The sequence below is a fragment of the Malurus melanocephalus genome, unplaced genomic scaffold (assembly GCF_030028575.1).
Source record: "Malurus melanocephalus ecotype Western Australia unplaced genomic scaffold, MMel_1.1 scaffold_15, whole genome shotgun sequence".
Classification (NCBI taxonomy): Eukaryota; Metazoa; Chordata; class Aves; order Passeriformes; family Maluridae; genus Malurus; species Malurus melanocephalus.
In genome coordinates, this window is record NW_026623247.1 from 2,230,716 (window position 1) to 2,374,894 (window position 144,179).

A 144,179-nucleotide genomic window follows, 5' to 3' on the forward strand; every position below is an offset into this window, starting at 1 on the left:
GCAGTCAGCGGCATGCAGTGCTTCTGGGGAACTTCTTGTTGCAGCAAGTAATAAGACTTCTTAAGAATGCTGTGTGGTATGGGAGGAATTTATCTCCTGTGTAAAGGGAAACAGATGTCAAAGACAGCGGGACGTAAGAACATTAAGGGGCTGTTGTGGCTGGTCTAGGGTTCTTTTCTGAACAGTGCTTGTTTTCTACTTTTCTAATAATGTTGAGTCATTATTATAAAGTCAATACATATGCTGGATTTTTAACATTTCTGAGCACTCTTAGCCCCTCTCAGCCCTAGTAATTTCTCAGAATTTCTCAATGGCTTTCAAAATCAGGGCCATTATCTCTTTTAAAATGCTAATTCTTTGCCTACCCTCCTCCACTTCTCTTTTCTTTCCTCATAATCACTCTCATTCTCAGACTATAAATTTCTCATGGCAGAGACAGCTAGAATTTCAGTGCCTAGAATGAAATGCCTTTACACTCAGACTAGGCACAGGTTTTAGCCTAATGTGCTGCTGACACAAATGCAAATACCTCTGTTTGAGGCGCTTTCCCTCTGTGGCTGTGTCGCAGGGCCACTGTGGAACACGGAAACAGGCTTATGAGGGAACACTGTTTCCTAGGAGGTGCTGATGTTCSCAAGCAGGTTTTAGGGGTGGTGTAAGCAGCCTTAATTCAGGTTGCCTGCAGGCAGATATGCTACAATGCTCTGCAGAAAAAGCCACCCCTAACGGCCTCTTTCTTTCCATCCCTCTATTACCTGGACAGCTTAGGTCTAGTCGAGGTRTCTGTTCATATGTGCTGTCCAGGGAATATATGTTAGGTTTCCACAGCTGCCTTCCAGATGTCCCACTGTGAGTCTCCTGCTTGGCTCCTGACGTGTTTTGTCAGCAGTGACTTGTCCAAGCTGATGGAAGCCAACACATAACTGGCCATACAGACCCTGCACACTGCTAGAGAGCCTCAAACACTACTTGAGTTGCGTTTTCCAGAACAGGCTTTGAGAGAATTTGGAGACATTTAGAGGGAACTCAGCTAGCAGGAAGGTAACTGAATAAATTTGATACGGGCACAGCCATGCTGTTTTAAAGCATGAGACCTCAKAATTCTGACTCACGACCCCTCATGGGCTCAGCAGAGGTGATTCAGTGTCAGGGGTCTGGGGGTAATCATTGCAGGGGTGCATCTCCAGCCCCATCTCCTGGATCAGGGGTGGCCATGACCCCATAACCAGCCCCTGCTGCATCCATTACTCAAACCCATAGGTCCGAGAGCCCAGACATGTGAGGTGGCCCCTCTCCAGGCTCCCAGAAACCAAAGATCTTGTAATCACAGCTTACCATACGTGCCTGAGGTGTGGTATGCCTTTCAAAGGAGACAGCAAGGCTGGTGTCAGACCCACTTGAGCCCACGGCGCTTTGCAGCTCAGAGTGCAATGTGGTGGCCGATGGTTTAAAGAAAAAAAGCAAAGCTGTAGACAGTCTTTATGGAGATGGCAACGACTCACAGCAAGATGGGTAATAAGGGAAGAGGGCAACCACAGCTTCAGGCTTCAACAACAGCAGGGGAATGAAGTCATGCCCCCACTATTATAACAGTTAAATACAGCACACCGAGCATCACAGTGAAACAGTTCAATCTTCCAGCATTACAAAAGCATTGTGGAAAACCTCCTTGCTTTGTGCATATTTGCTGTCCCAAAAGAGGTCCATTTTCAGCAAGATGTCCCAAGAACCCAACTGCTGCAAATTCTTTTTTTTCTGTGTTTTTTTGGCCTGTCCCAGGCCTTCAAGACTCCTWAACAGTTGCATCCTTCTAAGAAGGACTTGGGGTTGTTGACGAACAAGATCAATATGCCTCAGCACAGCATGCTTGTAGCCCAGAAAGCCAGTTGTATCTTGGGCTCAGCCAAAGCAGGATGGCTAGCAGGGGGAGGGGGGAATCTGCCCCTCTGCTCTGGTGAGAACCCATCTGGAACCCTGCATCCAGCTCTGGGGTCCCCAGCACAAGAAAGACGTGGACCTGTTGGAGAGAGCACAGAGGAGTGCCACAAAGATGATCTGAGGCATGGATCAGGCCCTCTCCTAAAAGGACTGGCTGCAAGAGTCGGGATTGTTCAGCCTGGAGAAGGGAAGGCTTCAGGGTGACCTAATTGCAGCCTTCCAGTACTTTCAGGGAACCAGCAAGAAAGCTGGAGAGGGACTTTTTATCAGGGCATGAAGTGATATGACAAGGGAGAATGGCTTTAAACTGAAAGGCAGTAGATTTACAGTGTATATCAGGAAGGAAGAAATTCTTTACTTGGAAGTGAGAGACTGGCACAAGGTGCCCAGAGAAGCTGTGGATTCCCCAGAAGTGTTCAAGGCCAGGTTGGATGCAGCTTTGAGTAACCTGTCTCCTGGAAGATGTCTCTACCTTGTTCCAGTGGAGGTGGAACTAGGTGATATTTGAGGTCCCTTCCAACCCAAACAATTATACAGTTCTATCTCCATCTTCTTCTGWTAACATATGCTTAGCCTCTGCTGGCTTAACTTTCCTATTAATTAAAATCTGGTTATTTACTGTAAATTCTATTCAAAACTCTCAAATTTATTTTGATTTTTAGTCATACAATAGTCCTTGGSTAATTTAGAAGGCATTCAATCAGATCACCTATAGCTTATTATTTTACTCTTCACACTTTTTTGCCACTTTTCCTGAGAGTTGCATTTTCCCATTTTTTCAGSCCATTGTCTTGGATTCACTGAAAGATGAAAATAAAAGGAGTCAATCTGTTCCAAAGGACATGTGCAAATTCCCATCATGTAATGCTGCGTTAGGGAAGCGCAGCACTCCCCCAGGGATGGTGTGTGTGTGGTTACGCTCACGGATTTGGCAGCGGGCACCACACCTCAGCCACGCTCTGCCTGCTCTTTGCAGAGGTGCAGGAATGCCCATCCCCAGGACTGGGTCTCATGGAGGCAGCACAGCTCTGCAGGATGATGCAGCAGTGGAGTTCACACGAGCTGGCCCAGGTCACCCTGGGCATCTCCCTCTGGTACCCTGAAGATCAGCGCACTCTGCACCCTGAGGCTCAGGAGGAGACTGCAACTACTGGGGAAGGATGGGAATAATGTGCRGAAAGGAAGGAGGGACAAGCCTTCAGACAATGATGTAGGCGTACAGTCTTCATGTCTGGAGTGTTGAGCTGCAGGATGCAGGCGGGGAAACCCAAGGAGCTGTTTGACTGAACTCATTTCCCCTTCTCCTTTCTCTGCATTTCACTTTTTACATCATGTCTGGCTGGAAGTGCTGTGATAACAGCTATCTCTCCTTTAGCATGTGCAATCTGYGCAGCGCTGGACGTTGAGCTGAGTCAGTGTTAATGTAAACCCTGACAATAAATATCTGGCCATGCTCTGCCCCTTTATCCCRAGAGGAAGGTGTTGCTTGCAAAGGCAGACAGAGTTCAGCTTAGCTAAACACGTGATCTCAGTCGCTAATATAAAACATGCAACTGAAATACATCCTATGGACATATATTTATTTACRTCATGGTGTACAAGTGCCTGAGGAAGCGAAAAAAGTCATGGTTTTTGAAGTTTCCAAAATATCCTCCCTTTATATATTATAATTATTGACAGAGTTCTTCTTTGATGTAGTATCCAAATGTATTTCAGTATTGCAGACTATGATTCAACAGCATTCCAAGTAAACATTCTCCCTTTTTATTTTTTATATTCAATTAAAATATTAATTTAAATTATTTCTCTTTTAATGATTTCTAACTTAAACAGTATTATATTTAGTATTGGCTTAAYACTGAGTTGGAGTCACAGAAATAAGAACCAAAATGGTGTTATAAGCAAAAATTGTTACATCACTTCATCCTCTAAGTGGAATAATCCATAATAATACACCTTGTTATATAAAGACAATAGTACAGCAGCAGTAGAAAAATAGAGAGCTAAAACATGCTATCACAGAATCAGATAAATATCATACTGTTTGGAATTGTAATTTTAAAAAAACCTTGCTGYTGTTTAGCTTTCATACCAAAACAGTCAAAACAAGTTATTGATTTTCCAAATGATGAAGCTTCACTTCAGGAACTCCAGGCAAGTAAGCCAATGACAGACCTGTAAAGCATTGCATGAATGTCAGTATGAAGATTATAACTAATGCATTAATAAAACATTGCATGATTTTGACAGACAGAGATTTCCAAGATTTTATCATGCCCTAAACAGTTAACAGAAAAAAGAGATTCTTCAGGGACTTAATTGTAACTACTGCATGAGAAGRATAATATTAATCTTGAAACATTATCTGTTTTGTCTGTAGAGAAACCACAATATTTTTCATCTGAAGGTAACTTCATCTTTTATTGAATATTTATGTATTTTATTTATCTGTGAATAGAAGTAACTTTAACCACTATTCTAACTTCAAAGCATGTGCCAAAAAGCCATCTCTATCAATGGCATTCAACACGCACTGCATTCACTGGACTAGATGCTGCATTTGGAAAAAAAAATACCCTTCCTTTAGTCTGCTATTCTCTATGTAAAATCCACAACAGAAAAGCAAACCCATGGGCTGCTGCAGGGTGGTGGGAGGCCCAGGACCATTCAGGTAACTTCACTAGGACATTTGCTGGGCCCATGGCATTCCCTGAGCCCTCTCTCTCTGAGTCCCACTGCTGACTCTTCCTCTGCCATGTCAGGAGCAAATCCCCTGTCAAAACATCACCWTTTTTCAATACCTGCTGAACTGGGCAACAGACATGCTTTTAAATGTGCCATGGCTTGCCCCCTTAGTCAAGACCACACTCAACTGCAACACAGAAGAAAAGAGCCCAGACAGGATTCGGCCTGTGGCAACTTTGGAGCTGGAATCGTGCTGGATAAATACTGCCCCTGCTAGTGACTCCCAGCCACTGTGCCCTGCACTGCTTTCTGGATGTTATTTAACAGCCATTGGCAGGCCTTTACTCCAAGAGGTTTCCCTACTTTGTTTAACAACTTTTTCTCTTTCATGTTGGTTGGTTTCCACAATTCAACAGTAGGTTGCTATAAAGTTATGTCCTTGTGCTTTAAAATATTCTATCTTGTGTTTTTTCCATCTTTTTCTGGATCAGTGATTAGCCCTAGCCAATCTGAATTTTCCCTGCATGGATAATTTTTCTAACAATTCCATCAGCTTTCTAGTTTTTTTTCTGTTTTACAAAACAGATGATGAAGCAACCACAGGCACTAGTGGTACTCAAGGTGCCAAGCTCATAGGAGAGCCCAACCWTGTGCTCCATTTTGTTCTTTCTTTTCTTAATCATTAGTAAAATTCAGTTTCCCTTTGACAGTTAATGAATGTCAGCTGCTTTTAAAGGACTATCCACAAAGATCTCTCTCCTTAGTATTAACACTCCATGCAAATTTGTGCATCTGTTATTCYAGTTGTTTTGCTATGTTGCACTTAGTAGCATGGAAATGAACACTACATTTTATCAGCAGGTCACTCAGGACCACCGGGTCTTGGAAACATCTTGTTCTCAGTTTTAGTTTCACTGTCCAGTACCCCCAATAATTTCAGCAAATGCTGCTTTCCCATTATTCATCCTGTTTGCTCAATCACTCAGGAATTTCCAGGACAGAAAGAACTTCTCACTCSCCAGAAAATGGAGCTGTTAACCTCACATTGCAGTGAAAAGTCATAACTGCTCCTGGCCTTCTCTTTCTATGTCTTTCTTGGTCATTAATCTCTCTACCCCAGAAGAACACTATTTCTTTTAAGGGTGAGAGCTTCATGGAAAGTTCTCCATGCGTGCCTCACTGGCTGCTGCGTGGCATTTGGAATTGAGCCAGTGGATTGTATCAGCTATTGCCAAAGTGGCTGAGCTCTCCCAAGGTTTTTACTGATGGTTGCTTTGGCCTGAGGTGCCACACCAGGCAAGTCCCCTGCAGTCTCTGGACATGGACTCTCTATCTCCCTTCATTCCTGGATGGCTTCTTCAGCTTGCACTTCAGTATCTTTCCACCTGCCTCCTTCAGTGACATCAGCAGCCACTGCAACCACAGGGGTCAAGAGGCATCTGTAAGAAACCCCGGGCTGCTGATGAAGCCAGGGTTGATGAACCTGCAGCCCAGGGGTTTCCTGTGGTGAAGCAGAAAGCTGGGGCACGCGGTCACTGCACTCACTGGTGGCACTGCATTCCTCACCGTGCGTTGTGGGCTGGGGGTTTCAGACACCATCATGTCAGAGGTAATCAGAGGTCTCAGCCAGAGATAACATCTGGTCCTCACCATGGATACACCACTTCCTTTGTACTRTAGTGGGGCCTGCTCCTGTGGGTTGCTGGTGGTGAAGAATGCAATTTAAAATCATCACAGGCAGCAGAGCAAGTTTGCCACCTCTTGGCACTATCGCCAAAAAATCTTTCTGGTGGTGCTATCTTGTYGCCTCATCCATGACAGTCTGATCAGAATATTTCTTCTGGTTCCCCTCTCCAAGTAGCCAAAAGGTACTGAAGGAAAGACATGGTCAGAGGGGAAAATAACAAGGAATAACATCAGAACACAGACCCAGGACTGGGGCTGCTTACATCTGCTGGATCTTGATGGTGTGTATCAAGCTGCTGCCAAGAGGACTACAGACCTTCCTGGGGTGATTTTCAAGGAATCCATAGAACAGGCCTTTTCTGGGCAATGCCAGAGTAATTATGTCCAGGCCTGGGCTCCCCTTTGCCAAAAAGTGGTGTGTACCTTTGTGTGACATGGCAGGAATTTTCCACTCTTCTTCTGCTCCACAGAAGAGAGCAGCTTTCACACAGCACATGACACGGGAGGACAGGAGATAAGGCTAAGACCACTACAGATTGCAGTATAGTCCTACCCATAGCTAAGTGGGGCCATATTGCTTGGTGTAATACTTGTTTCCTACCAGAGCCCTAAGAAAGAATTTTATTACTCCTCTTCAGAGGAAAAAAGGCAGCCACAGAAGCAACCATTTGTTCTGCTACATAGGTTTAAACTCATGGCTGTGAAAAGCCTAGTTTCTGCTTTCTTCCAGGACTCTTCTTCCCTACARAACAGCAGTGCAGGCAACCGGACAGCCAAGCCCATGGCATGACTCCAAGCACGATGATGCTCAGGTCCAGACAGGAGGCTCTCACGAAAATCACTGACTGTGAGAGACGATAGGCAGCCCTACGCGTCTGCCTGTGCTTAGCAAGCTTGCTGTACTGCTCCTGTTTGCCAGCTTATCATGTGCACTTCTGGCAGAGAGATTTGCTGTACCCACAAGCATCTTACAAGTACATTTAAATAAGACACTTGTGCGATTCAGGTACCGACTTATTTTTCCAAAGCGCTGCTCCCGTCGCCGGCACAGTCCGCGTGCTATCGCTGCCCTTGAGTTGCTATTATTCAGGCAATAACTCTGTCAAGAGGTACCTTTCCAGGAGCACGCTGTAATCGGCAGCTCTGGGTCAAAACAGAAGTACTTTCGCTGAGAATTTCTGAGTGTTTCACCCTGTTCCTCTCGACTCAAGCTCGCTGAAGGTCGCGTTACTGGACACAATGAGACAGAGGAGCAGAGGTAGCATAAGCACGACCTCACTTGAACATTCTGATCGCTCCCCCCGAGCAACCCTCCACCTTGCATTCTTCTGGACACTATAAATAGTCGSCGGTGGGCTCTGCCGCCTCACACTTTCACCCCGGCTGCCCAAAAAGCCGTTTAAGCATTAAACGCGCTTCCACCCCGGCAGCCGTGCCGTGCCGGCGCATCCCGCCCAGCGGAGCTGCTGCCCCGAGCATGGGGCACGGTGAGCGGCCAAGGGGCGGAGTGAGGCGAGGCGGGACGGGACGGGACGGGGGCAGGCAGGGGCCGCCGCAGCGGGGAGGGAGAGGAGGGGAGGGGAGCCTGTCCGGCGGGACAGGCGCAGGAGCAGCGTGCCGAGCCAGCAGCCGAGCCGGGCGGACGGGAGAAGCCCGGAGGGGAGGTGGGTCGTCGGGCGGGGGTACGGGGCAATCCGCGGGGAGAGCGGAGCCGCAGGGATTGGCGGCGGCAGCGGGGCAGGGCCAGGGCCATCCCAGCCCCGCCCGGCCCGGGCCGGTCCTGCCCCCGCTGTCCCGGGGCCCGAGCGGCGCCGCGCAGCCGGAGGGGTCTGTTCGGCGGTGCCGGAGCGCCGTGGGACCGGCACGGACAAAAGCAGGTACCGCGCTCTGCCCGAGCCCCGCTCCCGCTCCCTCCGTCAGCGAACCGGGCTGGCCTCGTCCCGCCGGGCTGGCAGAGCCGTGCCCGTCCGGCTGTCGGAGCGGGAAAACACCGCTCGGGGTGTAAAGGAATGGTAGCGGGCGAGCCGCATGGGAACCCCGGCTCTAGGTGTCCTCACACCTCGTGGATAGAGCGGTGTTCCCCGTGTGAGACCGTCACGCCGTGGACACGTCGGGTAACTTAGGCATGATGTTTGCCACCCCAGAAGGCTCAGGTCGCAGCGCTAATGGAAATTTGAGAACGGAATACTGAAGTTTGGAGTGGGGGGGGGATAGGTCGTGAGCGCTGGGAGACGGGGGCAAAAGTCAAAGTGCCTTCCCTTTAAGAAGCGCGAATTAAACCATTCCGGAGCTCCCCTGTGAGGTGTGCATGAGTGCTACTCGTAATGACAAAATTTAACCTAATGTCTAAAAGCCAGAAAAGTAACTATTTGTTTTTCTGAGGCTGTAAACTGCCAGCACATTCACTTAAGAAAAAAATCCTTTGAAAGTTTGAGTTGTCTAAGACATTTTTCTGCAGCAGATGTTTATTGTCTAAACTTCATCTGCATCTAGCACTGGCTAATTTCAGTGGGAATGTGTACTGAAATGTGCTGCTGTTCTCAAACGCTCTTTCTGTTAATGAGACTACCGGGGTGTCCCTGATAAATTACATATATTTACTTTTTGTTTGGGAAGGCTTTACAGATACATGAAATATAAAAAAAATTGGCTTCAGATTTGCATTCTTGTCTTTCCCTTTGTCATTTTTTTAATTCTCTTTTTTGGTCAAAKTGTATTGTTGTACTTGGAAGAGAAGGGAGAATTGTTGTGTGTGTGGTGGTGGTGGTGAAAGGGCRTTTGGTTTCTTTGGTCAAGTCTGTCCATGGATATTTGGAAAGCAGGAAAATACCATTCCAGCCAAATTACACCAAATTACAATGAATGTACTGAATGCATGGTACCATATGTTGTAGCACAGGCAAAAGTAGGTAGTGGAAGGTGAAGTCCTATGCTCACTTTGTTCTCACTTGTTGCTTTGACTTCAGAAAAATTGAGTGCAGTTTAGATCACTGTTTTGAAAACAGAAATTTCTGATTTCTTTTAGCTATAAAGCGCCCGGTGGCTCATGAGATGATAAAAGCCCTGAGCTCTCTCTGGGGCTCTTAACCAGAGAGGTCACTGGAAACAGAGACCAGAGCAGTATGGGAGGGAGATGGTTATTGAAGGGTTTTGGCATCCCCAAAACAGGTTCCCTGTTGCCTCTTGGCATTGGGAATTATATATTCCCAGGGAAAAGCTGCAGGCCAGGAGAGCCAGTGAGAGCTATGACCCTGAGTTTCTACCTGTGCCACTTTGTGTTTTGGCTGGAGAAGACACAGGAGGTATGTCTTGCCGTGGGGCAGGTCAAGGGGCTGTGGCCGTGCACACAGCATTRCTTCTTCCATGGCATGTGTGGCAGAGGGACCATACAGACCCTGGGACACCCTGTAGATGTGACCCATGTAAGAGTCCCTGCTATAAATTGAAAGGGTGCTTGACCTCTGCAGGAGACCACATGAACCACTGGGAAAACCCCAAAGCATGCTGGTGGGTGAGGAGATTGCACAGGACAGGGATATCTTGGTGCTCACYGCTGACCCCAACTGCTCTCTCCATCCTTGGAGCTGGGATGACCAAATAGCTGGAGAAGGAAACCAAATTGTCCTGCACATGACTGTGGTTCTTGACATTATACCACTAGTTTGTACCACTGCCTTAATTTGAGTAATTTAGCAATCACTGTTTTAAACAGCACATCCATGGGGAAGTATAGCAGGATTGCCCCTGCACTGGAAAGMGGTTTATCTGTCTAGTGCTACCTGGTGGTGCTGAAATAGGGATCCTCTGCTCTACCTTAGAGGAAGAAAACTAATTTCCAGAGGTTTCAAGAGTTCTGGATGCTGAGGTACCTAACCATGGCAGTGCTGCGCAAACAGCATGCCACAGACAGGTTCTTCAGGTTGTTTTTTGAATATTTTGAACTGGGATCTGTACTTTGCAGCTAGTATGTGGCTGGAGCAAACTTGTTTTGAGGAGTAAATCTTTGAGCTGTCACAAAGCAGTGGCAGAAGTTGTCCTGACAACCAATGTGAATTTTTCTAACTGCTAAAGAATGTGCTTTCTGAATCACCRGCTACAAAGCAGGAGGTAAACAGAAGAAGAGTATGGCTGAAAGATATTCCTTGAAAATAAATTCTAATTTATTATATTATTATTGATACTAACTTTCAAATGTCTTGTRCATGATATTCAGTGGATAAGAGTCCTGGCAAATAATATTTTTGCAACTTTCTTACTAGCTTATCAGAGGCCAAGATTTACTTTTGTGGTACGAAGTTTGCTACAATAATTTTAGGAGAAGTAATTACTAGCAATGGCAGAGACTGTATGCTTTCTGCTGATGGAGTGCATCATCCCTGCCTTCAGCCAGGGGAACTGGAATAGCACCATTACCTTTAGTAGAGTCATGACAGTTTGCATCTGCTGAGTTGTGGGTGATAAACTCCTATGCCTGGCATATAATTTTCTTCACAGAAAGAAATGTGTTTGCCCTTTGATAGACCAGTGTGATAACTCACTTGAAAATGACTTAAAGAAGTCATAGTTATTTTGTTGCACATGGTGCTCTAAAATGATAGTAACATTATTCTCTCAGGCAGTCATCAGCCAGTCTGATGAGTATTGCTGATGGAGCTATTATTAACAAATACTTTTCTAGTCAAATATAATTGTTTATTTTACAGTGGAAAGCACTTGCAATTCATATGGACACAGTGGGATTTTGTTATAGGGCAGTACAATGAAAGACTGTGACATTTTATGTGATAACAGTGCACAGATTGTAACTGAATTACAATTACATTGAACCTTAGCTGAGGTGAAGCTTTTCTGTTGAGAGCTTCACTTACCATGCTTCAGAAGAGAATTTAACAGCTCGAGGGCCCAGCTCATCTTCTGGGAAAGGAATGAGGTGGTTGATGTCATCTTCTGAGTGAAAAAGCAGCAACTGGGTTTCTTGGATGTCTCTCCCAGTGGACCTCTTCAACCAACGTAGTTTGGACCTACGAACTAGAATGGGAAATAACTATAGGTAAACACCAAATTATGTTCTCAGAAAGTAATTTTAAAACACCCTGAATGTACTAAAGAGTTCAAGTCAATTCACTGTAGGCTTTTATAAGATTACTTATTTTCTGAAGGAGGCAATCTAGGAAAAGGAAGRGTGGGAAAATAGGGTGTGGGTCACCCTTTAAATCACTTTACTTTCATCTGAGATGTGGTTTGCTCCTCCCCTCATCCTCTGAGGGGACTTGAAAATGCATGCCTGACTTCCCAAGTGCCCAAAACCAACTGTTGGGTTGGCAGTGGCTCCCATATTTTTCCTGAGCTTAAGAAACCTGCATATAGAATCATAAAATCATAGMATAGATTGGGTTAGAAGGGACTTTAAAGATCACCTTGCTTCATACCTCCTTCCCTTGATAACTATCCTTTGAAAGTTCCTTTAWTGTGTTTGGAAAATGTTCATGACCCTTGCGTAAATGGTATGGTCAAGAGCTCTAGTTCTTATAAAGTTTCCTACACTAAGTTAATTAATTTTGGGCCAATGGGAAATGTCCATCCAGCATAAATATTTTCCTTACTTTTCCCAAAAAAAAAAAAAAAAAAAGTCAAATTTGGCTCATATAAAGCAAATTCTTTCCTCATCCCCATCCTTGTTTTCTTAGATAAGTGAAAAAATTTGCCATTTGGGGTATGAACACTGATTGTCACTGGAGTATGCAGCAACTAAACTGTAACATATTAGTGTTTACCAAYATTTTTTGGTAAAACAGTGCGTCTGACACCTTCTGATATGTTTACTGTGCAGATCCCTTCTGATATTTATTGAAAAAAGAAGACAGATTGGAGGAWCTGCTGTGAAAATGGAACCTCAAAGTCTATGGGAAAATGTTGCCATTAATCTAAGTCATAACTTACAGAAAATCAGAATTTCTGATTGAAAAGAGTAATCTGGTGTAGCAATTTTTTATTTTTTTAAAAAACCCAAGAACATTGAATATAGATCCTGTATACCTATGCAAAGGGAAAAAAAAACCCYTAGAGAAAAACAATGCTTATAAAAATATAACATTTTTTTTAAAAAAGATAGCAGAAATCCGACTGATTTGATTGGGAAGTGGGACTGGCTTTATGATGACTGGCTTTCAGTGCATCTTCTCAGTTGTAAATATCGTAAATTTACACCTTCAACTGTTTGAAATTATTTTAGGCATTGGCAACATGCACACTGGCATCAAGACTGGACACCAAATTTCTCAGGGTTTTTCCTTCTTCGGGTCTGCGTGGCAGACAGGAAGAAATTTTAAAAGCATAGAGTTTACCCTCCAGCTGCAGGGGCAGTGATGGCTGGATGGTGTTTTGGTAGTGCAATGTACACTTAGGCCTTTTGGAGAGGAAGCAAGCTGCCTGCTGTGCACACTGGGGCTTGCTGGGTCTGTTTGCTGATCCTTCCCTTCACTCTTCTGGGTGTTTTTCAGCAAGGAAATTTCATCGGGGGAAAACGCCTTTGAGCAGTCCCCTGTGCTGCCCCTGTATTTCTGCATCCAGGCTGTGTCTGAGCTTACCCACAGCTACCCTGAGAGAAATGGAGCAGTGCTCAGCCTCGGTGCCCTGTCCATCACTGTCCCTTGTCCTTGGCTTCTGGGTGTATGTTTGCAGCTTAAGCACTGCCTGACGTAGGAAGATGGGGACACTTATGTTCCTTTGTTGATTTTATTTTCAGAGCCTGGTTCAAGAGCCACTGTCCCGAATTAATATGCAAGGCGTGCCGGAGCAGTGGACACACGATGCCTACCCAGAGGAGTGTTGGGAGGAGCGTGGCTTGATCTCCCTCTTGTGGAAAATTATTGGAACTATATTCTCGTGATAGGAAGACAGTAAGTCGGGCATCCATCAGGGAACAAACGATGGCAGCAGTTACCATGCCACCTGATGCTCTTGTCAGCCCTCAAGGAAGTGAGGAGGTGGACTCTCTGATTGTACTGCATTATAATTACACAGGGAAGCTTATTTTAAGGGAAAAGGCAACTGATAAAATAGACCTGCCCACTATTGCATTTCTGATCCTATGTAGTTTCATAGTCCTGGAAAACTTGATGGTGTTGATTGCCATATGGAAAAACAATAAATTTCACAACCGCATGTACTTTTTTATTGGCAATCTAGCCCTCTGTGATCTTTTAGCTGGGATTGTTTACAAAGTAAACATTCTTATGTCTGGGAAGAAAACTCTGAGCTTGTCCTCCACAATCTGGTTCATTAGGGAAGGCAGCATGTTTGTTGCCCTGGGAGCCTCCACTTTCAGCTTGTTAGCGATAGCAATTGAGCGGCATTTGACCATGATTAAAATGAGGCCTTACGACGCAAATAAAAAATACAGAGTGTTCCTTCTCATTGGTACATGCTGGCTAATTTCGATTTCCTTGGGTGCCCTGCCCATCCTCGGCTGGAATTGTATAAACAACTTACCAGATTGCTCAACAATTTTGCCTCTGTACTCCAAGAAGTACGTTGTGTTCTGCATTAGTATCTTCATAGCTATTTTGGTTGCCATTGTCATCCTCTACGCCCGTATCTACATACTGGTAAAGTCCAGCAGCCGTAATGTCACCAACCACAACAACTCGGAGCGGTCCATGGCCCTCCTTCGGACTGTTGTGATCGTTGTTAGTGTCTTCATCGCGTGCTGGTCCCCGCTCTTCATCCTGTTCCTCATCGATGTGGCCTGCAGAGTCAAGGAGTGCTCCATCTTGTACAAAGCCCACTGGTTTATTGCTCTGGCGGTCATCAATTCCGCGATGAACCCCATCATCTATACCCTGGCCAGCAAGGAAATGCGTCGGGCTTTCTTTCGCCTTGTTTGTGGCTGCCTGGTGAAATCCAAGGTGGCCAGGTCTTTGCCCATTCCGCCCACACCAGACCACAGTCGCAGTAAATCCAGCAGCAGCAATACCCAGAAGCCAAAGGAAGATTTCCCACCGATGAATGTTGCCTCGTATATCGCTGAGAAAAATGAGTCTCCATTTCACAATGGAAACTTCTGTAAGTAAAGGACTCCTCGAGACCAGTACTTTTCTGTGTTTTTTAGGTTTAAGCTACAAGCGTAGTTTAAATATTCATGCACTTCAGTCACAGTGGAAAACACTAACCATTTATTTAACTTTGAGGACATATTCATCTACAATCATTTGCTTTGGGTGTTCATTCAGTTACGCACCTGATTCAGAAAAAGCCTTTCATCCTACCCAGTGCCCAGGACAGAGTCTGTGCACAGCTAATGACATCACACACCACAATGGCATTGCATGTTTACCTTCTGATCTTGCAAGGCGTCACCAAAAAGTTGGAGACTTTGGCATTCACTAAAGACTGCTGACGATTGGAAGATGAGCCCGATTATTGCCAACTGGACGAAGAGTTCATTACACAAGTTGGTTATAATTCCCTATATGTACCTTACTGTTGTGTTAATAGCCTTACATGTATGTGGTATAAATTGCTGTATATTTGTACAGTTTCTCATTAAAAAGTCATTGATTGGTGAAAGTTTACAATGAGCTAAATGTATCACACTATACAGTGTAAGGTGACTAATTGTACAAATAGAAGCATTTCAATGGGGATATTTAAAATGAAGTAGTAGCTTTTAGCTGTCAGAAACTTTAACAAGTCATATCAATGCAGTATTTTTATTTTTTCCACTGTTACTCAAACTTTTCATTTTTAGTGAAAGACAACATGACAGTTGTCACTGTGGCATTTCACAACATGTTTTAAGTAAGCAGTAGTGAATAACCATTGAGAGAGGATATATATGTTTGCTATTTAAAGTAGTTTAAATGTGACCCCTCAATACATGTCTAACAAGTGTATGTACTGTTTCCATGCATATATTTTTGCTCACTATTTTCAATGTATTTAAAAATGTGTGTCCAACCTGTGTAAACCTGTGTACATTGTGAATGCACTACGTAAGCAGAGACTCTTCGGTTCTGAAACAGAGACCTATCATTTCAGAAACCAACGAACCACAGTGGGTTCCTGTGGAGTTCCTTCTTCCCTCTCCAGGCCCTGCCACAGCCTGGGATTGTGTTAGAAGTTCTCCCCGGGAAGTTTAACCAGTGGGACAATGTCCCGTTTTCTGTCAACGGGACCCTGCACTTCTGCCACCTCTGGACACTTCTGCAGGTACCAGAGGGAAGATGCGGTACAACAGGATCATGCTCCGTTTATACCTGATCCTGCATGGATCTGGAAGGAATGCTTATTTAGTTTGGAAGATCTGGAACCCCAGCCCCAACMTTTTGAGAGGCTGTTCCAGAGGAACCTGGAAACAACTTCATAGTTCATCGCTGCCTTAGCAGCCTCAGTACAAGAGGGTATTTATTGTCGGAGGGGATCCCTGAAACCTGGAGCAGTAAAGACTTCACAGACATCTGGTGTCAGGTCCCCATGGAAGTGGCCTGTGGTACTTCCATCAATTGTACTTGATGGCTGGAGGCTTCAGTGGAATTTGAGGAGAAATTCTGGGACAAGTTCCACTTGTCTTTCAGTAAGAATGTATACATCTGACTTTCTTGAGCTCTTTCAAAAATTTGTGTTTAATGTCTCAGAACACACCTTGCTTTATGCACAATCAGAAGTAGTTGAGGCTTTTTCTAATACACAGACTGAAAGAGCTCTCCTTAGCTTTACTCTGGTCTTAATCATTTAAAGCAGCAGCATTAGACTATTCCCAAGTATCTATAGTGTACAAGTTGTTTATTGTGTGTAGCAAAAGCCTTTAAACTATAAAGGCTTGCATTGTGATTATCTTTTACAAATTAACAGTCTGTAAATGTTTTATGCTGTTAGAGAAGTGTATGAGAACAAAGAAGAATTGTATTTGAATGAARTAACTGTGAAAGAGAGTAGTAAATATGAAATTATTTCTACCAAAAATGTTGAAAAGCAATGCACTTAGGGACAAAAAGTTAAACCAAGCTAAGCATGATGTAACTATATGGATTGTAGATACAGGCTTCAGGCTCTGCAGCTTTGTGAGAAATAGAACAGATGACATTGTATTGCCATGGCTTGATTAGGTTTTTAGATTTTACATTGCTATTGGGCTGTATTGTCAAAGTTCTCCCCTAAAGCTGTGGCTTTTAAATCTGCCAGCTAAAGTATTTGTGTYCTTGTGTTAGTTCCCAAAGCAGTGGCACGTGGCAGCTTCCTTGTTATTGCAGAGCAGACAGGCCTTAGGAACACAATGGTTTGAGAAAACATGGTGGCTGAACCCCACCAACCCTCATGTCGAGGATGTTACAGGTGACAAATAAAGAAAATGTTCTAATGGCCAAAGTCCAAGAAAATGTACATAAAAGTGAGTTTTAATATCTGCATTCCAGCCTTAGCTATTGTGAGTGTTGTGCAAGGTACAAGTAATGCAAAGAGCTTCACTCTTAAAGGCCGTGTGATTGCTCGTTAGTACAAAACCCTTTCTATTCTATKTTGATTTCCTTCTCTTATTTTGGAGCTGTGGGGATATTTTGCTAGGTCACTACCCTGCTGTACCTGAAGCAGGTTTCTAAGATTCACGGGCTCACTTGTAACAATGATAATATAATTTACGAAGTACTCATGACTGAAGAGAAGATAAACTGGTCTGAACAGTCTTCAGTGAGTACATCCCATTGGGAAGTATTAGAAAAGGCATGGGTTGTGGATGATTTCAGAGCAGAATTTTAAATTAGAACAAGTCAAAGGCTTAACAGCAGTGGACCTTAAACAGCCAGGAAGATGACATATCCTTGAAGTGGAAAAAGATGGAGAATATCTTCTTTCACCCTAAAATATTAGAAAGTTTCTCCAAGCGTATGCCAGAATCCAGACCTTTTGTAATCCAGGCTGATTAGAGCATACAGAAAACTAAATTATGTCCTCCTTTCCAATTTGTTTTACATGAAGCAAAAGGTACAAAGGAGACTWACATTTCATTCATATTAATTCATGAATTGGAATATTTGTTTTGATTATGAATTATGAAATAAATGCAAATCCAGCCACCTGTGGAGAAAATAAAGGTTTTCACAATCTGCTTTCCAAGAGTCTTTTATTGCCAACAGTTTTAGAGAATGTTTTCAGCTCATTCGGTACCAGAAACATTTTGAAAACTTTTAATAAAATATCTCAAACCTTTAAACTGAAGGTGTCCAGTAGCAGTTATTTTTCAAAGAAGTGCGAAAAGGTTTTGGCCTTCTGTGGAAAACATTCATTTAAACTCTGGGTGTTGTGCCTGAAGGCAGAASGCTGGCTTGGTTGAGCTGGGTTCTTTTCTTGGAAAGGAGACTAAAAAGGAAGGTGTGTGCCAGTGGAAGCAAGCTCAGGTGACATGGGGAGAATACCAAGTTGCTGTTTGCCAGCGTAGGGAGAAAATTTGTGTGGTCAAAGCTCAGTTGGAGATGAAGCTGCCAGAGAAGTGGAGATGATAAAAAGAGTTATTTCGATATCAGTGACACAAGGGAGTTTAGAAATCAGCCCGTTAAGGGTGAGGATGGTCACCTCACAAACAGGGACAGACAGAGAAGGCACAGGTGTTTARGGCTTTTTTTGCCTCTGTCCTCAGCAGATCAGGGGAGTCTCAGTGCCCTGAGCCTGAAGGACTGTGACTGCAAGAATGATCATTCCCCARCTGACCCTGAAATTGTGTGGGATCTGCTGCTCCAGCTGGATCCCTACAAATCTATGGGTTCTGATGGGATTCATCTGAGAAGCCTCAAAAAGCTGTTGATGTCATTGCMAAACCTCTCTCAATGATTTTCGTGGGATTTGGGGAATCCAGAGAGGTCCCAGCTGACGGAAAACAGGAAAATGTTGTCCCAGTTTTCATAAAGGGCAGGAAAGAGGACCCTGCACACTACAGGCATGTCAGTCTCATTTCAGTGCCCAGTMGAATCATGGTCAAGATTATTCTGGTGGACACTGAAAATCTGGAGGACAATGCAGTTATCRGTCACAGGCAGCAAGGCTTCATGAGAGGGAAGAGTCCTTGTCAAACCTGATTTCCTTCTATGACAAGGTGTCTCACCCAGCTGGCCAAGGGAAGCCAGCTGATGTGATCTTTAGGAGTTTCACCAAGCTTTTCTTAATGTCTCTCTCAGGATCCTTCTGGACAAAATGTCRAGCCCACAGCTGAACAAACACATCCTGTGGTGAGTGAGCAGCAGCTCAGGGGACAGGGACAAAGGGTTACAGTGAATGGGGTGACATCAGACTGGGGATCTGTCACTGAYGGGGTTCCACAGGGCTCCATCCTCAGTCTTGTGCACTTCAACATCTTCATAAATTCCTTGGATACAGGACTCGATGGAACACTGTTTGCCAACAATACTGCACTGGGGGAAGCTGCCAGCTTTCCTCAAGGGCAGAGAGACCTCAACAAATCAGAGGACTGGGCTATCACCAGCCCTGTGAAGTTTAACAAGGGCATTCTGCACCTGGGATGGGGGAGCCATTGTTGTGTGTAGACTGGGGAATGGCAGGCTGGAAAATAAGACCTGGGAGAGCATCACTGTGGAGAGGGACTTGAGGATCCTGGTCAGTGACAAGTTGAACATGAGGCAGCAGTGCCCTGTCAGCCAGGAGGGATAACTSTGTCCTGGGGTGCACCAGGCACAGCCGGSCAAGGGAGGGGATTGTCCCGCTCTGCCCTGACCTGAGGTGGCCTCACCTGGAGTCCTGAGGACAGTTTTGGGCACCACAATATAAACAAGGCAATAGGCTGTGAGAGAGTGTCCAACAGAAATCTGTAAGGATGGTGAGGGGTTTGGAGGGGAAGCTGTGTGAGGAGCAGTTGAGGCTGCTTGGTCTTCTCAGCCTAGAAGAGACAGAGAGAAGATCTCATTGTGGTCTACAGCATCCTCATGAGGGAAGGGACCTCTTCTCTGTCATGACCAATTACTGGACTGGAAACAACATGAGGCTGAGTYAGGGGAAGCTTAGGCTGGGTATCACGATAAGGTTTTTCACCCAGAGAGTGGTTGGGTGGTGGTACAGGCTCCCCAGGCAAGTTATCACAGCACCAAGCCTGAAAGAGTTGCAGATGCATTTGGAAACTCCCTCAGGCAAATGGTGCGACCCTTGGGGTGTCCTGCACAGGCCCGAGAGCTGGACTGGATCATCCTGATGGGTCCCTTCTAACTCAGGGTATGATATGATTCTGTGAACACTATGCAGCCCTGCATCCACCACCCCCARGGCTGGAGGGAGGCTTTGCCCCTGCCCCTGCTTTCTGGGAGTAGGGTCAGAGSTCTCTGCTGGGAGGGCTGTCTGCTCCAGTGGTTCCAGGCATGGCCACTCCCTGGAAAGGGACATTTTGTGAGAAGCCGCTGTAGTGAAGGTTTGTGCTGCCTTCAAGGCTTGTTTCCCACCGCCCTGGTAAGAAAACGGGTAACACAYTTCACTGTAGGTGAAGTGCCAGGCCCCAAAAAGCCAGGACCCTGCAAGGGTGTGATCAGCTGCTGCGGAGCAGGGATGTGCTGGTGTGCACTTACAGGTGTCATTTCACCTGCCAGCGAGATAATGACACTCACAGCAGGAGCTGGGAACCCAGGCCACGCTGGGGCTGGGGACACCTCCTTCTCATGGCCAGACTCACTGGGGACAGGCACAGCAGCAGTGCCTGGGRGTTTCTGCTGCTGCCCTGAGGGTCCCCAGCACCTGAAGAGGGCTTGAGGCACCGTGCAGAGACATGCAGAGGTTGCAGGTGCCCCTGCTGCATTCAGAGCTCCATTCTTCCCAACAGCAGCATAACTTCCTCAGGCTCAACTTTTCTCCATGTGGTCAAGAGGGAAGGAAGGCCTTTGCAAGAAGACAGGTGGTCAGGRGAGGAAGAGGATTAGGGTTAGAGCTCAGCACAGCTGAGCTTCCTGCTGCCATTGTGGAATGGACTACCCTTTTATGTTCTCACTTATTCAGTGTGCCAGGCAGGAAAGTTACCTTTCCAGGAGAGGGCATCATCTGGCACAGACAGAGGGCCTGTATTAACACTTACTTACATTCACRAAAATGGTGTTTGTCAAAAACAAGCTCATGTATGGTCTCTGTCAAAATGCATGGAGCTTCTGTGCTGGTGTGAGGGCAGTGTAACTGAGTTCCAGCTCCTCATGTGCATTTGGTCCTTCCCAACAGCTTTGGGAATTTTGGACAGAATTGGACATTTTTCATCCCTGATTGCACTGGGTTGAGTAATTCATTGACTTATTAGTATTTTCAGAATGGCACACATTCTGCTATAAAACGTGCCTCCCTTCAGGTCAATTAAAAAAAAAACCCAAGCCCGACCCCAAACCAAACAAACTATTACAAAACCTGAGCATATGAGAACAGAATCAAGCCCACTTTATACATGTTTCAATCTAGTAATAGTGCTCACTCTTTTATTACTTTGGTTAAACATATACAAACTGAATAACCAGAAAACAGTTGCATGACACTTATATTCCAAACTACATTGCTCAAGGACTTCCTCAGAGACAAAATTTGTCTCTATAGCTAGAATATCACAGTCAGCAAAGAGGCAAAAACTTGAGATTCACAAAAGTGGTTAGGAATATAAATTATCACAATATTTCCACATACATTATTTTTCTTGCAATTCTCAGTTAAAAATGTTTCTAAAAGTAATAAATATTATTAAATAACGATTGTACAATAAAACTCCCTTTTACAGCAAAATATTCACTTTTTAGTTTTGTTGTTGCTGCCCACACAATGCAAAGAAAAACATTTACCTCGAAAGAAGAAACTAGCTTCTTTCAAGTTTTAACTCTGCAGGACTTTACTGAGAAGCAGTTATCACACCAATCCAGACAAAAAGGACACAAATATATACTAATTATAATCTTCACATTCTTCACTTAATAGAAATTTTCACTTAATTTTGAATTAATGTATGCYTGGGTGTGTTTGATGTCTTTTTCCTCATGGAAGAAAAAGGAGGTCTGCTGGAAAAAGCTTTCATTTGACCTGKATTTTATTGAATCTTCATGATAGTTACATAAAGCGTAAATCTGCATCTTAATCTCAAATTCTGAGGCTACTTTTTTCTCTGAGTCATCTGCACTCTCTTACACAGCAGGGTAGCAGAATGAGTCATCCAGTTCTAGCTTCTTTTTTCCTTTGGTTTCCATGACCTGTTCCATTGTCAAACAAGGTTTAAACACTTTACATGGTGCTTTTGCTAGAAATGTGTAGGTCTGGAATATTATCCCCCTTACTAAGACAAAAAAAAAAAAAAAAAAGAAAAAAGAAAAGAGAAAGCCCTGCTTTTTCTCCCTGGAAGCCTTAGGAGATGTTTACATCAGAGTGTGCAGAGGAACAGACCAGGGCTTGTGAACATAAATGTCTCAATAAGAGATGAGCAGTAGGCTTTGTATCCCCAGAGGTTCTGCTTTAACTCTATCAACCAATTACCACGCTTATAATTTGGCAGCAGCTCTCTATCCCCATTAGTGGCTTATATGCCTACTGGCTCATGTTTCCAGGCTTCRCATTTCTTATCCCTGAAGTTTTCTCTCCCAAGACAGCCTTTCACTCTCTAACCAAGCCTTTGGTTAACTGCAGGGAAATTGTATTTCCATGCTRTCTTTTCCACGGGCCTGCCCTCATTCCAGGTGCATCCAATGCAGATATGACCAAGGTCCACAGACATTGTCTGTGAGTGAGTAGAAAAAGTCCTATTGATCACAGAGTGTTAAGCGGAAATTTGCCCACATCCTGACAGTTTTGAACTGTGTTTGCCTCAGTTTGAGCAAAAAAAGACCATGAAAGTCAAGGTGGTTTTGACACTGCACTAAGGTGTATCTGAATTTAGACTTTATGCACATGTATTTCGAAACTGTCTGGGAGATAAAAAAGGGAAGTATGTCTCTTACTTCAGCTTAGCTTTATTTATGCAAATATGGATTATGATGTACTTAATATAAATTTTTGGTTTTATCACTTCAGATAGACATTGGAGGCTAAGAACAAAGATTTGAAAGCAGGATTTGTAAGCTTTTGTCAGCATATTTACAAGTTCCAAATATCCCCCTTGCAAATTTCCTAGAAGATGCAAAACTTTGCTGGTTTTCAAATCTACTGACAAATATCTAGGTATGCATCTATTCTATTATTAATACATTATAGCTCACATCTGGCAGTTGATGTGCCAGCAACAATCACAATGTGGAATAATTTTTTTAAATTCTCCTCATCTTATTGCACATGATGCCTGGGGACCATGGTGATAAGAAATGTAAGTATATTAGTCCACATTTCCAGTGTGGAAGAAGAATGAATACAGGATATAAAAAATTAAGTGCTGGCAGGTGATATTTACCAGACTGTTAAGCCTTTTGTTCCAGTAACAGTGCACATTTTGCACTCAAGTCTTGGTCCCAGGACTGTGTCCTTTGTTCAAGCTTTTAATGAACATGTCTGGCAGAGAGGCTTCTGGCAGAACCTATGTTACCTGGCATTGTGAACCCTSTAGGAAGTGGGGTGAAACTACAGAATCGCCTTGTATCCACACTGTGTGTGCAAAGCCCTGGGCAGGAAGGCAGGCATTAAGCTATGGAAATTGCATCTTCTCATATGGTGACCAGCCAGCCATGGCAGCTTGAACATTGTGACCTAGCATAAGGAACAGGAAACTGGGACTCCTCGCTATGAGCAAACTCTCATTTGTGAGGAGGTAATTCAGTTTTCAAACCACATTTTCAKGTTTCATTGCTTCTAAAGCATTTGAAATAGCTGAAAGTTTGAGAACATGATTGTAGTTAGATGTCCAGCCTATCAYGGCCAGCATCACTGGATGAATTTTATTAACTTAGTAATTAGTCTAGATCTGCAATAAAAGAAGTCAGGATCATTTGATTCACACGTAAGAGCTCTTTGTTTAAAGGAATTGAATGCATTTTCATCGTCATTAGTTCCCACAGTTGCAACACAACTGGAATCAAAACTGTTAATCAGATAGGACACAAAACCAATGAAGACACTCTTGCAGGATATTCAGAGTGTCAGTTCTGACTTCTCAGCTRTTCTCTGGAAAAACATCAGAAGATACTATAACATCACTTAATCTCAGCAATTTCTATTAAATCTAGAGATTTCTTTTTCTTTCAGTAAAAGCCCACTTCTTGAAGTCATGGTACTGAACTACTGTGAGCAAGTGTCTAGTCCTTGAGATTGCATTAAAAAAATAATTAAAAAGGTAAGGTACTCCAAACTCAAGGCAAACATTAAAAGACTCACATTTTTATGCTGTCAGTTGTCAGATTTTCAGCTAAMTTCTCAGCATTTAAATCCATCTCATTACTTTTACATCGCTTAAATTGGTGTCAGTTGTGGCTCCTCACGGAAGTGAACCCAGCGTCTCTAACAGATTCAATTAACTTAATTTAAACTTGTTGAAATCAGTTTAAAAGGGTCTTTGACTCTAATGACAACTGGTTTGGAACTGTATCCAAATCGCTGTCCAGTTTCTTTGCTCTTTTCATAAAGAGGAAAGACAAATCTACCAGGGTGATATGGCCAAAAAGCATGGCAGGATCCACAAATGGAGTACTGACTGGCACACTTGCTCTTCATCCCTGGACAGTTTTGAGACTCTTTGGCTCCCAGTGATGTAGAAAAGCCTCTGTGTCCTCCTACGTGGCCAGGCAGGATCTGCTGGCCCATCACACCAGCAGGGCAAAGGCGCTATTGCTGTCTAGGACTAAATTACATTTGTCGAGATAAATGTAACCTTTGCATCATCAGCAGATATGCTGAGCTGGGAAAATTGGCTGTGCTGACAGAGCAGCTTAAAATAGCCACATTTCCCTGGAGGCAGTTTGTGAAACATACTCCGGGAAATTTAGATTTCTGTCTCCTTTAGTATTTTGTGTCTCCTTGACACCTGCTTTAATTTCTGAAACATGCAGCTAAGTGGCTGCTAAGTTATTAAAGCTACAGCTAGGACAATGGTAAAAAATTTAGATATTTATTTCAGCATATGCTTAGTGCCTTCAGCACAGCCAAATCTTGCTGCATTTTTCCAGGATATTTGGTAATCCAAAATAGACATAGGAACCAGGCAGGCAYTTTGAAGACACTTAAGGGGGTTATGCACCAGTCTCTTACTGAAATGATATGCAATACTCACACAAAAAAAAGACAACTTCTCTTAGAGGTAGCATTACCATGCTGAATACTTCCCAGAATATGGCTATAGGAAGGTCAGAGCATGGAATAACAAAAAAACTGGCAACTGAGATAATTCAAACTGGAATATGGTGTGACATAGATACTCWCAAATAAAGTCTTTTTGGTGGATACTGCTTGGGATATAAGATCTGTTCATATTTCCTTGCCACTCCCAGCCTAGTAAAACRAAATTTTAAGAACTCCATTAAACTCAGTTCCATGATGATTTGGGTTGCAGTGCGGCATTTAGTTGCTGTTCTTTGCTCTCAGCTCCCATTCAGACCTAGAAACTTCAAATAATAATGATCTGAAGTAAAATTTGGTTCACTAATATCTTAGTCAGGCTTCTAGATGTCTTTATTACAGAATCAAGTGTATTTTTATGTAGGCACAGATTACAYGATTAATATTAGGTGTCTCAATAATTTTCAGGTTTGAGATTACCCAAAATCAAACTTTCAAGTTGCAACTTCATCATATCTAAAAGCAGTAGGTACAAAWTTTTTTTTTTTCAGAATTTTAACATGATAGTCTTGCCTGAATATATTCTAAGTGAATTCTTCAGTCAGTTTGATTATGGTTTGACAAGTTTTTAAACTGAGCAAATTTTTAGAACCAAATGTAATAACTTTAAGTACACTTCAGGGCASACAGGTACTTAACCTAGAGTTACCCTGCTGAGTTTTTATGAATCAAGCCTGAAGATTTGATTTGAGAGACTGGTGCTAGAGAAGACCTTGGRTTGCTGAAGGCTAATTCTTGACTCTGGCACAAGCATTGCCTTTACAGGAACTGTATCTATTGAATTTGACTCATAATAAGATTCATAGAATGGGAAAATAACTTTATATAATGCTTAAATGGGAATAGTATGAATGTCCCTTAAAGCATTTCCTAGTACCAAAAGTCAAGGGCATTTCTGCCAGAAATGCATCTTTATTGTATGTGTACTTTTAAAACTTGATATTTAGAGAAAATCAGTATATTTCAAATACCTATCACTTGCTGAAGGCCAAAAAGAAGTTATGCTTTGGCAAGTARATGCAAGTGATATCATTTGCAAAACAGACCGCTGAGTTCAGATCGTTTTCACTGCTTATAAGAAGAAAAGATTTTTCAGCTATGTCTTTGAACAGTCATGTACATCTTGTATTAAACCTATGAACATAAGTTGTTTGAACTTGTCTAATCAGTATTCAACATCTCATTTGAAACTTAGTTCAAGGACACCTAGATCTTCACCATAAGCAGAGAACTACTTATAAATAACCTTAGCACTGAAATTTTTAAATAAAAGTTACAGTACATTGTTACAATATCATTAGAAAAATCAAAGCACACACCTCGTGCACAGAGAGATCACACCAAATCATTGCTAAAGCAAGATACAAATGTTTCGAATCACATCATATAAGAATTCAAATTAGACATCAGAAAGATAAAATCCCTTTGATATCGGTAACACTGAAGAATGCTTTTAAAAAACATTTTATGCTAAATTTCTGAGTTGGAATACTAGTTGCTGAATTTAGATTTCTTCTATGGTTAACTAGCATTTTTCATCTGTAATCCCCATAGTTGTGCTTCTTAGGTAAAATCAGAAATAAGAGTTGCAATATTAAATTTCTCAAGAAATTGAGACTGCTGATTATTTTTTTTTTTTCTGAACAATCACAATTGTCATTTTTTCTTTTGGTAAAAACACATGGCACAGAAGATAGTTCTATACTGTCAAGAGACTGACTTGAAAAATATAAATATATACTGTATTTCTATATATAATGTGTATATACACTATCAACATTCACATTAGAGAATCTGAACAATTTTATTGAAATTACTTTTAAGAAAGCATTCTGCTGTGATTTCATGTCTACACAAAGCATTGAAAATGGTCAAGTGTACCATATGAAACGGGGCTTCCTAAACCTAAGCAAAACATACTTTGAAATGTATGCGAATATGCGAATATGCRTTTTTCTTAACGTACAATTTTTTCTCAGATCTGCAATTTCTACCAGTTATAGCTTGCACGTTGCAAAAACTAAAGGAGTTATCTGAACTCAGTGTTTTCTTTCAGCAGGCTGTAGCAGGCAGAGTTCACTCACTGAAGAAACTATAGGCAAATTATTCTCAAGATGATAGTTGATGAGATGACTTATGCTGTCAAAGACACGATCTTTTGTACGAACCTTCAAAAAAAGGATGCAAGAAGATAGATTAAAGAGTAAGGTACTTTTCTCTGTAATGTCACACTAAAATTGTCCAAGAATAAAATTACAAAGTCATATTTTACGCACTGATCCCTCTTCCATTAAAATTGGTGGCAATTTATCCAGTGTGGCTCCTGTTTTATCTTCCTCTCTCTATTTTCACCACATAGACATTATGCATGCAATTCCATGGACCATGGCTACTCTTATGACTCTTTTTGAATGGGTCTGATTGAAAACTTCCTGTACAAGATTTTGTTTCACTGTAAGATTTTTAGATCAATTTTTCTTCTYCAAGGGATCACCTCTTCATTTAAGTGTTTGCACAATTTAATTAGAAAGAGCTCTCCTGCCAGATATRTAAGAACCCACCTTCTTTGCGCACCTCAGCATTTTCATATATTTTTTAGACCTTCTTCTTCATCTACTAAAAAATTCCCTTCCTAGAAAGTGATCCAGCCACCATATGGGTTTAGCTTGGGTTTGCCCTGTGGTGCACAGTACATCCCTGTGCCTTTGGAACTGAAATACTTCAGGGCAGGGAAYATAATTTTTCTAGCCCACTTACCAGCCCTTACCTCTACCAGCATCCTGCTGGTGTACAATATTACATCTGTCATAGAAGGAAACTGATATTGAAGGATAAAACAGTCGAGACTATCAGAAACAAAAAACCTAAACTATAGTACAAGGCAATCTTTAATTATTTAGCCACATGTTCACGAAACATTTCCTTCCTAGGTTTCAAATTAGTTAGGCATACAGCTGCTACAGGCAAAGCAGAGGTCCACTGCAAACATCATGCTGCACTAAAACTTGGTGTTGGGCTGGCTCTGCACTGCCTCCAGCACATGGCTGTGAGCAATGTCCTGAGTTAGGAATGTTATCTACGCTGCTTGAACTTTTCTCAGGAAGAGTGAACAACTTTTGTTAAAATTTTCCAAAGTCATTTTATGTTGCTGCGGACACCTCTCTCAAAACACTTGAGTCTTCAATATTAAGTTCTGGAAAAAYTGCTAGAAGCTTAATACAGGATCTCACAGGGTAAAAAGAAAAAAAAAAGGAAACAATAACTTTGATGGCATATCTGGTCAGTTTACATACAGTTGTGTCACTGAAGGAAACCAATAGAGTTCTTCCTGTTTTCAGAAGCATGCTGCTTTGAAATGTCACTTTCTCTAAAATCAAAGCTATATTTTCAGAATGAGAAGATATATTTTAAAAAGCAGTAAAAAAACAGTTTTACTGATCTCTATTCAGAGATGTTCTTACCATAAGTTAGACACTCTGCCATTACCAGAGTTCTTATTCTAAATCCAGAAAAATCCTGTCATCCTCCATTTTAAGCATCCATTACCTGAAGGAGAGATCTCCTTTCCCTTTATATTTTTTGCTAGCCAGATGAGAGCAGAAGCAACTGGACAGTTAACTCTGCTCTGRAAAGACACCCTTAAGGCCTGCTACGGGTCACTGGGTAATGTGTGTGAAATTAATTTTCAGGCAGGATTTGTGTGAATCAGTCTTAAAGAACAATCGTGCTGAGATTGTGCAGCTGAACTGCAAACCACTAGCATGCTGCTGTGGCTGGCCACACACTGGCATTTTACTGATGATTCCCCACTTTGACAAGCTGCAAATAGGGCTTCTCAGAAGCTGTGTCAGGATCTCACAAATGGTACGGACAGCACAGCTGTCTGTGAGTAACTACAGTTGCAGAAAATCATTGTTCTGGAACGGTGCCTCCTGAGCAAAGCATTTCAGAGCCATTTGGGCCATGATGACACATGTCAAGCAGGCTGAGGGAAGGGATAGGTGTAGAAAACAAGCAGGTCCCTAACCAGGGAGGTCAGCAAAGCAGAGCTGCACCAGACGCAGCGCAGAAAAGAYGGGGAAAGGGGGACCCCTCCAACCTGTGCAGGAAGAAAATACCCTGGCAGTCATCACAGGACCTGAGTACACCATGCCAGTCAGCACTGCTGCAGAGCTCCCAGTGGAACACAGCTTTCCTGCATTTGCCATTTCACRCAGCTCTTGCAATAGCCTCTAACAGTTATTTGTGGGTTTGTTGAAAGGAGAGTTAGGGGACTTTGCTGCAGGAGTCACAAAACTGTTGGCAAAAACTAGCAAAGGAGGCTGTCCCTCAAGGGGGTAAAGCCACTCCCCGGGTCTGGTGTACCCATCAAGCTCAGGACTAGGCCGTTGGCACCTCAAAAGTGCAAAACCATCTGCATTTGACTGGCCTCATGTGGCAATGTAACTCATTGCAACAAGTACCACKGGCACTCCTCACTGCTGCAATACAGACTCTGCAGGACTGACCTAATTCTGCCACAGCTTYCTCAGCTCAGATGTCTACAGGCCAACTCCTTTATGAGAGTTTCTTTCTTATGCTGGGGCTGGTTACCTAAAGTTGTCCTTTATAGAGGAAAACAAACTGCCCACTGGAAGCTAGCATGAAACAAGGATAAAACTCGTAACAATTATTTCAATCTCTCTGAAGAGATTATGCCTCCACAGAAAACTAGATAACTAGCTACAGAAAACTAGAGTTCCCTTGCCCCCTCCATCCTCCTGCAGGGAARGTCCCTTCATCAGTCTGGGTGCCGCTAAGAGATGGAGCAGGTTTACCCCATCTCTCCTGGGCATACATGCAGGAAAACTCAGAAGGCCTGATCCATATCCCAGCTAACAGACATGTCAGATGGAAACTGCCAGCATGCAGGCTAGCTAAACCTCCTTCCTTTAGCAAGAATGCTGAAGTGACTTAGCTGCATTTTTGAGCAAGATTGTACAGCAGTGGCAAAGTGTGAATTTGCTTGGGAATCAGGTGCCTAGGTCTCCCTGCAATGTGCAGAAATCATGCAATAGKTATTTTAGAGGCATCAGGGAGAGAATTAGAGATGTGATGGCATGTCAGAGATATGAAGTGGTACTTATGGTCAGTTCTAAATAAGCTGTTAAGATTAAATACATTTAGAAAAAAATGTGTAGAATCAGAAATCCCATATATTATGGAGAAGTCAGTGCTTACAGTTCCTTCTGGGTCCACCAAAAGAAGATGCTTGGCCTGTCCTTTGTGCATGCCTGTCAGTACATAGGAGCCAGGATTTGTGGTACTCTTCCTCACAAGGAAATCCCCACATTTCTTTAATAGCTGTTCTGCTTCTTTCCTGCTCATCTCTCCTTGATACCATGGCTCTGCACTCAGCTCATCAGCTTCAGTCCTGGCAGCTGCTCTGGATGAAGGAGGACTGGTGCATCCCAGGGAGCTGGATTTCTTCAACATGGTCTTGGATGTTTGATTCTTGAGAGCAGCTTCGAATGGTTCTGGTTATGGAAATACAAACAAGAGCAGGATCATTCAGAGGTAAATGATGTAACAAAATAGTGATATTCWGGTCATTTAAAACTGGATTTATTTTGAATTATAACCACTTCCTTTATCATTATGAAAAAAAAAGGGAATGTATATTAACAGACTTACTGACTTATATAATATATTAAGACTGAGGCGTGTGATGTGTTTAAAATATATGTTATGCACAGAAAGATACTGATAAAAATCAGATTGAACCTTGGCAGGATCTTTTGAAAGGTACTGGTTTTATTTCAGCAGTGGCTATTGTCAACAGCTGTATTTATATGATCTGGTACTGTGCAAATTTCTCCTTTAGTCTTTCTAGGTACGTCAGACAGTTTAATTCCAAATAAATTGCATAACAGGGGCACCTAATGTGATTATACTCATATCTGGTCTCTGTTCAAACAACTTATTCATTTAAAAATTACCCATTACTGAGTGTCCAGCCCAAGGCTATGTCTAGAAGGGAACATTCACCTTTACCACTCAGCCTACGCCTAGCCTCTATCTAGGAAGAGAGYCTTACAAAACAGACACCGGTTAACACACTTAACATCATTTGCCTAGCTAAAATCARCCTCAGGGAAGGATCTTTTAAACCCCAGCTAAGTCCTAAAGTCAGTGCTATTGCGAGTTGAGTGGAAAGATGCGTCCTTATGGATCYCAGCAGTCTGACAGAAATAGCAAATACGTCACAGAGTGCTTCATTACATGTCGTACTGACCTCTCAAAAGCTATTTGCTCTTGCAGGACCTTCATTTGGCCCACCAGTACATATCAAAAGGAAATGCTGTTCTGTGCCCACTAGGCTGACAAAAGGACATTTGGAGAGCAATACATATGGTGAAGCAATACACCAGCTCTGAACAGATTGCTCAGATGCGAGAAGTACTTAGCCATGTTTGTGTGGAGCCACAGAGAAGCTGATTTAGGTCAGATAAATAGGAAAAATACTGTTCTGTCACAGCTTATTGATATCTCAGCTAGTTATTAAAAGTAGCTGATAACACATCTTCACTATACTTGAGTCTGCACTAAGCCCAACATATGTTTAGCTTAACAAACCACTAATTTAGAGATAATTGACATATTTTCTAATACTACTTTTCTCTGATATTCCAATGGTTGATAAGAGTCAGCATCCCTGATTTCAAACAGCAGATTTTCTCTTTTCAGATTTATATTCACAGATAGATATTCTCTCAATTTTCTTCCCTCCTCCTTTCTTTCAATCCAACATCTCACTAAGATGTGGAAATAGAGCCATATCTCAGCAAAAACATGACAGAAAATGGTTTTATCTATACGGAGATAACAGAAATGTAGATACTTTATTTTTCAGATAACGTGTAGGCACCAACAGCTTTGTCTCACTATCCATTGATTATGTGAACTGAAATAAATAAAACATGAATCAGTAGTTTATTTGAGGAACAAAGAGCAAAAAACCCAAGAAATTTTTCTGCACATCAAATCCTTCCACAATTATTTCCCTTTATGTATCTCCTCAAGGCTAAAAACTGTGTTTTGGTAGCACCAACACCAAACTATGACTAGAGCTTAAACCAAGGTTTTTCAGTTATGATGATGATTCTAATCTAGGAAAAGCTGCATTCAAAGTTGGAACAGATAGGACAGTAAGCCTACCCAAAGCAAGAGGAAACTTTAATTTCCATGCTAGATTCATTGTTGCACAAAACTTTTGTTCTATGTATTGACTGCYTCATAACATACCCACAGCACAGGATGAAGATAATTCTCCACCCATCCATACCTTCACTCTCCTTCACTTTCCTATGACAAGCCTCCTGGTTAATTTTTCTTCTGACATAATTTCTTGTGATGTTAAGTATAGCATAGACTGCAACTGAATTTAACTCAGATAATACTATACAGACTAGCTTCAATCCTTCAGCCACCCTTATTTTTGCTTGGTCCAATATGAAACCATTACGGATTCTAAAATTCCTCATAATTACACCAGGAACACTACATTCAGAAAATGAAAAAAAAAAAAAAAGTATTTTTTAAAACAGAAGTAGTGCATAAATATATTTGGTCACTTAGTAGAAAGAAAGGAACAGGAAGAGAACTCACTCATGTCAAACAGATCCTTTCCTGGGCTGCCTGCTTCAGCATCTTCTGTTATTCCACTGAAGGTACTTTCAAYGTCTGCCTGAAGTGCCAATAGAGCTTCTGTATTTATGTGCTGGGTGTTTACATATGTTGGCAGCACTGTTGCTGATGCTACTTCTGATTTCTCTTCTGGCATACTACAAATATCCAGAGATCCTACAAAATTCAAGACTTTATTTTCTTTCTYTTTTTTTGTATTTGACAGAACACTGTTGACATTATGATCAATTAGCATCGAACAACATCACTACAGGTTTAAAATTCCCTGGACTGGGAGATGTAAAGTCAATAATTGCCAGATCTAGTAGAAAAAGCGTTGATTAATGGATTCAGAACTGTTTCAATGAGGGTAGTCTGGGGTTTCTTTTCGGGAGAAAAGTAAACCTTTGCAAATAACAACTGCAAATTTCAAGAATTATATTCTGTTGGGGAGTCTTGAGAGRAGGAGAAGGTATAAAATCCTCAAAYGTGTGCAGATCAACAACAGAGAACATATTCTGGCATTTGAATGAAAACTGTCCCTAGAAACACAGTAACTTTATCACATAAAGGTGAATGAGGTGAAATTCTATACACTTTTTTAACTGACTTACTTGAAATTCAAAGACAACAACAAAAAGAATATTATGCATTATTTGCTATTTTTTGAGCAGAGAGCATTGCTTCACATTTTGAATTAAACTTCKTACTTTAGGCTTTTCATTTGAAAATTCCATTTTGCACATCCTAATGGGTCAGATTTTTAGGACAGATCATGCAGCAGCCCCTTAAATAATCATGGGGTTTTAAGATATAGAAAGTTGGAAAGCTGAAACTTTGGTCAATTCTGTTTATTAACTGCTCACATAAGAAAATATTTTATGAAAGTGTGCATTTAGTAATTTATCCAGAGGTAATTATCAAATGCTTTACACTGGAATCAACACTRAAACTTACACAAAAGAGAACTGATCAGCCAAGTGCAGTCCATGGCCTTAAGACTTGCAGGCATAAACTTTCACATGCTTTGCCCCCCAAGACCACCTGCAGTATTACAAGTACAAGTAGTAAACTCACCTTGTTTAACAGGCCCATGATGCCATTCTTCACAGAATTTTTCTCCTAAGTGATGRCTCTGATAATAAATTTGCTCTCTTTTCTCTCCTCCCACTCCTGATGCAGACTAGAATGAACAAATGTGCAAGGAATTTTTCAATTACCTTTAAAATGCTCAGGTACATTATGAGTGGCTCTGCCAATTTCCTTGGATGTAAACCTCATTCTCCCTTTCCAATTCATCATAATGTCAGAACATATAAACCCCAATACATTTCTGTAAGAGTAAGATATTACCAGTGACCTTCATGCATTCTTCCCTGCTTTCTGCATTTGGTGACCCCCACAATACCAAATGATGCATCATTTCTTTGGTACACTTGTACTCATGTAGAATGTCTTGACAACCTGTTACTGGGAAAAAGACTCCACAGAAACAGAGAAGGCACCAGAAGACAGTCCCAGCATTCTTCTGGGAATAGAATAAGCTAAAAGATTCACATTGGCACCAGGGGATGGTCTTGGGGACTGAGGGGACAATGTTGGCTAGAGRCAGGACCCCTCTGGATTTAAGAGTTATGCTGGATCTGAAAAAAAMCTCTAAGGGAGCCACATTGATACTCCAGTCAAATTTTTGACAGAAATGCTGGTAGAAATATTCAAGCTGACAACATGAGATAGAAAACCTGCYGAGGAACCTGAGTGAATACTGATCACTCCTAAGTCCTAGTAATAACTGCACTAGATTGTTTAAATGATTCTGCATTAAATCATTCCCAGTTAATGTGCCCTATTTGATACTTTCTGAAGCAGGCATGATTTCTACAAAAGTAGCAGCCCCCAGTGGATTTATGTTCCTTGAACCTGGTTAATCTTTTAATACCATGAGGATTTCACCTCCTTTAACTTGTTCTGAATCTGCCTGATGTGTTGCCCCCTAGGTCTGCAATGGCCAATCAAACAGAAACTAGCCACACATGAAGAGCTGTTATACTGTATATACCTTGAGAGTTATAAATGGTCTCAAGGTACCCACCATAAAACACAAGTCTTTAAAAATTTGTGGATCCACCAGCAAGTGACCAGAGAATAAATTGCACTGACCTGAGCTGCGTCTGCAGCAGCGGGAAGCCTTGTTTTGAGCCTGGCATCAAGGAATCCACCAGGGGGAGGTATTTTATTTGGCATGTCGTTGTAATAGGGATGCTCTGGTGCCTCATTCTCTTCCTCTGTCCATGGGTCCTCAAAACTCTGCATCCTGTAAGGAAGCGAGTGCTTTGTTTTGCCCCTTGCTTATAAAGCAATTATAGATACTTTCAGCAGGTTAAGACTGGCTGTCAGGGGATCACTATTGCATATTGTATGGACACTTCAGCTGYCATTATAAGTCAGGAAGCAATGATGGATCATATGCCAGATCTCTGTTTAGACAAACTAATGTCAACTTTCTTTGCAATGGACCAAATTATTTATGATGAGTAAAGAATGTTTTTTCTTTGCTTTAAAGACCATTATAAACTGCATTAACAAACAACTTTATCTAACCTTAAAACAGTAATTGTAATATTATGACTTGATTGACTGTCTAGGCTCTAAATGTTTGTCTTTAGTTATAACTGCTCTATCACCAATACCATTCTGCCACAACTTCACAAAGTCAAGAGATGTGAATACAGCATACTTCCAGATTAGGATAGTTTATATTCTATTTTGCTCTTATATAAGAGATTACAGGGGTCCAAGTTCACTGGGATTTCTGGTAATGTTAGTAAACACATAGCAATCCATGTGTCCAAAGGAAACAGAATGCTATATCCCAGCCTTCTGAGCATGTTCAGAGGTTGTGTCCTCCAGAGAACAATGCAGTCAAACCTCTGTGCAACACATCACATTCCTAGAAACATCACTCTAACATGAGAAATAGTGAAACATCATCAGCCATTTTGGAAGCCCAGCAGTTTGACCTACTCCTTCTAAGCTGATGTARCTCCTATGACAGTAATGAGGAGATGCCACAAATAACAACCATTCTTGGCCATCCAACTGTGGCTACTAACTACAACACAAAACACATGATCATTTCAACATCATTACAAAATCCATATTTAGTGTAGTCTTTTAAATTGACTGTGCTCCTTTCATATTCATTAGGTAAACCCTRTTTTTCTAATGCAGCAGAAATCTTTTTAAAGCATTCAAACACTGTCTGTCTCCAGCACCATTGTCCAACACACATTTTATCAAGTAAATTGAAAGCTAAAGAAGATCCTTTAGCATTCYTCTGCAATTGCACTCACCTATCAGGGAAAGAAGGTGTCTTAGAGGGACATTGCAAGTATTGCTTAAATCGAAGCTCGAATGCTTGCCCTATGGTGCTGATGACATCCTGGGCCAAGCCATCACAGCATTCCAGTATATGACAAGCTAAATGAAAAAGATAGATACATGAAAATCACTGGTTTTGTTATGGTGGGACGCACTGACCTATGACAAAACACCTACATGTCAAATTGTCCTATTAGTGATGTGCACATTTCAATAAAACCCAATTCTGATACAGTAAATTTCAGGCAATGGCAACTTTTTAAAGGTTACATAAAATTGCACTKATTTGTAACTGCAATAGACAAGATCATAAATCTGTTCCACTATTTTAACAAGACAACAAAAAGAAAAAACTCATAAAATTTCACTTGTTATTACTAAATGCAATAGATTATGTAAGAATTCTAAGATTTAATTCTAAGCTTTAAATTACAAAAATATTAATAGATGGTAATACTAATAAGAGCTTTCTTTGCTTTCGTCCATTTTATTATCACTTCAATTTTTTATCTGATCACCCCAAGTTCACAAGCTGGTCTCTTTTCCCAAATTACAGTCTGAGGGAGGAGTAGTATCTGCAGATGCTTTCTAGATAATGGGCCCTGCTCTTATTCCAGGAATACAAAGGTTGATACCTTTTCCTGCTTGTTTGCAAGAATATGCTCCCAGCAAACTYCTGGGTCACTGAGGAGTGCAGAGCCAGCCACCTGATTAACTTCAGAACTTTCCCTTGTACCTCCTCTCTGAACCCACTGTGACAGAGGCAGTAAGGAGGGAAGCTGGCAACACAAGCTCTCTTCCTATAGAAGACTGAGAAACCTTTATCAGCTGTCTGAGCAGAAAAATCTGTCTTGGTTTTAAATCAGAGAATGGCTTGGAGGTCTCATCATACGTGAAAACACAAAGAGCTGGACTTGTGAAAAGCTCACTCAACATTGCAGATGGGGATCAAGAGCTTGAAGCTAAAGATTTGAATGAACAGCAACCCAGTTATATCCAGAAAACCCCAGGCAGGCTAATTTTCCATATTCAGAGCTGGACAAGCACATTGTCTACTGGCTATAGCCTGGAATGGATTTCAAACTGGACTTTTTCCAAGTCCTGCCACAGAAAAGCAGGCTCTTGTTCAAAGTTACTGGTTTGTTCACCCCTGACTGCTTTAATAACCTGAATATAAACTCTTCAGCTGTAAAATTGCATTTTAGTACATGCCAGTATCCAGCTCACTGGAACCAAGTGCTTTGGATGCCAGTGTCCTACCAATGATCATAATATCTGTTTGAAATTGTTTTAGTTGAAGTAATAGAGGAGAGTTGGTTTAGATACGATTTTTCAGAGGCCAAAATACTGGACAGACTTCTCAAGAGGCCAGAATACAGGGCTAAGAAACCTGCATTTGTGTGAGTATGGAATATCTACTGTCTCTTCCTCAGCAGCTGCAGACCTCATTCAGCATGAAATGGCACCAGTCCCAGTGCTAAACAGATCCACTGGTGCTCTCCTCTCACCTTAGAGCACCTGCTGCGCTGATCAGTAAGCTGAAATGCCTCGTCCAGAGATAATGCCCTTTGCTGCATGCTGAAAGTAGATTCAGCAGACAAAAACAGGACCTCTATGTGTCCAAAAATGGAAGCAGACATCCCTGACTAGCAAAGAGACATTTATTTTCTGTGCCCTCTGCAACACTGCTGGTGGCAGTGAACAATCAGCCCCCATGGAAGGTGCAGATTTATCTCCATAAACGTGAACCAAAAGTAGTTAGGCCAAACAAAGCTAAAATACTTGCACTGTGTAACTAGAGTGTGAATTTAAAGAGGCTACATTGCTCACTGCTAAACCTTTCTGGAGCTGAAATGAAACATGAGTCATTAAGTAGTATCAGTAGGTGACATAATGAGTAACCTGTTTCCTTGGATACGTGAATGGACTTTCAGCAGGTAGGAGATATGCTTCTTGCAAAAGGATGAGAAGGTTTGGCTCACACAGAGATAATTTCTTGTGAATGTTACAGCAGAAAATAGGCAGCCTTTAGCTTGCTAGATCCAGAATGCAAAGCACGAAGACAGCCTTTTCCATCCTTGGGAAGAAATTAGTCTAATAGGCAAGCTGTACTACAGCACTGGTGGTGGGGCAGTGTCAGTAACAGCAGCAGTAACTTTTTCAGTAGATACAGGTGCAAAGACAAATTCCCTTTCAAAGTAATTTGCAGACAACACAAAGAATGACAGAATGGCAAGTGATGGTGAAAGAGGGCAATTCAGATCCCTTGGTCAATTAAACCTTTTTAAAAACACATGTTTTAATACAAGTGACATACAAAGTCACCCATCTGCAAATCACTGATGTATACAAACAAGTGGGGAAARCACCATGGGAAAGCCATATTGCAGAAGGCTGAAAGATCACAGCGTGAAAGAATTTCACAAGAGGTAACAATGCTTCACTGCAGGAAAAAGGGCTTAGGAGCAACTGCTTGAGGATGAGGACAAAAGCAAGTAAGAACAGGAAGGTGTATTCTCTGCTATGGTGGCAGCCCCTGTTACGCAGGTATCATATACTTTTTTAAAATAGCTGCAGAATAATGAAAGAAGGAGGTACAGAAATTATCTGAAGCGTGGATGATGTGCACTGCAGTAGGAATGCTACGGAGTTCAATCTGTCAATCTTTTCATGAAGAAAATGAAGAAATTACTTGACCTAAATGCACCAAAGGAAGATAACAATAYTAGGTGCTCAGATGACTCCTCTGACCAGGACAGCCTAGCACAACAAGGAACAATCACAAGAAGCTAAGGCTAAACACAATCAATGTGAAATAGAAGGAACATAGTACAGGAGAAACACAGTATGTAAAATCCACTCATGCAGTGACAGAAAACAGAGCTCAGGGCTTCTCCAAACCTTACAGAGCAATGCTAGTCACTACATCTACCGATTTCCCTCAAAAGAACTAAATCAGTCCTGGATTTAGCAGAAGCGTACTGCTAAAGCAGGTGGACTGGAGAGCAGCTCTGCACCATGCATCCTACAGTCTGACCCTGGTGCTCCTCTGATGGGGGACACTTGATGCTGTAATGTAACAAGCATTGCAAAGAACTGGACTGTTTCCTACCTCCCATTCCCCGTAAGTTTCCCAGGTATTTCACTTACATTCAGCATATTAGTATGCTCAGTGCAGGTAYTATTTATGAGCTCAGGCTCTTGAGTCTGGACCTCTCTGCAGATGGACACAGTTGATTGTTCAGGTATCATAAAAGTTGACTACATATGGAAACTACTGCATTAGTTGTTTCGATGGTATGGTGGGAAGCTGAGAGTTTACAGGTTTGGGATTTTGAAGTGTCTGATTTCTCCAGAAATCCTGCCAAAGCTACTTAGTACCTATTTTTTTTWTTTTWTTWWTTTTTTTTTGGAGCTAGTCAGTTCTTCTCTACAATTTATGAATAGCAAACAGATTCTCAAGTACATTATATAATACTTCATATCTTGCATTAAGACCTAGTGAATACAATCCACAAGCATGTGTTCCCTGTTCCTCACTGATCACCACTAAAACAATACAATCTTGAATGAAACTTCACAGAGACGGMGAACTAGAGCTAACTGGCTCTAAAGCTAGCTATTTGCTAAAGAATCTGATTCTGACAGAAAGAGTCAGGCATGTACTGAGAAGACCTAACATATTCAGCTGCCTCATCAGATGACTCAATCAGAAGACTGCTTAGCTCTTGCTCAGTGATTGGGTATAGGTAAGACTTAGCTGTTGCCTAGAAGCTCACACAGCCAAGTAAGGCAAGTATTTGATTTAAGAGATTATGAGAATCAAACTGATATTTGGATATGAACTAGAGGTAAGACTTGTTCCAAGCTTGAGAAACAAACTGCTGCTTCTTATTGCTACACAACCATTCCACCATGACTCTGTCAAAGGCAATCCTCTGATTGACCTATACTTATATTTTTTGGGAAGAAGGAGGAAAGGGTGGGGGGGGGGGGGGGGGGGGGGGGGGGGGGGGGGGGGGGGTGCAGGGGGGGAGAAAAGGCAGGCGGAAATCTGACCTAACCATTAATAACTTGTGTTTCTCAAAGGAAAATCAGATGTCAGATAGATATTTCTAACTTACCTCTACGATTAACAGGATCCTTAGCTACATATGCAATATAGTCTGAAGTATCCTGTCAAAAAATTAAGATATCTACAATGAATGCAAAAAATCAATTTGCACTGATTATAGCAAAAGATCACAATCCCGAATACATATATTTCTGTGGGCAGAGCCCCAAATGACATGTCTTGTGCTACAGTTGCATACTATTTAAACCCCTTATCAATGTTTATGGGTTTTCATGCTGATTGCACCACTTCACTTTCTACACAATGTCATCTAATCCAGCAAAACTTTAAAATCTCTTCTGTCAATTAAACAAATTCAGTAGGATTTGGCCCAAACCTCATTTAGGAGGGAGTAGAATCSTAAGTCCTTATCTTCAAACCACCCAGAGATTTTGGTTCAGAACATGAATAATCATCTGGTTCTGTGGCAGAAAGAGTGGGAGTAACAGCACTGCTCTCCAGAAATACTGAGCAATGGCATTTATTCATGTGTGACAAGCAGGTGTTTACTTTACTGCGGTAAAGCACAGAGGTGCTCATCCCCTGCTCGACTCTGACAAGCAATATCCCCAGCCCTTAGGCTGCTCCCTGCGACACCTATTGTCACATGCCCAGTGGTATTTCTGGCAGGAGCACAGAGACATCTTGTTGGGGGATATTTTTGCTTCCTCTCCTGCCAGCCCTATGCTCCTGTGCACAAGCGGTGCAGACTTACATCATTGGGCAGATGAAACAGAAAGGCCTATCTTTGAGGGAAACACTCAGGCCTGCTGATATATCTGGAAAATGCAACATAGCCTTGATGCAATCAGGAAGCCCTGGTTAGATCTGGTATTTCCTGGTATGCCTGGCTACTTAGGTATAGTAAACCCAAGGGATATATAGGACAATTTACAGCTGGCTGTGTATATCTACCCAAAGTCTTTTCAGGTGACTGATCCAAGGTCATTGACAATCATGCCAAGATCTAATGTCATAACATCAATCTTCAGTTAAGAGATAGACTTCTTCAGCAAAACTTTTTCTAGTGCAAGCACACACCACCACCACCACCCACCCAAAACAAATCACTGTACTGAATGTCTATACAATTTCCTTCCTTAGGAGAGAGCAGGGGAAATGATGAAGCACAGTCTGTTCTGGTGACAGATGAGCAGCCATATCACTTAATGCATTATTGGAAGGCACTCAGACACAGCAGCAATGAGGCTGGCCTGTAAAAAAGCACAGTCCTAGCATTTTGCCTAGTAATCTCCTTTGCATCCTGTGGCACAGTGTCAGCACAGTGACTACAGTGGAAATAAGGATGCATATCAGCAAGCAAGGGGAAAAGTGACTATGTCTGCAGTAGCAAATTATACAGAGCCCTTGTCTTTCCATACTCACAGCATGCACTGAGTCTCTGAGGGACCAGCACATGCTTGGCATCGATCCCAAGAGACCACTACGAGGGAAGAACGAACACGTGGGWGCAAATTGCACTGTGTTATTTATTTCAGGGCCAGAAAGATGGGAAAATGGGCCACAGATCAATTTATTTACTACTTCAGGCATAGCTAATGGATACATTTATGCCTGAGTAAATCATAAAATCTATCTCATAGCTAGCATGGATGTGACAGCCTGAAACCACCTACTCCTTATTTCATCTAAAACTCTGAGATTCAAGTCGACTGTGACAAACCATTAAGGACCTAAGGTGAGCCCATTTCACTGTGGCTAGGTTAGAAGACGCCCATATAAAGACTGTATAGGCATTGGCTGATGCAGCAAAGTGGTCATTGACATTCAAGGACTGAAAACAAGTATGAGTGAGCTATAATTTTCAGCCTAAAGAAGCTGCATCGTGGTGTTAAAATYTGGAGCTGTGGCTGAAATTGAAAAACTGCTGTCTTCAGGGACCTCTGAGTGACCTGCCGTATCAGACTTTATGAGATTCTGCACTCCAAAATTTCAGCAGGTATCTCCAAAAACATRTATTTTTTAGGAACCTGGAAACAGTCACCTGAAATTAGTACAGAGGAAAAGTGTTTAGCGTATCATAAGGAAGGACTGAAGAAAACTAAAGTGGATTGAGAACACAGTCTTGGAAGTGAACTCAAAGTGATTCTGAAATGGTGTGTGAACGGAGCTGGTAGGGAGATTTTTAAGCTCCCATATACTGACACAGCCAGAAACGGACTCATTGCAAAGGGGAATATTGCAAAAATATATACAGTAAAAAATATATACAGTATCCCAGCCAATAGTTCTATGGAACACTTCTCGGGAGATTATATTTTGAATAATATAATTAATGGAACGGGAGTGGGAGGAAGGTCACAAAGCTAATTGCTGTCACAAATGGGAGGCAGATATCCAGAGCAGAAGGGTTAATGAGGTAGAGAAGTGAGAATAACCTTGCTTCCTAATAAACCAGATTCCAAAATATAACCTCAAAATACAGCAGTCATTTCCTGAAGAAACATGGGCACAGATCTAGTTTCTTAGGTCAGTATGGACTTTCTCCAATCAGTTTAAAATTTACAAAAGGAGATAAACTTATGGWCTGGAGGCTAGCTTTGGCTGGGAGATAGAGTTTGGTAGTGGTAGTCCTCCACCAAGTGGAAATCCTTAAGGGAGGATGAAAGTTACGTCTAGATGGCCCTCTTATGAGTAAATAAAGGTGCGACCTAAATCACATCCTTGCACTTTGTCATCTTCTACCTGCACCCAGGACAAAGGAATCACCTGCCTCATGCACAAGCTTTTGAGTTAAAGTTCCTTATTGGATCACTAGGTATGTTTGTAGAACACTCATACCTACTTCTTCCTCCCAAAATCATTATGAATTCATGCAGTAGCCTTATCGGAAACATGAATTTACAATTACACTGTACCTTGTAGGCTGCCTTGCACCATGCAATTATATTTCTCTGGTAGCTCACTGACTCAGTAGCATGATTTTTATCTCTCTAAAACATTTGGAAGAGCTCGTTTACTCCAAACCCAGTCTCTACTGCTGTTCCTCTTCTCTTTCCTGGTAAATCATTTTATCAGTGGGCAGTGTGAAATGGTGTTTCCAGGACTTAGCATTTGGGATGGCAGACGGGCAGCAAAGAATCTTCTTATGGAGGCAGGGAACTGTGCTAATCACTCCTCTGCCCACTTCAGGAATTGTTCATTTACAGCATCCTTTGCAATCTGTTGTATTTCAAAGCTGCTGTTGATTCATTTTTTGTTCCTCAAATTATTGTGATATTGTACCCTTTTTGCTTCTGTAGTTGTACTGAGCTCAGCAAAGCCATACTACGATTGAAAGTTGTCTTTATGTTTTCTGAGGATAGCAAAATGAACAGAGAAAGTGTCAAGTATCTTCACCTTAATGGAGCTGAACTGAGAGAATTAATTCACAAAGCAGGCTAGAAATTGCCTTACCTTTATTAAATGACTGATACACGACAGATAGTCATATGATGGAGAAAAAGGTACTCATTCAAYTAATCTAAGTTTAAAAGCTTTGAAACCTCTAAGGTAAGAGGTGAGCACCGTCACTAATTTATAATTCTCCCCTTGCTTCCTGAATGACTTTTAAAGCCAATTTATTAATATACCTTTGGATTAACAGCTTATTAAAAACAAGGAAAAGCACAATAAACAGGAACCTGCTCTYTGATCTAAATGAATCAAATATGTAGATGTATCTAAAAGCTCTGCAAAACACAAGAGAAAGATCTTTTCTTTTCCTGAAAGCCTGTCTTCAAGCTGCTTGAGTGTAGCAAATATACCTGAAGGCAGAATTTAGCACAATCTTCTCAATGCACGGGTACAGTTGAGAAGAAGAAAAAAAAACATGCATTACTATAAACACAGCTGCAATAAATTCTATTATTGTAAAAAGTGCAAGATAAAAAAAAGGATAAAAATTCATACAATGCCCATATCACAATACTATATCACTCTGAAAAACAAAGCCCTGCTTATCAGTTACTATATGAGGGCTCACAGTCCCTCGATACTTTTAGTTTCAGTCATTCAAAGAGGAGGATCTATGAACGCTTGTCAGTCATCCCCCACAAAGAGGGCCCAATGGTACTAATCAAGAAGAATTTATGAAACAGAAAATAGGAGCTATTATGGTTATATTTTTCCTTCAGTAAGATACGCTTTAAATTTTGTCACAGACCTCATAAGGCAGTATCTGTGTGGGGGAAGGCTTTAGAGAAATGCTTACCGGATCACCTCCAGAGGCAAAGGAGATAGATTGCATATGGTGATTTGCTATGATCTGTATGGATCAGAAAGAATAAGTGTGAGTCAGATGTTTTCTTACAGTTTGCAATTTTGATTTCTTTTTTTTTTGTTTGCATGCTGGTGAAAATCCAAAATCAAGATCAAAATGACCTACAAGGACTTCAAAGAGTAGCATGATAACATAAACAAACTTAAGGATGAATGAATCCATTCCAGGTGTTCTTTAAAATGTTTCTGGACACTGCAAAATTGTAAAATGTGCTCAGAACTCCAGTAAATCATATAGACCTGTCAGACAGTATCTTTGCAGAAATTTTARTCTGTTAAAGCTCACTTTCTTTATTACAGATAATGATGAATGAAACAAAAGGTCCTGTTTATCAAACCATTTTTCTGCTGATGAGATCAATGAAACCGTATCAACCTGTACACCAGCTAAGGTTCCTAACATCGCATCCAAACATACTGTGTCATTTTATGTTTCAAACATCAACATGTTTATAATATGCAAAYAGAATTTTGAGTCTATCTGCAATGTAGCATTGTGGACAAATTCACAGGCACACTCCAGGGCATTTGAAATTCAAATTGCTTATGTACAATTTGAACTAATATGATATTTCTCTCAGAAGGGACAAATTGTCCTGCACCTCTAATAAAAGCAGAACATCTCTRCTATTCTGAGAATTAACTTATGAAATATTTTAATAATGAAATCATGTAACAACCGAGGAAGAAAAGGTCATTTGAAAGAAACTTTCACTTGATATTTGAGTCACAGAAGCCATGCTAAGGAATTCATCTGGGATGGGACAAGCCCCTGCTTAGTGTCTCAGAGCATCTGACAACAGAATTAGGATCTTAATTCATCAGCTTGGAGAGGGAACCACATACAAAAAAAAAGCTATGGAAAAAACAAAATAGGCTAGAAAGGTATTTTGTGGGCTGTTTCCCTAACCTGCTTCTTAAAGACCTGAATTAGCAACTACCTTTCTTGGAAAAAAAAAAAGCCTAATAGGACTTCGTCTGGATCTTGCTGCTTCACTAAGTCAGAGAGAGCTGATTATTATTTATAGTGTTTCTTTTATGTAAAGAGCACTTCATTGTCCTGCTTGTCCCACAACAGCCTCTGGAGATGTGGTTAGTTTTTAAGTGTTCACTGGTGAATTAGTATTCCCTTACTCATCAGCAAGGATTTTCCTTCTCTTTTTCCCATAAAGAAGTAACAATAGAATATACAGAATATAGAATACATACAGAATGTAGAATCTCCTAACAATAGAACTGAACTAGTGAAATTCTGATCCACATTTATTATTATCACTATCTTGACATGCAAATGACCTAATTCTTTACTTCAGATTCATATAAAAGAAAAATTATTTCAGATTGCCTCTAAACTATTTTTTTTTCCAAATTTTAAGGAAGCTTGAAACTGTTAGTTCAAGTTAGATTTTTTTTTCTTTTAATTCCACAGTTAATTTGTTTGGTTTACATAGTTTGAGGTAGGAGTATTCCCCATCTCATCCTTGCCAATACTAAAATACTGAAAAGAGACATAGTGAATTACCAATGCCTCACATTGCTTAAAATAAAACAATCCACTGATGTTGGTTTAGAGTTTAGAAATCTTTGAATCTATGCCAACCTTCATTTTAAAGAAAAAAAAAATCATCTTCCACTCATCCCTGCTTAACATGTTCACAGAACAGCTGTGCAGGGTTACATGAAGTTGCTTTCTTTCTACCGCAGGAGCCAACAATACTCTCTCATCTCTTTCCTTGCAATTCTGCTGGGAAAAAKAGGATATTACTGAAGTTCACAGCCATCTTCCTGTGTAAAGGGCAAAGCTGCTGGGCCATGCTTATCTGAAAATCAAATGCTTGGCATAAACAAGAAACAGGCGAGGCCACAGCCAGACTAGGGATCTCTGAGAAACCAAATGTTTCCCAGGCCTGCCACACCCAGRAGACTCTACCTCAAAAAGAATTATGTGAGAGAAAGATGAACASTTTTGTCAACTCAGAGAAAAGGCAAAACATGTAGGGAGATGACTCTTCTGTGAAATAAATCAGTTTAACCAAGTTTCTACCCTAGCACTGGCTTATGAAAAGGTGACTTTCAGGGTTCGGCACTTTCTAAGTCGATCCAATTAACATCAAGTTCTTACGCTTCTGATGGGGGGCATCTGTCATTATGAAAAGCACTGCTCTGCATATTCCACAATAAGGCTACAAACTACTGCAGCCAGTCTTAGCACTGTTCCCACAGTCTCATCGTTCACTGCAGAGGATTATTATGTTTTCTAAGTAAGGATAAGAATGAACATATACAAATGAAAATATAGTGCCAAAGAGCAAGCTTTTTAATAGACAGTGTGTATATTCTTTCTTGTATTTTAGCCCTGAGGCTCCAAAGGACAGTAGGATTTTTTTTCTCTCTGGCTGTATCTGGGCAGAAAGTTGTGTGCCCTAATGCAATATGTGGTTCACAGCAAATAGCACASCAGTGACTACGCATGTCTGTCTGCTTCTTCTTTATATATACCCTGAGCAAGGATTTTTCTCATCTCATACATCATTCACAAACCACTGCAGTGATTCCCCAAAGTCTGTCTGTACCTTCAGCACAGTGAGGAAGAAGAAATGAGCTACTTAAAAAGGCTTCCTTGTCTCTCTAAAAGACTGGTCTTTCACTGCACTGCAAAATCCCTGATGCTGTATTTTTAGCAGCGCCTCAGGAATAGTTTGCCCTTTAACACTCTAAATGGGAAGAAAACAACATYGGGGATGCACATTCAGTATTTTAGTTGTTACTCCAAGCACATCCCTTTACCACTCTGGAAGTTTGTAATCTTACTCAATAAGAACTCCCATCACCAGAAAATGGTATTTCACATTGTAGGTCTTTTAAGAGCAAAACCTATCTACCTAAAACATGGCAAAAAGAAATGCATTCATCAAAGTTGTGTTGAATAGTGAAATAGTGACTTCCACTATGGTTTATATTTTGGGTCCTTTCATTTTATGACATTATTGTGGAATAATAAGTTTAACCGACTGAGTGTTTGGCAGACAGCAAATAATTATGCAGCAGGTTGCTCATCAAAAGCCTCACAAATTAACACAGAAGGAACACTCACCTGTTTTGTATCAGGATTCATAAGATTTAAGCTGCTGGTGGAGATATTCAACATTATGCTCATTCCTGCAAACTGAAGATTGCTCTTTCCCAAGATGCTAGAAAGGACTTTGCTTGGTGGCTGTGCGGAGGGGGGGAAAAAAGCAAATTTTTGTTCTCTGATTTTTTTTTTTTTTTAATAACCTTCACTGTGTGCAGGATTAGTGATGATTTAAAGGCTTCTAAAAAGTTTATGACTTTTCAAAGATAACTTAATTGCAACAGCTGTTTTCTTCTGGAAATGACTTCTCATTTCTACTACTACTACTACTATTACTATTGTTGTTAATAATACTATCTAGACAGGTATTCTTCTACTCGACAAAAAAAATAGGGGTTTTGTGAGATAGAAAAGTCTCATCTTCATCAAGGGACCAAGTAAGCAGACTAAGATGAATGCCTTCAGCCTTCAATTGGTATCTTAAAATGACGATGTTTTTATTTTGTAAAAGTAACTTCAACTCTCGAAAAGAAATCTGTTGTTTGCTCTGCATCTGCTGACTGCTTTACCACTTCCCACATGGAAAGCGGGACTCGAGTGATACCAGTGGGACTCCAGGGATACTCACAAAATGGCATACAGTCATTTTGGATGGACTAGATGGATTAGTCCATTTAGTCCATTTGGACTAAATGGATTAGTCCATTTAGTCAGATGGACTAATGACCTCTAAATGTCCCAACCCAAACCATTCTATGACTTCTTAGCAGTAGGTAAAAGCCCACACATAGACAAAATATAATCTCTGTGTGCTAGGTTCAACATGCTGCTAAAGATTCTCAGAGAGTTAGTCTGAGAATGTAATATAGGGGGTGTAACAATATTGATAACTTTTGCAGGCATTTCACCAGCTCTTAGGTTTTGTAGTAATAGAATTTATGCTGTCAAAGCAAAAATCACAAACTTCTCAGTCTTTGATATCTGTGGGGARGCACACAGCTGCATGCGGGCAGCCTCATTCAAGTAACCACAGCTGGTACAAAATCAGACTGCCCAASAGGGACAGAACAAATCCTCCCACTTGCTCTACTGGTGAATATAAATACTCTACTGGTGAGTATTTATGCTGGTCATTAGGATATAAGAACAAAACTGTGACTGGAGGCAGTGTTCTTCTGCTACTAATATTTGCATTTGTCCAAAGCTGCCTGCAAGTGCGGATAGTTTTTTTCCTAGCAGGATGGAYACACCTGTGCTTCTGTAGTCCTGCAAGTTTACATACATTCAGTTTTAGCTTCTTTTCCTTCAAAGAGAAGGAAAACAGAAGAATACACTACCTACATACTGCTCCTCTGTAACATGTGCTGCACTATTTCAACGTGGTCATGTTACAGAGCTAGTACTTCATTAACTTCTCCATAAAACAAACTCTTCTGAACATTCTTGTATCTCTTCTTTCCTTAACTCTTCACAATTCCCTGGTCATGCCTAAGGATCGCTTTCCTACAGTGAGGGTAAAGTTAGATAAACCTGGCTTCAGGAAGTGCTTGTCATCTTAACCAAATTCACAAGCCACTCATGGCAGAAACATGACGAATGTATAGACCAGCAAAAMAGACAGGTCTTGGACATTTATCTCAAATTCTGTTGCTATTTCTTTTCAATAACTGATAAGCAAGCATTCTAAYACCTGTAATACAGCAAGGTGTTCAACTAGGCTCTTGGAACCCTGTTTAACTTACTTTTCCAACCATATTTTGAGTAATTTTTCTTTACAAGAAAAAGGTACCTTTGACTTTATTTTCTGGTTTAAAATGGAAAGCCAGGGAGCCAAGAAATGCCAGTAAGATAAATTTGGTGGTGRGGAAACCACAACCTTAATTTCTCAGCCAATTTATGATGACACTGTGACATATGTTGTCATATATGCCTGATTTTACCAGGGGATCATTTTCCATTGCAAACAAGTGGCATTTCATCCCATCCCTTTCTGCTGAGATTCTGTCTAGATGGYGGAGAAGCTGGGGAAGCAGGCAGATTTTATCCTTCACCAGCCCTTTCTTCTGCCATGCCCGAGAACACACACAAGGGCTATAATTAACTACTTTCTATGCTTCCTCCCTTAGAGATAGCATTRCATCCTAGCTCTGCTAGCAGGCCTCTGGAAAGGACTGTTGAGAGCCATCAGTGCAGGAGCTGAGCCAAGGCTTCCTCCTCTCCCTGTCTAAAGACTAACTCCCAGCACACAAATAAAAGCATGGTAATAATGATGCCAGGTACACACTGGGCTCACCATTAGCACYGGCCACCGAGCATCAGCCATAGGTATTTATGGAAAGAACAAGGGAACAAGGGATCACCTTGTACACCATTTCCATTTCCAGAAATCGGTTATTACCAGATTCATTAAATGTCATCAGTATGTCTACACTTCAAGCACAAATCTAGTCACTTTCAAAACTCTATATGTTTTGGGCTTCAGCTGTATCATCCAGCCTCTATTTTTATAATTTACYTGTGTATTTTATGAAAAGATATCCCATTTGTTTGCTTTAACTCTTTCACCTGCAGTCTATGAAAGAAAGTAAAAGGAGGGGGTTTCTATGGAAGGAACATAAAGGCAGAATCTTCATTCTAGATGTACCTATACTTCCAGACTACAAAATCAGATCCTGACCAAAAGGGCAAGCAACAACACACAATGAGTGAAAATAGTCAATACTTTAAATGATTAATCATCTGCAATTCTCAAAGCTGCCTTAAGGTCACCTGCCTGCTGTGCCTCCTCTCCTCTGTGCTGAACAGAGAAAATACAGTCAACTGCACTACAAGAAAAAAATATACCTTTCGTTTCTTGAAGGCTCTTTTGGCACCAGGCATGGCTTCACAAACACGACTGATTGCTTCCCTGAAGAGACAGAAAAAAGCTTTATGGCAAATGAATGTGTGGGTTTCTTCATTACACTTGAAATGCACTGGAGAGAACAGCTTCCGACTGTATTTCTGTTCACAAGTGCGGATAGTTAGTGGGTCAGTTGGCTTTCTTCTAAAAAAGAAAATGTTTCCTAGCACTATAAAAAGACCTTTACTCAATGTAAATTAGGATATTGCTCTTAAAACCATCTTTGAAGTCTCACTTTTGTACATTGTTTAACACCTTTAAAAATTATTTATTTTAATGTGACAGCATAATTTTTCTTACTGCAATTCTATGCACTTCTATACTATGCTTTTCCAGTCAGAGCAAAACCACCAGGCTTTACATAGTACCAGATCCCTAAAATATTCCCGATAATATGCACATTTCCATACAGTACATGAGATGTACAGCATTTTAACTGATATCTGTTCAATACAATCTGAGTAATTTATTAGTGGCCCTGTGTTTATAATATACAGAAAATTAATGCCGTCAACATTTTGCTACAGGATTTGAATATTGTTTCATTCTTCCCACTGTACTCAGGTTTATTGAAAGAAATGTATGTCCAAAATTGATTTGAATTGATACCCTTTCATAGAGGAGTAAGTGTACACCACAAAAGTTCTTGAAATCATACTGCTCCAAACAAATCTTAAAGTTCCTTTCAGTATTGACCTACTTATTATCTGAATAATCAATCTGGTCAGTTTTTAGAATTTGCTCTTCTGCACACACCGACCTTCCTCTGATCACTGGGTACAAGGCTTTAATAGGGATGTCCCACTGATACTGCAAGACACAYGATGGTTTTACAGGAATGAGCAAAAGTGACTCCAAACCTTGTTCAACTATTTTTAATATATATTGAGTCTAAAAGCACATTATATTTAAAGCCAAAACCATGCAAATAACATATTTTATGTAAGAAAACCAAAACATCAAAAACCAATCCAACCAACCAACAAAAAAAAAACCAAACAAAATCAAACAGAAAAGAATGAAAGACAATGCAAGACAAAGAATAACCAATATAATCAAAACCTTGAAACAACACCGAGATAAAAACATATATGATTTTAACTTTCTGTTGTACACTTATATCACCATTAAACTTATAATGGCTCAGCAAATATCACAGATTACATCAGGCAGCAATCCATAATGACTGTACAGCTATGCCTTGTGCACTTTTAGCTAGGACCCAATACAAAGTTTGAATCACTAGAAAAAAGCACAGTTTATTGGTTTGGAGAGGTGTGTTGTTGTGGGGCTGGAACAGGCCTTGAAGCAAGTTTCCAATCCTGCCATTCTGAAGAAATGTGAGATTTATAGCAAGAGATGATTAAAAAAATCTTTCAAGCCCACWATCTTTTCTTCAGGTCTAGAGGAGAGATTGTTTGTTCTGTAATTTGTCCTATGCCTTTTCTACCCCCAACTACATCTCTTACCTCAAAAAAATCACACTACAAACTCTGTCATGCATAGGCACTCAGACCATTAGCTACAACATTTCACAGTTCAGTGTTTGTATTTAACTCCCAACTTTACCAGAGGGTTTTTTTTTTTGGTTTTTTTTTACCCCAAACAAATGTTTTAGTTAAAGTAATTACTGTATTTTCTTACAGAGCAAGTAAAAAGTAGTTGGTTTAAAAGAACAGGTCTGATACATCTTAGAAATAAAACACAGCAAGCACCACACAGTGCTCACCATGATACTGAGATGAAGGATACAGCCTGCAAATGTAATTGGGAAAAATAGATAGCATTCCTCTCAAATCAAAAATTCACCTAAAATGTTTTTCCTTGACTCAAGAATAACAGACATCATCTTTTACAGTCATCCTCTGTGACTACTGAGCTAAAACTTGTGGTTTCCCATTTCTTTCTTCTACTGCAGCAAACCCTTTGAAGGTAATRAAGTGGGAAGTTCAGGCCAGTGGCAGTCTCCAGCCCACTTCAGTATTCCAGACCCTGAAAGTCTTTCAGCTTCACCAGATGTGCCTTAGTTTCCCAGGCATTTTTATTGCAAGTTGCTCTCACAGAGGCATCATCAACACTTGTCACCTCTTTTTTCCCTCCAGTGGTCAAAGTGGTGCATTGAGATACCTTGTAGGTTTTGCCTCCCACAGAAAGGACTTGAATTTCAGAGATATGTGCTTGAGGGATAAATTCATAATTTATAATAAATTCATAATAATTTCCTCTCCCTTCCTATTTGTCCCCATCCTCTTCTCACTCCAGTGGCAGCAAGGAACTTACACAAAGACATGGGGATTTTCAGGCCACTGCACTGACAAAAAAAAAAATGTGTGCAATCTTGTTATTTTTCTAGTGCAAGATTGAGTCTTGCAGCAGTTTTGCTACTACCTCCTCTATCTGCCAGCTCYTCAGACATTAAACGTGTTACTCAATAGATTCATCTCACTCAAGGACCTTGTTGATCAAATCTGCCACTTGAGCACAGGAAATATACTAGCCAAAAAGGGTGAAGCCCAGGGCAAGACTTGGCAAGGCAGCCTTGACTACTTACATGCCCTGTCTTAGCAGAGCAGAGAAACACTGAGAGTGGAAAAGCTGGGCTACAYATCCTCTCACTCTGTAGAAAAAGCATTATACATTTTCCACTTACCTGTCTTCCTTTTAGTAAAATATCTGAGTTTTGCAGAACTCAATGTTCCCGAAGGCTGTGGGAAGACTGGGACTCTTTGGATTTTGAAACTCTGCAAATACTAAATGTATTGAAGGAACTGCAGAGTTTTAGCTAACAATGCTTTTAGTGAAAATGCTGGGAACTTCAGAAAATATATTCATAGAGCAATTCTGTGTAATCAAGGTCAGAGTGTCCTGGCAGCAACTCTTTGCATGCCTGCAACAGAAGGCACAGTACTTTTCCTGTGTGGGAGTAAAGGAGTCTAAAAGCAGTGTTTGAAGAAAATAAGAAAACGGATGACAGAACATCTGTCACTGCACTGATATGCATTTTTTCCAAGGGCCACCAAGATGATCAGAGGGATGGAACACCTTTCCTATGAAGAGAGGCTGAGAAAATTGGGACTGTTCAGCCTCAAGAAGTCAAGGCTTTAGGGCAAGCTAACATGGGAGCCTACGAGAAAGATAGAGTTTTTACAAGGGCATTTAGTGATAAGATATGGGGTAATGGCTTCAAACTGAAAGGGTATGTTATGAAGCAATTCTCCACTGTCAGTGAGGTGAGGCACTGGGACAGGTCTCCCACAGAAACTGTGGATTCCCCAGCCCTGGAAAAGTCCAGGGCCAGGGCTGGCTGGGGTTCTGAGCAACCTGGTCCAGTGAAAAGTATCCCTGTCCATGGCAGGGGTATTGGAACTGGTTGGTTTTTAAGGTCCCTTCCAACCCAAACCATTCTATAATTCTATGACATTTCCTAGATCACTGTTCAGAATATTTTAATGATTTTGTGGGTGAAGCTGTTCACAGATAGCCTGGTGATGTAGAAAGGATGGCCTGAAAATTTCTTCCAGCTTGCACTGCCAGGCAACAGAGGGCAGATGCAACCCTTTTTTTTCGCAGCACATCAAATTTACAAATAGCTCAGCAACACTAATGCCTGAGCCACAAATCCAGCCCAGGAACTGGTATTGCTGCTAGGCTGAGTGTTCTGTCACCTGACTTGTGCATGGAAACACTTACCTAAGGAAGGCAAAAGTTCTGTAAATACCTGCATGAATAAATATTGCACAGAGTTTGGGAAAGTTGGATGTGACCACATTCACATCCTTTCCAGTAAGATTATTTGACATAGATGCACATTACACGTTTCTAAGCTATATCCTGCTTCATTAACTAGGCTCAGAAAAAAATCAGTGTAGAGTTATGTCGATCTCCTGTAAAATTAGTTACTGTGCTGTCTGCAATGGGACCACATGTTGAGTTCCAAATCTGTCCAAGAGTATTTTCTGCCTTGCAGATGGCTAAACTGTGGAGTCATTTTCTTGGCACAAAACATGTGTATTTTGAATATAATTTCATCATTGAAGTGTATTCAGTTAAAAATTACCAATATGCATTTTCTGAGACTGACCTACTTTAAAGGGGCTTGACATCTGAGGCAGAAAAAAAAAGACATTTTGTATTGCGATTTAGCTCACTTAAAAGGCTTATGTCCTGGTATCATTCATAGCTTTAGTGACATTTTACTCTGCTATACAAAGCAGCCCACTCAGGAAGCTTGATGTGCTCCTCTATGAAACATCACCACACAAAAATACTCTCAATCTTTTGATTGTGGTGTTCTGTTGTTCCTGTTCTTAATTACTATAATTTAATTGATAAAACCCCAGAATTCTAGAATTCATATGTCAGGGACATTATAGACACATACAAAAAGCACAGATTTTCTGTGCTTTGTAAAAAATAAAATTTGGAAAAAATAAAGCCATCTCAAATAAAGAGATGAGAAAATGTAACTACTTTTTAGTCTCAAATGTTTTGTATCACAGTATTTACTCCCTTGTTAAGATATTCTAGTGTCATGTAGTTCCCAAGTTTACATTTTCCTACCTCAAAAGCTTAGGACTTCACAGGTTGAAAAACAGACATCAAAAGACAGACTTTCTAAATGAAAGAATGACATGATTGGAAGAATGGTTCCGAAGGCTCACAGTTATTTCTTAACAGTTCCAGTCAATTTTAGTAACATTAAATCATTACCAAGTATTGTACCAGTATTTGCTGTGGAGAAACAAAACCTGTACTAAATACAAAAATAACTTCTTCTGACAAAATAAAAACAACAGAAACCAAAATACGTTTTTAGAACTCTGTTTAATAATTGAAATATTATTTGTTCATTTGCAAAACAGGGAAAATGTGCATATGCTCTCTGAAGAACCTAGGGGACATTCGCAACCCCTGAAGACCAGTATTTRATGGCAGATTGACCATGTCTGTAGGATGCAAGGCTGAAGAAGAAGCTGAGGAGAATGAATCACAGGATGCGGAGAGGAAGGAGAGGCTAACTCTGCAGCAGAGATGCACCTACTGCTACAAATCCAGAATACCATGTAGCGGCACCCCTGAGGCGAATCCCCACAGAAACTGGTGCAGAGATAAAGCGATGCCATTTGTCGCCGTCTTGACTGATGTGAAACCTGTCTTCATGGGAAGCCTGGAAGAAAACATTTGTGGAATAAGGTGACATCAAGCAGATGTGTCACACAAGCTGATGTCATTCGTAGAGCAAGAAGTTAACAACTCTTCCTTTTTGTCAGCTCCTTGCTTTGTTTCTTCAAATGGAGTTTTCTCACACTTAGAAAAATCTACAAGCAGAAAACAAAAGGAAGCTGGCCAACTTAATTTTTGGTTTATTGAATAAACTTCATACACTCAAGAGGCTGGCTTTGGCAACTATTAGACACAGAATGACACCACGTGTCATTAACTGTGCAGTACACAATCTATCTACTGATAGTTTTTGTTATGGTCCTGCAAATTCAATGTGAGACTTCCATGAATCTCCTAAGAGAAGCCAATGCACTTGGAAGGATTTCTTTGCTTTTATTGTCAAAGAAACATTTTATCCATCGGTATGCTCAATGCTCTGTTGTCAGTATTTATAGACTATCTAACTTTTTAAGGAGTATTTGAGGCAATTTCTGTACAATTTGTACCTTCTTTCATAAAATGCAAGTAAATTTCAGAAAACCCAATTTCATTCATCATGAACAGAGAAATCTACCTGATCTTGATGATTTTTTCCAATACAGTAGTTTTGAACAATGTTGTTATTTTAAGAAATGTAGAGTGAAACTGGTTTATCCTACCATCATACTTTAGATACATCTCTTAACTCTGCATGCATAAATAGTTTTGATGAACATAAAGTCAGGGTATATAAAACCTAGGTGTTGAATGCACAGCTACTAAACCTTCCTTATAAATAACTCTCCAGCTGTCAAGAATATGGTCAATGACAGAAACAAAAATCTTTTTGAAAAGTACTCTAAGGTTTTAGATGTGCTAAGTAATTCAATCCTTTAACTTCTTTTTTGACCTTCACACTTTTTTCCACTCAACCCGGTCTCTAGCTATTTATCCTAGTCTTGGTCAGAGAAATTGAGAGAAATTCAGATGTTTTCTGTTGCTAATCAGGACCACAGCAATCTACAAACTGGGTCCAGCCTCAGGTCATTTACTAAAGTATTTTCTCTCTCAAAGAGTAGATATTAGCAAATATTTCAAATGAAGACATAAGAAACTTTACAAAAGTAAAGTGAAAAAATTTAGTCTAGCAAATATTTCTCTCTAATGCCTACTTGGCTTCCTGTCCAAAGCAGGACATTGGACACAGGCTCTGTATAAGATGGATGGCGTTTTATAAATATCTGAACTGTGTTTGCCAAAAAGGACTGTTCAGTGTTGATGAACTGTCTGTTGTGACTGGACATGTAACACAGACAATACACAAATTCCTTTTTCCATAATTTCTTTGTGTAATCAAGCTGCCAAATGCCATTAGCAGAACTTGGAAGTGTCTCGCTTTCCAGGTTTCTGGCAGTTGTTAACTTTGTCCTGTAATTTGCATCTGAAACATGTTAAGACCACTCTGCCTCAGCTCCTACTTCTGCAGACCCATGTGGAGTCACGACCTTGCTGAAAATCCAGGGTACAGCTATATCCATAACCACTTCCCTGACTATTTGGCTTTCAACTTTCCACCTTCCCCATCCCCTGAGAGGCTCTGTTTTCTTACAAAGACAAATGGAGTGGGGGAGCCCAATTAACTGCTTTTACTTTGGCTTTGCATTACCATATATTAGTTAAATTATTCCAAATACTAGGTAACAATTTCTACACCAATATTATATTGAAAATGAAAGATTCCAGTGCTAGGCACACAAAATCCTATTTATTCTACCCAATTTCTGTGCTAATAACAGCTTAACTAGAAAATGTAAATTATTCTCCAATTATAAGGCACTACAGCTGTCATTGCCCCACTCAGAGGTGTGCTGTACAAATTATAAGGATGTCTCAATCCACTTTTGAGACTGCTGCTTCCAGGCGAACTGAGCAGCCGCCACCACCCCATACTTCTCACAGCTTTGACCATGTAACTGTGCACGTCTTTCTGCATACAGCTGTGAATCCGAACTGCAAGTGGTCTGTGTGTTCTGCCATATCCTAAGCACCACCCCACATCCAGAATTCATGTGGAAGAAGGTACCGATAAACCATACTGACCTTTAAGCAAGACAGCATGTTAAGGAGGGCATCGAACACAGAATTCACAGCAGATAACAGATTACCTAGCTGCCTTCAAAAATCAAAAACATTCTTCCTTTTCAATGTCTTCCACCCCTTTTTTTAGTGATGCTTGCTGAGAATTAATTTCTGCAAATAATACAGATACAGGTGAAACATTACATAAACTGAACTCCATTCATATTGTTTAGCAATGGACTCAAATACAGCTCTAAAATTTGGATTTCCACCAACTCTCCTCCAGGGATATTGGCATAAATGGTTTTGGTTTAATAATTTTATTAATAAAGTTCAGGCCTCAAATTTGGAGAGGACAATTTTTCAAACTGTTCATCCCAAAGGAGTTCACGCAGAGGACTGGGATCAGAGTTTGGATTTGGGTCCACTGCAGATATGAGGCATTTCAGTCCTCTGACCTATTGTTATTAAAACAGCATGCAACATAATGTTTTACTTAGCAAGGAGAGTTGCGACTTAGTGATGCTGCATGCAGTAAACTGATGGTATTCAATTAAATGCCAAAGAACATGCATCCTTGTAGTCCAGATTTGGATGTGCAACAAACAGTGCATGCAACATTTAATTCAAACCAGTGCGCAAGTCATTCATGCATACAACACAAAAGTGAGGACTCATTTTTCTAGAACAGCTTTAACAAAAAGCATACAAACATGACCTGCAAACACTGACATGTTGCAAAAGAATTTTACCTGATTTTTAACTTATTTTTATAAAAGATGCAAAGGCACAAAGGGCTTGGCCACAGAAGCTTAAGGGTGGCCCCTTTCTATGACGATGACAGTAGGCTTCGAATGAACTTTAACCACTTGCCACCTGCAGTTAGCTCAGTAGTCTTGTCTGCTAGTCCTCCTGTTCCTCCACTATGTTGAAAATCAAATGCTTTTGTCTTGCTGCCCAAGAAAGTCATCTTGACTTCACATGTCTTACTACAATTATCACAGCATAATTAATGATGCAACACGTGGATTCAGCTGGCTTTCATTTATCATTATGCATAATGGCTGATCGTTGTCTGGCGCATCCATTTATTTGCTCAAGAATTCACATGACATTACATCCATTACAGGAAAGAATAAATACAATATAACTGATTAATACTACYCTAGTTCTTCTATTTATCCTGTAGCGAGAGAACATTAAGACTTTAAATACGTAATGATAAAGGCAAAAACTTGTTAGATAATTTACATTACTCTTCATTTATCCTCAAAATTAGGACAATAATACCATTGCAAGGCACCACCAAGGTTGTTAAGATCTGATCAAGAGTATGCCAAGTCAAAGTGTTTGGTCACTGCTCTAACATGAAGATATATGTATTGCTACAAGTTTTAACATTTTAATGTACAATATTAAGYGAAAAGGCAAAACAAACACAAGTTACAGAATAGGATTGTTAAGATAGCATTAGATGGCACAAGTTGATATTTCACATGACTGCAATAAGGAAGAAAAGACTGCTGACCAAACTATTTACTCTGGGGCTTTGATGCAGCTCTTGAAATTGAAGCCAAAGTTCTTCATTTGTCAGACACATCCATGCATGCACACTGATGTATATACTTTCCTAATGCATTATAACAGCTGTGATTTTCAAAGCCATTCAAATTACCTACACAACCTTTTCCCATGAATTTCTTATCTCTAATTCACCAGATAAGTGGAAATCTCAGTCCAATTTTTAAGTAATTTCTAAGTGCTCACTCAACAATTTAAGTGCCATTTACAAGCACTAATACGTTTAATCACAGAGCTGGCTCTGACTGGGACTAACAGCTTGTCTAAAATAATACCCAGAGTTTTCAAGCAGAGCCAGAGGCTACATGTCTTACCCTCCCATGACTGAGCCTCGCAAGTTTTTTCTTCTAGCAACTAATGCTGCTTGTTTTACTTAGGGGTTTTGTTCATCCTCAAAGCTAGGAGAAACATAAAGTGACAAATGCAATAATTGGAGGGCAGAAAAAAGGCAAATTTAGGATTCCTAATTACTGACTTCCTACATTTAAGCTCTGCAATATGGAGAAAAACTAAGGTTAAGAAAGCAGGCAGGGACAGGCATGTGATGCAATGCTTGAAAGGGAGTAAGTGCTTTGTATGTGTCAAACATGATGTCCACTTATTACAAAGAAATGCATCCACACTTTCACACTAAATCAGGTAACTTGACTCATTTTTTCTGTTTTCTGTTTTTTAATCATACTTGGTAAATACTGCATAATGTCAGAAGTCATATCAGTGTGAGACACATCATTTCCTTCTATGACTGGTTTTGGAAGGTCTTGGACCAAACAAGTATGATGCATGCAGTAGGATCAATTTATCAAGTTATGGGTCAGAAAGGGGTTGCAGCTGCTGTGATATCTGTTTCTCCAGTTACAGAAAACTGCAGAGAGTAGTTTATACAGAAACTTTTACTGCAACTGTGGATCCACGCTCCTCGGCTGATGCAGTCGCTGCTAACACTAGAGACCTAAGCCTTGGCCACACCACATCAGAAGCCATCAGGCTACCAGGACAGTTTTTTCTTTACTGGTGGCACGCTGCAGAGAAATCAGCAATGGACATACCTAAAAATACATATATGACGTAGTAGACATAAATGTAACTTTCAGGTGCTTTTATTTTATTTGTAATCAAAGGGCTGCACAGACCATTTGGTGCCAGGCGTCTTCTTAAGAGGTAATTGGTGCCTGTAATATCAGAACATCAACCTTATTAATTCAGTACATACCTTGAGGCCTATGTTATGTTTTTTAATACACACCAGAAAGTTAATTAGCACGTGTGAATTTTAGCAATTCCTAAATAATATTTTCTTAATAAACAATAGGCTTGTACATGAAATGCTACACAATGAAGCATGTGAATACCAAAAACCTAAGACATGACAAGAGGATTTCTAGAGCCAGATGAATTAATGAAATGCAGATTAAGATGCTAGGTCCTGATTCAAGAGTTATCTGAAAACTTAAAACATTTAGATCCGGAACTACATTACAAAAATTATGAGATTCCATTGTTTTATGATAAAACCATAAATATAAAATAAAAACCAAAACAGGCTTCCTGCTTGAAAAAAAAATATTCTGTGCTCCGGATATAATTAGAAGAAGATGTGATAACAAAATTATCACCATAGTGATAATATGAAATATTATATATAACTTCAACAGAAAAAAAAATAATTCCAAATTTGTTTCACTATAAAAGCCAAGAATCTTGGTGTTTTTTCATTTGAGGAACTACAAGGCAAAAATAATTTGTTTAGACCATATTGCTTCAGATCACCAAATATGCTTACGTGTTCATGTCAGGGAAGTGCCTTTAAGCTAGATAATAAGGAAAGTACAACACTATTGCAATGAAGGCACATGGTGAAGAAACTGTGTAACCTCCAGATAAAGAAAACAAACTCAGCAATTATCACAACTGTTTCATAAGCCAGTATCAATGGAATTTCCAAGTGGTAAACATAAATGTACCACCTGCACTGGAATTACAAGTCTCCTTAGACGTTAAATAATTTTAAAAGGTCACTGCTGAAGTACATCAGAACATGGTACATTTTTTAAAATACAGTAGTACAATTATCAAATACCTCCATAGTCTACATTGCCTGAATAACAGGAATCTGTCATTTACTAGTCCTTTTGCTTTTATGCCTCTCATCAGTGCAATACTTTGACAAATTAATGATTAACTTTTTGTGAGGACTTATATGGTCCAGTTCAAGGCTGCTTTGTGCAAGTGTAACTCAATGTATATAGACCATTTGATTAGCATCCAAACATAAAAATAAGTGATTTTTTCATTTAGTAAAAGAAATATTTAGCTGTTTATGGTACGATTAAKGGTTTGTGATAGATTCATTTATTTATTGTTAACTGTATGATGCCTAAAAGAGGTGACAAGCATTCAAGCATTCATCCAGTCATATCACTTTATATGTGTTTCTTCGAAAAGGTTTTCTTTATCATTTCAATTCCAAAATTTGAAAAAGTGGTCTCTACTTGCTAGAAGACATCAGGACTACATTCCTCTGAAATCAATGACTCAGCTTTTCAAGTGAAAATGCCTGGAAAACGCCATTTTCTATAATTCTCAGAAAAAAATKATTCACAGACACTTCTACCTCTTTAGTGTTGTACTTATATACCACTCTTACAAAAATACCGTGACACATTTAAAAGAACTGTAGTGAGAACCTAATCCAACCTTATTATTTCTTACATACAGTCTGGTATCATTGTGGCGATATACTTTCATTTATATTCTTTGTGCAAATAGTTTGTAATCTGACGACCTATCATAAGAAATATATAAAGCCCCATTGTCATGGGGCTCTGAACAGGCTCCCCAGATTAATTTTGAAATAACAGATTTTAAGCATATCCTAATTCTTATTGGCTTAAATGTCATGACATTGGTACCCAGAGAAGCGTCTTACTTGGCATAACAAACAGGCAAAAATTTTCTAAAGTAGTTCCTGGCTTACCAAAAATCCACAGAGAAAATAGCCTTTAAGTCCTGTTGAAACTGTATTAATACCACGTAAGGGATTTACCTAAAAAAGCAAAATTAAAAAGTAGACTTATGGCAGCCTCTACTATGTGTTTTGATGTCTTTCTGGCCTTTCCACTTTGCAGACACAATGTAGAAGTTACTTAAAAGAACATAGTTGTACAAAGTCTTACCTTGCAACCTGCATTCTAGTACTGAAGTCAAGAGATCTCATTGACCGTAAGACTTCTATACAGCCCAAATACTGTAAGGAAAAAGAAACAGTTGGAGAATGTATTATAATTATGCTTGTACTCTAGGAGAAAATGTCACTAACCATTAAAAGACCATGTGCAATTCTTATTTTTACATTTGATTTACCCTATGTCTGAAGTAGATTGTTGGATTATGCTATTGTATGTCACAGACTTGTTCCATAAACATTTTATTTGTCACACTTTGTTCAACATATTGTTTTATGTTTAGTCAGTGTAATGCACCTAATTTGTAATGTGTTGTACTTTTTTTGTTTTCTTCTGTCTTATTCGATCCATTTCAGATACAATCGAAGTCAAAAATAATCTTAATGAGAAAGGAAATATGGTAAAGGAAATTCATCTAGTATTGGTTAATAAGACAAACTCATTTAACAGGGAGAGAACTATGTCTCATTAGAACAAAAAAGGTTAAATTATAATAGGGAAAGCTGAAAAGAACACCAGCAAACAAATTCCTTAATAAACAGCTTCAGGGATAGATATGATTCAGTATTTTCATTAATTACAGTAATAAAAAGATGAAAAATGCTAATACAATATACTAAGAACCCATGCAGGAAAATGGCTTTAACAGGGTCATTCAAGAAAGGAATGATATGAAAGTTAGCTAATATTAAGATAAGACCAGTCTTTTTGACCCAGATTTCTGCCCTGCATCTCTGCAGAAAAATGGGAGTACCATTACGAAAGATATTAAAATTCAACAGTATCTATCACAGGAGTGAGAAAAACTCAGGTGAATCTTCTAGATTTGCTTCCAAAAATGGGCATAATTTGCATGTGCCAAAGTCTACTGGAGCTATAGCTCTTGTCAGATATTTGGATAGTGGCTTTGTACAAACCACATCATGACTGGCATATCCCACAGCAGTATCTGCGCACGGAGTTTAAGTATTCAACCATACACTCGACTTTTGAAAGTCAGAGGAATTGGGGATGAGCCTTAAATCATGAGCTTGATAATGATGATCACGATGCTATTCTAGTATTGTGTTTTTTATATCAGCTCTTTTATCAGTTTTAAATCAGTTTTGCTATCTTCACAGCATAAGGCAATTTATTTGGGCATGATACTGGTGCCAAAATCAAGTCAGGCCACAATTTTTGCCTGTTTGAGAATTTGATTTTTGCTGAAAAAATAATCTAATAAGAGAATTACTGCATCAGTAACCCTAATATCTAGAATTTCAGCAAATATTTTCCAGAGAAACATGTATGTCATAAACTGTTTACAGGGTGAGGGAGTATCCAGTTTGTTTTCATGTTTCCATTATTATTTAATTTATTTCTACCAAATGCTATGAAGTCATTACAACACTGAATAAAATTAGCTAGAATATCAATTGACTACTCATTAAACTACTTGGACTTACATTATTATAGCACACAGTTTTTGAGACGGGCTATCTCAAGATCAATTTCCCAGAATATTTTAGAAATCTTCTGTAAAATTATGGTTTTTTAAAGTTTATAAAATGTTCATGGAAATTGTCTTGGCTAAAGAGATTCTGGCACACGAAGCTTTCAAGCTGAAGATCATACTCTCAAACCATCATCTATCACTGCAAAATTAGACAATCCCTGTATTTTATTACAGGGAAAGGAATTCTGTAAATTCCTTTTGTTACATATACTTCTACCTCAGTACTTAAAACATATAGAACTATATTTTTATGCTCTGCTGAATGAAGTTAAGCCTATTCTAGCCTAACTCTATTTTTAAAGTATCTTAGAGGGTGATTTCATTTTCTTGGAGATTAAGTTCTTTAACACCACTTGAGATAATCAGCTGAAATAATTTAACTTATGTCAATAAACAACAATCAATATTCTCCTGTTTTCTTTCCATGTCATTTTGTGTCAATCTTAGGATGCTTTCATAGATTAAATTTCCTGATTATTTATTCCATATGAGATGCTTTTATAATTAAATATGCTGTAAATGGTATAACTATTCAAAGGTAACAATGTGATTTTTTGTCATCAACCTGTTAGTTTAGACGTCTTAATACTTAAAACTAAAACTCTTGGATTGCACTTGTTCCTTCACTTACCTACATTTGCCACAAGTCTTTTTAAAGCAAAGTAATTTACAAGTAAGAGATCAGGTCCAGCATTTTGGAAGCAAACTCTGGAAGGTATTTTGACAAGTACATGCAGGCGTGCAAATAAATATACAAAAAACAAGTGCACACAAGTCACTGTGAAAATATACAGACAAATAAGTAGACAAACCCCCGTAAACACACTTAGAAGACGTGCATTTAGACTCCTTTGAGTCACACTATCTGATCTGCATTAACAAAAGTGGAGACAAGATCAGACTGAAGGAAGGCCAGATGGAAAAATTACCCTGTACTTGTCTTATGTGTATCACAGAGACAGCCAAACACAACATAGTAAGGCTTGCAGTATTCCTGACTGATCACTGCAAAGATGGCAACTGATTTGCTGGGATAAAAGATGGGAACACTTAATCACCACGGCATATTTTCAAGTAACAAAATTACTATAAAAACTGACATTCAAAAGGTCCAAAGGCCAACTACAGGGACATATAACTCACCTACTGCTATGCTTCAATTATTCCCCAAGACCAACACTGCTGTCTAAAAATATCCATTTGAAGTACATCCTGACAAGATCCACAGAAAGAAGACATACAACCAAGATAGCAAGGAAATAAATTATTCATTTATTTCAACAAATAAATACCCTGATTAAAAAGAAATGCTATCTTTTGCTTTAGGCATCCCATCAAACATTTAAAATATAGTTATAAAACAGTCTACTTCTAAAAAAAGCTTCTCTTCCCCCAGCACTTAATGTATATTCTAACCAATCAGCTACTGTGAACTGTGAAATTTATGAGCTCCCGCTATCATCCTCCCTCTTATTGCTCAGGAACCAAATATACCGAGATGCAGCCCACCTTGAAGTAGGAGGATTTTGGACTACCAGTTCCAAGCTTTCTCAGATTACATTCTGCCTTCTGTTGACTTTCTAATATTTGAATGAGTTTTCAGCTTGTATACATTGAAAGGTACTATGTCCCAAGGAAAACATCTTTCATATGAATGAATACCTTCCCATTCAGAGGTTTAGACTCAACTCATGCTTTGCATGCTCAACAGCACCTTGCAGAAAGCAGAATGCCACATACAGGTGGGACCACGTGGTTCCAACATCCTTACTAGTTACAATTTTGACAGGTTAGTGTAAGAGAAGGCTGCATGTTCCAGATTTCTGGTTTGTCCCATTTGCAAAGATTTCTTCACCCTCAAGTACCTGCCTTCCTTATAACTCAGAAAATTTTAATTCAACAACTAAAACGTTTTACTGAAGCCTGTTTAAGAGAGGATATTGAATTCMATCAACACTCGTCAGAGACATGAATACTGGCTGAGTGTATTTGTGTACTTGGAGCCAAGAGGAAAAAAAAAAAAAAAAAGAGCAGTCACTGTCACAGAAGTCTTTTGCTCCAGAAATGTGAACAACCTTATTTGGTGCTTCCTAGCAGGCGCTTCAAAATACCAAGTTACTGGAAGAAATTCTCCATTGTTGGACTGAGAAGCCAGCAGTAACAACAGCATGAAATACTTTTACAAAAACATAGCAAGACTTATTCTATTCCTCCAAAGAGGAGGCTCCAAAGAGTACTGAAGCAGTCCAACCTATATACACATCTAGCAGTCTCCCTTGTGCATAGCATGAAGATCTACCCATCACCTACTCTYAAACAAAGTAAGAACTCCTCAAATCTGAATCCAAACTACCAGAGCATCATTAGCTCATCCAAGCTGCCTGAGTATTCTTAGTAAATTAAGGTTTTCCAGTTTTAATCTGTGTAACCTGACGACCATCATCAGATCTAAGTGGCTCACGACATAGCAGCTTGTACCTGCCTTGTACAATTGTGTAAGAGATAACATGGTTACATCAGCAAACTTGCATTGTTAGACAAAAATTAGCCTGTGTCTTGAAATATTGACGTATCCAAAGTACTTTCTAACACTGCACACCTGCAAAGAACAGCCTGGGGGTTCAAAAATTAGATTCTGATTCCTGGGCTTCTGTGTGTTGTATGGAAATCTAAGTTTTGAGAACAGAAATAAAAAATCTCATCACAAGTTGGGCAACCTATGCAATTTTCTCACCCATAGGCTTAGGCTGTTCTTTTACTTGGCATGTGCAAAAGTGAAGAAGTGAGCATCTTTTTACTTGCCACATCTGGCTCTCATGTGTATCTCAAGTCATACGCCTACATTTTCTTTTCTTTTTTTCTTTTTTGAGGGATGGGGTGTTTGTTTGTTTGGTTTTATGGGCCTTGCTGTTTTACATTTTATTCTCATAAGCCAAAGAGCTAGTCCAGAATTATGATGAGGACTCCCTCATGTGAAAAAGGAGCTTTTATTTCAGGTTCTATTGCTACTGCAATATGCATTTATTTAAGCATCAAAATGACAGTTTCTCCTAATTTCAGGTATCACCATTAACAGCAAAAGGAGCTTGTGAAATGTGCACCGAGAGTTCCACAACATTCCACAATACTTTAAACTACTTTCAGGTTTGCTGTCTACACTAAATCATATCAAGGTTCAAATCCAGATGCACACTAACAAGCAGGCCACAATACAAAAATAGTTACAGCCCAGGACTTGATTTCAAGATACTAAGTTGTCCACATGTAACTATGGATATAGTCAGGATTTTTAATAACCATATTGATGTGTGAACCGAAGAGAAACAAAAAGAAAAAAAACAAAACAAAACAAAACCACAAAACCAGCCCAAGCCACAGCCAGAGACTGGAAGATTGACAAGTTTTTTATAAACTGAATTTTTCTTCAGCAGATGTTGTGGGTTAAGATTTTCCCCCTTTTGTTCCCTTTCTTTGGGAATTTTTTTCTTTCCCATTTGTTGCTGGGATACACTAATTGCCGGGTCATCCTCTTGATGGCTGGGTGATTAATGAAGACAATGATACCTACGCCCCACCTAAACGATCTTGCCAAGCCCTCGGAGAGAGTGTTTTTGTGTGGTGGTGGGGGGGCCATTTCACTTGCTTGGCTGCTTCGCTGAGAGAAGGAAGTCTGCCCACTGGCTGCTCCGGAGAAAGCTGGCCTGCCCTTTTTCTGCGGAGACCAGCACCCCTGCTCATTGAATTCCTGCTTGCTGCACCGTGGTTTTCTCTCCTGTGCCTTGCCGGGGATTCCAGCTTCGGGGGTGAGCTCTGCTCCATCCCGTTTTGCAGCTGCGGGATTCCTGCTCGTCTCTTTGCTGTCCTGGGTTTTCTTGCTGTCCAGAGGAGCACCGAGATTGGCGTTTCCGCTGTGAGTTTTGCAGAGAAACTTTTCTCCATCCACCTCTGCCATTTTGGGTCCCTCACTGGCGCCACGGGAGATCTGAGTCAGCCGGGACCCGCGCCACCGCGTCCTCTGCAGTCGCTGGGAATCATCGCACCTGCCCTGCCCGGCCGGGAGCCAACAGTGCCCCTGCCAACGGAACTGTAACTGCACCAAAGGGGAGGCTGTGTCTCTGTAAGGCTGTCACTGAGTTTGGGACTGCGCCAGTTGTTGTTATTGTTATTGTTACTTGTTTCACCTTGTTATACATATTAGTAAAAACTGTTATTCCCTTTTACCCATATTCTTGCCTGAAAGCCCATTTTTCAAAGCTGAATCCCCTGATTTTTCAAAGCTATAATAATTCCGAGGGAAGGGGGGTCATATCTACCGCTCCAAGGGGGGTCCCTGCCTTCATTGGCAAACACCTGTCTTTCAAACCAAGACAGCAGATTAATATGAAACTCAATCCTTCAATCCCTTTGATATCACAATAGATCAAATTCCGAGCTAAAATGAATTTACAAGACCCACTTTCTAAACCACTGAAGAAGTGAAAAAAACAACTAAAATTTTTTTACATTTAAAAAAACAAAACAAAACAAGCCTAAGAAGAAACTGTAATCAGAAGGCATTCTCTTGAACAAAGTAAACTAAGTTAAATGAAAGTAGTAAGTGCCACAATGCTTCCTGTTTTTTTTTTTTATATTGAGCTTTACAGGAACATTTATTATCATGAATTCCGTACTAGATTGACTGAGACATGCACCACAAAATTATTTAACTCTGCTAATCAGCAAGACATGGGCCCAAAAACACAAGATAGCTTATCAAAACATTTGCTTCTTTACTTCATATGGAGATCATAGTGTATTTGATTTATAAGATTTGATTGAATTAACAGTTGAAATCTTTGACAAACTTTTAGATATGGCATTCATACTGGAAAAGAGTACATGTAAAGTGCCTTTTATAATGTCATGCTATAATATCTGTAACCCAAGGATGTGGCTCAGCTACCCAACTGGGACATAGAACTAGTAATTTGGTAAATCTTTTGGACTCAATGATTAGGAAGACCTGCACTCTAATGTGCAAAAACCTTTTTTGCTTTTGTGTGCATTTTTGTTTGTTTTCTTGTTCTGTCGGGTTTTGCTTCTTTGTTTTCTTTTTTACCTTAAGAACTGCCCATTGCTAAGAGTGTGTGGTCAGATGTCAGGAAAACCCTTTCCTGGTAGGAGGAGAACCATTGTCCTGCCATTATCACGGCAAACATTTCACCCAAAATATGGCATAGCAGAAGTCTGTTGGACACCCTCTCACTTCAGAAGTTGCTGAAAATGCAAAGTATTTAATGGGCAGAAGAGACAGCCTTTGAAAATGCTGGCTACCATCAGCTAAGCACACAGAGTGTGGTTAGAAGAAGGTCCTGCAAGCACACAACCACTCAAATTTATGCTAGTGTAACTAGACACTTGCAGTAGAAGAATGGAATGGAAAATTTGTTCTGTGACATTTCTAATGTAGACTAAGTTATAATATTAGAAAAAGCTGTGGGCAGAACCAAGACTAGATATTCAGAGAGAAATAAATTTGTATAAGCAGTAGTCACAGAGCTTTAAGTCAGCTGCTAGAGATTTCAGTTTCTCTGAAAAGTTTGAATATTTTGGAATATAAATACATTTGCCTTTAAATTCTCTGTTTAACTATAGTGTAACACAATATTAAAATCCTAGATAATGTGAGTGTTACTCTCCCAGCCATGCCAAAGTCTCCTGTCCTTCCCTCCCCTTGGGGCAAGTCATATCTTCAAACACATATATGCAGGTCTCTGGGGGCACCTGATGACTGTGGTCTACTGTATATACCAATGCCCCCAGTCTGTACTTCTGCTCTGTGCTTTCCTGCTATCTGCAGAACACCATACCTGGCTGTGGGAGCAGCAATCCTGCATGAAAGAAACACTGGCAGCCTTGTTATGAATGAGGAAAAGGCCCTATATTTAGACACTGTCAGAATCCGGCACCAAAAATGTGTCATAAACATATGATGCCATGAAAAACAGAAAGGCTCTCTTCCGTGCTTTCATACTTTTACAGTTGGTAATTTTTATATCAGTAAGTAATTGTGTACAGAGCTTTACAGTGAAGGAATATTTTCCCCAAAGGTTTTTTTCTCATTTAAGAATGCATGTTCCAATCCAGACAGAAAACTCTTAAGTAAGGACTGATTGAGTGGAAACAGAAYAGAAAATCTTTGGGGTTCAAATACAGATAAGCCTCAATCATTCAGTGTAAATTTATCATCACAAAATCCTCCATGAGACAAAGCTTTCACACTGGTAGAAATGATAGACATGACTCTCAATTGCATTCCTCTTGAAAACAGGTGGTTTGCTTCCATAGAAATGGATGAGAACACAGTTCTCCCAAGGATACCTCCAACTCTGGCCAATGCCTTCCTACTTCCTTTTGTACAGTAATTGGCTTCTATAGCATAAAAATAGATTATATGTCCCAGTATACTCAGACTAACCATTCTTAAATGGTAAATGCTAGCCAACACTTTCAATGAATTGTCTTACCCTGTGAAAGCATTCTGGCAGCATCTCACAATCAACTCAACACTAAGAATTCAGAACCCCTTAAAAAAGGCAAAATATTCAGCTAGAAAAAAGAAGAAGATATTTTATCTGATCTTGAAAAGCAATTTCTTAAGTCAACTCTGAGGTCTCACTTCTTGCTAGGGGAAAGATATAACCAAGAAACAAATTTTGCCTCTGACAATTTTCTAATCTGCATCTCAAATGGGGTTGAAAACAACACATCTTCAAATAAAATACATCTTTCTTATTTCTTATATGCAGGTAGATGAAACAAGACAGCCAACACCAAAAATATTTATGGAATAAGGATGCTAAATGATTAGGGACTTCTGAAGATTTCAGAAAAATCCCATATTAGTAGTTTTGCATGAACAATATTTCTTATGTTCTTATCTTACAGATAAATATTCTTGCATGCAAAACCTCAGAAATGTTAGGGTTAGAAGTTCACAYATTGGACAGTGATTTATTCTGTTATTTTAAATGTAAACACATTCTGTATTATGCCTCAATTTTTTATACGGGCCAAACAGTTTCTTTAAAAAAACCCTGTATTTGAGAAAAAGACCCCACAAGTTCAGTTCTATACTTTTTCAGTTTAATTTTAAAAATATGTAATATTGGTGAATGCAATTATTGCAGTGTGAAGCCCTTCGAGTATGCCCTGCAGTAGAACAGATGAATTGTTTCATTGTCACAGCTGCATACTTTTAACTCAGTGAATACTTTCCACACTGTTTTGCTGCTACCTTGAATATCCACTAAGATATACTTGCCCTTAAAGCACCACGCAGATTAGTTCCAGCAGCTTATGTTCTGCATCAGAATTCCTTTAACACAAACACACAAAAGCTTCTGCAGCCAAAACATTATGCTTCAACAGTTCAAAATCATAATTAGACTTTTAAAACTGTAAATATGGACACTGTAAATATATCTAGCTATTAAAGAACTTGTTCTTCCTCAGTCATTAGAGAGCAAGAGAGTCATTAGCAAGCAGAACTTCTTTATGAGGAATATCATTAAAGCTCAGACTCAGAAGATGAAAGATCTAACAGGTGCTTTTCCACTGTGCCAAAAGCAAGCCCATGTTAAGCATCTGAAATGCATACACTGTTCTACATTCTAAACTGTGCATTTGGAGGTGTGATGTAGGAAGGACCTGTCATTGTTAAAACTGAAAATACAAAACATGCAGGGAGGGAGAAGCAGTACTTTTTTATATGAATGCCACATGTACTTCTGGTCTTCATCAAAAGAGTTCAGAAATTAAACCAGATCTTATTTTTGAGTATTTATCAATATTTAACTCTCTTAATGCTGAATCCGTAATTTCTTGTGCTCTCTGTAAGGGTGCCCAAAAAATGACCTCAGCTGTGCAGAACAAAAGGATACGGGAGACATTTCCAAGGCTGGATTTAAAAAAATGAAAAAAAATCTCTCCAAGATTTCCTTGCATAAAGTCTATGAAGAAGCAGAGCAGCTCTGGGAGCCTGGGGATACCACCAGGTCCTTAATGGTCCCAAGCAGCCTCACTTGAGACCCCTTTTTACCACCACTCCCAAAACTCCAAAGGCTAGAGTCAGCTCAGAACTGGCACCTGCAGCTTCCAGCTTGTCTCCAATACCAAGCAGCCCTGTGTTTCCATCTTTCCCATCTTTTCTTTCCTTGTCAGAAATAAAAATTTTGCAAGAGAGAGTTCATACAATGTTTCTAGTTACTTAGTGCTTGGTGCTTAGTTTTTCTATAATATTAATTTTCAAAAAGAAAACTGAGTAACACTGTGCATTCAACATCTGGTGACAAAACATGACCCCTACAATCGGTGACAAAGGCAGTGTTTCTGAAACATTCCAATTCCTTGGGAAGTTACGGGTGTTTCTAAAATGTCCTGTGGTTCATGAAAGCAGTTCATCTATTTAAAAAAAGAGACAATTTCATTTCTTATAATTACTTTATCACAGGTAAGCAGTGCCAAATGTTAGTCAAGAAGGATGTTGTTGTCCCATGAGATATGCTCTCCCTTGTGTAATTCCTAAATTAGTAAGAGCCAAAAGTGAAAATAAAGGCATCTTTGTAGAACATAACCGAAAGATGGAAATGGTGCTGAGCTAAGCTAAATGGTGCTTAGGTCCCAAGCTATGACATATCTTAGGATAAAATATCTCTATTTTGGTGATAAAATATCTCTTATTTAAGGTATTTGTTCAACTTATGTCTTTAATTTCAAGATTTATTCTGAGGTAAAAAGGAAAGATAAAATACCTGTATCAGTAAACAAAATATGATGGTGCTGTAGAAAAAAAAACCTAGACAGCGCTTTCTGTCTACCTCATATTCTTTTCTCACCCTATACCCTGTCTATGTTTATCTTTTACGGCTTTGGTTGCCTTTTCTGTCTAATTTCAAATATGTTTTTTTCAGTCTTTAAACTTCTAGCTGTGTCTTTGATTGTCTGATTCAGCCTTTTGAGACTGAAATCTTACCTGGCCCTATGAAAACTTAGTTTAAAAACATGGTGGAATATCTAACTTTTTAAATAAACATTCTAGATCACCCTTACTGAATTGCACTAAATCCCTCCAGAAAACAAGGGATGACTGGAAATGCGCTTGCACTGAGTCCCATCTTTATTCCCATCACAGCCCAAATGGACAGCTCTGCCTCAGACCTGCCTGCAGCAGATAAAGGTAGAGCTGCATCCTATTTTGTCATAAATATATAGGAACAAATGAAATTAATATTGCATGATTATGCAGAATTGCAGAGAAGCAATACCGAACCTCTCTTCCTCTGTGAACCTTACTCCTCCATTTCATGGGGGAGTAAATCACCTTGAAAGAGTGTTAGTAGCTGGGTATATGGTTCTGTCTGACACTACACCAGAGCAGATTTTTCTCATTGTAAACAAAAAAAATTAATATTGATTCTTTGTGCATTCACTTGAACTTTCAGCTATAAAATGAAGCCAGGCTGCAGCATAAGTATAGCTACCGTGTTAGTGGAGACAAAATTTCCCTTCAGCTAGGGGAGAAAGAAGCACTCTGTCACTGGGACAAAGGAGAGCCTGGTCTCAGCAGCACAGAAGGGCATGGGATTTCCCTGAAGATCTTGATTCATCTGTGTGGTTTTTTTTGTGCTTGTAGTGGCAGATATTTACATTGGACACATGATATTCTTATTGTAAACATTACTGGAAGACAAATAAAGAAACTAACAATCCAATTTCCAAGAGCAACAGATAAGGAATTCTGCTTGAATGCAGTTTTATCTCCTACACTGACCAGCTAAATTAGTCTWGGGGTTTAAACTGTAAGACATACATAACTAGCAAATAAATAACAAGTGAATTTTTGCTTTAAACAAAAATTCCCCTTGCAAACACTCCAAATGTACTGGAGAACAGACATTCACATTGACAGCTGAATCCTTCAACTCTGAAATCAATATAAACTTTGTTTTCTACAGAACATGTGCAAATGTACAGTAATGGTACTTGATTCATGTAATTAGAATAATACTATAATTTAAAATTCTTTGGTATGATTTCTGCTCTTAGAAACTGATCTAATTTCTGTGAGAAATGCTCTTTTCCTTTTTTGGGCTGTACAAGAGACTCACAGTAGTTCAGGTCCATGAAGACCAAAATAAAGGTTTTCAACAAAGAAACAGGCATCAATATCATTCTTTCATAGTCCAAATAACAGTGAAGGAAAATGGAAAGGATACTAACTGATCTCACAGGAATATGGCACAATAGGAGGGATTAATTACTAAAACCAATGCTGTCTTTGTCACTTACTTCTCTCTCCCCTAATCTGCATGCATGCAGCTTTAAAATCCACAGTGATAAGACAGTTTCATTAGTCTTTGCTAACACTGTTTGGGTACCTGGGTTGAGGATAGCAGACACTGAAGTAGAGTCAGTATTCTCTCCTATTACTACCATATGACTGAAACACACAACTCATTTCTTAAACATGTAAACCTCATTACAAACAGGATGCTCTGGGACTGTGTTTTTTATTATTAGTGTTACATGCACTAAATCCTATTGAGTATGTTTTTACTCAGGCCATGCCAAACCATCAGTGATTAACCAACAGCACCATTTCTCTATAAATGAAGATACATTTAATACTAACAAAAAAGAGAAACTAAAAAGTTTTTGTTGTAATGCTATTTTTTTCACCAAGAGCAAATCAATACTGGTTAAAACAGAAATTAAAAAAAAACAAAAACAAAAACCAAAACATTATTAGAAAGAGCCCCGCAGTCTTCCAGGGGAAGGCTACATATGTTACAGTTTCCATTTTGTTAGCTCCGTTTAAGGCTCTGCTTTGCAGTCTGGGTTAGTTATTAAAGAGATACAGCAATTCAGTTCATCTGTAAGCACACACTTAACTTTCAGTACACAGAGGTAGTTTCAATTATTTCAGAGAGAGTGCTCCCGTAAACAGAGTCATGCAGGAACGTTTGCAGAACTGAAGCCTTTGCTTGGTAATGTGTTTGAACAGCTTCACAATGATGTCTGTTTTCCATTCCAGATATAAACTGCTATTATTCCCTCGCAAGGAATAGAAGAGTTAAAATGTTGAAGAAATAATTGCAGTTAGGTTTATAGTCTTAAACTACTTTGTTACAATATTAATAATGTAATATGCTTTTTGCTGAAATATTATTTACCTGACTTGCAGTGATTCTTTTGGATGAAATAGTTGCTCGTTCCTCTGTCAGAGACTGGTTTCTAACACTAGATTTACCCAGGTGTGTCCTATAACACTGTGTTGGCTTTACAACATGCTGACTTTTTCAGATACACTTCATACAGGTATATAATATTATATACAGTGTACATACACAATGGTTTTGTTTTATTTAGTTCTGAATGGCTGAGAAAACAGCATTTTAAACTCATTGACACTTGTTACAAGATTCAACCAATCTTACCTGAAGGCAGAAATACATTTGCCTCTTGACTGTTGTGCTCTTATTTGAATGAAATAAATTCCAAAATGTTATAACATTACCCAATTAAACTAATCAGTAGATATTTATTGGAAACAACAGATTTCATTGAAACATTTAACTGTTGTTACATCACTCAGTTTTACACTTTTTTTTATTCTATGTACTTGTTTTTCTGACAACATGAACATTTATGATCTCTCCCTGTAGCAATCAGTCCCACTCTAGGGAAAGCACTGAGCTCTTTAATGACTTCCATCACAGCAAGCTGCTTTTTTTTTTCATAAATTCACTATTTGTTAAAATGTCCAGCAGAAGTATTAAGTAAAACAGTACCTGAGTACTTTATGTCACCAATATGGTTATGGTCATTGTCTAATTCACTACCAAAAGCTATTTTTGAGAAAATTTTTATGTTAAACTAATATATAAAAATGCAACATGAAACCCACTGGGAGAAAAAACTGCAGAAAGAGCAGCACTTTATGGTTGAAAACAATTCCATTGCAGCAGATCATGGAGATCAGAATATAGCTGCAGTTTACCATAATCCTACGCCTTTTTAAGTATTAGAGTTACACTGCCTTTTTTATTTTTAAAATATTATTTTTAAAAATAAGTATATGTGAAAATGTGGGAACAGCAGGAAAGTTTCATTTATTTCATACATTTCACATAGGAATTTTGTGTCTCTTACTTCAGAAGATTCCAATGAGTTAAACTGCTCAGTAGTTACAATTAACCCTGTCCCATGGTTAATTTTCTGTTTTAAATGTGGACTAATGACAAAATTGCAAGCCAGTGCACATTTGCACCAAAAAAAAAAAAAAAAAAAAAAAAAAAAAAAAAAAAAAAAAAAAAAAAAAAAAAAAAAAAAAAAAAAAAAAAGTTAAAAGCTTTGCTGCTTAACAACAAATCTAATTTTTGTCTCATTTAACAAATGGCATATGGAATTTTCTGCAAGGCATATGGTACTAATTAAACATGGTATGAGTATCACAGTCAGTATAGCCATCAGGTATCTAAGGAATGTTTCCCCTCAGTGCAATTATCTGTGTATTGATTTGATGATCTGAATGGATAAAAGTCTTGGTACCAAACAATGTTTAAGGATTTGGAACTGCACTTCTGTCCTTATCTATATGAATGCTGCAGTAGCCAAGGAAAACTGTGAGATACTCAATAAGCAAGCAAATTAGGAACTAATCAGGACCAGTTTATTTTCTTTCATTCATTAACCACTTACTTTGATATTTTTTTCAACCTCCGTTTTTGCATTTAGAGCACTGTTCTGTGACKCTTCTGGCAGAAAACATAAAGTTAAAGTAATCGTCCCATTTTTTTAACAGAAAAATTAACCCAGACTCCATACATTTTAATGACTAACAAACACCTAAAAGTAAGTTGTTTGACTGATTTTGAAAATTGTGACATGCACAGTGTGTATAAATACACTTTCATGTACTCAACATCAGATGCACTAATTAACATATTTCTTCTACTATCTCTGTTAGATATGGATAAATTACTAACTGTAAATGTTAGGTGACTTCTATATAACTTTATTTCTCTTTTCAATTCAAAGATATCAGCTTCCTCTAGTATATAGTTCAACTAATGAAAAGATTAATCAGATTGTGTTCATAGTGATCACTTCAAGTGAAACAGAGAACAGCAGTGAATTCTCAAGTCTTTACTGAACTTACAACATCCTAAACAAAATAAAAAGTAAAATGCTTGAGCCCCTGAGATAATGTGAAAATGGTAAACGACGTTCTGTTAACCAGAATATTTCTGTGCAGAAGAACATTAGAGTCTCAACTGCACTATGTCTAGCATCAGTGGGTTATTTTTATCGAGACACTTCTTGAAGAGTAACAGAGCAGCAGTTTGTGGCTTGAAAGGTAGCACTGACTGCTTTGTAGCTCCAGTAAATTTTCAGAGTAGTAAAAAAGACATTACAATTTCAGTGGTGCTCTGAATTGTCCAACTTACTCAATCTACCACCACCTGCTAAATCTATTATCACCAATACAAAGAAATGAAAACTGCTTCTTAGTCCTCCAACAGTTAAATATCCTCTCTGCTTTTGATAATGAGGCTTGAGAAAAAGCAAATGAGAGTTAAGTAACAAGGGTGTCACTTAGTTTCAAAGCATCCTGAAATAAAGTCACCTGTGACTCTTGCACCGAAAATAAGATGACACTAAAAATAGACCTGTAATATTAATAGCCTGCTGCAAAATAGTTTAACACTTAAGATACAAAAGCCTCTTGGCAAATGAAACATGGCGACTGAAGAATGAATTCTACACAATAATGTTATTTTTACATTTTCTGCACACCATGCTGAAAGGTGTAATCAGACTCTTACCTAACTACAAAAACATTGCACACACACCTCTCCTGAAGACTTTACTTTAACAGGTGGTTTCAAAATATTTTCAAAGCATATGGAAATATTGTCCTGTAAACTTAGATTCTCTGCTCTTGACATGTTTATCAATGAACAGAAAAGAGCAGTAATATTTAAGGTGGCTGAATCCTCATTATGTAAAAACAAGCTGCATTTTCCTGCTCTACCCACAACATTATTTCTAATTGTGAAACACAGTAAGAATTGTGCTCTCTGTCTTACTGCTGTACAATTTCAAATATCATTTCCCTTTAAAAGAACACTTGCCCTTAGAGATTTTTCAAACTGAAAACATCATGCATGATTAACAGTTTTCATCAGATCAAGGAGTCTTTCTTTTCTCCTGTATATTGCACCAGACATATTGAAACCCTACGTATCCAAGATATACACAGTATGCTAGATAACATTGAAAACCTAAATTCAGACGAAGGCTAGAAAACCCAAACCAAAAAGTAAGAAAATCAGCTTTTAGCTTAGGAACAAGATTTTTACAGAGCTGTAGAACATTATTTGCAGGTTTGCTCTAATGTGAGAAATTAATACAGCTTCCCCTGCCTGCCCTCCTATATTTACATTTCATGTATTATGCAACAAAAAACATACAAATAGAGATCCTTTCAGCTTGACTATATTGTCAGCAAAACCAGTAGAGAATTTTTCATTGATAAAAACAGAGAATGGAAGAAAACAGACCAACCTTCACTATGTACGTCACACCAGGTCCCAGGATCTTCTCACTCGAGTGCAGCCATTCTCGAGAAGGTTTATTGACAAAGCTGCTACTTTGATTCCAATCTTCACTTCCCAGGTGCATTTCCTCTGACCGTGCTTTTTTCCCCATACTCATCTTGCTCACGTCCTGCTGAGAACACGAAGTGGCAGAGACAAGGTTACATGTGTTGTCTGAAGCCCCTGCTGCTGAACTAGAAGCACTCGAGCTTCCCTGCAATTTGGAGATAGCAAGCTCCTTTACTGCAGAGGAGAGATTTTTGATACCCAAAAGGCTGCCCGTGCTAGAGAGTTTCAAGTGGGACACTTTATGGATGAGGGTACACAGGGTGGTGGGTCCATCTTCTTGGTCCTTGCGGAGAACTTCTGGTGAGACCAGGTACGAAGGTGAAGTTGAAGTTGTAGCAACTGCTGAGACCTTGCTGTTCATAGGCAAATTATGAATAAGATCATCAACAGATGTCACAGAATCATTCCTGAAGCGGTTATACTTGGTACGTTGAAGCATGCCCTTCTATCTGCTTTCCTGCATATGCTCTGGCAAATCTGATGCCAATGCAGGAGATGCCTGTACTAACATAGCAGGCTATTCATAACAACAAGGATGGATAACAAGATTTTAGGCTAAAAAAGAAAAGAGTACAAGGAAAAACAAAAAATGGTATATTTTAAAGAAATTTCTTTTCGTTCTCTGTTAAGGTTGGGTGAAGTAACAGTTTTCTGTGACTGAGATCCCAGTCCTGCTTAGAGCTGCCAACTCGCTCACAGCAAAAGCATGACTCACACAAATGAGAAGGACCCTTTTCAACAAAAGGCTGTGAACACTGCAAATCACTTCCTGTAGCCAAAAAAAAGAGAGAGAAGAAAAAAAAAAAACCCACATCCACCCACTTACAGCACACTAGCACCAATCAATTCTCAAATTCCTTTTTCCTATCTTCTCAAACAGATACTTCCTCCCAACCTTTAATTCCTATCCCCTCCCACCACCCTTTTAGTACCAAAGGCAATTACCTTTAAAACTGAATTAATAGCCTTTATGAAACACCACACTTTATTCTTCTGTTAAAATGTTCTTCCACCTCACATATTTGTGAATCTGTAAAGAAATCACAATTAGCAGATAGAAAATATCTGGATAATATTTACATACATATACTCCCCCTCTCCTTCCCCTGCAGCAGAACACAGGCACGTTAAAGATTTTCAGAACAGATGAACAGAACTAAAGAATATGTATATTTTCTTCCACAAAAGCAGCCTAACAGTGCCTTTGTGTCAGGGCTGTCCCTTACAGAAACTGTTATATCCAAATTTTGATAAAGAAATCCCTCTCCCCTGTTAATTCACAAGAACGTTCTATTTTAATGCATGAATTACGTAAGTACCTATGTGTGGAGAAAAGTATTTTTCTGATGTCCAACAATAGGCTTAACAGAATTTTTTTCTTTCACAACTGATATTCACTCCGAAGAAAATAATGAAGAGGACTTCCAATTCACTTGAATGTTTGGTTTAATTCTGAAAAACTGAAAAAAGAAGCCCTGAAAGACTATTAAAAAGTCCAAGTAGCAGCAAATTGACATCCTGCAGTGAAAAATAAAAACAAAATAAAACTATTTATTAAGCCTCTATATCAGTCACAAACGCTTGATCTGGAGAAGTAGCAAAGCATGCAGAAAACAGGTATTTCATTTCCCCTGCATTTTTTTTTGAAGTAGAAATGTGCACAGCATTGTGATACACAATGCTCATCACAAGCCATATGGCTTTTTTTTCTATAAATCAATCTGCTTTGCAAAATATTTTCTTTTACATAGGACAATATTCTGCATTATAAACAAAAAAAAAAAAAAAAAAAAAAAAAAAAAAAAAAAAAAAAAAAAAAAAACAACCAAACACCAGACCAGATAAGTTTCATAGTGCAACAAAATTTTTAAAATAAATGGCTAACTGCAGCATAACTTAAAGGAAAAAATCCCATGGAATTCCCTCCTTCTCCCACGACTAAAGGCTGCAGTATACAAACTGCAAAAACAGTGAAACAGTCAGCTCAAATACAGGTATTTAATTAATATATTCATGACATACTGAATTAAGTCAGCACCTCTTATCCCAGCAGTGATGAATAATGGCAGTGTCCTAGTCAATGTAAAGCACGTTTCTACTGATCTGCAGAACAGCCTTTCATCACCACACTGCAAACCTGCTACCGCATCCTCACGGCATTCATTCCTCTCGTCATCCTCCTAGCACAGCAACAGCAAATATACACACCATAGCCTATTTTAACGTGTCTCTACTGCCCAGAAAACCCTACTGCTCCCGAACAGCTCTCTTCATTAGAATCGGCTAGCAGGACTGCAAAATGTGAATGAGATGCTGCGCGTGTGAATGAAAGGGCTGGCTAGCATCCCCACATTTCTGTGAATGAAGCGAGGCCTCGCAGCCTCTGCCAGGCAATCCCTTGGGTGCTCACCAGCCCAGCCAATACCAGCCGGCTTTGATGACTCATTCAGCAAAGCCTTGCAAAATAGTGGAACATCCCATTTCAAGTACAGGAGGCAACTTTTTTTTCTGCAACACCAGAAAATGAAGCCGGTGTGTGAGCAGATGGGAGTGGGTCGCAAAGCCCCTGTGGAAGACAGGGTGTTGCCAGAGAAATGCCTGGGATGTCCACAGGAGTAGCAGGTGAGGAAAACCGTGGAGTCAGATCTGGGTTTCTCCCCGACTGTATTCATTCAGCCAATTCATTTATATCCAGCATAGGAACATGAATGTGCACATTTCATATGATGTTCGATTGCTCTGTGTGTGCCTGCAGATTCACAAATCTTACAGGTTTGTCTTCAGAGACCTCTGATAAAAACAAAACAAACAAACAAACAAAAAAAACCCACAACAAACAATCTAACAAATACCAAACAAAAACCCCACCAAACCAACAAAAAAAAAAACAAACAAACAAACAACAAAAAAAAACCAACCAAACAAAAAAAACCACCATAAAAATAACCACAAAAACAAACCCAAAGCCCTGCTTGGAAAAAAAAATTGCATATACTTATTTCTCCCTTATTTACCCTGTGAGCACAGTAGATATTTAAAGGCAGTATAATCATCACTCCATGGAATGGTAGGCAGAGGGAAAACTAAAGGATAAAAGCTTTCCAGAGAACTAGCAAAAGCTCTAATTTTTGAAACTTTCACTGGACACAGAAATGCCTCCAAGACATCAGCCAGATGCAGAGTTCTCCTGTAAATCTGATATTAGACACTGCAGAGGCGTAGAAGCCCCTGAATTACCCAGTGCTTGAAATCAGGTGCCTATTTCAGTGTTTGATTGGGAAACTGTCTCCATTACAAATCCAGCCCCAGGGTGGGGGAACTGAACATTTTAAAACCTTGCCTTTTAAAGTTCCTGGGACTAGAAACAGTGCATAATTTTGCCCTACAGGCATCAGGTTCAAATCCAACTCCAGGAAATAACAAATGAAATTAGGAGACTGTGTAATAGGCATAAACTGCAATTTAAATTAGGACCTAGCTCATTCTAGCTATTGCTAATATGTAATGTTTTCGCAATGTTTTCTGCATTTCCAACACTGTCTGTAGCTTGCATGCTGACTGTACCATGCTCACCTTAAACAAACTTATTGCTGCTATAATCACAGCATGACAGCTAGACATTCAGAGTGCTATTTCTTTCTTATTTGCCCTATGCTAGACTCAGCATGTAAAGTGGATCCAAGTTGAAAATGAACCTTTTTCTTTTTCTTTTTGCAGGGCTGTGAGCCAGGCACTACAACACAATAAATGACCATGGAACAATTACCTCTTTGTTGACCTAGTAATAAAATGGCAGGTGCAAATTCAATGTCAAGTGCAAAATAATATACAACCCTAGAAATACATATGCAGTGAGTGGGTGTACTGCCTCCAACAAAATACAGCATTTCTAATGAATTACCAGTAATTCTGGCAACTTACATCATGCCTTCTTTCTTGGTTTTTTTTTTCCTGTTGCTCTTTTTCAGTTCTGTTTTCTCATGGATGCTCTTCTCACCCTGATGTAGTTCTTGTTTCATGTCAATGTCCATCCTTTTCTTCCTCCAAACAGCTCTTAGAGGCTTACCCTTAGCTGCCACTTTTTGCCTTCTATATCTAAACTACATCTGCAGCCTGTATTGCAGAAGCTAGTAATTTTTATTATTCACAAGGAGTAGGGAAACTATGATGCTGGGAGCATGATTAGAGGGAGAAACTAAGTTTTGTTGAAGTTTAAACAGTTTTAAAGTGCCACAAATGTAGGAGATTGGCAATACACAAGCTAAACCTGACAAGATGATGTGAACACCATGAAGAGTTAACATAGGGAATACAACCACTGTGTTCCCCAACCTACAGTAAGAAACTAACCTGAATGCAAAAAAGGTAACTTTCGGTGATCATATTTAGAGAAATATTAATCATACAATCAGAATCAGCAAAAATTCCTAGTTCCAGTAACACACTGTGGCCAAATGTGCACTCTACGAAAATAAGTGCTAGAAACTGTTGAAATTTTGCTGAAAAACTACTTACATTTTCAGGTTATTGCCTAGTAGCARTAAAATTGCTTGTGGACTAAACTGAATTTAAGACAAATGAGAAAGACTGTGACTTTGGACCAAAAAAACCCTCCATAATGAATTTGGGTTAGTAAAGATAGAACACTGAATATGTCAGACAAGCATAAATGTAGATGTTGCTAAGAGTTTTAGTACCACACAAAAACTAGCCATAAGGCCATAAMAGTTGACATTCCTCTTCATGACAAGCCCTAAATAATTACTGTTACTGTGATATAACATTAAACCATCAGCAATTAGGATGCTTTTCCTCACAGTGTATTATGATGAACACAAGCGTTAATGCTCTGCTTTAGTAAATATTCTTGCAGAATCTTTAATATCAACAAATTGTTAATTCTTAAAATAAAAAGATAGTATTTCTACAGTACAAAGATTTCTGATATCCTGTGGGGACATTTATTCTTTTGACAACTGAGAAGGAAAAACACCGAAATTCTTTGCACAACACAAGATAGACATGTATCAGAAATCTCTTAACCATGTATTTATTAATCAGCCTAAGCCAGCTTTATGTGAGGCAACCTCAGATGATATAGTTAACAGAAAAGCAAGATAACATCAAGATAAGCTAAAAGGCATTATGATCAATCCTTCTTAAGAAGGTATGCAACTGTTTTAATTTTAAAACCCATTTCTAAACATTATATCTGTTCTGTGTGTACTTAATATATCCTGTATTCCTCTGTTAGTCTGATTTACCTACACACAGAGCTCAGTTACCTTCTGCTGTGATTTCAAGGGAGCTCATCCCATAGCTGCCAGAAATACTGAAAGGCACTGAACTTCCTGTCTGCACCATGACTATAAACCTCTACTTCAAAACATTTTGCAGGAATAAAAGCATAGACTGGGCTCACATCACTTAACATTTTTTTTTTTCCATAATGGGTATATGAGTGCGACCTCAACTTACTGTCCTGTGCAAAAACACCTGAAGGTCTTTATGCAAAAGCTGCACTTTTCCCATAGCAGAAAAACCAACTGACCAACCAAAACCCAAGGAATACCCCTCCCCACAAAAAAAACCAAACCCTGAAACCAAAACTATTCTAACAAATTCTAGTTTATCGATGAAAAAAAAAAGTGCTGTAAATTGCCCCCATCTCTCTTTCACCCTCACCCCTTTTCTTTCACTGGATCAGTTTTGCTGTTTCCGTGGCAACATTATTGCTAAGGGTGGGCTGCACCAGGAAATGGGAGCATTATCTGTGGTTTTGCAARTAATTTTTCCAGAATATCATATTCTTGCAAGTGTTACTATTCAAGATCAGTGATCACTAATGATCAACTTCCAACTTAAATGACATCAGTGRAGTGTAAAATTAAGGTCTCAAACATGCCTACAAATTTTTGTGCAGATGCTTATGTTCTGAACCAGAAGCTAACCCTAAACAATGTTTAAAAGGCTGTTTTTTCTTTTACTTGGAAATATTGAAACAATTTTTTTCTTAAGACATGTTTCCTCTRTGAAATACAACATGAAATATTTGGAAAGAAATGAAACATGAATTCCTTCTGTTCTATTAGTGGTTCCTGAGGGCCTAGTGTTAAAAGTCAATACTCCATAAAAGTTCAGAGAAAAGATGGATCTGAGATAACACCCAAATCCAAACATGACACWGAACTTTTGTGAGGAAGGATCAGACAGGGAAGGGCATTCAAATCTGCAAAGTAGATCACTAAACCCACTCTAACAAACCCCCAAATTTTACAGTAAATTATTACTTTCTTTCAGACAGACACTGAAGCGAGAGAACTAGCAGCAGTGTAATGGGGCTGTATTTTCTAAAAAATACACAACCTAAAGCTCTGCCATGCCTATTTGTCTGCCTGCACCCACAACAGACCTTTGTATTTAACAGGTCTTTTCCAACATAAATGATCCGGCGTTTATACGGTTTTTCTGCTTTCTCCCTGRCTCAAGCTCTCCCCCTCTGCACCAGGAGTCAAACTCAAGCTGGAGCCTCACCCTGGAGAGGTACTCTTGTTTCCCCAAGAAACAGTCTTTTGTGTCCATGAACTGTGGCATGGTGTACAAAATGAACTGCATTGTGAATAAGGCAATAAGAGGCCCATAACATGGTCACACAATTCACTCATGCTGGTGGAAATTATGYTTTTTCTGCGCATATGTGCATGAAGTCCAAATGTCTCTGGGTGCTTCTCTTTTAAACAACCAGGAAAACTGGTGATGTGGAGGAGAAAGCAAATAGCAACCTAGTTCACTGACAAATCATGCAAGAACTTTTTTGTTGTCTTCTTCAGATTGAAAGCCAGTCATTTACTTTTTTTGTTAAACTAGTATCATTTTGGTTATCACTTATGAAAGGCATTTAATAATTCAGTATTTTTGGCCCCCACACTGTAAAAAAGTGTCTGTTTTCGGGTTTGATAGTTTTTTTGAGTATTTTATTTTTATTTTGTTCCTATCTTATTTTCCTAGGAATGACTCGCAAAGTTGCTTTCAAAAGCTCCCCTATATATACAATCTGACTTCATGAGTTTCCAACTGATTGCAACAGGAGTCAAATTTCATTCTCCATTTCAAAATCCAAATGCAAGTCTGGGAATTTTAGTTGTGTCTGACTTCTTGTACCGGATTTCTTAGCTTGTCTGCTATTCAGAAAGTATGCTTACTTTTACGAAATTGTAAATTGGTTTACTGATATTTTGCTTTATATATATTTATATTATTTTTAAAACCATGAAAAAATCATTTACTACAGTATAGATACAAATATGTTCTTTACCATCATAACAAGATTTATATTCTAGAATTTACCCTTTTATAAGGATAGTGAAATACTGGCAAGAAGAGCAGTAATGAAAAGGATATGTTAAAAAAAAATGCTTAGTGCATTTTGTTCTAAATCTGGGCATCAGGAAGGGTTAATTATACCTGATCTGAGCAGAGAGCAGTCTATTAAAACAAAYAGACTTTCTCAAACCCATTATTTCCCCCTCCCCTAATTAAAAGGTTATCAGCAAAACTGTAAGAACCAAATAACAACAGAATACCAATTACCATCTTTGTCCTATGTCGCACATCAGATCAAAATTCTGGCAGTATGTGCAGATATTTGGAGACAGCAGAGCTGTTGAGACTGCTCTTGTCCTCCTGTCACCGACTGCCTCACCTTTGTCAGATTGCCACAAAGTGTGTGCTGTGGCATTTGGCTGAAGAATAACAGAAAAAACTGTTATGGGGCTTTGGGGGTTATTTTCAGTTAGATCAGTTTTAGATTCCAAATCACTTCACAGTCATGAACTGTGAAGAGGGAGAGGAAATGAATTGCATAGGCCAGGACAAGTGCCTAATACCCACTTGCATCCACTTCACCCTGAAACAGAATCCATTAACTTGTGTCACCAAATGATACAGATTTTCTTGCCAAACATGGAGCTACATCCAAAGCCSTTATCGATCAGCTTCAGTACAGAAAGAGTTCTGGCAGTTGTGCAGTAATGGGTAAGAGCACCAGTGGAGGGTTATTCACAGCAGCACTCACAGGACTCATTCTCAGTGAATTGAGAATAAGGACTACTTCTACATTATTTGTACATATAGTTGACATGAATCACCATACCTGTTAACGCTAATGCTTCTTGTTATCTGACCTGAAATGATGGTTCACTCCTTTCTGGGCAGTCAAATGAAAGAAGCATCTGCAGACAAGTGTATTTGTGCAGGTATGCCCACATGCCTGCATGTATTAAGGATGCATTCTTTTCTTAGCTAGGCTGCCTGTCTTCCTTGCATTTGAGTTGGCCTACCTTAGATACAACAATTCATATGGAAAGCAGGATGGCAAATCTGTGAAAGACATGATAATGAGGCAGGGCTGGATGCCAGGATTTAAACATCTGTTTAAATGTTCATTTAACTAGATTGAAGTTTACAAATTACATTGCTAGTAATGTAAGGAAAGAGAGTAACTGGAATTGCTGCAGATGTGAAGACTGAGAAACTTGGTTTTAAAGTTCCATGAACTGAAGCAGAGCAGAAGGGAGGCAGGCACCCTAAACTCTAAAAGGCACTCCAAGATTAAAAATGTTTAGCGTGGTGGAGAAATGGAGACAAAGATGTGCTTACTACTCTACTGTCATACAAAGCAACTTGTATATTTCTTGTTATAGCAGAACTACATAGTAACTTTCTCTAGGTACCCTCAGATAATGTGTTTTGTTCCTTCAAGCAGGAAAACCCCTGGGAAGKTTCAGTGTAATTAAGGCTGATTTAGCACGAAAACTATTGGTATTCTGAGAGTTGGCAGTTCTCCAAACGACTTGGCCATATGAGCTAGGACCAGATTTCAGAAGCAACAAAGACATGTAGCAAGGACATGCCGCAGAAAGGCTGGAGCAAAAACATGGCACAAGTGCTTGAACAGACAAGCAGAAACCAGAGCTCACTGGCCAAGAACAGGACAGGCATCCAGGTCAGAGGACGTATCACAATGGGAAAAAAGCTCAACTATGAAGGTCTTTYGAGAAATGCATGCATCAACAGCCCAACCCCAGCACTGCCCAGTACTCGCTATAAACTGGGTTTCAATCGTGCCAGGATGAAGAGGTAGAGGAGAAACACCACTGGCAGAGAAACAGACCCCCAGCTCATAGTTCCAGAAGAGAGAAAGGAAAAAGGGATGCTGAAGCCACCACACAGCCTGAGAAGATCTGCTACAGCAGTAAGTAAAATAGAAGGAAAAATCCTACCACGTGCACTGAAAACAATCAACCTTATCACCTGGTGGCAACAATAATGCCACCAGTCAGTTCAAGTTAAAGCAACAGCACATCTGAGACCAAACATTGTTATTACTGTCAACATGTTAGCACTGCATAAATGTTGTCTGCTGTTATTATTCACTTTGACTAGGATATGAAAGAATAACCATCTATACAGTTATGAAATTATCATGGGCCACTGAAGCAACCTATTACGTGTCCTTCTAACAGCTTTTACTGCCCACCATGACCTGCAATTATCCTTAAACTAAGACTTTATTTTAATGACTAACAGTATTTTATCTATCTAGGACTACCAAGACAGTTTCATAGTGATGCTTTGTCCTACTGAAGCTGCTCCTCTACCCAAGTGCAAGAAACTTTACCAATAAAAACACAACTTTGCATCTATCAGTGTGCAAATACTATGGCRGCTTTTGAACAGCATCTGACCAACAAATGCCTGATTAGAATATCTAAACTGGAAAAAAAAATCTGTTGTTTAGCTACAAGCATTAGGACTGCCATGCAGCAACAAAATGCAAATAAATTAAAAACTCAACAGTTATGACAGAATTAAGTCTACTACATACATTTTTATATCAGAATACATATACACATCTGTATTGGAATACAGGTATAGACCACCATTATGAGAGTCAGATAAGAGAACAGGAAGATACTGGCAYGTTTCAGTACAATGATGCACAGGTAAGTGTAATGTTCCTGGACTGGCACTCTTTTTTACATTGCCRTTTTACCATACTATTCTAATTTTGTGTTTACATTTTTTTTTTTTTTTGGCCAAAACAATAGTTGGGGTCTTTTAAGGAAAAGCAAAAGAATATTCTGCTAGGCACACTTCCTACATACACAAAAAAGCATAACCTATAGAGCAGTTGAATATACTACATCTTTCAAATCCTTTCAAACATGCAGATGGAAACGTGTACACACCATTCCACACAACAAGCTTTCAGTCATGCAAAACACCTGCCCTCTGCTGTCCAAGATGCAAACAAAGCTGGAAAGAGCTCTTCCTTTCTAGAAAGCACATTAACTCTCTCTAGAGTAWTAGCATCTACAGACAGCTATATCACCTCCCAGCAAATCACACTCACAAGATGGAATAAGGAGAATGAAAAACTTACAAGTTCCTGCAAGGCCACATGYGCTAGTTTTGGCTGGGGCAGAGTTAATCTTAGCCACAATGTCTAGTATGAGTCTGTGTTTTGGATTTGTGCTGAACACAGGGTTGATAATACAGAGATGTTTTTATTATTGCTGAACAGGACTTGCACAGAGCCAAGGCCTTTTCTGCTTTTTGCACTGYCACGATGAGCATGCCTGGAAAAAGACACCACCAGGACATGTGATACAATGTGACCCAAGGGATATTCCAGATTATATGATATTGTGTTCAGGATATCGCATGGGGAARGAGAAGTGGAGGGTGCTTGGAGTGATGGTGTCTGTCTTCCAAATTAACCATTAAATGTAATGGGACCTTGCTCTGCTCAAAATGGCTGAAAACCTGCCTGCCCATAGGAAGCACTGAATTAATGCCTTGTTTTGCTTTGCTTGTGTGCACAGTTTTTGCCGTCTCGAATTTAACTGTCTGTATTCCAATCCACGTGTTTTCTACCTTTGCTCTTCCAGTTTTGCCTGCTCCCACTTCTGAGGGAGTGAGCAAGGGGCTGTGCAGTGCCTGGTTGCTGCCTAGGGTTAAACCATGACACCATGTTACAGCAGCAAGAGGTGATTGTGGCCCATCAAAAAGTAAGACCACAGTTTAATTCTGTGTAAGAGGGCAGCAAGGTTCTGCCTGAGTGTCTCATCTCTTCAGAAGTACAGAATACTGACCAGCAACCCTATTTCTATTGCTGCTTCAGCTTTTTGTGTGTATGAAAGAAACCAGTCTATAAAATGTCATCAGGAGATAAACCACCTTGCTCAGCTTTAAGGGAGTTCTTTGAAGCAGAAATTATCTCTCCAGTACTCAAGGAAAGAAGGGAAATATACTGCCAGTAAAGGTGATGCACAGTGAACAGAAACACAACCTATGAGCAAATCAAGGAGGATCACATGGTTGGTCTTTCTGTAACTATGCCCACAGAAGTATCTTGTAGTTACAAAACAGCTTTATCAAAACAGTTACAAAACAAATTGATCAAAAGGATGCCTGAAAAAACCCAGGTAAATTCTTATAACAGATAATCTAAAATAAAGAGGCTGTTTCAAGTTATCTTTTATCAGTTAATTTCTATTTCAAGATTAAAAAAAATTGAAACATCTCGGTACAGCAGATGCCCATAATCCTATTAATAAATACTCACTGGGTTGAACCAGCAGAATATTCATCTGGCATGACTAGAGACGTTACTGAACTTCACCAGTATGATGATACTTTTAAGGGCTGTTAAGTGCCTTTTTGAGAAAGCTACTGATTTTCTAAACTATCATTAATTTGTTTTGAATAGAACTTTGGCCAAAGCAAATTAAAATTAGTTCCTACCATAAAACTTATCTACCATAAAGGCATCTCCTTTACATATACACAATGACTGTGTGACTCATGACCCTTCAGCATGGCTTCCATTCCTTGGTTACCTCTGCAATTACTCAGTATCCCCTATCTGCATATCTTTGGCAGATTGACAGGTAATGACACCACTGACCAAATTCAGCCAAAAACCACAAAGAAGGAGAGGTTTGGAAGATGTTAAGTAACCACACACTCATGGAGGAAGCAGAGAAAAAGATGAAATTACACCTGTCTCCAGAGAGGGAGGTACCATATTATTAGTCCATATTTCTTAAAATAGAATGCTTGTAATAAACACGCTTTACATATTATCTGAGGTATTACCAGTATCACAAAACTTCACAGATAAATGTCAAGAATACTGGCAACAATCAGCATGGTTAGCAGTAGTTGTTTTACTGTCCTTGTATGGAGCAAAAGGGTAGTGTTTGCATTTGGGAGTAAGAATCATAGAATCATTAATGATTTTCTAATAAAAACTTGAAACTTTAGACCACATTTTCCTTTGTCTGAAATCCTAAAACTATTCATGTTAGACCACAAGTAGGCTAACCTGCCTATCACCTGTATCCTCATACAGACTGGAATAAACCTGTTACTTAAGAGACACTTGACAGTACGTCAGCACATCACCATACTCTGGCATGCTTGATTTATTATGGTTATCTAATATCTCTTATGCTAACACTCAAAAACTTTAAATCTGAGTTTGCCAAGTTCCACACACAAAAGCAATTAGACCCAGCTCAGTTCATCCTTCATTCATCTATCTCACCATGATCATGATTATTATTCTTAATTAGAATATGCTTCTCATGATTTCTCACCAGTTTGGAAACCTCAACCACTCGTCCAGGTGTTCACATCCATACTCATTTCAATAGAACTAAGATACTGTGCAAGCTTGAAGTAAGCTTAAAAGTTAATCATTCCTAGAACAAAAGGTAGAAAGGAGCTGCTGTTAGTATCTCTCTACCCTTTCATTTAACACACTAAACATATCTTCTGTGAGTGAATTCTTCATTAGACTACTCAGTTACTTCCAAAGAAAACAGCTAGTTTATTAAAACTTCAGAGAGGCTGTCACAAATCTGGGTGAATTGCTGGTGTAATCCGTCAACCAATTGCTTACTGCTTGTAAGCAAAAGCACAAAACAAAACCACTGCACATTACACTTTTGCATCTGTTCTTAGCATGAGGAGATAYGGTCTGTATTAGGTATAGTTTTTCTGGGTAATTCTTCAGGCTTAAATCAATCCATTAGTAGCTACCAGGGCTGGGCACACTCCTACATTATGCAGTCTGATGATGCAGACAGATTTGCTCCCACCTGCTGTGATTCATGCAGTCCAGTCAGATAATACAGTAGCGTTATTCAACAAGCTGCAGCAAGGTAGTCTAATATTGGCCTTTCTGGCATTGCCTTCCAAAATACAGCCACATAATCAATATTTTTAGTATAAAGGAAAAGTCACATGAAAAATTACCTTACTGTTTCTTTGATGATCTTCTTGCAACTTGCTCTTCAGAGCAAGTCAACAAAGTATGTTTATATATTTAATTATATAAATATACATGCACGAACAAACACCCTCTCTGTCTAGCCAATATGAAGGAGTTACAGTTTATTTCCACTGCTGTTTTTCCTTTAGTGTATATATCTATACAGACTCCTACTATGCCTGCAGTTTTGCTTTAATTTGAACAGATTTTGTAAAGATCAAGTAGCAAACTCTGCAGGTATCTTATGTAATTCATTTTTTTCTCATCTCTATGCAATACAGCATGATGGGAAACCATGCATATATTTTGGCTTATTAACTAATCTTGCTTCCCCCAATTCTCTTCTGAAAATGTATTTCTATTGCAGAAAGCCTGTCAGTATTTAGAGCATAACACACACTTCAGATTACCTCTTGAAATTATCAAGAATATTAAACTAATTTTAATTTAATTAAAGACAGTGTCAGATTTAAAAACATGCAGCATTTAGGGATGCCATTTTTTTCCCCATTAATTTGGAGTCAGATCACTTCAAAATCAACACTTGATTCCATGAGACATTCAAGTGTACTTGACATGGAGATCAGTTCTGGTGTTTGTATGGTTAATCTGCTGAGTCGTGACTACTTGTAACTGTCAAATTCTCTCCAAGGATAAATAATTAAAGCTTCTGGAAGAATAAGCACACAGGAAGCAGTGGAGATTGGATGTACGTAGGTGTTGAGGGCATTAATTTTTATCCAATCGCTGAATAAAAAGCACATTATTCATGCAACCTTGTTCATTCACTGCTACGTGACCTGCACCACAATAGAAGACTGCAGCATCCAGTGCTGAATTCAAGGCATTCAAGGCAACGAGGAAAGGACTCCAACAGTACCAGCACACAAGAACAAAATGCTACATTGTAGGTGTAGCATGCAGCTTTCGGTTAATGCTTTAGCRGTTATGACTAATGCTAGAATGACACAAAATACTGTTTCTTATAGAATATTTTTCTTTGGGTGCAGTAAAAATAGTAAATACCAGCCTTAAGGTAGAAAGATTTTTTCACTTCTTTGCAGCATCTATCTCCCTTATATCAATGACAAGTATCAGATAAAAAATCTAAACTGTTAGCTAACAACAAAAAAAATACTAATTAATTGGTGAAACAAAACAAAATGCAATACATTGTAGTATCTGTGGTACAAAACTTTTGAAAAAAAATATTTCAATAAAGTGAATACTGAAAGGTGTAAAATATACGAAGTAATTTTAGCTGTGAAGCTCAAAAAAGCCTGTCATAAGTTCCTGAGGGTTTTTAAAGCACAAGAACAACTCCCTGTTCCGAAATAGATTCCTCCGCCTTCACATTCCTATTTCTGTCCCATGTTAACTCACTACAAATTCTATCTATGGCTTSATGCCTCATATGCCTGTTAACTAACTACTCTGTTACATGCAATTGTTTATTTGCTTGAAGATTTGTATACCACATACAAAGGTGAAACTGAAACAAGTCCCTAGTGCAAAAATAAATCCATAAATGCTAAAAACTCAGGTATCTATAAACATACATCAAGGTACATAATTACTGGAAAGCAAGGCACCTGCTAAAAGTGTTCATTGCATCTCCCACAACTACCTACTCACTCTGGCATTTTTAAATACCAGATCAGTTACATCATTCTTAGCAGCAGATGTAATAGCTTCATATCTTATATTCAAGTATAGGCACGAAAGATTTTAAGTCTCATTTATAATGAAAAATAATGGTCTTTCAGAAAGGCTTGAAAGCTGCAGAATTCCCTAAGGATAAATTTGGGTGTTTGAAATGTTATCAGAATAAAAAYTCATTTTATTTTTACATAAAAGACAGAACTCTCCACAGATTTCAAGCATACAGGAATGAGGGAAATTAATTAGTTTCTTAGCACAAACCAAAAAAGAAACTGAAAAAGAACTAAAGGGGACTTAAAAACTAAAACTCTTGTTATTTAAATATATAAATAATGCAAATGCTTTAGTATTATATATATATATATATATATAAAATCCTATATCTGCAGAAAAAAATGGACATACGTGAGAAAAATAATTAAGGTACTCACAACAGGAAAAGAGAAAATCACATATAGGCAGTCAAGAAGAAGAAGAAAGTGAAAACAGAAATTTGGTTATATATTAATTATAGTAATAGGACAAATTTAATTTAGAAATAATTGGTAAATTTGAAAATAGCTAAATTCTCAAGGACAATTTGTTGAAAAAACTGATAAAACACAAGTGTTTTATCCCATTGCCATACTTAGAGAGTTTGTATAACCTCTCAGAGTTGAGAATGGTCTTTTCAAAAGCACTGACTTAGGAATCAGCACGAAGTTTGGATAACAGGTCATTCCTCTCCTCCACCTGCTTTAAAGTTAAGGAGCGTTGCAGAGTATATGAAATGGGAAATCAAAAATGGCAAAGTTTGTCCTTCGTGCTCTACATTGGTCACCCTCTTCACTGAATCGCTAGTACAGAAATATATTGTCCTGCTAGGACAGGACAACATGAGATGTAATTAATCAGAAGAACATAAAATTGTCCTGTGTCCCAGTGATGTAGTACTAATGGTTACCATTGTTGTAAAACATTTGCCTTACATTTTGAAGGAAATTAATCAACCTAGCAATAAATCACATTATATAATCAAACATTTTTAATGTTGGGAACCAACATTACTGAACTTCTAGGTAACGTCATATTTGTGTGATGTTAAGAACTCTGTGACATTACTCAGGAGAAAATAGCTTTCCTAATGTCAATAAAGAATGTAATATAATCTCCCTCTGCAGTTTCAAAATTGAAAAATGATTAACTGGAATGGAAGAGTAACACAGGACTAATTCTCCATTTATCATGGCCAGGTCATAAAATGCTGGTCATATCCATGATAGGCTCATTTCAGGGCTTAGCTCAAGAAAGCACAGTAACTTGGGAAAAAGGCACTGCTGATACTGCTGTAAGCAAGGCGTTTTGACAGCATATTTTATGGAAAAGAGAGTATTTTCTCAATGTTTGTGGCATAACCAATAAAAAGAAAGATAATTTTTTTCCATTTTAAAAAGCTGGCTAAGATCAAATGGCTTTTATAAGTCATTATGGCCATTTGTGATATTTGTGAAAATTCAGTTCCTAGATATCAAGAGGTGGACCTACATAAGTCTCTTCAGAGCAACAAATAAAGGTGATGAATGAAATCTATGAATGTTTGCTTGGAAAGTTCAGATATACCAATGAGAATTCAATGTGCTTAAAAATAGCCACAGAAAGCCATCTCAAGTATGATTATGGAATCTCAGCCGAAATGCAACGTGTCCATAAACAGTACAACTGTTTTTATCCCACCCATATATAGCACATGTTTCTGACACGTTACTATGCAGATTGCAGGTGGGAGTTTCCAGGTTCAAAGCTAGTTTTTCCACTCAGTGGCATGTTCCCAAAATCCATTTTCAACCCACCTAATTTTAGGCACTTAGTGGAGGGGCTAAAGTTAGAAACCGAGTCATTCTAAACTCTCTCTACAGCTAGAGAAAGACAGTCAGTGATAAAGGGCTGGTAAGATTTTACTGTAGCTGAATTACATCTAGTGAAAGCCTGTTCACTATTCAGACTGAAGCTATCTGCCTRTTAGCAGATCAAATGTTTGAATATTGTTCAGAACAAACAAATTCCATCTAATCATTAAATGAGCTGTATACTTTCTCCCCTTAYTCAGCCTTCTCAACAGCTACTTCTGTGAACAGCATCTTGCTGGCCTTTTAATCATCATGCTTTCTCTATTTATTATCTTTCTAAAGAGATAATTCTTCCTYCCTTCTCCTCTTGTTTCCTTAGGTATCAAATAAGTAAAATCTGCTTTCTAAGAGAGTAGCACAATAGAGTTGGATTACTTTTGTAACTACAGGTGGATAAGCAACTTGTCCACTTAATGGCTTAGATTATTTTAAAATTACCCATAGCTCCCAAATACTTTGATTAGTGTTCAATAATTTTCTATTTGCACAGTCAAAACCTCTGCTGGAAGCYTGGGAAGGTATCATTATTTACCAATTTTACTCCAAAAAAGCAAGATCTCTGACAAAGGATGTGTTGACAGTCACAGTTWWWYAATTTTACAGGATGAAGCAGTAAGTATTGGAAAATAGTAATAGGAAAAATAAGGGCATTTATTGCCTTTTGCATTTCAACAGCTTAAAAACCTGAATACAGGAAACCATATAGTCAGTGTATATAACATAATGATACATTTTCCAAGCTAAATACAGTTGACTAAATCAAGGCAGAAACATGACCTGCAACTGCAAAAATAGAACAAAGGAAATGTGGGGAACAGAAACTCAAAAAACTCAAGCCTACTTGAGCTTTAAGCTATTTTAGATATAATTATCTTCTGATTAATAAATTACAATACATACATATTAAAACATTTGTTTCAGAAAAATTAAACAAAGAAATAAAACTACATATATCCTGAGACAAAAAAAAAAAAATTCCTACAGTTCCAGTTCTACATGTTATCACAGCCACTCAGAAATCTATCTACAGAGCTTTCCTAGTTACCAGCTTTGATGTTCTATAAAGTCCATACRTAAGATACTCCAGATATTTACCTTGCATATTAAAGTATTTGTCATACGTGCAATATACAGTTTTCATTTGGGGAAAGAAAATCACAAAACTTCTCCTTTATTACATCTTACGCGAATCTGAAACGTAGCTCCACAATCAGTCTTGCAGCAGACCTTTCTTCACTTGTGCAGGGCCCCACCACATTTAGTGGAAGTAATTGTGGATATATACAGGTACTATAAAACACTATTATATACACTTCAKAAGAGCTATTATATTTTCTTACCTTCATTGTGAGGAGACAACAAAACTTTTCAAATTTAAGTAAAAAAAAATGAATAAATTAATAAAAATACATTTCATGGAATTATAAAATGGAATGATATTTCAGTTCTCTCATTAAACTTTTACTGCTCACTGTCACTAGAATAGGATGTATGTTGTACAACTATCTAAGACAAAGATCAGAACGAAACAAATCCATGCTTCTCTCATTTATAATGTTTTTAAAGAGTCAGTTAAGTTCAGTGAAGTCCATTAATCAATAATGTGGAAATAGAGCAAGATTACAGGAGTATTTCTCACCTGCTTTAGAAGGCTTGTTTTAAATTCAGCAAAGCAAAACATCTAGATTCTTTTAAAATTAAAATGGAATCCTGGTATAATCTTCCTTCTAATTCTCATCATCTTCACTATTCATATTTCAGTGACATATGTCATTGCATCATAACAACAGTAAAGAAGACACTGCATGAAAACAGAAAAGAGAAAAAGGAAACACCCCTCCCTACACAATCCAAAAAAAAAAAGAAACAAACAAAAGAATAACCACAGAAATTTTGCAAAGAAAATCCCATGCAGCTAAAGCCTCTTGAAATAATAACTGGACTGCATGGAAAGTAGTGAGGAAGTAAAACCACATTTTGACCTATAGGCTAAAAAATGAACATGTGATGTGTACATACTCTTCAGCATACCACAGAGAGAAATTCATGGACATCTAAGATTACAAGAAATTTATCCATATAACACATCTCCAATCATGAATCTTCTTTCAACACTAGGAAAAGTGTGCTAATATTTCATGCATGTACCAAAACCAAGTACTCTACTCAGTACTGTGTATAACAGGAGAACACAGAGTATCTGCAGGCACAGAAGTAAAGCTGTGTTTTCCCCAATTTTAAATGGAGAAGGAGAATTTAATTCAAAAAGCCTATTCTGCCCCGGCCATTATTTGCACTGGGAAAGTACGAGACAGTTGCTTTCCCAACTAATAGGTCTTGAGAATATGTCTGCATGTGTGATTGCACTGGAGCACTCCTGATTGAATGACTAAAGAGAACTTGACCTCCTCCCCACTCATATTTTCAAGCTGCAGAAAGAGGCATCCTCCAATTATAAACAGGGATGATTGAGATGCAACAACTGAATGGTAAGGAACAATCAGCTACAGATCTCACTCAGAGTGCCACAAATATGACATTCAACCATCTCAGTGAAACTATGCTCATGCTCACCAGATGCTAACACATCCATTTCATTTAATTTTGCCTTCTGCACAGTGAAAAATATTGTAATTTTGTAGTAATTACTGTCAAACTCACAGCTCTAATTATATTCTGCCATTTTAATGTGCTTGCATATGCATTTAATGCTTCCAAAGATGTCACCCTAAATACTGACATTTTCTGTTCTTTCACAGAAGATATACAGCAATAATAGGCAATGTAACAGCACTTTAATGTAAAACAAATCACCAAAGAAAGTAAGGTTCAAGCAAATATTTTTGCATTTTAAAATCTGAAGTACACATTTGCATTGTTGCAAAATATGCAGCTTCTTCCTTTTAATCTGCTTCATGCTGCAGGAAGAACTCTGACAGCACCAAAATGCATGTTGAAGAACTGCTGATTTTCGAGTAAGCTTCAGGCTCTTCCCTTCTATCTTTATTCTGATCACCATAAAAGTGAGCCAAACATAAGGGCAAAAATAATTTGATCCTCTTGCTGTCTAACTTCTCTTGCGTTTGAACTGCCACCATAGGGCAGGTTCAGCATCTGGTTGCTGGATTGTACAACCCATATTGAAATTTATATACTGTCTAAAAAAATTTCATCTTGAACAACAGTTGGAGCAAAACACATCTTTATCCTGCAACAAGTCGAAACCGGAATATACAAAACATTCCGTACTGATAAAACCATATGTCTTCAATGAACATGTTGTATTTATAAAAGCTCAATCATATGACTAACTGTGTTTTTTAAAAAGCAATATACTTAAATATATTTAAAGCCTTACTACCTATTTATCTCCTGGAAGCTTCACAGAATTTGTATTTTGTAAGGTACTCTGAAAGAGAGCAAAGTGYTCTGTTTTGGCAGACATGAGGAATGAGTACTTTGGAAAATTCAGGTAAACTATGGATTTAAGCACCTCTATCAGTCTTCAACTTCAACCTTGCTACCACTTAATACCCTTCAGGAAGATCTTTTCCCTCTCACATCCCACCATGTCTCCAGGAAGGAGCTGACTGCATTGGCAAAACAATCCTGTGACAATGTTAAACCACCACACTCCCAATTCCCACATTCAGTCTGGTGGCTCTATTTTAATTTTACCTTTTGAGAAAGTACAACATTGAGCACCCTGAAGGTTAATTTTTTCTGCTTTTCCAGATATTGGGTTGAGGGCTTAAGTAAGGGGCTGCAGCTTCCAGCTAATTAAAGGCTGTCATTTGTTGTTGCTAATTTGCAGTAATTGGCTTTGGTTATGTACTGATTAGATAAATGAGAGCACATGTTTAACTAACAGATGATACATTACAGGACTGTTTCCTTTAATTTATCATCAATCATATGGAGCCTTTTTTATAACAGGTTTATTTTAGCATTATGCCATTCCAAAATTCTTCTCTCAAATCTTTTTTTTCCCCTTGTGGCTCCATATGCTGATTGAAAAAATGTTAAAAGGTACCATGGTAACGCTTGCTATGCTATAAGATATTGAAGAAAGTTTTCAGACTCCTCAGGCATAACTAAGACATTGAAAAAATGCAMAATAATGTCAGAAAAACACTCTAGAGATATAGTGCCAGTATCCAGAGATACTATTTTGAGGTTTCATAGACTTGTTAATTATACATCTATTTTACATTAAGAAATTATAATACACAGAGTGCAAAAAGTGTCCCTAATGAAAAAGAACTTGGTATTTCACAGATGCTGTTTAAAATACGCTCAAATGCTCTCAAAGTGTGAAYTGGCAATTTTAAAATCTAAACTTCACTGCTTAGCATACAACTCCTGACATCAATGATCAATGTCATTACTAAACTAATGATACATATAAAGATTAATTTTGWGGAATAACAGGTTAATCAAAAGCACATACTAGTTTTGTCTTTAGGAAAGTCAACATCTGTSATCAAAGGCCTAGATGACACAGTATGGACCGCTCTTGTCCCATTAAAAATCAAACTAACTCAATCTTCTCTGGCGGTTACCTTGCAGCAGCACAGATTAGGAGCTGATACCAAGCAGGAGAAAACAGCATGATCAAGCAAGAGCACAATTCCCACATGCAGCTTTTCTTCTCACAAGAAAAAGTACATATCTAAATCCATGCTATGCTTGCACATTTCTGCCAGCTGGAGAAAGAATTCCATCCCCTGTTTTCAGGGTGGATAATGAATCTGAGTTCACACTTATTATTTAATTTTCTTCCAACTGCAAACCCACCCAATATATGATAGTAATATATAATAGTAATAACAGAGTTCTGCACTTTTCCAGTGGTACTAATTGCAGATTTTCCAATGGTACTCATTTCAGATTTGCTTTGCATTAGCATATATACAAAATGGTAGACCAGACAATACAAGGTCTCTGAAATCCATTTCTTCTTAATTGAAATGAAAAGGAATGTTTTCCTAACTTTCAAGACTCAAACTACAAGTCTTGACACCATCTACCCAAAGCAGAATAATTTTTGTAAGCAATTTGTGTAACACTGAACCAAAAAAATTGCTTAATCTCAAGCAACAATTAGTTTACTCAATGTCCTGAAACGCACATTCCTTACTTCCACTTTTATTTCTTGTATCTTCCAAGAACAGATTTGTAAGTCCAAAACCAAAGTATATTCTCAAAGTTGTATATATGTTATGGCCTTTTTWAAAAAGTACTGTTTCAGATTTATAGCCTTACCATACTGCAATTGCATACCAAGAGCAGTTACAACACCTAACCTAGTCCCTTMTGTAGACAGCTGTAGAATTTGATAGTAAGGTTATACTCTACTGGAAAGTTATATATACCAAAGTTCTGGCAAGAATCTTAATATATCAATTCTTAAGGTAATTTATGTATCTTATGTGAGGTAAATAAGTAAGGTAATTTATGAGGAGCCTGAAAGGGGAAGCTCTCACCAGGTTTTTATGAGTATGGCTGTGTGTCACAAATCGCAATTCAATAAAAATGTGTCCGCCATTTCCACACCCACTGTTTCAACAGAAGATAAATTTAAGGCACATTTTGGACAGCCTTCTGTCTGTGCCATACAGGAATGGAGTGCCCAGGATGCATTCTGGCAGGCACATCCCAGGGGCATAGATGTGTACGCAGTTCCACAGTGCAGACTGAGTTGAAAATGTGAATCAAGCTTCCATATTTCCATCTCTCCGCCTGTCAAACACTTGCACTGCAGTGGTTATGTTACCAAACACCTCATTCCAGAAGGCACGTTAACATGTATTAACAGTTAAAGACAAATAAATAGTATTCTTTTCTGTCTTTACAAASAATCAAGCTATTGTTTCCCAGACTTTAATGTTTCACCTAAAATTAAAATCAACATCGCCAGCAGTAAGTAAAGGGTTCTTGTTGTTGTTTTCTTTTAATAGGTAATTCATAAAGTCTGAACTACCAGCAGTATTTTGGGAATCAGCACATCATATAACCTCTGTCCTGAGACTGAAGACAGGGGGGTCATGAAGATTTCAGCTCTGTTGCTCTACAGGTGGTGGCATGAGTGCAACCAGTGAGTCAAAAGCGGCATTGCTGTGCCAGAAATGCAAGTGATTGCAGCATCACAAAAGGGAGGGTGAGCTGGAAATATGGCTGGGGGAGAAGGGAAACTGAAATCTCTCTTGGTCCCTCTGTAAGCTGGCACAAAGTTCTGGCAGAGTTTGAATTTACAGTAAAACACAAAAAAGGAGTTACTACAGACATGACAGTTCTAAGACACGGCTGGAAAAGGTTAGTGTCATGGAAATGCAAGGATCAACAGCTCCCTACAGAAAAGAGTGCTGGGAATCCAGCATGGTGACACACACAGCAGGTTTAGGGTCCTGGGCCAGGCACAGGCATGCCTGTGACATAAAGGGAACCGCAGCCCAGGCCAGACCCAGCTAGAAGCAGTTCCTGCAAGCTGGGCTTGAGCCTGGCACATCCTACCCATGGTGCTACCTGGGAGCCTCTACTCACCACTGTCAGTGCAAGAGGTCACCAGCAGCTGCACTGACTCAGCCACYACAGTCAAGTTCGCCCAAAGGGGGGCATATTCCCACAACTCACTGACTGTGATGAAAGCACCAGAAAATAATGCTGTATATGAAAATGGTTTCCAAATCTGCAGTCAGTTCATACTCTGAACCTCTGATAAAAAGATTATGCCCCAAATAATGTTTTTTTTAAATTTCAAAAAAAGTGGTAGCCCCAAGGCCAAACATTTTGAGCTTGTATGCCTCTCTTACAGTGATGACAGCTTCTTCAGAGGAACAAGGTGCAAGAACTGTACTACCAGACTAAGCCAGCAGAAGCTTGTTAGTTTTGTGTTCTCCAGCAWGAGAGAAAGCTCACAACAGGTATCCAATTTCAACAGTGGAATAAGACGAAAAATACTTTAAAAATATTATGAAACATAACATGTGCTGGCATCTATTGTTCTCTTACAACCTCGTCCAAAATCTGCTAAGATGACTAAAGACTTTTCACTGATATAATCAAGTTCATATGAATGGTTAAGAAGTGGGAAGGAAAAATCCCATTTTTAGCACATCTGCAAGATGGCAAAACAGGACCTGACTCAGTATCCATGACAACACTGCTAATATTCTGCTAAAACCACAAAAAGGCATTAAGTTTTAATACCTGTAAAGCAAGATGAATCAGTTTGCCTGTGTTTCTTTTCTGTGAATTTGCTCAACTTTTTCTTTTTTTCTTAAAGGTAAGCCTGTAAATGCATCATGTAATGATCTAAGATTCAAGTATGCCCAAGGAAGACTTCAGTCAAGGATATTCTTATGAAAATTGTTTAGGGCAGAGGCAATCCCTTTCATTACCTAAAGGGATACTGCTGTAAAAACAGGAAAATATTTCAAACTGAGCCTATCTCAAATATATGCCATTTTTAGAGATGAAGCTATCTGATTAAAGTTCATATCAGGATTGTAAGATGGCCCATTAACAAATGTCCTGAATGAAATGGTAAATTTGATGAATTTTTTATCTGAGAAGCAGGAAAGACAGATTCTGACAAACCCTACCCATTTCCGGGCAGAATTTTCTTTCTATCTATGTTAAAACTGTTATTTTTGTATAGATACTGCATGACAATATATAATGGAAGAGTTTAACTGATGGATGTTTTTCTTTACATGAATAACTAAAAAGCTGATGGAAGGTGGAAGGAAGATGTATTGAGCACTAAAAAACTAAAAATATGTATACTTAATTGTGAATTATAAAACATGTTTACCTCTAAGACAAATTCACAGTTTTGTGTATCCCCTGCAACATCTGCAACAGATGACTTCATTATCTAAAATAAAGAAAGAGGGGAGTCACCAGGAATACTCAAAGTGGAAACATATAAGCAGAGAATAAAAAAAATTAAAATGAAAATATAGAAGTAGCTTGCAAAATGCAGGATTCAAAATCAACTCAGTGCAAGGGAAATACTTGAAATTGGCTGAGCTGAAAATGACCACTGGAGAACAAAAAAATCAGATGAGTTTCCTTAAAGTAAAGCATCAGACTGAGTATAGTTCTGGGATAATACATTCTTACAGGAACAGAAAGAATGAGATAACCACAAATGACTAGCAAAATCGTTTCAGGAACAGTGTATTTCATACAGCACGTGGTTATCCCAAAGGACAGTGGTAAGTACTGCTGTAAACTTGAGGAAGATGGTCATATTAAATAGAAACCACTTTGCTCCACTCACTRTATTAGGGATAGGACAATACACTACATATCCAAGCAAGACACTTGAAACCCAAAAAGACAAGGGAAAGATTCAGGCTGGGGAAAATACAAAAATATTGGTGTATGCAGGCAGAATTAATCGTTCCCAAAGTTTATGAAAACTAAGTTCTGTTTAACTTCAATTAAATAAAGGCGTGATTCAATATGCCAGGAGAAACTGCCACCAATTAAATATGTTGCATTTCATCCCAATTCTATCACTGGTCCAAAAAGACCACAGCCCTGGGCCTGATCACTCACTGAAGCATTGGTGCCACATACAGAACAGAGAATGGAAAGGAAAATCTGTCCCGTACGCAGGTGGCTCCTCAAAATGCGGAAACCCTGCTATCTAACATTTTTTATGGTAAGGGGGTGGGAACTGTGGTCTTTCATGTTTATTTTATTTAGATCCTCCTGCCTTCCAAACGTTTAGAAATGTTCGCACACTGTAACACAGGTAATATGCATAAAAATTGTTACTCTTTGAGATTAAAATGTAGGTGGTTCTCTGCCCATTATCTTCAAAAATTCTGTTACAATACAGTCTTCTTCAAATGGCAGCACAAATTAATACTGCCTTAACCAAAACCGACATGTACCAGCTTTGAAAGCTTGTCATTTACCATGAGATCAGTGAGCCCTCCAGTGGATATTTTAAACCTTAAGTTATTACAATAACCATAAGAAAAAAATTTGTAATATGTGGTTTATTCAGGTTACATTTTATTTAATTTGTATTTTGTAATCTTCTACTACTTTAACTAAACTTTTTAAGCAACCTTTGTAATACTTGCAAACATAAGTATTTTTAGCTCACAAACATCTTGAACTCCAGTGTATGTACAAAATTTACAAGTGAAGCATTTAAAAATGTGAGTAACTTCACAGAAGTCAATGAGGGATCTGTATGTAAGGCAGGGGTTTGGGAGAGGACAGGGGAGGGAAAAATACCAATGCATTGGGCTCAAAATCAAAATCTTRGCCTATAACACTGTAGAATATAAACCCTATCTCTTAAAACTACCAACATCTGGGACAATGAATAAATATTCACAAGCTCTTTCAATGCAAAACCCAGCACATGGMAGGTTTAACATAAATAAAAAACACTTCTCATCAAGGAATTTGTTTGGCTGTGGAACTCACTGCAACAAGATACTGCGGAGAGAAGGTATCTGACCCAAAGATGACCTGAAAATTCATGAAGCAAAAATCCACATGGGCAAAGAAATCCCTCATCAGAATCTAGACTAAGCTGGGAATGTGCCATCAAATACTTTTCTGACTCTTATGCTCTTCCATTACAGAAAGTAATGTTAGAGAAAGCTGCAAAGATAAGTTTGGCTAAAAAGAGCTTTTCTCAGGTCTAGAACTGACATATTAAAATTTAAATAAAACATTACTCCAAGTATTTAAACACTGTATGAAAAATACCCAGCAACTGAAGAATTTTCCTCCACAGACCTTTTGCCCCTGATCCACTTTAAGACACTGTCATGTTGCACATCCTCCAGGAAAAATCTGAGCAGGACTGTGCCTCATTTGACAAAATCTTCTTCTGCTTGATTCTCCAATTATTATACAGCATCATCCTCGATTTGTTACATGAGCATCTGGTTGCTATGGAAATCATCTGCTAAATTCTGCATTATTGATTTTGTTTAACATGGGAATGGAATCATAGAATCACTAACACTGGAAAAGACCTTCAAGATCATTGAGTCCAACCTTTGACAGATGTTGATGTTATCAACTAAACCACAGAACKAAGTGCCATGTCCAGTCGTTTCTCAATCAGATCCAGGGTTGGTGACTTCACCACCTCCCTGGGCATCCCATTCCAATGGCTCAACAACCCTATCCATGATAAAATTTTTCCTGATGTCCAACCTGAACCTCAMCTGGCACAGTCTGAGCTTATATCCTCTCATCCTGTCACTGGTTGCCTGGGAGAAGAGGCTGATCCCAACCTGAGTACACTCTCCAGTCAGGYAGTTGTAGAGAAGGATAAGGCTGCCCCTGCACCTCCAGGCTAAACACCCCCAGCTCCCTCAGCCACTCCACACAGAATTTTTGCTCCTTCCCCAGCACTGCTGCCCTTCTCTGGACATGCTCCTGCACCTCAGTGTCTTTCTTGTTTTGAGGGGCCCAGAACTGAACACACAGTTCAAGGTGCAGCCTCATCAGTGTTGAGTACAGGAGGACAATCCCTGCCCTGGTCCGGCTGGCCACACTGTCACTGATACAGGCCAGGATGCCATTGTCCTTCTCRGTCACCTGAGTGCACTCTGGCTCATGTTCAGCCACTGTTGACCAGCACTCCCAATCCTTTCCCACTGAGATGCTTTCCAGCCAACTGTGACCCCTGCCCATAGCACTGCCTGGAGTTATGACACGAGGACCCATCGTTTCAMCTTACTGAACCTCATGCAATTGGCCTCTGCCCATCAATCCAGCCTGTCCAGACCCTCAACAGAGCCTTTCTGCCCTCCAAAAGATCAACATTCCTGCCCACTTTAGGGTCATCTACAAACTTAYCRAGGGTGCATTCAATCCCCTAATGCATATCATTGATAAAGATGTTAAACAGAGAGGCTGGGGAACCTCACTAGTGGCAGGCCACCAGCTGGGTGTAACTCCATCCACCACCACATGGCAYAGCCATCCAGACAGTTCTTAACTCAGCAATGACAGCACCTGTCCATCCCATGGGCTGCCAGCTTCCCAAGAAGAATGCTCTTGCAGACAGTATAAAAGGCTTTGCTGAAGTCCAGGTAGGCAACATCCACAGCTTTCCCCTCATCCATTGGGTGGGTCGCCMGGTCACAGAAGGACATGAGGCTGGTCAAGCAGGACCTTCCTTTCCTAAACAAATACCGGGCGAGCCCATCCCCTGGTTGTGCTGTGTGATGGCACTYGAGATAATCTGTTCCATGAACTTCCCCAGCACCAAGGTCAGGCTGACATGTCTGCAGTTCCCCAGATCCTCCTTCCAAACCTTGTAGATGGATATCACACTGGCCRACCCCCAGTCATCTGGGGTCTCCCCAGTTTACCAGGACTGATGATAAATGATGCAGAGTGGCTTGGTGAGCTCTCCCTGCAGCTCTCTCAGTRCTCTTGGATGCATCCCATCCAGTCCCATACACTTGTGACYGAGTGGCRCAGCAGGTCATTAACTACTTCCTCCTGGATTGCAGGGACTCTGTCCTGCTCCCCTCCCTGTCTATCAGCTGAGGGGGTGGCTGCCCTGAGGATAGCTGGGCTTTCTGCTGACAGCTGAGGCAAAGATGGCATCAAGCARCCCACACTTYTCCTCATSCTTGGTGACAGTCTTTCCCCCCACATCCAATAAATGATGCAGATTTTCCCTGGGCCCCTTTTAGTTGTTTATGTATTTATAAAAAGCATTTTTATTATCTTTCTGGCCACAGCAGTGGCCAGACTGAGTTCTAACTGAGCTTTTGCCTTTCTAATTTTCTCTCTTCATGGCCTAACATCCTTGAATTTTGCCTCCATTGCCTGCCCCTTCTTCCAAAGGTCATAAAATCTCTCTTATTCCATGAGTTCTAGTGGAAGTTTCCTCTTCAGTCAGGCAGGTCTTCTTCCCTGGCAGCTCTCCTTTTGGCAAATTGGGATGGCCTACTTCTGCACCTTTAAGATTTCCTTCTTAAAGTATGGCCAGCCTTCCTGGAACCCTTTATTCCTAAGCACTGTTTCCTAGGGAATGCTCTGAAACAGTGCCCTGAACAGGCCAAAGTCTGGCCTCAGGAAGTCCAAGGTAGAGATTTTGTTGACCCCCTTCCTTACTTCACCAAGAATGATAGAGAAACTATCATTCCATGGTCACTGACCAGTGATGGCCCCCCAGCACCACATGTCCCACAGCCMTTCTCTGTTCGCAAACTGCAGATGTGGCAGGGCACTGTCCTGGCAGGCTCCCTCACCAGCTGTGTCAGGAATTCCCTTCCACACACTCCAGGAACTCCCCGAGTGCCTCCTCTCCACTGTGCTGAGTTTCCAGCAGACATTTGGYGAGTTAAAGTCTCCCACAAGAGCAGGGCCAGTGATCGTGAAACATCCACAACAGAACACCTCAGCTGCCCCCTGAGCCTGGCTGGGAGCTCTGTCACAGACTCCAGCAGGTTCTGTGCCTTGCTGGCCACCCCTCTGATTGTCACCACAGGCACTCAGCCTTATCCCCGCTGTCCCTGAGCTCTGTGCAGTCAAACCCTCCCCAATGCACAGAGCCGCCCCAGCGCCTCTCCCTCCTGGCCTGACCCTTGTGAAGAGCTTGGGGCCATCCCCTGCAGCACTCCAGTCATCCCCCACATTTCCATGGTGACCACAACATCACAGCTTCCTGCTGCCAGTGGCTTCCAGCTCCTCCTGTTTGCTACCCATGCTGGGTGCATTGGTGCACTTCAGCTGGGCTRTCAATGTCCCCCACAGGCTCATCAGTGCCACTTTTTGGATCTAAGCTGTAGTCTTTTGAGTATGTTCTAATCACTACTTTCACAAGAAGACCCATAAAAACATAATTGGAGAATTAAATCTCAATGAAATTACACAGATCAACACTAGCCTCCAAGCTCTGCAAGGGTGTGAACAGATCGCAGACATTCTGTATTACTATACTTATCCTGCAAGCTGGGCTCCTCTATGACTTAAGAATAATTTATTCAAGAATCTATTCAAGAACGTCTTCAAAAAGCAGTTCTTGAACCAGCATAGGTACTGCAAGGAGCTTACATCATAATTGGCTCTATTTTTCAAGTGAGTTTAGCCTGTCTGAGAGGGCAATCCCCAGCAGTTCGACTGGATYATCTTCAACACTTACATTGTATTCACAGTTAGCTAGACCACCAAAACATAGCATCATTTTTTATTCCTTCTGCAATTTTGTGTGAACCAAACCAAACTAAAAATAACCCATCTTCTGCATTTACTCAGGGGATGTTAATTAGCACACAAACAACACTCATTATAAAGTCTTTCAAATTAAGTAAGGCAGTAAATTCAAATTTAACTATCTAAACTTAGGTAAATTCTGAAGATCAAACCTTCAGAGACAAATACTGTTAATATTACACATACAAGTAGGCTGAGAGGGTTTTGTGGGTTACTAGTATTGTGGAATACTGCACAAACATCCTGTAAAGCCAGCAAATAAAATCAGCAAATAGGAAATTACCTTACTGAATGTAAGGCATAAGTGAGACTGATTTTCTATTGAATCACAATTTGTGGCTTTACAGTCTCCAAAAGCATGTGTACCAAATGTTGAAAGACATTTACACCTAAAGCATTTATGCAATGCTTATTTTTCCCATGTAGATTCTCCGTCTAATAAGGTGCAAGTTAAACTGTAACATCATCCCCCATCAGAGTTCCTCTGCTCTATCTATAACATCTGCCTGTTATCATGAAACCTCCAATAACTTACTAGCACACATCTTAAGTTTGACCAGACAAGCCAACAGGTTCAAAGGCTAGTTGAGAATCAAGACTGATGAAAACTACAAGTGTGTAAGCCTTGCTTCCACAAGAAACATCAAAAACATAAAACCACGGGTAACAGTTCATCAATGTATCCTATAGATGTGATTCACATTCAACATTTATTAACTGTGTATATGATTATGACTCATGAAGACAGTACAAAAGGTTCCTTGACTCTGATCTTGCTGTTCTATTCAGAAAAATACATTCAAGCATCTGACATCAGTGTTTTATAATGACATGTTTGAAAACTGAAGCACAGTAAAAGTATATATAACTTTTCTTTTTTTAATTTTTTTTAAAGTCTTACAGAACTGAATAGAAAAAGCTACAGAGAATTTTAATCAGAACTGTTATGCACAACACAGATGGGAAACTTTGCATCTCCCCCTCCTGAGAAAAAGCACAGAAAATATTTTCCTGTACCATAACTTACATCCTGAACTCTATATGTGCAACAGTAATGTGCACATAGACCCTTTGTAACAGTTTTATTTATTTATAACCCACATATCTCTGTGGATGGCTTTAGCCACAAGCAAACAGGTTACACAGAGGAATTAAATCTGCTCCTGATGATACGAAATCATCCCCCACAATAATGTTTGTAGTCCATCTTTAGTTCTAGAGAGTCTTTACACTGACTAGAGTCATGCTGTCCTCACACAGGGTGCACAATACCAGTGCTCAATTTGATACGTGCCTGAGTAACAGCTACAGGAGACAGAGACAGAAGCTCAAGGATATTATCTTTTTGTTCTGCCATTTCTTGTGTTTCAACAGCAACTTTATCACAGTAGCTGTGCTAGACATGTCTCTGAGCAGGAGTTTACATTCCAGCTGAGCAGCCCACTCATATTTCTCCGAATAGACCTATACCCCTAAGGCTATGTGGAATACTTTTCAGTCTCTACTATGGCAAACTTCTTTGATAAATGCTTTTAATACATCCTTTTGACATGCTGAGGCAACAGTGTATGATAAAGGTTCTCAGCAGCTTTTCTCTTTAATAAATATAGGTATTTGTAGTTTCATTCATTTCTGATCTGATTCAGAAGCTTTGGAATGAAGATTCAATTCACCACCAGATAATCTTAATTCCAGAAACTAACTTCTTTGAACATGAAAACATATAACACTTAAAATTAAAACTTAATTCTAGAGCACTGGAAARGAAAAAAAAATTGCTTTTGTTCTACACTGAACTTTTCTTTGCAAAAGTTACAGGGGAAAAGCATTAACTGACACAACCATAGAAAGAAGGCCTTAAAGAAACCACTGATGGTTGAGAGACAGGATCAGCTTGACCTAAAACACTACTGCAGAAAGCAATTTTTTTCTGAAATGTTCTAAGACGTTTAAATTATGTACTGGTAGGAAGTGTTTCCTAAGGTCTAGCACAAAGCTGCATTGTTAGAACTCAGGCATTTTTGTTCTCTCCACACCATGTATGGAACAGTTTACTCCCTTTTTTGCAATATGACTGACACGGCCTTTGATTGTAACAATATTCTGAAGAAAATGCTGAAGAGCCCTATTTGACAAAGTACCACACAGCATGGCTGAGGCTGGACCTCTGGAGGTCATGCGGTCTGACATCCCTGCTCAAGCAGTCACTAACAGCCTATTGCCCAGAATCATGTCCAGATGCCTTTGGAAGGTCTCCAAGGATGGGGACTCCAGCAATTCTTTGGGTAACCTCTGCCAATGCCCATCACCCTCACTGTAAAAAAGGTTTCCTGATGTTCACAGGGAACATACCATGTTTCAAGTTTATGCCCATTGCCTCTGGTCCTGTCATAGGGCACCACTGCAATGAGCCTGGTTCTCGTCCTCTTTGCACCCTGCCTTCAGATTTTTACACACAAGTTTCCATCCTTGCAGCCCTTCACTGAACTCCCTCTAGCAGCTCCATCTTTCTCTTGCATTGGGGGGCCCAGAGCTGGCCTCCAGCACCGGCCTCACTTGTGCTGTATGAAAGGGCAGGATCACCTCCCTCAATTTCCTGGCAACAGTGATTTCCTGGCAGCCCAGGGCACTCTTAGCCATCCTTGCTGCAAGGACACAGTGCTGGCTCACATTCAACTTGGTGTTCAGCCTCTCAAGTCCTTTTCTGAACAACTCATCTCCAGCTGGAGGATTCCCACTATGCACTGATGCCTGTGGTTGTTCTCCACAGGTGCAGGACTTTGCTCTTCCCCTTGCTCCCCTTGTTTCCCTCCACTTCATGAAGGTCCCCTTAGCCCACTTCTGCAGTTCCCTGACCTGACAGGCCTGCGGTTTCTCAGTTACTTGTCCCAGCTAGGTGTCACCTGCAAACTTGCTGGGGGTACACTCTGCCCCACGATGCAGCTCGTTAATGAAGTGGTTGAAAAGTCTCAGTATTGACTCCTGGAACACATCTCCACTTACTGGTCTCCAAACTAGACTTGTGTCATGTATTACCATTCCCTGGGCCTGACCATTCACCTCACTGTCTGCACACCCAGCCCATACATCAACTGCTTCTCCTTGAAAGCATTATCCAGAGTCAAAAGTCCTACTGWAGTCTAGCAAAACAATGATGCTCTTCCTGGCTCTATAACAAGTTGGTCAAGAGCATGGTGTCCACTTGCTGAATCCMTACTTACTACTTCTAATGCTTTTCTTGCTGCTCATGTCTGGAAATTATTCTCAAGCATAACAATTCAACAGGTCTAGCCATTTAGCAAGCTTATTTCAGTAATTTTACAAATTATATCCCTAAAGACTGCTATTTTCATTTTAGGAAAAGGATAGCAAATTAATAGTGGAACTGAACAAGTTGCTGGTATTGCTGCATCATTTACCACCCACCAGAGTTTTAAAGTCCTATCTGGGAAAAGAACTAATAAAAGCAGAAGCTGAAATGACAATCCAGTATTAAATAAGTAATCCTGGACCACCAAAATCAGTATGTTAGGTTTTTTAGCTCTACCAGGTGCCTGACAAATATACTCAGTCAATCTTGAGGAACAGAGRTTTTCAAATAATTCAGAGGGATCTCAGATAAGATTGCACAATATCTAAGAATCCTTCATATGCCCTTCAAAATTATGATTCGGTATGAGTATTTGCAAAAGAAGGAAAAGTTGCTTTAAAGGTAATCCAGTTTTTTCACTTCTGAATGAAGTCAAAGAAGAAAGRCTTACACATCGCCTTACATAAAGGTCAATTTTCTCTCMTCTGCAATATGCAGGAGATAAGAAGAAAGGTTATAAAGGCAACACAGAGATGAAATGTCTTTCATTCAACAGAATCCAATATGGTAACTTAATCTTTCTTCTCCACTATTACACAATTTTCTAACAGCATTTATTGTGTATGTTCTGCCTCATGCATTTAAAAATAACAGTTGTGCTGCCTGAAATTATGCTAAAAATCTCCAAATCCCTCTATTTTGAATAACCATATCAAACCTTCAGAAAATTTGCAGGTGGTTTGTACTTTTACAACGATACTGGAATTAACATTCCTTCACTAAACGAATTTCACACATTTAACCACACCAGTKCAAAAATACTGATTTCATTTTAACTGTAAATGACCTGTGCCAACAAGCTCTAATATGCACTTCAATTAAGAGAAAAGTATTAATGGTAGATCATAAGCACCCTTTTACTGGCTACACAGTGTGAGACTGGCTTAAACTTTATTTTTTAAGATATGCTGCAGTGCCAGTAGAAACAATACTGCTAAAAAAAACCCCATCCCTATCACCCACGCATGTGTATCAGCAGTCATGCATCACATGGCTTTCGCTGTTTTTTCCCCCATCAGAACTGTTTTCAGACAGATGCATTACATAACCACGGGCAGTACCCACGTTTCTGGCAGCACCGTGGAAACAGAAACTTTTTTTTGAAAGACTTACCTCCTTTTTTTTGCAGAGGCCCAGTAAGGAGGARAGAACAGCACACCACAGGGATGGGGCATGGAGCATCCCTGGAAATTTAGGTTTGATATTARGAAGAAACTCTACTGTGAGCATGTGAAGCACTGAACAGGCTGCCTGTGGAGTCCCCATCCCGGGGTGTGTTCAGGGCCCGGTGATGGGGCTGAACAACCCAGTCTGGYGAAAGGTGTCCCTATCCATRGTGGGTGGCTGGAACSACGTAATCTTTAAAGCCCCTYCCTACTTCTCACCATTCTGATTCTGTGAAAGCAATCGTGAGATCGCCCTTTCTGGCCACGTTCCCGCCGCGATTATCTAATCCCAAAGGGCAGAAAAAGCACGCCTATCTGGAGAGCTGCAGCGCCTCTTGTCAAACCSTGATGGCCTGCTACGCAAGCATTCCCAGGGAAGCATTTGTTTTGTTTCACTAGGCGAGGATGCTTGTAAACTGAGACCYTGTCCGCATTTCCCACCCTGCTCCGGGCACACCTGCACCTGGCATTTTGTTTTCGCCCTGAGCAAGTGTACAACAGAGGCCGCGGCCATTCCCAAAGGCTGCAGCCCAGTACAACACACAGGGGCTTGCAGCAGGTAGCTGGGAGCCAGGAGGCAACACACTTGAAATAMGAACACGACGCTGTGTTTAGAGCTCGGAGGCGTCTGATTCTCGCTGCCCTGAAAAGTGCAGCCATGCGCACACCAAGAACAGAGTCGAGGGGAGCCACACCACACAAGGGAAGGCATATATAATTTGTGAGTCGAGCCGCGCATGCGCGGGCCGCCCCGCTGTGGAAGCCGCTGGAAGGGCTCGCGCCCGCCCCGGCCGCGCTGACCAATCACAACGCGCKCGCGCCTCGTCCCCCGCCAGCCCCGCCTTCCCCCTTCGTGCCGGCGCCGCCGCTCCCCCCGACGGCCACGCCGCGTTACGTAACGGCTCCCCCACCCCCACGGCTGCCGCTGATTGGTTGGAAGCGGCGAGCGCGCGGGTCACGCGGCGGCGGGCTCGGGTGGGGCGCGGCGGCGCGGCACGCGATTGGCCGGTCCTGGCGAGAGCCAATGGGAGCCGAGCTGCTGGATTCAAACGTTGCGGGGCGCGGAAGCGAGCGGTTAGTGCGCGAGGTGTGCGTGAGGTGTCYGTGAGGGCAGATCCAGAGGGGCTTGTGCCTGTGCCGCTGCTTCAGTTTGTGCTGCCGCGCCTCTGCTGCTTCTCTCCATGGCCCACAAGCAGATCTACTATTCTGATAAATACTTTGACGAGCAGTACGAGTACCGGTAAGAGGCTGCGGAAGACTGAAAGGGCTGGAGGGATTGGGGGGATTAGGAAGATGTGTTTYGTAGGACGGCGGCTCGGGCAGGCGCCTTTACCGAGGTGTGCTGGCTGTCCTCAGGGAATGTGGAGGCTCCGCCGAGGGAACTGGGCTAAGCCAGCAGGGAGGGGCTGTGCGAACCCTCTCCATGGAGGGTTTCCGTGTGACTTTGGACCGGCTGGACGAAGCGGGTGGGTGACCCAGYGCTGTTTTTGCCGGGCCCGGATTGCTTAGCGAGGGGCCAACACAGGCTCCGGCCACAGGCTGATGGCGGAGGGGCGTGCCCGCTGCATCACTCCATAGAGGGGGCTGTGGCGGAGCCTGGGATGGGACAGTGTCGGCCGCACTCGACAGGGGGTTGTTGAAGATTAACTGCTAGGCTTACTTGAAACCGGCATTACAAATATTTTATAAGGCCACAGTTCTTATTTTTCAAATAACTGATATGGCCTGATGCCAGGAGCACATGCTTCTCGGAGTTTAGAGTCACTGCAGTCTGAAAGGGTCTTAATCTCTTCTAGAAGGCAGTTTGGCTTCCAGTTGCTTTCCAGATATAACGTTTAATAGTCGTGATTTTAAGTTGGATTCTGGGGTGCGTTTCGTAATCAAATTCATGTCAAGACTCAATACTCTTCTTCATGGGAAAAGTAAGTATTTGTAACCTGTTTACTGTCTTTCAGTGCTGATCTGTTCCAGTTTTCTATTGTACAGTAGAATTTTCTGGTGTGTGTGTGTGTTTAATAATTAAACCTCTACAGACATGTGATGCTGCCACGAGAACTTTCAAAGCAAGTACCAAAATCTCATCTGATGTCTGAAGAAGAGTGGAGACGTCTTGGTGTTCAGCAGAGTCTTGGCTGGGTTCACTACATGATCCATGAACCAGGTGAGCACATCTGAAAAGAATTAGACTAACAGGAGTACTCTTTCTCTCCTTGCTATTTTAGTCCTTTGCCAACAAAGGTAACATAAACCTTTCTTTTCAACCTTCACATCCTGCTCCTGGACGTGCAAAATGCTAGCTTTGTCCTAGATGTGTCTGGTTAATCTGTAGACAAAAATACCAGACTGGAAACTGTTCCTACCTTTGCCCACAGAAAGAGGCTTCTTGTGAGTTCTTAAATAAAATGAGTATGCAGTGACTGAACCGAAAGTAATGTAGCAGCATATCTTTAAATCATGAAGCTGATACATCTGCTTTTTGGTACAACAACTGAAGATGCGTGTGTAGATAAGGCCCTGTATTAATGTCCCGAAAATTCTACAGTATAGTTTCAACTCTAGCTGTAGAGCCTACTGAAAAATCAGTATTTCAGTTAATGGGGTGCGAGGCCCTAAAACGACTAACTAGGACATTTGTATTGTGGGAACAACCATTCCAGGTAAATTAACATTGACAAGCCTGACAAAAAAGTAACAAGTAATTGATGAATTGCAGAAGCATCAAGTTCCAAGTTACTGAAGAACCAAGTGAAGAAATTACCATAGCCTTCCAGTGTTTCCCTCACCTACATATTTTAGACTTTCCTGAAGGCATTTAGAATAAAGAGGTTTGATGCTAATGTAAGCTAGCTGTATAAACGAAAGTTGGTTTTGCAGATGGTTGATATGTACCTCGCAGACAGTATCAGTAGTTTGTTGGTCTAAGTTACAGTAACAGAGTTCATCAAATAGCTCAATGTAAAGAGACATAAAATAATCGCTATTTTCCCAGTACTTCCCTCCTGTAAGGCTCTTAAATTTACAATACTGCCACCATTGGGTATAAAAATAAAAACTTGACTATTATAAGGGTCTGTTAATATTACATGTGGGGCCATATTGGGGCTTCCTAATCTAGTGAGTTAAAAGCAAGCTTCAACTAATGTTCAAAATTAAAGAWATCCCTTTAATCAAGACTTGGACAAACTGGCATTTTCTTCAATTTTCTTTCTGCAGAACCGCATATTCTGCTCTTCAGAAGACCGCTTCCAAAGGATGAGCAGAAATAAGCCATCATCTCTTGAATCTTCTGGAACTATGTATATGAGTATATATATGTTGGTAGTATTCAGTGAATACTTTGAATTTACAAAACATACATCCAAACCTGTGCATGAGCTGTATTATTCACAGCAACAAAGCTCAGTCAAATGCAATTCCAAGTAGGCTGCTATGATGCTCAAAGAGTGATGACTTTACTGTTAATGTAAGTGCCTCTCTGTGTTAATGTTTGTGTTGTATGTACTGGTTTGATCACCACTTGTTAGTATTCTTCTAACTTTTGCACTCACATTTTCTGCTGTAGTGTAGTATGTTCAAATCTAATAGTTTACCTGTTTAGTAGTAAGTAGGTGTAAGAAATAAACTATTTTTAATGTTCTATGAAACCTAAGTGTCTGGAGTTGCAATTTATTGGACAAAACGATTATTGTCTAACATTTTTTAAGAGTACCACTTCAAATAACAAAAATGATTTGGTGAACCTATTCAGTGATTACTTGGTATAAACWTAGGGTTGAGTAGCACTCAGTATTTCAAAGAGCTATTTTTATGCTCCTTTGCTTCATTTTGCTAATACCAGTTAACGTTCTATCACAAGGTTTATCCTCTGGGATTCTAGCCTGCTCTTTCTGCCTTGCATCCAAATTGTCTCTGTGTTATATTGGGATTCTGTAGTAGTAGCCATACAACCACCTTTTTTTTTTTTTTTTTTTTAAGAAAAGGTGCTTCAGCATCCTGAGTAAGTTGTAAGAGCAAGGGGTTACCCATTTCAGTGGCGATCTGTACTATGCCTGGTCAGAGCAGCGCTGGCCAAGTCTGCAGCAAGCACCTTCACTAAGAATCTTGCTGAGGTCTGCCTAAGCCATGTTTTTCTCCAGAACTTTACCAGTGGCGTCCTGGGTGGTTGTCACGATGCCTCCCTCCCTTTACACCCTACTGCCCCTTTTCCTGTGGGACAGAATCAGCTGCACCTGATGGCAGGGCGGCACAGCCGGGGCCAAGCCCCAGGCGTTTCCCGAGTCCCGGGCCCGTGGCGCTCATTACGGACTGSCCGGAGCAGCCATGGCGGCGCGCACACAGCCGCAGGGGCGCGGCGGGCGGGGCTGTGGCGTCATCGCGGTGCGCCCTGCGCCGGGCCGGGCGGCGGGAGCGGGGCCGCGCCCCCCGCGCCATGTCGGCCGAGAGGTGGCCGCGCTCGGGCCGCGGCGGCGAGGTAAGGGCGGCGGCAGCGCCCGCAGTCCCCTGCCCCTTCCCCGGCTCTTCCCGGTGTCGAGTCACTTTGCTGGAGCCGCCTGGCGCGGGAGCCGCGGGCGGATCGCCTCGACCCGGGCCGACCTGCTGCTCCTTCCCCTGGGGGCCGCTCACCAGCCGTGGCCGAGCGCGCCGGCTGCCCATACGCCGGGCAAAGTGGCTCCCTCCGCGCCTTGGATCGGCCTGTGGTTCTGGACAGGGAGAAGAGTCCTTCTGGAAGGTTAAAACCGGGGGGGAGGGGTCGCTCAGGTTGGAGCACAGCGAGTCAGTTCCCACCGCTTGGCATGGGGAAATCCCGACATTATTTCCAGTGAGTTCAAGTGTGGAAACCTCGTCCAGAGAGGAAGGTCTGCGGCAAGGACAGGTAGACATCCCAGACATTCTAAGGATGGGTGCCCAGACTAACCAATAGCAGTAGTGTTGCACACATTCTGTTTCCAGGACCTGTTTCCTGGTCAGGTTCGGGGTCTTTGTGATCRGCTTACTGTCACAGGTGTTTCCTGTGTCTTTTGATGACATGGCAGTAAATACTTCGAGTTTCATTTCGTTGTCCTTCCATATATACGTATCCAGTTTAAGTCGATGGTAATTCAGAACAAATGGAAAACTTTTCTTAATAAATTTGTGTTGTGCCAGAAACAAGAAGGCTGTAGAATAAAATATCCATTTCAAACAGACTGCCTTAAAATACAGATCTGCACGAAGACGTTATTGTTACATTCTTTCAGAGTTTGATTAACAGTAATGCTAGTATATTTATGATTTTAGCTTGTAGTATTCAAATAAGAAGTAAGAATTTGAATATTGCATTTACTGCATCTTGTTTTAAGCAAGCCTCTGTCCTTTACATAACTGACCTTTGTGAGTGTTTCGTGCTAAATGAGAGTATTAAATGACTTTCCAGTGTAGTCACATATTTCTTYGAGTTCTTTCGTTTTATTTCACCTTATTTTTCCATTTCCTTTTGATGAGYTTTATTGTTTTGCATGTTTGTTAGAAGAGAGCAAACTAACACCTTCCAGTGACAGTTAAGCTCACAAGACTGAGTATTTTTCACTTATAACATTAATCTCCAAATGCATGTAGCCAAAAAACGTTTTGTTTCTCAGGGCATCAAGTTGTCAGCAGAGGTCAAACCATTTGTTCCCAAACATGCGGCGGTAACTGTGGCATGGTCAGAACCCTCAGAAGCATGTGTCTTTCCTAGGTACTTAACTACATGCTACCCATTTGTTCAGGAACCATCTTTGGATAAGTATGTATATTTTCTGAATCTTATTTCTTGGGGGTTTAAACCTTCTGGTTTTAGACATTGAGTACTCTTAGAAAGCCAGGGTTCCAATACATTATTAGTGCAACTGTAGCAATGCTTTGCATTATCTTCATGATTTAGTTTTTTACATTTATGTTCACTGGGCTTATACCGGCTACTTTGTCTTTTGCTCACAAGGGCTCATATTGTTACTGAGCATTAAGGAGGATTTGGTGGTCTGTAATAATTGATCTGGTTTTTATGTGTTTTGGAAGAAGCTGAATCCAGTCCTTGGTTGTTATGACCAGGTTGAGGTAGATGTAGCTGTACATAAGGAAAAAGATTCTTCAAGGAAATTTGTCATCCTGCAAAAAATTTGATATATGGGGCCTCTCCTGGATCTACCCTCTATAACCTGTACATCCACAGAAAAGCAGTTTCAGTAAAAATGCTACAGGTTTCTAAAAGTTTTGTGGTTTTCTTATTAAATCCCAAGAAGGATATTTTTGCAGRCTTAAAGAATTATTTCTTAACCCATAGCAAAATAGAAAAAAAGCCTGCATAGTAAGATAGGAAATAATGGAGCCTTGTAAGAATCTGATGATGTTACATAGTTCTTTCATTGCTTCTTAGGGCCCTAAGCACTGGATTGATTATGCAGTTGCTACAAAGTTACTGATTTTTCCTTAAAAATTCAGTTAGTGCATTAGTGAATACAATTATCGTAGGCCTTCATTTTATCCTACAGGTAATCTCAGTATTTTCAACCTATTTTCATTGGTATTAGAAATTTAGCATTGAGGTGAGTATGGCCTGTTCTGTTCATTAAACCCCCAGCATTAGCATTAAATCAATTACTGTTAAAAAAATGAAACAATCAGACAAAGTAATCTTCAAATGAGTGTTTTTTACCTTGTTCAGACAGAGACATATTTTTGAGTCCCATTTGGTATATTTCTTCTCTGTGAATTGATTATAAGCATTATTTTGACTACATTCTATCAGAAGTGCAACAAGCAGTATGAAGTGTGTTATCTGAAGTCTCTTGTACTGATGGTAAAGTTTCTTTGTCATTACTTACCCAAATTCCTGAGGTTGGCAACTTCATGGTGAACAACTTTAAAAACTGAGTGCAATTTTCTGAAGCGGAGAAATTTCCATTCTCCCTAATTAAATCTGGACTTTGTAAGTCTATATTTTCTGAGTGTAGAAGGAAATTGAAAGGGAATTTTTGAACATACATTTGAAGGAAAGAGGCATGCCTCAGATATGTTGTGTTTTCATAAATTGTCATGGTTACATGCAGGTCAGTTAATCACTATTTTTAAATTCTATATYGTATTCCATACATGTTTTATACTCCATAGAATGTTATACTCTAACATTGTTATTGTCATTTTAAGACAGGTTTTAATGTTTGTATTTTGCAGTCAAGTATGTGATGCATGTCATATCCTTACACTGTGCTTTTGGTTTGTTTCACAAGAAAAAGCTGACTGAAAATAAGTATGAAGAATGTCATTATCTTATGCAGGCATGAGAACTTCAACTGCAAAGCAGACTAACCTTGAAACTTGGAAACGGTTAACATCTGTTGTTTTAAGATATTTGCTTAACTACGTGGTTTTCCAAAACAAAATTATTTGTTTTTGAAGAAGTCTGTAGCAGTGAGTAAATACTTAATTGAGATAAAACTGAATAGTTTTCTTTTGAAGCAGAGCTTTCTTGTTAAACAAATTCTTTAGACAAGGAATATGTTTGTCTAGGCAATAAGTAGGTGCTGAAGACTTGCCCAAGGATGACTTTCATTTCTTTCATTTCATTTCATTTCTTTCTCAATATCCATCACATAGTGTTCTGGAAGATCCTGCCTTCCGTGAATACTCCAGCTGCTCTTACTCACCTGATGTTGGTGCAAATGTGTATCCAGCAGCTGGCTCACAGTATCAGTCTAACAACTCATCCCACAATAATGGTTCAGGAATAGTCAGTGACTCTGCTGAGCAAACATATCCAGTCAGACAAGAAAGTAAAAGTCTTTCAAAGGTGAGCAAATCTATTTTTAAAAAAATTACTATTAAATTCTTACTTTAAATCATATTTTTAAATGTTTGGTTCATATTTTTAAAGTGAATCGCCACTCTTTCTTGTAGTGATCGTAAATGGCATTTAAAGAGGATAGTAGTGTAGTGTACCCAACTGCAGATGCCAAAAAGTTCATGGAATTCTATACTTCGAATTAATACAATCTTTAAAGCATTATTTTTTGAACATGAGGGGATTTTTTTTTTGTCAGAAAGCAGCATCTAAGCAAGGGTGAGGAGGAGGCCATTCATTTGTGAKCTGTGCTTTCCTTTTTCACTATTTGGGCATAGGAGGAGGGGACAAGGGCTTTTTTAACCCCAGTAGCAGCTTCTGTTGAACTTGACTTAAGAGACACCTGGTGTCTGTAATCATCTGTTTGATGAGAACACTTCTGTTGTTGAAGGGTTTTCAAGACTTGCTACAAGTAGAAGACAATCCACAAGGGAGGAGTTGCATTGCTGTGGAGAGGGAGGAAAGGTTCATGTTATAAATGTATTCTTTTTCAGTCAGAAGTGAAACAGATGTTCAGTAAACATCTTCAGTATTTTTTGTGTGTATTTGTTTAGGGATAAATTTCTTGAAACTTGCATAGTATTTTCAAACAAAAAATAGACAAACTCAAAATATAATAATCTTAATGTATTATTAACTGATTTTCTCTCTGTGGTTAAGACATTGTGTCTTCAATTTGTAAAGGCTGTTGTTGTTTCAAACAATTTCATCTAATCTGTTCTGCAGTCATATCCTTCTGGTGGACCTTACTCTCTAGGCAGAGACCTGGTAAAGTCACTGTGGTCAAGCTTATGTAGAAAGTTGTAAGACTAGGTCCTTAGCATGCATTATTAGACATAAGATAAAAAGTCTAGACACCTAAAATTAGTAGTTTCCTTCCTGAGAGGAGGATTAAACGTTGAAGCTGTCTGGGGAGAGGATGAGCTCAGCATTAGCACAGATGATGTAGTATGAAGAAACTTAGTTAAGCTTCTAGGAAGATTTCTGTGATCTTTGTAGTGCTTGGTCTAAGCTTTGTACTATTTTACAGCTTTTTTATCATTTTTTCCCTCTGTCTTATTTTTTTWATGTACTACAGAGAAGTGATTGATCTTTGCAGCTTTGCATTAATTTGATCATGTCTCCTGATGCTTTAACAATTTAGCTTTGGAGATGAAACAATGCCTTGTCTTTCCACCTAAGGAAACAATTTTAGCTGCCAAATGTACTCTGAATTTAGTCCAGCATCCTGTAATCAGAGTTAAGCCACTCATCTRGGTTGGTATAGTATAGTTTGCATAGATGCAAACCTAGTGCTTGTTCTTTGCTTGCTGATTCCTAAGCCCAGCTCTGCCAAACTGTGTTTCATGGAAGAGTCATAAGATTTTCATGACTGCATGGGTGAATATTGTCCTTTACAGGGGTCATGTAGGTGTGTCTTTTCTAACTATTTTGCTCCAAGTTTTTTGGATGTTGTGATGTCAGTCTTACTAAGTTTTGCCCAGGATATGTAATTTAGTCAAAAGACTGGCATGCTTTTAAGATSTCAGTTTTTAAGATTTATTTCTAGAATAAATTTTGCTTTAGAAAATCTGACTGGATGATTTAATATCAAACAGTTTTAAACTATTGGACATGCTCTGATTAATGGGTTCTTACGAGAACAGTTTTCTAGAAGTGTATGTATATATCCATCTTACTTGGGCTATAATATGTGCTGAAAATAGTGTAACAAGGCCGATGAAATTAAATAGCAAATCTCTAAATGGCTGTTATATTTTGATTGGTTACTTGTGGTTATGATGTACTAACTGTTTGTGTTGTATTAACTTGATAGTCAAACTCCAGATGCTGAGATGGTTAACTCTTAACTCATGGCAAACTTGCTAGCTTTACAAAGTTTTAAGTAAAACCAACTAAATATGTTGCAAATACTTGCAGCAGAGGAGATCAAAAGAAGGTGAGAAAAAACTGGACAAGAAAAGGCTTGATGGAGGTGATTCTTCTGTCCGAATTGTGAACAGGACATACGCATGCAGCAGAGATTCCGTGAAGCCAGGTACAAACATATTGATTGGTTGGAAGTACATGGAATAGAWGTAAAACGGTTGTCTGTGCAATACCCTGCAGTTCGTGACCATGTTTCTAAATCTAGAATAGTTAAGGAAAAAGATACATTTTCTTTGTAACTCTGTTGAGAAGGAATCGTGACCTGTCTTTTCCTGATTGAACGAATTCACATAAATTGATAAAAAAATTTCTAAAACAAGCATGTAAATTTATAGTTGCTTGTTGAGTCAGTGTTATGTATGCATGTTGATTATGATTGCTAGGTTTTTATTTAATATGAGCTGTGCATAGCAACAGTCCTCATGACAGTTACTGTAGTTATGTTAACTAGTGTACAATGAAACGTACCTAGAAATGATCACAAGCAAGTTTAATTACTTAGACTTTACATGCTTTATTTAGACAGGTTCAATAAAACTACAAACAAGAAGTCAACTGAAACTTCAGAGTCTCGTCCTGTACCCACATTTGAACCTAGCATTCTGGATTTCCACAAGTCACAGAGTTTGGGAAGCAGTGAGATACTGAATGTACACCATAAAAGTACACCAGTAAGTTTGGTGGAAAGTAACACTATGTCCTTAGTCAACCTCACGTGTGTCTTCTGCTTTACGTAGAGGTTAGCCCATGCTAACCTATGTTGCAGAACTCATAAAAATACAATTTGTCAAAAGTACAAGCATTTCTGAATGCAAGYATTTTGCATTCAGTGTTGCAGTTTAAGACCCATTTCAAGTACCTTGCAAGCAAGGAGGTTCAGAGCTAGAGGTTTTAGGGTTCTTCTTCTCTAGGTGGTGTTGTCAATGCTTGCTGTTTCTTACCCTTTCTTACTGTTCTTTCCTTGTCTGGCTGCCCGGAGATAGAGGAAAGCCATATACCATTAGAACGTAGATATGTACTGGTATGCTTCTAGATTGCCTATAGAGACCACGTATGTTCCTGTGCTTTCTTAGCAACTTGCTGTTTCCTCTTTCACCAAGAAATAATAAGTCAGCAGTTGCTTATCCAATAGTTTCAACACATTAAAAAAAAAGTCTGCATTGTTGTGCTTAATTGATTAGTGCTAAAGGTTAAAAATAAGAAACTGAATTCCAGAAAGAGAAAAAGCATTGTTGAATGTTAATCTTGAATTYCTTGGTTCCCTGTTTGTAAGTAAATAAAATACTGAAGTGTTAAGCAGTATGTCACTTGTATTGAATCAAAGTTTGCAGTAGTGATTAATGATTAATGATTCTGAAGGATCCAAAAATAATATTTCTGATGCCTCTGAGTGGAAAACTAAAGGAAATAAGACCTTTCTCCTAATCCTTGAGATTAACTCTTCATTACTTGTTTGAATTTGATGATAGAATTTCGTTTTAGCATGAAACATTAAAATATTTTCTTGTTTGTTGTTAGATCAGTGTTTTGATGCTTTTGTAAAACATAGGAAGGCATAATTTTTCTTACACACCTGTGAAGAGACACTGGCTCAAATTTTGTAATGCCATAGGGCTGAAATGATGGCTGCACTAAGACAAAGGGCTGCAAAGGTCCCTATGCCTGTAAATATAGCGGGGTTGAGATTTTTTTTAGTTTATGGCGGTTCTTTTGCATTTGGCTCTGTTTGCATCCCTGATTTTAATCCTTTTATGATATGTAACTATCCATCTTGCAGGAAGATACTTCTGCAGAAAGCAAAGCTTCAGCAAAAGCTTCAGATGAAGCAGGAGCCAGTTTGATTCCCTCTTCATTTGATGGTAGAGGTAAGTTCTCTAAACACAAATTATTTACCTGCATTTTTAACTGCTTGCATTTCATCAGTTGGGAAAAAAAGTGTTCTGAGGAGCTGTTGATGTGTAAAGTAAAAAAAAGAATTTAAGAGCAAGCTCTTTACAGAAGAAAAAGATCCAAGCAAATAAGGCTGTATCACTTTCAAATGAGATGACCACTTATTGCTCATTCTCATTCATAGATTTTATCAGCTGAGATTATAGAATCAGAGAGTCATTTAGTTTGGAAGAGACCCTAACACTGCCGAGTCCACCCTCTGTAGGGCTTCCCTATCCTCCAAAAGTTAATACTCCTGCMTGGCTTGGTGTCATCTGTGAACTTGCTGAGGGTGCACTTAATCCCCTTGTCCATTGATACATATTACACAGTATTGGCCCCAATACTGAGCACAGGAGAAAGTAAGATGCTCAAAGGAAAATACTGCTGTACTTGTCTCTCCTGTTGTTTCAAATGAGAAAAGTAATGTGTATTGTTTGTTGGAAGTCTGTTGAGTCATAGGCAGAAGAATAAATGAGAGACTGATATTTGATCAGTCTTGATATGCAAATTTATTTTAAATAGCTGGCATTCTATAGGGTTTAGTATGTACATAAAATTTGTTATGTTTATTATGTCATATGTTATTTCTGTTAAAAGAACCATGGTGCTGAAACACTTCCTTTTTGTTTGTTTGTTTGTTTGGGKATCTGGCAGGGGGAGAGGGGTGTTGGGTTTTTTTTTTGTATACCTGGTGTCTGATTGTGGGCATGAAGAGCTTTTTTATTAATTGCCACAAGCTATCGTGGCTAGTTTCACATGAAAAATGGTTCTGTTCATCAGGACTCTGTCTTGGAGGCATCACATACATTAAGATTGAGTTGTCTAGGTGCCTGTCACTGGATTTCTGTGTATACACAGACTTGCACCAGTCTGGACACTTGAGTCTTTACCTTCCCAGTAACTTAAGTAAGGATTCAAAACGGGCATGTCAATCTCCTGCAATTCATTGAAGGACCTTCTAAAAATAAAGTTATTCCAGAAATTTAAAAGTCATCTGATAATAGGTTTTTTTGATCAAATATTATTCTCAATTCCTATCCCTAAGAATAAAGTAGCAGTTTCTGGTGGGTTAACCATGGCAGGCAGTCAGCTCTCACCCAGCTGCTCTCTGACTCTCCCCCCACTGCAGGACAGGAGGAGAAAATATGATYAAAGTGTTTGTGAACCAAAATAAGGACAGGTAGGTGGCTTGCTTGCCAGGCAAAACAGGCTCWACTTGGTGAAGATTAATTTATTGACAATTAAAAATAGGGTCAGATGGTGAGAAGCAAAAACAAAACTAAGCCCACTTTCCTCCCACCCTCTTCCTAATATTGCCTCTCTGCTCTGACACAGAGAATCCTTCCTCTGTAGGATTGCAGGGGCATAGCTGCCTCACTGTGGTCTTCAGAGGGGCTATAGAGAAATACCAGCTCTTGTGCCTGAGCACCTTGTCCCGCTCGTTTTGCACTGACCTTGGTGTCTGCAGGGCTGCTGCTCTCACAGTTTTTCTTAGCATTCTGCCTTCCAATTCCTGCACATGTTTTTCACTCTTTCTAAACATAGGCATCACCAGGACGGCTGATGGGTGCAGCTGGAGCTGGCAATGAGTCTGTGTTGGAGCTGTCTGGRGCTGGCTATGTCCATCTCCTCGCAGCTACCTGCAGACTACCCCTGACACCAAAACTTTGCCATCTAAACTCATTGRACCCATTAAACCCAATGCTATTTCACTGTTCAAGGGAACTTTTTATCATTCTTAAGAAAAATCTAGATTGTGTTCTGTATTTGCTTTGTGTTACAAATATTTACAAAATTAATTATGTCTTTCAAGACACTGATAAAACTCAGTGGTCATGGCTGACATTCTTGTACCCTGAGGTACTTTAGGAAGTAATTCAGCTCGGACATATGCCTATAACACCCAAAAGTTTTTAGAAATTAAAAAGTATCAATGTGGCCTTGTGCATGAAAGCTGTGTAACTGATTAGAGAAATATTAAAGAAATTTGTGTATAAACATAGCAGAAGTTCAGTATTTTGAAGATGAGCATGGAAATGTGGAGTTAGTATGATACAGTTCAGATTTCCAAATTTCATTTAATTGTGTTTATATATATAGTGTTGGACAGTATATAGAGAAGTTACAGTTCAGGAGAGATTGCTGGAGAAGTAAAATGTGTGTTTTATTCCAGTCCTTCCCCAGCAACAGTATGACTCTTAATTAATTACTGATCCTTTTTCTTTTGAATATTTGAGGACTATTTTTGAGACATTTTTGTTACTTTTTTCCCCACTGTAATTTCCTGAAGCGCCTGCAGATGGCTCTGCTCAGCCACATGTGTCTTGGGCTGGGGTACTTTCACAGCCCCCAAAGAAAATTGTTTCATCGCCAGCATTTGAAGGCCTTTCCAGAGGCAAAGGGAAGCCGGAGAGTGAATCAAAGGTACTCTGCTCTCGTCTTATTTCTCTCACTGTTTGTATCTGTTTATCGGCACTTTTTCCCTGGGCATTATGTAGTATCCATTTATTTTAAGAGATAATATAAAGTGAACTTTTTCTTACTAGAATTTTTCTTGTAGTGGAAAAGAATCATAGGCTATTAAAAGGACAGTGTTAATCCAGGAATAAGAATTTTCAACTTTGAGGCTGGATTTTTTTAACATTCCTGACCCTCAGAATAAGACATGAAACATTAAACTCTTGCTTATTTGGCCTGACTGAAGCTCAGTAGTCCCAATACGTTCTGACAACAATACAATATGCTTCAACTGAAGAATTCTTGCMGTAGCTCAGAATTTCTAAGAAATACTGCATTTTCTCTGTCTGCTCAATGTCCTAGACTGGACTGATTAAGATACCCTTTAGTAGTGTAAGGCTAGTCACTTTCATATATTGGGGTAGGTGATACTGAAAAATATTAGTTTTTAAAGGTCATGTCTCATCGTCTTTTTCAGCAGTCAGAAACAAAAAATACTGCAAGTGAAACTGAACCTGAAGAAGTGTCAGAAAAGAAGAAAAAAAAGAAGAAAAAGAAGAAAAAAACAAAGTCACCCACTGATGTAGAAGTACCTCAGAGTGAATCTAATACAATACAGGAACCACCAAAGATTGAGGTAAACTGAGAAAGTTTTTGTTGCTGTTTCTTTATGACCAGATGTTAACACAGCTTTGTACAAATCTAATTGGAATCCTACTTATAAAGGAGGTTGGTATAGTTTTATTTCAATTGAGATGTTTGTCAGAAGTTACTGGTAGGAAACTGTACTTTCTGAATTACCACATGTGAGCACAATTTCCTAAATTAAAAAAATTCCATAGCAACTCTTTCATGGGGGATTGGGAATATACCGCATACTACAGTATACCACAGTTTTAAAGATTGTGGTACCACTATTACAATAACAATTCTGTCTCACATGTGGAACCAATTTCTTTGTAACAGAATTTCAGTTTCTTTTCAAATTCATATAACTGTAATAACAATATTAGTGTTTTGATACTTCTGTGCATCAGTATTGCAAAGGCGTGAGCATCTCCCATGTTAAGGGATTGTTGTCTGGTCTGTGGTTTAACCATGCTTCGTTGAAGGCTTCATTTGTACAGCATATACATGTTTTTACATATATGTTTGATCTAGTGTACGTATTACTCAGTCTCTGAAATGACAGCATAAAGAAGCTTTCCTGGCTGGCTCCTGTTCTGTAGGTTTTAACATAGAACATGAAGCAGAAGTCTGTCTGTGTGATTTCATTGTGTGGTTCCTTGTCTGGGAATGGAACAAGAAATGACTGTTAAAAGACCTCTTTGTTAGAGAAGTATGGCTAGAATCAAGGACCTGTTATTTCTTTTGTTCTTGAGAATATCCCCGTTTTTGCTATATGCTACCACACAGTGCCTGACTTTTGAATGGACGTTGTCTAAACTGACAGAGAATGGTAGCAGTCACAGAAAATAGTGAACAGTAATGGTACTGTTGATGTAAAAATGTGAAAAAAAWTTGCATAGAATCACGGAACAGCATATACACATTGTACTGAAATCAGTGTTGTGGATGCAGCATCCATTGTGGCATGGGGGAAAGCTTTCAGACCCTCCAGATTTGTTTGGAATGCTTGTGTCCTCATCAGTTTAAAAAATGAGTGAGATGTTTGTATGATGCTGTTGAATTATTTTGAAATAATAAAGCATGAAGAGATCATACCGATAGAGCTTCTGGGCACCCAAGGAGGTTTAAGGACATTCTGCTTATGTGCAGCAGCTCAACAGAGCAATATATTGGATTGCTTACTAGTTTTATATAGGTCAGTCATTTATAGACACTGCTAATAAGCATAAATTAATACATTTGCAGAAAAGCAATCCTGTCTTTTTATACGCTTCGGTAGGTTCTGAGGTACATGTTTTCTTTGAGTTAAATACTGAAGCTGCTACTGATAATCAGGCGCTAGCAGTACTGGTCAGACATGCAAACAGTTCTGGGAATTAGTAGGAAAATGATTATAACAATACAGAATTTCAGGGTACATCTGATCTAAATGTGGTGTGGAGTTTGTTTCCTTATGTTCCCCCCATTCCTTAAAAAATACATATCTGAACTAAAAAAGGTAGACAAAAGGCTCTAAAAATAATCAAAGATATGGAGAATTTCTGTGGGAGGCAAGACTGAACAAAATTAGGACTTCTCAGTATGTAAAAGAGGTAGCTAAATGGGAATCTGGCAGTGATAAGAAAATAAAAAGGAAATCATTTGGCCTTTCTCCTAATGTTTGATGATAAGCACAAATGCAGGGAGTTATACCATCACACTGCRTGCTATGTTTTAATTATTCACTTTGCTACAGGATGTTGCAAATGCCAGAAATGTATTAGCATTTCAGAAGCAGTTGGACAGACTTATTTTAATCTTCTAGTTGAAATGTCTGTAAGCTGAAAGAAGTGTATTTGTGAAATATTTTTTCAGTTCCTTGCAGTTGCTTTTTGGCTTCCTTCCAAGCTTCTTTAAAATTATTTCATTGGTTGAAGTATGTTAGTCCTTGTGTTAGAGCTTTCTAGCTTGGGGTGATTAAATGAAGCCTGCAAAAAGGGTTGGTGTGTTCAGTAATATTGTATCACTGGTAGAAAGGCCTCTCAGAAAGTAGGAGGAGAAAACCTAAGCCTTGCTGGTGGATTGGAATAGTTATGGTGGAGCCAGTGGATATCAGGTGACCACTGTAGAGGAAACTTGAGCCTATATGCACTTGATTAATTCAGATTCTGCATAATGTATTCTCCATTAATAAAACTTACTCTTGTGTGTAAGCCATAATAATTTGAGTAATTTCTATGTTTGTTTCTGAACTCTGGTACATACTGCCTGTTTTGTGCTTCACCATTCACCTGTTTAAGGCGGAATTGCACAGCTGGAGATTGTACTGGAAAAAGAGGGAAGTTATTTGCAAGGCTTTTAAATGATTTAAAAAGCACTCCTTCAGGAGCCATTTACCTCTAAGAGCCATTTACCTCTAATTATTTCTATCAGCTGACGGCGATAACAAGCTGCTGTTGGAAGCATTTCTCTTTACAAGCTGTTTCAGCCCTGAATTAGCTGCTGCATAGAAAACTTAACCATTGTTAACCCTTGGCTTCTGAGCTTTCATACAGTGAAACAAATTATAATGAAAGTTTGATAAGCAGGGAGAAATTTTAATAGTGTAGGAAAGACAGTTTTGAAAATGTGGACTTGATTGTTCTTATGAAATCATCTTCTGGTTTATTTGTTTAGGATGTTGAGGAGTTTCCTCATCTGGGAGCTGCTTCTGATAGGAGAAACAGAGTAGGACCTCAGAAACCATCCTTTTCTCCTGCAGTCAGAAAGCAGTCTGAAGTAAGTAATGCTGTGACATTACATGAGTCAAATGTCAATTATGAATCCAAGTTGTTTGGGGGTTTTGTTGTTTTTCTTTTTAACGTAAGTGAAAGGAATCCAAAGTATTAATTTGGAAAGGCATTGAATATGCAAATGATTTCTAAACGTAAATCACAAATGTTGACAATATGATTGTACTCTCAAAGCAAGTAACATAAATAAGGTAATAAAGGTAAAATTCCAGGTTTCAGTTGCTTTGAAATTAGTTTTGCTGCTAAAATTTGGTCCTTGGCTTTGTTTCTCTGTGAATATTAGTTGTTTAAAAGAAAACCAAAACACAAGAAAACAAAACCATTGTTTGCTTTGTTTTGAGGCAGTGAATAGCTTTGATAGGGAGGGGTGAGTAGCAAAAGGCATGGCATGGCAATTGCTTAAAAAAGATTTATTACAGAAAAAGATGCTATGCTGACATGCAACTCAGATGAATGCAACCCTTTAGCTTTGTAGACATRAGGGTGATATAACCTCTCGAAGCTCACAGAAACTGTAGAGATACGATCATTAGGCCATTCATATGCCTGTAACAAATATTTGAATATGAAGCTGCCTTGCTAGTTTTTTTTCCAAATCTGAAAAAAAAAATCACAAATATGATTAAGTAGTATGACAGCCGTTAAATGGTCACACTTTTAGAAGGTCACATAGGGACGTCCCAGAGCCTTCTCTTTTCCAGGCTGAACAACCCCAACTCTSTCCGCCTCTTATCCTAAGAGAGGTGTTCAAGCCTTCTGACCATTTTTGTGGCCCTTCTCTGGACCTGCTCTGGCAGGTGCATGTCGCTCTTGTGCTKGTGACCCCAAAACTGGACACAGTACTCCAAGTGTGGACAAAAAGGAGAGGACACACAGAGTAGGCACAGAGCTGAGGGAGAGAATCACTGCTGTTGACTGGTGGGCCACCTTCCTGTAAACACAGCCTAGGACATGTTTGGCTTTCTGAGCTGGGAGAGCACATGGCTGGGTCATGTCCAGCCACTCACCCTCAAGTCCTTCACAGGGCTGCTCTCCATCTCCAGCCTGTGCTGATACTGGGGATTGCCCCAACCCAGGTTTAGGATCTTGCACTTGGCTTCATTGATCTTCATGAGTTTCACACAGGCACACTCCTCTAGCCTATCAAAAATGCCATCCATCATTCTGGATAGCATCCTTTCCCTGAAGTGTACTACTTGGCTTGGTGTCATTCACAGACTTGCTGAAGGTGCACTTGGTTTGAATTTAATAATATGTTCATCCTTTTTCATGTGTCTGTTATTAACTTCCTCCCTGTCACCTTTTATGTTTAACTTTCAAAGATCCAGCTCTCCGAAGAACCTTGTGATAGTCGGTTTCCGTCTCTGGATGAAATTCCCAAGGTGGATGGACTATCAGGGAAACAAGCTTCATCCTCTGTATTAGAAAGAAAGAAAACTCAGGTAGATTAATTCATGTTTGAAAAGAAGTTCACAACTCCAAATGACACAGGAGATGAGCCTGCTTAAATATGAGACTGTGTCCATGCTCACCTGGGATTCTGCATTCATACTTTGAGATAAATGACATGGTCCTCTTGATTAGAAATAATCAGTGATAGTAATTACTAGCCCCCACAGTTTTATACAGTGTTTAGGGAAAAATGGGAACTTTTCATTAAAACCTGTGGGTTTCAAATACCAGGAATTTTTCTTTCACCTGTTTTACTTGGTTGTGGCGTAAATCCAGTCCAAACTGATTGTCATAAGGAACTGGGAATGTCCTAAAAGTGGTTCTGACAAATTAATACAGAGAGGCAATGAGATCCCCTGATCTTGGGTCAAGGAGGAGAAATACAGAGCAACACTGAGGTCGGGAAGTAGTTCCATGTTGGTGAGTTGATTCTGGCACAACTCTGATGCAACGTGGGATCCCAGATGAAGACTGAGGAGGTCATGTTCTGTAACTGTTGTAACACTACTTACTGTTAATACATTCTCCAAGATAAGACTTGTAAAAGTGTGAAATCTGGTAGTCGTTTCCTTAGCACGTTTTGCTGTGGTGGTTTGTTMGTTTGTTCATGGTCTTTGCCACACTATTCATTTGTATTCTTTTTATATTCTGCATCATTAAATATGGATCACAGCTTTTGCCTTCACTTCAAAGCAAAGAGAAGGATTAGTGCTTTTGAGGAGGTGGTGCAAAGACGATGACCTCTCTTTTCAGTAAGACATCGGAGATAATGATTAATGTGTATTGCAGTCACATACCCTAGAAGAATCACAGCAGTTTTTCTACACTTTTAAAAAAGTTTAAATTCTGATAAGCCTTGTATCTCTTTCAAAGATAGAKGACAGTCTGACCAAAGAGGGACATAAAAGCCTTCCTTTATTGAAGACTTCTATGCTTCATTGCAGTAGCTTTTTTTAAGTTATCTGATCTGTTTCTGATTTCTTTTGTATTTTTTGACATTTAAGTTGATGTTTATTTAAAGATCATTGAGTCACACTAAAAATCAGAAGTATTGCAGATAAAGATGGTAAAGAGTGTATTACACCATGAAAAATAAAACGGTTCTGGACCATAGGTTGTTACTAATTGGTGATGAACTTGTTCAGGAAACGTCCAGGAGCAGTGGTAAGAAGAGTCAAATTCCTGTGCAATTGGATTTGGGTGGCATGCTGGCAGTCTTGGAGCAAAAGCAGCAAACAGAGAAGTCAAAGCAGTCTCCTAAACCTGTGGTATTTTCAGGTATTGGTTCCTATGAGACTTCCTTTCTTTCATCTTCAGTTATTTTTAAGTATTCAGACATTAAATGTAGTCAGAATTTCGATCTTTAATGATCTCTATGCAGGCAAGAGCAAGGTTCACTAGATWCGAGAGAAAATGAAGGTTTCTTAAAAAATAAATTAAAAAAGCATGATAGTCTGAATTCTTTGACAGAAGACTTGCAGAAAGAACATCTTAAGGACTGTGATTTGTAAAAGTAACTTGTATGAATATGAGATATGATTGAAATGTTGATTTAACCGAAATACCAATGTTTGTGGAGTTTTTTCCTTTAAGTATGTGTGTTACTGTTCTGATTTGAGCCATGGGGAAGGGCTACACAGTAATAAAGGCTTTCTTAAGTCTCCTGTGGTACTAGAAAATACAGAGCTGTGACTTGATTGAAAAAGATCCTTTTCAAGCAGAGATTATATGASAGTCAGGCAGCCCAAGCCAAAGGATGAGTTCTGACATATCTCTTAATTGGGAAATAATTGATGTTAACACAATGCTAGGTTTTGGTAATGGAGAGGATCTTTCAGTCCTTTTGGGTGTATAACTAGGAAGCAGAAAAAAATAGCTCAGTATTTTTGTCATTATAGGTCAAAATTTAATCTTGATTAAATAGTATAGTATATTATTATTATTAAATAGCATAGTATATTTTGCAAAAGGAACCAGGATGTTTGCTAGCATTCAATGATGGTAAAATTTCTCTCCTTATTGCAGCGAATATTTTTAAAAATTATTTCAGAAAGGGATCTAATCACAAGGGATTTCACCTCAGACTTCTTAATGTGATAACTGAGCTTTTAAATATGAAGCTCAAATACCAAGCATTGATAAGATTTTCCTTCACTAAGTTGAGAGAACTTGTAAGATGGTATTTTAAATGCTTTTTTTTTTTTGCAACTGATCTCTTTTTTTCATTTGAGTCAATGAGACTTAATGCTGCAGAGGTGCTAATAACCAGTTTTATTTCTATAAAATTACATAGCGTATAGATTGATGAATAGATGGTGGGCCACAAAGGTAGAGTTCAAAATACCTGTTTCTTAATACTAAGTTTYCTGTGCCTGAATCTGCTGCATAAGAGAAATTAATGTCACGGTTTTATCTTGGAAACATAAGGCAGATGTTACATTAGCTTTATACTTTTTTAATATTCAGTGCACCCATTGAATTGGCGTGTACTGAAGTACAGCTTCAGTTTGCAAAGTGACATTGTGCTATCCTCTGTTGCCAGAAAATGACAGTGAACAAGAACTCAAAGCAGTGTGACCACACAACAGTTGTTTCTATTCCACTTACTTCTTAATGTGATAAATAATACCATTAAAGTCATCTAGTTTAAGAACATAAAAACTGAGAACTTGAAATGTGGATGTACATATGAAGGAAATACGTGTATGCTTATTTATTTATTGCTTCAAATCCAGCTTCAATTCTTGTAGCCATCTATGCTGCACCACGTTCTTGGCAATGTGCTTAGTTTGCCTTTGATACACAGAGCCAAAAAAATAATGTTGGGTGTAGCAGTTCTATGATGTAAACTGTTTACGGTTATGGTACTGCATGTAGTGTGGGAAGATCTGCGTATAAATACTGTGGAAGCAGTAAATGAAGGTGGTGTAAGGCAGGCTGCCAGACCATGTGAGTGTGTTTAGGGGAGAGAGGTTGCCTGAGTCACAGAGATGTCAGGCTGGTTCCACTGACTCTTAGTCATCCTCTCCATTGACTTGCCAATGTGAACTGCTTTATATTGCAGGTAATTGATGTTTTACAAAGCGCTCTACCGGATACAGCAGTTTCTACTAATAGTGAGGGAGAGTAGTTTTTCGGTATGAGTTCATGGTGTGAGAGATCCAGGTTTAGTCATTTGTCCAGTCATTTAAAGCTTCTGTGCTTTAACCCTCTGAAAATACGCAAGCATATTTTCTGAAGAATATATKTTTAAAATAACATTGTTTAATGTTTGATGATGTAAGATTGCCTGTAATATTCTTAATAGCAACACAACACAAATTTATTATGTGTATATCAGTCCTAAACTTGAAGCTGTATTCTGGTTTAGGTGTTTATTATAGTTGTCTAACGCAGACTTCTTCTTAAATCTCAGTTGGTGGTGCAGTACCATTACTTTCTAAAGAACCTGCTACGGCCACAAGGAGTCACCGTTTAAACCAAGGAAAGATGCCTCATAATCCCTTGGATTCCAGTGCTCCTTTGGTAAAGAAAGGGAAGCAGAGAGAAGTACCTAAAGCAAAGAGACCAACACCTCTTAAAAAGGTCTTCTTTTTTTTGTCTTAAATAGTAAGACTGTAGGGTAAAGTATTAAGGAGTCTGTTAAGCCTTCTCATGAGATCTGCATCTCAGTGTCCACTTGTCTGAATTCAATTTTAGTTTTGCTTGGTTTCAGAAAGAAGAGGAGGTAGATGAGGGTAGTCTTGCTAAATGGCATATACAAATTCCCAAAAAATACATTTTCTCCCTTGAGTCAGTTGATAGCTGAAAAAGTGCCACTACAAAAGTGTCCACATATCATCAGTTGGTACAGGAGGACATGCAAAGAAATATTACTTGGCTTGGCAAATAAGAGCTTATTTGCAGGATTGGAGAGGATGGATGGAGGTAGTATCTAATGTTTCCCTTCCAAGCCAGAACTCCAGCTGATTGTGCAGCAGCAGGTTTTAGGTCCACTGGTGATTTCTCATGTGTTTTCCCTCTTTGCCCATTCATTTTGTTTTCTGTCATGTCTCTATACAGAAGACTTTTTTTTTAACTTTAGTTCTGCCCTTGCAGTTTATCCCTAGTAAATATTTTTCTTTAGTAAATATTTTCTCTACCCATACACTGGTAATCAACATAAAAGTCCTTTTCTGTGTAAGTTCAGGAGATATCTTTCCTTTTTGCATGATAATCAAAAAAAAGAAGTTACACACTTTAGGTGCTGATGCTGAACCTCTTTATGAATGGTCTGTATGTAAATATGTAGTAAGAGTAATGCTTTCTTATCTGTGTGACATCTAATTGATTTGGTTTTGATATATATTTTTAGATTATTCTGAAAGAAAGAGAACAAAGAAAACAGCAACATCTGTTAGAACAGAAAGCGGCACCAAAAGATGAAGATAACATTTGTCAGACAGCAGGAAACATTTCTGAAAATGAAACGCTTACACAGGATAGTCAAACAGGTATCTTCCGAGATGCCATGATACAGTATGTAGCTGAAAATTTGAGCACATTAGTACTTTAGAAAATAGGTACTAAATACTGCCAAATGAAAGCYGTAACCTCAGAATTTTCTGAGATTCATCTCGGGCTTATCTTGACTGTAAAGTGGGCCAAAGCTGAAAGTCAGTGCAGTTGAGTAATTAAGTATTCTGATTACTGTTCCACACTTCTATGCTTATTGGTTTTACGATATGTTGTAATGAGAATTCATGCMTATCTCTGGAAACTAATGAGGTTTGAAATGAGATCGAAAAAAGTTAGACCTGTTTCCCTACTGCTACTGAGTGTTCTGATACTAAAATAGTGACTTCCATACATGCTTGACAGATTAATCTCTTCACAATGCTTTTTGTTCTATCTTTTCATTGAAATGTCTTGATTTACATGATAGCTGTTCCAGTAATGCAAGTTGCTGAAGGGTTTCTGGAGAACACGGGGATCAAGGACTCCAAAGAAGGGTCTGTAATTTCAAAGCAGCCAACTACCACTCTTCCAAAAATCCACAGTAGGAATTTTAGAGAGTAAGTATTGATTGTATTGATRTCTCATTTTGCACAGTACCGCCAATATGGCATTTTTCAAACACTGTAATTCAGTTGCATTCTCTGCAAAACTAACAAGTTTAGGTTGAAGGCTCTAAATTGTTTTCTTTCAGTCTTTCTGTAAGCTGACACACAAATTATAAACTTCGTGTGTTTTGTAATTCTCACTTTAAAATACATGCTCCCTGAAGAAAAAAAAGATCAAATTTATTGGAGGCTAAGGGAGGAAAAGAAGCTGCTGTTGAAGTATAGGTACATTATTTTAAATAATGGGATAATAGCTTAAGTAAGGTATGCTGTTTTTTTTCTTAAATAATGTTCTTAGTTGTAGTTTGGTTTTCTACTGCCAGACCAAATGGCAAAAATGTTACTAACCAGACTAAGCAGACAACATTTTCATGCTGTGCCTGGGCAAAGAAATAAAGGCAATGTTTATGGAGTTATTATGTGCAAACAGTTTTTGTTAAATGTTTAAGATTATGTGTATACCTATTTCTTTATAAAGAAGAAATACTCATCACTGTATGTGAAGAGGTGAGAGATCCAGTCATGACAGCTTCAAACAGTTTCCTGAGGAAAGCRTTATAACTTTCAGTTCTTCTGCCTTAAAGCCAGTCCACCATGGCATTTCTTGCAGTTCATGTTACAGTAGTGTTCTATAGTGATATGACCATTCTTTCTGTGTTAACTCTTAATTTAACTTCTAATTACAATGAAAATTACTTCATTTGTGTCTATGTAATATTGTTTTACTGAGAGCATAGTKTCAGTTGAAAATGTAAAGGACAACTCAGTCTTATCTATTACAGGATGTAGACCATTCATCAAAGCTTAGATTACATTCTTTCAATTAGGTTTTTTAGTGTTTCATTAGGTCTATCTTCAAGGCTTAGTGAAATAACAGGAAATAGTAAAAATTCTTGTAACATGAATAAAATTTGAAATTGTATATACAAGATCCATAATACAGATTATGTGGTCTCTTCTCTTACATGAATTTACCAGTTGGCATCTTTCTATTGCCAATGCAGATGATACATCTTTAGTTTTTCTCTTTTATACCCTTCTTCACTGAAAAATTCTGTGTGTAAAACATGGAGTGGAGTGAAATAATTTGTAAGTCTAATCTTCCCCAGAGAGTATTAGAAGGATGAAGTACATCATTCTTCATTTTTTATCTTTTCCTGACAAACAACACAAAGTGTAGTCAGATAAGTGAAATAGGATGACAGACATTAACCTAGGGAAGAGGAATCTGATCTACTTTTCCATGTTTGTTACATGTAGCCTTGAACTTACGAAGTACATTAGAATTTGGAATTTGGTTGCTGTACTCTGATTTATATATGTCAAAATAAATGCCCTCAGAAAAATGCTTCAATAGAAAAAGATAAGCACATACCTATCTATTGGGATAACAAATATAGATATATAGATACATGTATAAATATATATATAGATATAAATATATAGATAGGTTTGTTGTACATGTATGTGTGTATCTGTAATATTGTTTGATTGGGGAGCCAGGTAACACAAGGAACAAAGCTGCTCCTCTTAAGTTCTCAGGCACTGAAAAAATTTCCAAGTAAATTTTTGTTTTCATGTATGTAATAACAAGTGTATTTGGAGTGGAAACAAAAAATACAAAGACATAGAATAGAATTTTAAATGTATGTTTAATGTATTACGTATTTAAATGTTACCTATTTGTAATTTTAGGGACTTTAACATTTGATTGCTCCTTTCTTCCAGTTACTGCAGCCAGGTTCTTAGTAAAGAAGTTGACAGTTGTGTGACAGATCTCTTGAAAGAACTGGTTCGATTCCAAGATCGCTTATATCAGAAAGACCCAGTAAAGGCCAAGATAAAACGCAGGCTTGTTATGGGTCTTAGAGAAGTTCTGAAACATCTGAAGTTGAAAAAACTGAAGTGTGTCATCATCTCTCCTAATTGTGAAAAGATTCAGTCAAAGGGTAAATAAGTTCTTTAAAAAAATGTCTGTTTAATAAAGGAAATGTAAAAGAGCAGGCACAGTATACTGACAGCAATGTTATTATTGGGGGAATTTATGTGAGTATCCTTTGAAATCCAGCTATATAAAGTAGCCTTCCTTGTTCACATTGTTTACTGTTGTGCAGCTGAACTGTGAGCTGGGTCAAGACTCTGTAGTGGGAGAAGTTACTTGAGATTAGGGTCTCTTCAKTTACTGATTTGTAGGGCTGCTGCGCAGAAAATTGCACTGCATGGCTRAGACAGTCCGAAGGCTGGTGATGCCAGCTCTGCCATCACAGGGAGTCCAACTGTATCAGCCTCTTTTAGGACACAGAGTGACAATAAGTGATAGTGTGCTAGAAGTTGTCATTATTGCCATTAATGTATAGTAGTTACTGTAATTATTGTCATTTAAATAATTYCTTAGTAGCTGGGTCTTTTTTGATTCTCGATGAGACTATACTGCATATAACAAATATGGAATAGTAGCAGTCTAAGATTAGTGCTAAGAATTAAGAAAAACATGTCAATCTCTTTTAAAAGAGGAGATTCGATGATACTATTGCAACCCTGGGGTTATTTTCCTATAAGATGTAGTTTCASAATGCACCCATAATCTTGGGATATTTTTTGCCCTGTTTTAACAGTATGGTTCTTTAGTTCCAATCAGCTTGACTGTATTGTCTGTTTCAGGTGGGCTGGATGAGACTCTGCACAACATTATTGACTGTGCCTGTGAGCAGAATATCCCGTTTGTTTTTGCCCTTAATCGCAAGGCCCTGGGCCGCTGTGTGAACAAAGCAGTGCCTGTGAGCGTGGTGGGAATTTTCAGTTATGATGGGGCTCAGGTGAGCAGAAATAAGTCTCTTCATGTTTTTGTTCAGCTTCATTTTTTTACCTGAAAGGGGAAATACTAATTCTGTGATTTTTGAGGGGTTTTTTGTTTGTTTTGCTTTTGCCGACTTAACACCCTTTAWCACAGATCATATACACAGCTTATCTGAAAAACTGATTTTAGAAGTACAGGCAGTCAGCACTATTTAAAAATACTATTTTTGCCATCTCTTCCTGACATCCTCTTCATCTTTATTGTCCACATTATTTTTTGCAAGAGAACTGGTGTTTTTATAAATGTTGATAAATGCCGTGTTTTTCATGTCTTCCTACATACTAAGCTGCTCTAATTTATATATGACACACATTCTGGGTAATCAGATTTTCAAGGAGATTCTAAACTTATTCTATGATTTAAACTCTAGTGTTTTATATTGCCATAGGACCATTTTCATAGAATGGTACAGCTGACAACAGAGGCCAGGAAGGCCTACAAAGATATGATAGCAGCTTTAGAGGAAGAAGCTAAAGCAGGACTAAGAGAAAYCCAACCCAGCATCTTTACCCCTGAATCTGAAAAAAATGGTGTGTTAGAAACTTGTGAAAAACCTTCAAAAGACTCAGATGAGGACGTACCCAATTACAGTAAGTATTTACTGACTTGTTTTCTGTTCTGTTTTCATTCATCGTCCTCATCAATTCTGTGATTTTCACTGAAACAAATTACATCTGCACTAATTATTAGTAAGGAGAGAAATTCTTGTTATTTTTTTATAAATCGGAGGTCAGTTTTTRCTGAGAAAGTGTCAGAAAAAGTTTCTTGCTGAAATCCACCAATGGCAGGCATTAATCATTACTTTGCTCAAGGAGGTTTAACAGCRCTCCTTAATATATTTCTATTTGTTTAAAAGTCCTTTTAGGATTTATTGTAGATGTCCATGCTCTATAACTATGGTAGAATTAAGTTTTGTATTGAAGCCTGTTTGAGATGTGCCTTCCTGTCCACAAACACTTGCTTCTAGAAACATTTTTCTCCAACTCTGTTCTTAAGTCACCAGACAGTGCAATGTATTGCAAATATGACTCAAAACTTCTGTGAAAACTTAGATGCTTCTTTAAAGTTGGAACCACCTACGAAGTTGGTGGTATTAGCTTGAGTAGGTGTTGGACACAAGGACCTCAGTGGACCACATCACTCTTAAACTATTCTTTTGTGTGTCATCTGATGTTGCGTAATGGAAATGCCAAMATGCTTGTGTGTCATCTTATCTCAGCACTTATTTTGAAGAGGAAGTAAAGAATCAGTGTTGACTTCTTAAGTTTTTCCCCAAGTATTGCATGTAATTGTTGTTTTTTCTTTGTTTTCTTCTTTGGTTTTTTTTCCAATATTCCCTAGTTAAAATCTGGAAGAGAAAACTTGAAGAAGAGTATAACCCATACGCAGTGGAATTGGAAAAGAGTGCAACTGATGACATGGCAATTCTGAATTTGGAAGACCATCAATAAATCCAGATCCAGCTCTGTGGGACTTTTAATTTCTTTTCTGTTAAATCCCTAGGAAGGAGGTAGCAAAATAACATAATCTAAAGAAATATCTGAAGTTAGCTAAGTAAACTGTTCTAAATCCCTTTAAGCAAAATATACACTGGAGCATGTGAGGCACTGGTTAATGTTTTTATGTTCTGTGTGTTTGTCTGATTACTATAGCAGATGACAGCACCAAAATGTTGTTGCCCCAAGCCACTTCAGCCGGCTTGGCATGCTTTAATGCTCTTATGGACTAGCATTGATTTCTTGGGATAGAATATACCAAAAGACTCTAATAGAAAAAAAAAATTTCTTTGGGCAGAAATCCCTTGAGCTAGAAAGTTGGGGCTAAAGGGGAGTTGCCTTTAATTTTTAACTCCTATATAAAAAAATTTAGTTGTTTGATTGTGGGTTTGTTCTTACGTTTTTTTTCTTCCTAAAGAAGCCTGCTCAGAAGGGCAGGCTGGTATCAATGTTACTTTATTCTAGTCAGAAAGAAATTAAGCTTGATTGAAACTAATTAAGGAAGGCCATGATGACAAAGTTCCTAGTTAGTTTTTCTGTGTTGTATCTTATTCTTATGGGATCACACATCGGGTGTGAAGGAGAGAGCACAGACTACAAGGGTCTGAAATTCCTGAAATGAATGTGCTCATTTAGACTTTTTATAAATATGTTTCTATTGCTACTGAGAGTAATTTGTCATAGATCCTGCTTTGAAGTTAGAGAATATCACAGGACAGCAAATGTACCAGCCTGCCATCCTATCTGTACCTTTTTCTTGCTGAGACTCCTCATTCCTTCAATTTGGGGTTGTGTTGATATATGTATCTAAGAGTTTTTGAGCAATCTTGGTTTGTATCTAAATAGAGAAAAATTTATATCTTATAAGAAATAAAGTTTGTATCCTAGAGGAAATAAAATTTTAAAACAAAATGTGCTTATAGTAGTGGTGGAGTACCTTATTGGGAATAGCCTATATAAATGCTGTCTTTTGAGGAGAAGCCTAAAAAAAGGATATTGGAGGGATGCACATGTAACTTGTGTCAGCTCTTCTGAAAGATGATAGAGATGACATGGGTGGCACAGCATCTCTGGCCTGTGTCTGCAAGCACCTCACTGTACTGAACATTTGTAGTGCAATACTTCGGAACACAGCTGCCTTGTGATGATAGAACTGATAYAAAAACTGTAAATATTAATTTTGAAATGCAAACTATTTTATAGAATATGAATTTTTAAAAATCTCTTACAATATACTGATTCTGTAAAGAATGGCTGTGGCTTAAGTAAGCTCATCTTGTGGGAATTCAGTGATACTTGAAATGTCAGTTTTGGGAAAGAACTTTGACAGGGGGCAGGCCTTATGCTGAAATGCACAGTTGATCACKAGTTATGATGATGATCTTTTTTGGWTTAGTTGCTTCTGATCATAAATGGAAATGGGGGTGAAATGTCCCAATGACAAAACATGCTTTTGGCCAACATACACCCTTTATCCAAAGTTAAGTTGTGGTTTATTCATTTGTACCTCTGCCACTTGGATAACACCTAAAATTCTGGAACTGCTTAACCCAGTCACTGCGTGGAATGAGGACCAGTTGGTGAAGAAATTTGTTTTCTGCACCATATTTTCTATATTGTCATGCTGTGGAAGAGCATAACACAACACAGCCAGCTGTTACACAGATTTTTAAATTCCTTTTTTTCCACAAAATTGAATGAAACAAAACATTGGAACTTTTTAGTACTTGCAGTAATTTCCTGCAGAGACAAAGCAAAGCTTAGTTATGTCATCTATAACCCTGACCTGGCTTACTTTGTATTCCCACTCAGCTCCACAGAACTAAATTTAAGTCTGCTCCAGATCTATTAATCAAACAAAGGAGAGACAATTCAAGGAAAGTTGTCCTGAGAAAAAAATCAGAAGAATATTTCGGGTGGTATCAGAAGTCTGCATCAGCATTCATGAAATGCCTGTGCAAAAAATAGGAAAAATGGTTAAGAGAAGTAGGAAAAATGTAAGAGTTTTCACTCTGCATGTGTGACAAGGTGTCTTATACTAAAAAAAGGGGTCGTGCAACTTCTAGTATGTGGAGACTGCTTTTTTTAATGTGGGAAACACTCTAATTTAAACTTTACCAGTTAGGGAATAACATAGGGATGAGTGTGAAGCTTTCTGCTATTGCTCGAAGCAGCTCACTGCCTCCGCAGATTATTAGGGAGCATCTTACTTGTTCCACATTGTTAAAAACCACTGAGTAGATAATAGAGAAAACTTGATTTATACCTCAGGCCTTTTGGTTTTTTAGTCGTGGGACAAAACTGAGGAGTAATGCAGTGGAACAATTTTACAGTGGATGGTGCAGGTCCTCACATTTTCATTCTGCACTTGCTCACAAGGAATTGTGATTGATTGTCTTTGAATTCATTCAGCGTAGCGTTTTTTAAGCTACATTATCTCAAATATAGAAGAATAATTTGCAAAAACTGGAGAGTCTTCTTGCATACTTTGTAATTTATCTGTATTTAAAGCATTAGTCAGAACTTCTTGATTTGGTACAGAAACTTTATTACTGTCATGGTTTAAGCCCAGCCAGCAATCAAGCACCACCCAGCCTCTCACAGTGGGAGCAAATCAGAAAGGGTAAAAGCCAGAAAACGCAGGGGTTGAGATAAAGGTAGTTTTGTAGGGAAAGCGAAAGCCATGCAAACAGGCAAAGCAGAGCAAGGAATTAATTACTCTTTCCCATGGGCAAGGAGGTGTTCAGCGATCTCCAGGAGAACAGGGCCCAATCACACACAATGGCTACTTGGGAAGATAAACACCATCACTCGCTACATTCCCCCCACCCCCCACACACACACACTATATCTTGAGCATAATGTCACA

General features: G+C 39.2%; 5 protein-coding genes across 11 annotated transcripts in view; 3 read left to right on the forward strand and 2 right to left on the reverse strand.

Moving 5' to 3' along the window:
* Positions 1-7,875: 7,875 nt before the first annotated feature.
* On the forward strand, positions 7,876-17,525 carry S1PR3 (sphingosine-1-phosphate receptor 3). Of its 4 annotated transcripts, none has more exons than XM_057384784.1 (2): positions 7,876-7,973; positions 13,055-17,525. In XM_057384784.1, the coding sequence occupies exon 2, from the start codon at positions 13,239-13,241 to the stop codon at positions 14,379-14,381; it is 1,143 nt and encodes a 380-aa protein (XP_057240767.1). In that variant the 5' UTR covers positions 7,876-7,973; positions 13,055-13,238; the 3' UTR covers positions 14,382-17,525. The 4 variants fall into 4 exon arrangements, with proteins under 4 accessions (XP_057240767.1, XP_057240758.1, XP_057240783.1 ...); XM_057384775.1 differs by lacking the exon at positions 7,876-7,973 and adding an exon at positions 8,031-8,186; XM_057384800.1 differs by lacking the exon at positions 7,876-7,973 and adding an exon at positions 8,209-8,423.
* Positions 17,526-26,606: 9,081 nt separating this feature from the next.
* On the reverse strand, positions 26,607-78,903 carry SHC3 (SHC adaptor protein 3). 2 transcript variants are annotated; one of them, XM_057384810.1, is made up of 12 exons: positions 78,079-78,903; positions 61,962-62,032; positions 49,926-49,989; positions 47,103-47,222; positions 43,941-43,994; positions 39,738-39,789; positions 35,586-35,712; positions 34,393-34,546; positions 33,310-33,415; positions 32,215-32,409; positions 29,788-30,083; positions 26,607-26,735 (listed from the first exon to the last, which is right to left on the reverse strand). In XM_057384810.1, exons 1-12 carry the CDS (start codon positions 78,616-78,618, stop codon positions 26,607-26,609), a joined length of 1,908 nt encoding a protein of 635 aa, XP_057240793.1. In that variant the 5' UTR covers positions 78,619-78,903. The 2 variants fall into 2 exon arrangements, with proteins under 2 accessions (XP_057240793.1, XP_057240801.1); XM_057384818.1 differs by having other exon boundaries at positions 33,310-33,402; positions 34,389-34,546.
* Positions 78,904-113,877: 34,974 nt separating this feature from the next.
* CKS2 (CDC28 protein kinase regulatory subunit 2) lies at positions 113,878-116,468 on the forward strand. Its single transcript, XM_057384502.1, has 3 exons — positions 113,878-114,066; positions 114,860-114,987; positions 116,040-116,468. The coding sequence occupies exons 1-3, from the start codon at positions 114,008-114,010 to the stop codon at positions 116,090-116,092; spliced, it is 240 nt and encodes a 79-aa protein (XP_057240485.1). The 5' UTR covers positions 113,878-114,007; the 3' UTR covers positions 116,093-116,468.
* A 752-nt stretch (positions 116,469-117,220) lies between these two features.
* SECISBP2 (SECIS binding protein 2) lies at positions 117,221-142,233 on the forward strand. Of its 3 annotated transcripts, none has more exons than XM_057384950.1 (18): positions 117,221-117,297; positions 118,445-118,590; positions 120,441-120,633; positions 122,605-122,722; positions 123,136-123,284; positions 124,391-124,478; positions 126,836-126,969; positions 127,481-127,639; positions 130,288-130,389; positions 131,726-131,845; positions 133,001-133,133; positions 135,271-135,440; positions 136,210-136,348; positions 136,780-136,909; positions 138,686-138,906; positions 139,619-139,773; positions 140,203-140,404; positions 141,156-142,233. In XM_057384950.1, exons 1-18 carry the CDS (start codon positions 117,256-117,258, stop codon positions 141,263-141,265), a joined length of 2,511 nt encoding a protein of 836 aa, XP_057240933.1. In that variant the 5' UTR covers positions 117,221-117,255; the 3' UTR covers positions 141,266-142,233. The 3 variants fall into 3 exon arrangements, with proteins under 3 accessions (XP_057240933.1, XP_057240949.1, XP_057240940.1); XM_057384966.1 differs by having other exon boundaries at positions 127,484-127,639; XM_057384957.1 differs by having other exon boundaries at positions 122,608-122,722.
* Positions 142,234-143,833: 1,600 nt separating this feature from the next.
* The window catches only part of SEMA4D (semaphorin 4D), a 98,083-nt gene continuing 97,737 nt past the window's right edge, over positions 143,834-144,179 (reverse strand). The window contains exon 19 of the mRNA XM_057384926.1: positions 143,834-144,179. This exon is cut by the window's right edge and continues 827 nt beyond it. The gene's annotated coding sequence lies outside the window, so the exon portion shown is untranslated.

What these genes read in the sequence shown, in the direction of transcription:
- CKS2 (XM_057384502.1), top strand. Translation starts at nt 114,008, where the DNA reads ATGGCCCACAAGCAGATCTACTATTCTGATAAATACTTTGACGAGCAG. An exon ending in GACGAGCAGTACGAGTACCG is followed by an intron (nt 114,067 to 114,859) that starts GTAAGAGGCTGC and finishes AAACCTCTACAG; the next exon opens with ACATGTGATGCTGCCACGAG. An exon ending in CTACATGATCCATGAACCAG is followed by an intron (nt 114,988 to 116,039) that starts GTGAGCACATCT and finishes TTCTTTCTGCAG; the next exon opens with AACCGCATATTCTGCTCTTC.
- S1PR3 (XM_057384784.1), top strand. Translation starts at nt 13,239, where the DNA reads ATGGCAGCAGTTACCATGCCACCTGATGCTCTTGTCAGCCCTCAAGGA.